The sequence below is a fragment of the Lissotriton vulgaris genome, unplaced genomic scaffold, assembly GCF_964263255.1.
Source record: "Lissotriton vulgaris unplaced genomic scaffold, aLisVul1.2 SCAFFOLD_1749, whole genome shotgun sequence".
NCBI classification, from domain to species: domain Eukaryota; kingdom Metazoa; phylum Chordata; class Amphibia; order Caudata; family Salamandridae; genus Lissotriton; species Lissotriton vulgaris.
In genome coordinates, this window is record NW_028247807.1 from 212,434 (window position 1) to 356,612 (window position 144,179).

The window sequence follows — 144,179 nt, forward strand, 5'->3', positions numbered from 1 at the left end:
TAGAGAGGAATAGGCCACTTTACCTTTGTAGAGATTCATGAAGTACTCCTCCCAAACATGGGGCTGAATATAAAAATCTGTTTACATTTTCTGCTTGGGTGCCCTTTTGACAAGAGGTGCCAGAATAATTGGTAGGTCTTCTGCTGTGAGGCTGCTACAAGGGTACGCCAGTTCTCTGACTCTCAATCCCTTTTTGCCTCTGTGCCTTTTTATACAATTTCCTTCTGTTTATAATGTCTATCCGCATTTCTTTCTTAGCTGCCATAACTAGTTTGTCTCTTGCTTGCCTAGAAGCCTCATTATGCCATGGGGCAGTGCTCCGTTGGATTAGATTAAGATTGCACTGTTTATTGAAGTAGGGTTTTAGGGTAAAAGTTAATTGATGAAAAGTGGCCATAATATCCCCGTCACTAGTGTCGGGATTACTCATGACAGGAAGGATCTGTGCTACATCGGCATATATTTTGAGGAGGAGATTCCCATTGGCTAGTATCTGTGGCCATTTTACTCTTTTGTTGGTATTATTGGTGACAACAGGGGCCACCATCTGTCGGAATTCGCCACACAAAATTGCAAGACCAGATACCGTCAGTGCCACCGAATTGTGATCGCTATCTTCCTGATTTAATACGATCATGTAGTTTACATTTGGCCAAAGGTCAATATCTATCAGTATATTATTGATCCTGTCCTAGCTTTCCTCCTCTTAAATGTAAAGCATGCATCTACGTCCGAGCGCGTCCGCCCATTACAGGCTCAGACTCCATAGGCAAGGGCAAAAGATTGTACCTGTTGCCCCACCTAAGTGCATTTCTTAATCGCTGGAATCTGGAGCTTGCTGACCCCTCTAGCTTGATCTTCACCCCGCACTAACTCCTGTACGTAGTCAGTTGGCTCAAAAGTTGTGTTAAAATCACCAGTGACTATGAGATGGTGCTCTTTTCTAGATGTATCAAGGAAGTTGGTTAGTGAGGTTATCATATCGGAGGGCTTGTGGGGGCTGCTAAAGCGATTATATAGATTAAACAACCTGATATGGATATTATCTTCGAAGCCAAGTATCTCCTCTGATCCTAGTTTCAATAAGTTAGTTTTGCATGCCAGGGTAGTCTTAATCCAGATCAATAATTCCACCAGCTGGACAACTAGCTCGAGAACGCTTGGCCTCAATACTAAAAGTAATAAACCCCAATCGATGTACCTGCTCCACCCCCCAAGTTTATTGGAACGGACATAGGTGTAATCCATCCACTAAATTACACCATTCTGGGTCATTTAGTTTGATAATTTTTTATGCACTCCTGGGATTGATATCTCGTTGTGGGATTTACTCTCTCTACGTCTGTTTAGTGCGGGGTGACATAACTTGGTGGCTGGACCAGAATATACAATTTCACTAGAGTTCTTAATTTTAGTTAATTCCTTCCAGCTGGATACCAGGGAATGCCTCACAAGTCATTCCGTGGTTTCAGGGTTTAGCCATTCGCGAGTGTCCAGATCAGTGAGGGCTTGGTATCTATTTCTTGTTTCGAGCTGGAAGAGCTCATGACTCGACTTTGGGTTCTCAGCGTTAAATACATTTAGTGGGGAAATTGAACCTGTGTATTTAAGATTCCTATGTACAAAACCAAGGGGCACAATGCTAATCCCTGGACTAGGCCCCAGATTAGATGAAATCACAGCCTCCCTGCAAGAATTGGTGACCTGCAATTAATAACTACGCAGTCTCCATGTGAAGTCTTGCGCAAGTGTGTGCGGCCGTTGTGGTATCACCATTACCGCACGTACCCTATTAAATTTTTTGTTCCTGGAGGATCGTCGCTTACAAACAGACCTCGTTTTTCACATTTATGAGTCGCTGTTTCTCCTTGCCGTGCGCAACAATTACCAGCGCCTGCTTGTCTACGTTGTTCTTTTACCAACGGAAGAGACACCCTTCACTCATATCTTTACCTGCTCCAATCGCCTGCAGATTCCTTTTGGACCACCTCTGCTCCCACGCCCCTCGCATGGGACGCCTTCTCCTTTTATTCTAGTTAGGGTATTAGAGAAATTGTGCTGTGTATATATATATGCATATTTTTATGTTTTATGTACATCTATGTACATATCATTGTATGTCTTTTGATCAATTTATTTTTGAAGCAACTGGTGGACCAGAGACTGGTCCAACGGCATGTGTGTGAAAGTAAATCATTTGTAATTTTTGTTTAATATAATAACAACGTTAGGGTAATTAACCTTGCCCTAGTAGAAAATAAATGTGTGATTAATCCCTCTGTACTTCCTTGTTATTCACCCAATTGATGTTCTTTGCCCAGGTATAGGAGTGTCATTTGGGCATACCCCTATTTTCTTCTGTTGTTTCTTCTTTTTATCAGCACTATTACCAAATCAAGTAACCTGGTCCTGCTGGTGACCAGAAGTCAGACAGGTCAAAACGCTGTCGACCATCCAGCGTTACTTTTGGCTCCAATGTGGTCAATTTAAATAACCTAAAATAACTAACAACATATTTACCTAGTATATACCGTCTTTTGTTATTGAGCACAAATTTTGTTGTACTTTCTGCACCGTTCACGCTGTTTTCTCACCTTTTTGTGTCACTGCGCCGTTCGCTGTCACCAGCACGTTCAGTGCACAACCCACCTATGGTTTCTTACACATACAATGTACTGTAGTGCTGTTATAACTACATGCAAATAAGAACCTTTGTTTCTCTATGAATTTCTTCTGGTCTCCCTTTTTTCCATTCCTCCTTGTGATTAATTCTGTTTCTGAATTTACCATCTGAGATCATTTCTAATTGAGACATTGGTCTTTGTACGCACACTTTACTCGACACTCGACTGGTTTAACAGGTATACTCCTGTCTCTTTGTTTCTATTTCTATACCACTAGGATCTGGCTTTTGTGGACTTTTCAGGAGGCCTTTGATCTTGTCCAGAGATCAAACCTGTGGCAGGTGCCTGCAAAACATGTAGACCCTCTACATTTATTTTATATAATAATCCAATTGCATTCAGAGAATTCTGCTCAAGTTCGGCGGGGTGTACACGGAGAGCTTACAAAGAAAATAAAAATAAACAATGGAGTTCACCTGGGCTGCGGCCTGGCTCCAACTCTTTATGAATTGTTGTTTTGAGATTTTCTCAAATTGTTCTAATGACTCCACTAGAGTCCGGGTCAGAAAGTCCCAGGTTTTCTCTTTGCAGAAGACAATTTATTATTATCCAGGACTCCAATGGGCATTAACATTTTCTTAGAGAGCTTTTCTAAGTTTTGCGTAAATGATAGCCTAGAAATGGATGCCACAAAGTTACATTTCATGGTACTCAGTCTCCAAAAATCATTTCATAGGTTGAGTGCTACAAAGATTTTTTTCCTTGCATAAAGTCCATAGGTTCAAGCACATGGTCGCTCTAGTTAACAGTGATTTAGTTCTCCAATCATCCCAACAGGCTTCTTGTCCACGGGGCTGCATGGGAGGCAGATGTTGAGGTTCTTGGTTATGAGGACTGGAGAGAGGCGCTGGGGGCACCTTGATTGACTGCAGTAGCGGCTCGACTCAGGCTGATCCAGCTTAAGTAGCTCCATAGGGTATATTTTACATGCCAGTTGACTCTAGTGCATGGGTGTGAACGACTCTCCAAACTGTGTTCAGTGTGGCATTGTTTAAGGCACATTTATTCATACAGTGTGGAGCTGACCTGATTTGCAGAAATTCTGCCTGTTTTAGCGGGGTTTTCTCTTGGTCGTTTCCCAATGGATGCCAAACGTACCCAACTACATCTCACTGACGATTTGGGTGGCAATAGGTACTGATTATCTCTCTTGTGTTTGGGTCTCACTTTAGCAAAGCCTGACAAGGCGTGGGAATGGAAGGCTGTGACTCCCCTGTCCTGGCTGTTTGGAAGATAGGAATGGACCATTCTATGGGTCTGGAAGTGACAGAATTTAAAGCGAGGGGTTGCCCCCAGAAGCAACGCATGAAATGGCAGGGGTGGAACGATTACTGGGACATAGAGTTGGAACCCGTTCATCTCAGGTATCAATCGATTGATGATGAGATCCGGGCATTCATGAGTTGATGGCAGACGGGGTGGGTGGGTGATACTGATTGTCATATGTGGCTTTGTGTTGCATTTTGTTGATGGATGTCGGTTGGAGGAGGCTTGTGTGTGCAGGCAGTTGAATTTTCCTTTGTAATTTTATTTGTCATTTATCTGCTGTTTTGGTCGGTGTGTTTTCTGTTCAAATTGCAAAATCAATAAAATTTGATTAAAACTAAAAGAGCAATTTAGTGTTGAATCACAGGGCGACCGCGTTACCTACATTTGCCGAATGCTGGTCCACTTTTTATATCTCCTGTTCTAGAAATATGTAGGGCTAAGGCTGTCAGAACAGTGCTCTATGGTTTGGACCTCTGGGGCCATCCCAAGTTTGAAGTGTTAGATAAAAGAAAGAATAAACCTTTATTGAAGGTCCTGAGAAGCACTCAGACTCTTCCATTGAGATTTGATTGAGCCTGAAACCCCATTTCCCTTATTTCCAAAGATAAAGCCTCTCTTGTGCTGGATATGCTTGTGGACTGTAGAGAAGATACAGATAGAGAAGGACTACTAGATGACATAACCAGACCAGGCGCCTTAGAGATTATCTGGGCTGCCTATGTGAAATTCTCCTTAAAAACCTTGAGCCTGGACTGCTCTGGTTGGATCCCTGGCAGATTCCTAGACACGGTTCAGTAATATTGCAACTAGACATTGAGAAATATTGACCTGAAAATGCTTGGCATCGCCTGTGAGTTTTTTATAGCTTGTTTTTTACTTTCAAATGAGATCTACTAATTGAGGATTTGCTAAATTAGATCACTTCCCCTCAGAAGAAGGCCCTGTCCATCAGATTGAGACTTGGTACACTTCCATTGCCCACTTTACCTTTAAATGGACATGTGATTGGTCCAGCTCTCATCTTTGGCGTGTAATAGCTCGCCTGAAAGTGTCGAACATCTCTTGTTCTTTTGTAGATTTTACCATAACATTAGATCTAAATGGATTGCTCCCTTGGGCCACCTTATGGGAATGTCAAGGCAGAGGGAGGCATTGAAGATATGAAAATCAGGGGGAGCATTAGCTATCTTTTTCTGATTGTTAAAAATGACCGCATTTCGACCCATTTCTAGATATTATTTCACCAAACCATGGCCAAGAGTTTAATGTGTCAAATGGTTTGGAATTCTACCCCAACAGGGTTCTCCAGCAGTTGGGGTGCTGTCAGCTCCTCTCAGCCCTTTGATGTTTGCCCTGGGAGTTCCACTACGTCTATCTCTACCCACCATGTGTGGCCCATGGAAAGAAGTGGATATTACCCACACACCAGTTGTTACACGTCACACAGCACACAGAGGCTTTACGGGTTTAAAATTCACACCCAAGATATTTTAGTCTTTGCTGTGGCTCGTTTTGTCCTAATAAATTCGTATGTGAGGATCAAAATGTTATATTTAATATAAAGAGTATTAACTGTGTGCCCTATAAAGCCAATGAACTCGCACCAAAGTGTATCTGGATCGGCTGTTACCCCTTCGCTGGCCCCAGTTGCCCCGCCCGCCCCGCTCTTGGACTCATGTACTTTGGGGTTAATTTTGACCGGTTCTTGGTCAAACTGTTCTGGGGCCTGGATTGAGCAGTCGTGTATCACCGTTGTGTGTTGCTGATAGGAATCTCAGTTTTCCACTTAATTCCCTTATTTGGACAATTTGGGTGTACATTACAACCTACATAATGATGAGTGGGTTACTTTTATTAAGGGATACAATGTTTTATTTCATCTGCAGACAAGGTCACGAGAGGATGTTGCCCTTGATGGGTATATCGCATATACCCTTGCTGCCTCTCCATCTGATGGGGCCGAGTACAGGGTGACTTGGATGCAAGGGTTAAAAATATTCCCATTTCGGTTGGGCGATGTGTTTATGCAAGCCTTCGAGTCAAGGTGGGGTTCCAGACACGTTAGCTGTATAATAAATTTTTAGGTTGAGCATTCGAGACCTCTTGTATTTAATTTAATATACACTTATTATATACTTATATGTCTATGTACTTTGTGGGCTCTGGAGATCCTGGGACTTGTCTGCTTCTGCTTAGGGACTTTTTTTTCTGTTCAACTGCCTCTATTTAACTGTCTTGATAGAAAACGACCAGTAGAGGTCAGTAAAACACCAGAATTGCTTTCTGCTGAGGGGCTTTTTTTATTTATCTGGCAACTACTTCTATTTAACTTTCTTGATAGAAAATGACCAGCAGAGGTCAGTAAAATACCAGAATCACTTTAGCATTTTCTAGATTCCAGTCCATAGAAATTGTCTTCCACGAGCACCCGTAGACCATAATATTTTTTTTAAATCTTGTATTTTCAGTGATATGACCGCCAAAGACCCTGATTTTATATTAAAAACAGAACTTTGAACTATACCATTACCAGCTGAAAGACAATATTTATCTCCATGTGTTTCTATACCTGGCATGTCACGCAGTTTGGTACTTATTTTCCCTCCATGTTAAAGAACAGTAGAAGTTTCAGCACCCAGGCCAATGTGCTGCATGGCTAAATACATATAAAGCACTAAAGGCGAAACCGATTGCATTTCAAATGCTTGTTACAATAATGATTTCTCTTTCAGGGATAATAGAATATTGCACAGCCTGTTTCCTCAAATTGACGAAAGGTCAGTTAAACAACTGACTCACATGGTCCATTTAACCTAATTGTTGCAGGCAATTTCAATGCACAGATAGGTATCTTGCAGCCCTTGACATCAGCAACCTTTGCACCAGATTTGGCTGGAGTAGACCATGCTTATGATATTGCCATGGACCCCAGAGGGTTTTTATTACATACCCTTTGCTATCCCAAGACTTGGACCGTGATGTCCCAGTTCATGTCTCTGCCATTAGCCCCCCCTATATTGGGAGAGGGGGGGTCAGTAATAGATTATATCTTCACCACTTGGAGACGCTGCCCCCGGTTAGCTGATGGAAGGGTGATTGCAACACTTTGTAATGACCATAAACCCCCTAGCCCTCTCTATTGTCATTGGAAACAAGAAGACTATTGCAAGAGAAGCTAATCAGTTACTGGTCACTAAAGAGGCAGGTCGAAGAATAGTTTGGCGCTCTGCCGACATGAAAAAAGTGATAGCCCAACTGGTTAGTGAGTGTACTGGTCTAATGTTGGGCTGTCTGTTCGAGGTCCTGGAGCCCTCTATTGTCCTTACCCACTTCAGTGCCCTGGCCACTCATATATGGAGTCCTTGTCCAAGCCACCTCGTAACACCCTTGGGAAGGAGAAGTCATGCTTTGATTGGTCTAGTAGGGTTGCAAGGGATAAGTTGCACCTTGCACTAATGTCCATCCCGAGGGACCAGGGATTTATTAGTGCTTGCGGGAAGGACTACAAATGTTCCCAAAAATCAAGAAAGGCTGATATGCTGTGATATGCGGGTTGAAAAGTGGGAAACCTTAGAGGTTGCTTTTCATGCTAGGGGCACCCAAGTCGATTGGAAGACCGTTAGTGCAGTCTTTACCCCCCTGACTTAGCAACTTCTCATATCGGCCTGATATATGGAACATGCTTTTTAGTAATATCTATTTATCCAATACCAGCTGTGAGGTAGACGGGCTGCTTGATGTACCCTTGCCATTGGGCATTATCTTTACTAATAAAGAGGTTTTAAATCTAATAAAAATAGCCTTGTCAAAAAGACCCCTGGACCACATGGGGTCTCTATGGACCTATAAGACAAATATGGAATTTTGGTCACCTTTACATGCCAATGTCTTTAACACTGTGTCTAAGACATGCATTCCCGTATCTTGGTGCAAATAAGATTTTGTTCCAGTTTTCAAGAAGGGCAGCTTGGTGGACCATGCATGCTATCAACCCATCACCCTCCTTGATTCAGTCACAAAAATAATTGGGCGCATAATACTGGATCGCTTGTTAGAGTGGACATCATGAAATGGCATAATTTCCCCAGTGCAGTATGGGTTCAGGACAGGCCTTGGAACTACTGTGCACTCTCTTAATCCTCAGCTGCTAGTAGCTAAATATAAGAATGCCATGGGTTCTTCCCTTCAACTGGCCTTCTTGGATTTATCCAGCGCCTTTGACTTTGTTAACCAGTCATGGACTACAATATGTCAAGGATCATGGGTCATGTTAACATCTTCATGCCCGGAGGCGAATCTTGTTGCATTTTTACAACAACTTGAAATCGTCAGTTAGATATGGCAACAATGGTGAGTGCACACAAACCTTCTTAGGTAATTGTGGGGTCAGGCAGGGGTGTTTGCTTTCCCTGATCCTATACCTGCTCTACATTAATTAGTTTGATTCCGTTGTAGTAAATGTGGGGGCTGATGTGCCCATAGTGAGAAGTGAGCCCACGCCGGCTCTCCTTTATGCGGATGACGCTGTGCTACTGGCCAGGACTGCAAATGGCTTGAAGCAGTTGATTACGTTCCTTGTTGTTTTTTTGGAGAAGCTAGGTCTGCAGACTAATCTGTCAGACACACATAATGGTATGTGGACCACATAAGATCAAAACCTGCCCCATTTGTGTTTGTCAGGAATCCATTGCTAGAGCGAGCCAGTTCCCGTATTTGGGGATGATGTTCATTAAGGTTGTTCATGGTCCCTGTGTGTTTTGAGTAGAGTAAGCCGGTATTCTTGCTCGGTTGGCTCTGTCTTCTCTCTAGTTACTACCTTGGGGGCAAGCCTATTATTCCTATTTTAGACATTTTCATGAGGAAGTGTCTTCCTTCCCTGATATATGGTTCATGAATATGAGGCCAAGGGACATCATAAGGGCACTAGTGGAAGAGAACAGAGTCTGTTGACTGCCCTTGGGGGTTCCGTCATCTACCTCCCATTTTATAGTCCATCAGGAGTTTGGACTGGAATATGTCAAGGATCATATACGCCTCGCTCCCTTATTTCTATGGTGCTCTATTTGGCTAAATTAAGATGCTGATGTTAGCCGTCTCTTTATCTCTGACTGCCTCTCCTGTCACCATGGTCCTAGCATCCCCGTGGCTCAGATGTATTAGAGAGACCACCCTTGCCCTAGGCTTTCCTCATGTCTTTGACCACCCTAGAAGCATTACCAAGGAGGGTAAAGGGTGGATAGAGGATTGCTTCCTCTCCCATAGAAAGGCCGGTCAAGAGAGGGAGGAAGAAGGGAAACTATCTGTCAGAGATTTCCCCCTTGTCCAAACAGTGGACGCTGTAGCTCCCTTCCTGGTTCTTGTACAGAATTCCTGGGAAAGGGTGCTATTAACACACTTTCAAACCTGCTCTAGCAGATGATTTCTGTGGTTCCCCTAAGGACAATTTGTATCTGCCGACATTTTACTATGCCCTCGTGATGAGACCTCACCGTAGTCGTTGTTGTACCTAGTATTGTTTTGTACGTTTTATGGCCTCTTGGTCAAAAGGTAATTCCACTTTTATGAAATCCAAACTTCAGGAGGTGGACAGCTGTGCTACTTTTTCTTCAGCAGCTGGAATGCCAATTGGTATGCAGAGCAGTTGGTTCTTTTCAAGGAACGCTCTACAGTTGCGAAAGTCAATGCTGTTTTAATAATGGTATTTATTGGGCATGATGTGTTTGAATCTGTTACTCTTTTATACATTTAAATATATTGATGGCACATATACACTTGGTACTTGATGTATTCACTGTTTTTAGGGTCTTAGCATTTTTACATTGATATCTTTTGCACTTTATCTAATGCCTTCTTATTTTACTCTTTTGTAGCTATTTTTTTTTTGCCGCTTTTGTATATTGTGCCCTTTCATGTCTTTTTTATGATCCATTGCTATGTGATCGAATGAAGAGATATTGAATTGTGTACCCTAGTTAGTTTTGGATGGACTATGGACCGTACTTTACATGTTTTTAGCTTTTGTCTTTTAATGACGATCAGTTAATTACTACTGTGTTATTTGCGTATTACCATGGAACCAATCTATTACATGTATGTATAAACTACTGAACATATCAGCCTTGGAAAGAAGACACTCATTGTTATCCATCGCCCTATGTATATCTCTTGGCTCCTCGGAGGCTTTTTCAACCCACAGGCGGAATACTCACCAGATCCAAAACTGAGGTTTTAGTAGACTGTTTGTGATTTATTTAACCAACCAGAACAGTCAACTTGGTTTGGCTTGCAGGCTGTCTGACTACTGAGGGCCTGATTCAGATTTCAGTGGATGTCAAATCTAAATACCATAAGGTATTATGGGATTCATATTTCGGCGGACGGCATGTCCGTCACCTATGTGATGGAGTATCCCATCTGCCAAGATCCAAATCAGTCCCTTTGATTCTTTTTTACTTCTTCCCCACCCTATTTTTGTCATTTCTAATATCCAACTGAGGTTTTAAATGAATCATTTTACGACGTTTTGTCTAGTTTTGCATTTTTATTAAGATATTTTCTAATGTTGTTAATATACTTTCATGGTGTGAACTCAGCCAAAAAAGGCTGATGTTGATGACATTCAAAGCAGATACTAATACTTGCATACTGTTTGCTGTATCCAGCTTTTTGCAGAAGGCATCAGGTATAAGCTTAAAATTAATCAAGTCCTGATGTTAGATTGAATGCAAAGGGTGTAAATATTTTTATGGAGTTTATTTTTAATGTCGTGAATGATATGATGGGACGCCTTGCAGAACCTTTGTTTCGACCTACCTGGAATCACAGCCTACATCTACTGTGCTCGCAGAGCTTGCGAGCGGGACGCCTTGCAGAACCTTTGTTTCGACCTACCTGGAATCACAGCCTACTTCTTGCGGAACCCGCTCCGCGGGTCCCGCTGCGACAGGAGTGCCGCCTGCTGCTTCTTCCAAGGGGACAACGAGGGAAGTAGAATTGCCGGGGCTGCGAGCGTGTGCGCGCGCTCTACTGGGACTGCATATCCCAGGAGCGCCCGCCGGCCTGACTAGCCACACCTGGGCCGCTCTCCCCGACCCCTCCCACCCCTTCACCGAACCTTCATCTACTGTGCTCGCAGAGCTTGCGAGCGGGACGCCTTGCAGAACCTTTGTTTCGACCTACCTGGAATCACAGCCTACTTCTTGCGGAACCCGCTCCGCGGGTCCCGCTGCGACAGGAGTGCCGCCTGCTGCTTCTTCCAAGGGGACAACGAGGGAAGTAGAATTGCCGGGGCTGCGAGCGTGTGCGCGCGCTCTACTGGGACTGCATATCCCAGGAGCGCCCGCCTGCCTGACTAGCCACACCTGGGCCGCTCTCCCCGACCCCTCCCACCCCTTCACCGAACCTTCATCTACTGTGCTCGCAGAGCTTGCGAGCGGGACGCCTTGCAGAACCTTTGTTTCGACCTACCTGGAATCACAGCCTACTTCTTGCGGAACCCGCTCCGCGGGTCCCCCTGCGACAGGAGTGCCGCCTGCTGCTTCTTCCAAGGGGACAACGAGGGAAGTAGAATTGCCGGGGCTGCGAGCGTGTGCGCGCGCTCTACTGGGACTGCATATCCCAGGAGCGCCCGCCTGCCTGACTAGCCACACCTGGGCCGCTCTCCCCGACCCCTCCCACCCCTTCACCGAACCTTCATCTACTGTGCTCGCAGAGCTTGCGAGCGGGACGCCTTGCAGAACCTTTGTTTCGACCTACCTGGAATCACAGCCTACTTCTTGCGGAACCCGCTCTGCGGGTCCCGCTGCGACAGGAGTGCCGCCTGCTGCTTCTTCCAAGGGGACAACGAGGGAAGTAGAATTGCCGGGGCTGCGAGCGTGTGCGCGCGCTCTACTGGGACTGCATATCCCAGGAGCGCCCGCCTGCCTGACTAGCCACACCTGGACCGCTCTCCCCGACCCCTCCCACCCCTTCACCGAACCTTCATCTACTGTGCTCGCAGAGCTTGCGAGCGGGACGCCTTGCAGAACCTTTGTTTTGACCTGCCTGGAATCACAGCCTACTTCTTGCGGAACCCGCTCCGCGGGTCCCGCTGCGACAGGAGTGCCGCCTGCTGCTTCTTCCAAGGGGACAACGAGGGAAGTAGAATTGCCGGGGCTGCGAGCGTGTGCGCGCGCTCTACTGGGACTGCATATCCCAGGAGCGCCCGCCTGCCTGACTAGCCACACCTGGGCTGCTCTCCCCGACCCCTCCCACCCCTTCACCGAACCTTCATCTACTGTGCTCGCAGAGCTTGCGAGCGGGACGCCTTGCAGAACCTTTGTTTCGACCTACCTGGAATCACAGCCTACTTCTTGCGGAACCCGCTCCGCGGGTCCCGCTACGACAGGAGTGCCGCCTGCTGCTTCTTCCAAGGGGACAACGAGGGAAGTAGAATTGCCGGGGCTGCGAGCGTGTGCGCGCGCTCTACTGGGACTGCATATCCCAGGAGCGCCCGCCTGCCTGACTAGCCACACCTGGGCCGCTCTCCCCGACCCCTCCCACCCCTTAACCTACGTTGTACTATACTATATTAAGCTCTTTGATCTCCCGCTGCGCGGGAGCGCGTGGGAACGCCGGGAGAAGCCCGGGACAAGGGCGGGACCGTCTGTGGCCGTCCGGGGCCGAGGGAGGCCGGGCTGGGCTACCCCATTAACATCTACGGTCCAGGTATAGACCCACCTGCTGATATATTAACTGATTCGTGACTTGTGTGTTCATTGGGGGGTTGAAGGGTGGATCCCTGTACTATGGCTTGCTCAACAAGCACCTCTACCCTGTTGCCTCCAATGGCCGAGGCAGAGCCGGCTGTCATGGGCCCCCTTGATTCCTACTTCAAACGCTTGCCACAGGACATTGATAAAGAGATCGCACTGGCGGAGAGACGAGCTGGGCGTAGGCTCTCAATTGAGCTTTTGAAAAACCAGCCTGAGAAAAACCATGGTCTGAACTTTCCTGCGTTGGTTACACCTCTGTCATCTATTGTTTTACCAGCCACTCAAGACCTACTACTTGATTTACCCTCCCATAATGAGGTAGCTGACATCTCATCATTAGTCACTGAAGCAACTAGTCTATCTGTTGAGCATTCTGATGTACCTAGTCAATTATCTAATGAGAAAGGAGTTGTGGAAAAACCCTGTGTGCATTTGGAAGTGCTTAAACCCAAGCCCGGTGTTAAAAGGAAATGGGGAGTTACTGTTAAAAAACCACAACCTCAAAAACCTGCTAGAAAGTACAGGAAGCTGGGTACCAAACCATTCTTAAGTCAGGATCCTGCAAAGAATGGCGCAGCAATGCCAATGGGGGAGGCTATAGCAGTCCAATTAGAAGTGGACCCTGTAATTATGGTGCCTTCTACAAAATTGGCTGTACCAGCCGTAGATTCAACCTGCATAGCAAAGCCGGGGCAACTATCTCCCAATCATGATTTCCTGGTAGAAGTGGAAAAAATAATGCGTTCCCTCCTACATCCCGTAGAGCTCAGACTGCAAAAGCTAGCTGAACAACTTGACCACCTAGAACAAGCTAGCTTAGATAATTTTTTTCTATTAAATCTCTAATTAAGGCTGGCAATAAAATGGGTGAGATTGGGAAACACCCACAGATAGTTGATAAAGACCAAGGAGTCGCGTTGGTAGACTTACAATCCCCGCCTGTAAGTGTTACTCCTGTCCAGGAAAATAAAGGGGCGAATAGTAAGAATGTATCTGAATTAATGTCCACCAAAATCATTAGTAGTTGTGGGAAAACTAAGCCCAATAATATTACCAACAAGGGTAGTAAGGATAGTGTGAAAAACTTGCCCACCATTATCAGTAAAAATGCCACACTTCTGCCGACCGGACCGGGGAAAACTGTTGCAAAAAGGCCAGGAAAGGATAAAATCCCTTCTAGTAATGGCAACGGGAACAAGGGGGGCCTACCTCCCAGATAGCAATGGGTGGTGGTCCAACGAGGAATGCCCCTAGCAACGGGAACGGGACTAATCCTGTTGTGGCAGTGGAAAACATCCTTACACAGTGCCGTGTTCTCCCAGAGCAAGCACAAACAAAACCCCATATAAATAAACTGCTGACTAGGATCCCCCCAGTACAGCTCACCCCGGACTCCCACCCATACGTGGCCATACTTACGAATGTTCCACCGTTAATGGAGGGCCAAAGAGAAACTTATGACACGTTAAAAAACAAGGCCATGCATTGGCTTCGTGTCAATAGACCCCTGCCAGGGGGAGTGGATGGCCTGATAATTGGGGCAAGAAGGGTCAACTGGATAGGGAATACCCTAAAAAAGCAGGGGGGTGAGTGTATTATAATTAACTTCCAGGATCCAAGGGTTGTGGGGCTGATAACGGGACCTGGTTGGAATATTAGCATTGGTGGGATTGGGGTTGTGGACCTCACTTTCTTTTATCCCAGACCGGTCATCTACCCAGGGGGCTGTAGGGACCTATCGAGATCCAGTCTCTATACTGGGGTAGAGGCTGGCCCCACTGCTGCTCCCATATCAAGAACAAATAATTGCTATATACCGGCATTTATTCACCAGAATGGGCAGGGGCAGATGAGATGGGGATGTTGACAAAGATCAGTTGAGCAATTACATCTGGAAGGGGAAAAGGTGGGGGGAAGTAATCCTGTTGAAACAATGATACACAATGAAGTTGAAATGAGCCCAACATCTGAAGTAGCGAATGTGAGTGATGGGAGCATCATTGCAAGTCTGGCAGGTTGTGTGGGTGAACTAGCCATTCCAATCACTATTTGCATCAAGGAGGGAATAGATGCAAACAGTACAAATATTGTTCTAGGAAAGGATTGTGATTGTGGGAAGCTGGATGATTTCTTGCCCATGGCATCTAACGAAAAGGGGACTTGTATAGAAAATACCCTGGAGAGACTTTTGTCATGGAATATAGCGGGGCTGGGGGTCAGATTGTTGTCACAGCACTGGATTGATTTTGTAAGTGGGTTTGAAATGTGCCTATTCCAAGAGACGTGGGCTTGCGACCCAATATATCTCCCAGGATATTTAAATTTTTGTATACCAGCTACGAGAGGCCCCAGGGGTAGACCTATGGGAGGCCTCGCAATTTGGATCAAGCAAAACTCTAATGTCAAAGTAAAAATTATTGATCTAGGTTGCAAAGTTATACAATTATTGAGATTATCTGTAGGAAAGGGTGGCTTGATAGACATCTATAACATATATGCTAGGGGCAAGAGTCTTGGGAATTCTGCTACCCTAGAGGTCTTATCCGCCTCCCTCGAATCCCGGTCACTTGGAAACAGAGTAATCTTGGCTGGTGATTTGAATAGGACATTTGAGCCTTTAGAAAATACTGCATACCCAATAGGAATAGAGGAAGATGCCCTTTGGGGCATCCCAAATCTAAACCTCATACCTGTGAAGCGGTGGACAAAAGATATTCTGTTGTTGAATGCGTTATGTCTGGAGTATGGTTTGAGGGCCCTTAATGGCAGGACAAAAAGCGACCAAGGTGGTAACTGTACATTCGATAATGGACATAATAAAAGTAGGATTGACTATGTCATCTGTAGTCTTGAGTTATGGTGTGGCGTGGGTGACATGGAAATTGTGGGGAGAGTAGAAAGTGACCATAACCCCCTCTGTGTCTGAGGCCTTGGCAAAAGCAGACCCGGTAACACCAGACTCTGTCCAAATAACTGATATACATGACACATTCTTCTCTTTGATAAAACTACACTTTACCAAGCCTTCAAAGATTACCAGAAAAGTACCAATCATAATGGCGACCTGGTTCAATAAACAGTGCAGGGTGGCCAGATTGGAGTTGGGCAGAGCACTCAAAAGCAGGGATAAGGCCTCGATTAGCTCCACTAGGAAATATTATAATGACAGTATCCGCAAGGCCAAGAAGCTGTGGGACGAGGAGTACTGGGAGGAGCTACTCGAGGCTTCAGGGCAGAAGGATTCCAGACTTTTCTGGAAAATTGTGAAATGGGGAAGAGGGGGCGCCCCCAACAATCCTGACAACAATGTCGATGAGGCGTTGTGGGTCGAATATTTTAAACCCCAGTATGCTGAGAGTAGGGATATAATGGCCATTGAACCAATCCCTATGGTATTTTGCAAGGGTGATTTATTTTCAACTAAGGACGCGGAACACGTAATAGCAAGCTTGCAGGGGGGGAAAGCCCCTGGGTTAGATGGAATCCCTTCAGATATCTTTAAACATGACAAGGTTCAGTGGGCAAAATACGCGACCTTGTTGGGAAACGGCCTAGCGAAAGGGGCAAAAATCCCAAATATATGGAAGGGGGCAATAATAATACGATCTTTAAGAAAGGCGATCGGTCACTCCCGGCAAATTATAGACCAATAAGTTTGCTGCCCACAATGCAAAAAGTAGTGGGGAAGATGCTGGTCGACAAACTCATGGCCTGGGTAGATGACAAAAATGCTTTATCCCCCTTCCAGGCAGGATTCAGACGTGCAACTAGTACGGTCGACCAAATTTTTCGTTTCACCATGTTGCGGTGGGGGACTGTACTCCTGGGCAAAGGCAGCCTCTATGTAGCATTTGTAGATCTAAGGGCTGCCTTTGATCTGGTGCCCAGGTGCACGCTGTGGGAGGTTCTGTCCAAAATAGGGGTCCCACCTGATTTGCTTACGCTGATAATGCGTCTGCATGAAAGTAACTATGCAAAGGTCCAGTGGGGGAGGAATGGGGAAGCCACCACCAATTTCCCAGTTGAGCGGGGGGTCCGGCAGGGATGTGCAATGGCACCCCTGCTGTTCTCCCTGTTCATTAATGGCATTGTAGACAGGATGATGGACGCAATGGTTGACGCACCTTCGTTAGCGGGCATCAGAGTTCCAATTCTGATGTTCGCTGACGACACTTTGATCGTGTCCAAAACCCCGTCGGGTCTCCAGCGAGCATTGAACATTTTTGACTCATTCTGTAAAGAACGGGGTCTTGAGGTTAATGTAAACAAAACCAAGTTGATGGCCTTTGGGCAAAAGTGTCAATCTCGACCAAATGTATATTTGAACAATATCAAATTAGAGTTGGTAAATGTTTTTACATACCTTGGGGTCGAGATCTCAAGTAAACTTGGTTGGTCAAGACACATAGAGAAGGCGGTGTTGAAACACCAGCAGATTTCTGGAGCACTCAGTGTTGAGCAAATAAAATCCAAAACCAGGCCTATAAAACCTGTTCTCATGGTTTATGACGCAAAAGCCTTGGGCGCAACCCTTTATGGGGCTGAAGTCTGGGGCTTTGAGAGTCTTACCACCCTTCAAAGATCTGAGAACAGGTTTGTGAGAGGGATAACTAGCCTCCCCCAAAGTACCCCACTGATACCGCTTGGTTTGGATCTAGGTAGAAGATCGCTTAGTGACCGTGCCCTACTGAGGCCTATCCTCTATTGGAGACGGCTATGGACAACCGTGGAAATAAGACACTATGCTGAGGGGTTCTTAGCATTAGCCAAATTAGATGTTTTTCACAAAATCACATGGTTAAAAAAGCTAAGGGATATCCTTGCTGAGCTTGGGCTCTCCAAATTATGGGAAAACCCACTTGGGGAAGTATTCCCTAGTAAATCCTGTATTAAAGAACTATACTGGAACCATATAGATCAGAAACTTTGGAGGAGCGTAACCTCGGAATCCATGGGGGGTAGATTCATGGAAATTAAACAAAGACCTTCCCTAGAAAAGTATTGGGACAGCATAACTGTTCCATTAGACAGGAAATTATTTTTCCAGTTAAGGGCAGGTTCTCTCCCCTTGAGGTGTGTGACGTCCAGATGGAGATCTAATAGTGGCTCGTGTTGTCCGTCATGTGGGGCCCCTAAGGAAAGCATCGCACACTTTCTTTTTTTATGCGATGCTTATGCAAATCCAAGAAAATCTTGGTTGGCTCCAGTTTGTAGGAACCTCGGTGTCCAAAGTGGTGTTGAGGGGTTGAGAATTATTTGTTCCTCCACTGAAATGTCAATCGTAGTTGGAACTGCTAAATATTTGGGGTGGGCTTGGTCCATAAGAAGGAGGGCTTTATCCTCTAATGTGTTCTGAATTTTACATTTCCTATGTATGATTTATCCTTGCAGACAACAACTGGGTGATATATATGAATTTTAACTTTAAAATGCGGCTAATATGCATGGTATCAGTTTTTATTGTATAAACTCGGGAATGGTCCGTAACGCGGAGGTTTCTATATTGTAATATGCATTTAGTTTCCGCATATCATGAAAAAGCTATTTTAATCCTAATTGATAACAATTTTTATGCTATGTAGTATGTATTTTTAATTATAAATTTACTGTTATAGAATGTTTGAAGTTTTAAGAAATGTATGTATTTACATGTGTGTGCTTTTATGAGTGTATAACTCGAATAAAGCTTTTTCTATGTAAGATATGATTTCTGTGATTCAATTGTTTTTCTTTAGCATTTATGAAGCAAAAGAATTTGTTTAGCTGAAGTATACTATCAAGATTTTATACTTTTAAATTGTGGCATACATTTTGTATTTACTTACATTAATGGGCCAATGAACCAGAGCAAACAATAAAGTAAAGGTTTTTGGCTCTCAAAGGGTTTGTCCATTAAAACCTCACTGTTTACTTTAGTGCAATGTACAGTAATAAAATCTCTGTGCAGTGCAAATAAGAATGACACCCCACAATGGTAAAGCATTAAGATTTTATTGCGTATTTGAAGTTTCAACATTTTTTAAATCAATTACAGAACTACAAGCAAGGCATTCTTCCTTTTCTCTGAAACAGTAACACAGTGTACAAGACAAGGATACAGATGGAAGAAAGACAGAAGGCAAAGTAACACAACACCTGGATCTGAATCTACCTATAGCCCCTGCCCTCATCCAAGGGACAGTGTCAAGGGGAGCTCTGCCCTCATCCAAGGGACAGTGTCAAGGGGGTCAGCTGGTATTGTCAAAAGTAAATCAGGCTTTGTGTCTGGCTCAACAAATACTCTTATCAGACACTCATGATGTGCATCGGTCTCCATATGATCCCTAAAGAGCCCCCACCACTGATCAAGCTAAAAGGTATTGTCAGAGATGGGCTATGCAAATCTATCTTCAGAAGTCATGGGGTTGATCTTATCCAGACACGTGTCTGTCTGCCACAAGTAATCTGCAATGTACAGGGAGTTCCTGAATGCTTTGGGTTCACACAGGGCTGTCTAATATTCTGTCTAAAGGGGTATGATCAGAAAGACGCAGAGGTGTCAGCAAAGCACATCCTTCCCTCATCGAAGGGTCCTTCATGCAGTGGACTCTGGAAAGGATTCTTGATGTCGGTCACAGAAGAGCGAGATCTGTCCGGCGCCTCCATTGACAAGCGCAGGCGGAGCAGGAGCTTGTCATTAATAGGGGGTGGTGGAGGAGCAGATTAAATATCTAAGGAGCAAATGAAGAATACAATCAATACAATTATGAAGCTGTAAAGATATAGACAAGCTAAACCTTGGATGCACTTGAGCAATTTACTCAATCACAGCATCCACTTTGACTTTTTAAACCGGCCTTACTCTCCACCTACTTAAAAGTTTCTTGGTCAGCAGTAAGCCCATTTTAATCTCACCTTATGCACCAGCACTTGTCACCCAAAAAAACCTGCTCTGCTGCAATCAGGCGTCATAACACACCGGAGAGGCACTCGGCCTCTCTGCTGGGGGCCCAATGATGAAGCATGTCATCAACTAGGTTGGTGAGTGAGGGCCCTTTTAACAAACATGAGTGAGTCCATTTAATAAGCTCCTCTGTTTTTATAGCTTCACTCTTTCATTATATATCTATATACACACACCAAGGTGTATTGAAGAATGACTAAGTGTTTGAATGGATGATTTAGTAGGTGCGTGACTGACTGTATAAGTGACTGATTAAACGTGTTTTACTGAATGTATGGGTTAGTGACTAATCTGTGTGAATATCTGTATTAGTCTGTCAGTTGGTGTGTAAGCGGCTGCATGGGTTGGTGAGTAACTACACAAGTGTCTATATGGGTTAATGATTGGTTGTCTGAGTACCTGTATGGGTGCCTGAGTGTCTGAATCACAATTAGAGAATCGCAAAATGCAATGTATGTAGGATTTACTAAAATTCCGCGAATCCAACATATTCCTTATTTGTGAATCATAAATTGAGATTCGCAAATAAGGAATTCCTTCCCATTCATTCCTGTGGGCTAGGAGCCCCATAGGAATGAATGGGAAGACATTCTCAATATGCGATTTGCAATGAGAGAATGACAAATTGAGAATGCAATTTCAAGGGTGCCAGAGTGTCAAAAGAACAGTTCAGGGGGTGTGTGAGGAGCACCCCTATCTAAACTAATATTTTCAATCTAATCTAGTGGTGCTGCAACTATTCAGGTTTGTCACGCCTGTGGTTGAAACACTAGTTATGATGGGATAAACTCTCATCTAGTTGCGCACTGTTCAAATGGTGTTGTCCTACACCTTAGTTAATTATACAATATCAACTTTGTATACAATTGTCAATCAGTTATTTAATATCATAATCTGATTCTCTTAAATCAATCAACTAGTAATACATTCCATAATCTTTGTACAATTGTAATTGACTTTTTGTCACAATATTTACATTTATGCAATATTCTCTATAATGACATTTTATAACCAGGTCGTTATAACCAGTCCAGATAAGAACACCAAATCCCAGAAAGCATTGGCTGACTGAGCACACAAACAATATTGAGAGATCATCCCCTGATGAAGGCACTATTCAGTGCCGAAATGCATTGGGCAGGAATTGAAAAAATGTGAAATGTTTCAAATCATGATTGGTTATGAAATGTCATTATAGAGAATATTGCATAAAAGTAAATATTGTGACAAAAAGTCATTTACAATTGTACAAAGATTATGGAATGTATTACTAGTTGATTGATTTAAGAGAATCAGATTATGATATTAAATAACTGATTGACAATTGTATACAGAGTTGATAATGTATAATTAACTAAGGTGTAGGACAACACCATGTGAACAGTGCGCAACTAGATGAGAGTTTATCCCATCATAACTAGAGTGTCAAAAGGACACCCTGTTGCACCCCGGAAATATAAATAAGGGAAGTGGTGTTTGTATAACTGTATAGGTGAGTAAAGGGAAGTGTGATTGATTGTTTGCATGAATGCCTAGGTGTGTGAGTAATTCAATGAGTGATTGGCGGTTTGTGAGTGTCTGTATGGGTGTATGAGTGCATATGATAGTCACATACTTTTGGCATGCACTAGGTACCACCAATTGAGATCTAGGCGGATAGCTCCTATTTGCAAACAGCTAGGTACCCGCTGTCACAGTGATGCGTTGCATGCCTGAAAATCTGACTCCAGCATACTAATTCTCTGTGACGTTGCAAACTTTCTAGGTAAAATATGGATTAGTAGATAACACGCTTTGACCATGTAACTGACGTAATCCTTTTGTATTTTAATATTTCCTAAATGATTTTATATAAGTAGCTATCCATTAATTTTGTTTTGTACTAAACATGGAATTGTACTGCATGACAGGTCATGCCATTAACTCTTACGGCATAAACTTTTGCTGCTATACTTCCTGGTCTTCATTATAATTGTTTTTATCGCTCTTATTATTTTCTTAGATAGTTTGAACCAAACCAGATTTTGGGTCATTGTATTCAATCTTCAGATCCCTTTGCACTTTAGGCACAGGCACTTTTAAAGTCCGTATTCGTCAATTGGAGGTCAGGCAGACTTTACTAACTCTAGGCTCCTGCTTTTGTATGATGGTTATTAATTTATTATATCGAATGCACATGCACTTTTGTGGACCCTTTCTCTCCCTCAGAGCTTTAGGAAGTCTCGACTCCAAGAAGGAAAATCCATGTTATTACGGACTGTTTAAAAAAAAATTGATTGTTACTATGCCTGTACTGTCAGTCAGTCAGTCAGTGAAATCACTTTATTCGATAAATTAAAATCATAAAAGTACAGTACACGATACACAATATAATACAATAATATGATCAATAAGACGTATGGGCGATGTTAAAAGAAGAATTAATACAACAGGATCAATTATAAAATACATTAAAGCTTAAAATTTCATAAAAAAATAAAACACACATTTTCATGTAATGTTTAGCATTGGATACCTTTTTTTCCTAAGACGAACCACTGCAACTAGAAAACTGGCAATATTAAAAATATGAGTCTTAGATGTGTGTGAACACAGTCAGTGTGCACATCCCAGTATTTGGGCACTCCCTCTGGTTCAAATATGGATAGACTCCGTTGATTTTTCAAAGTTTCTTTAATTTAAATGTATTGTTGCTAGTCTTTCATTAGTGGATTAATTTCATCCAATTCACATGACTTTATACAAAATCATCATCGCTCCAATGCATTTCGGGCCAGTTGCCCTTTCTCAAGGAGCTCTGAAAATAAGAACGATCTACATTTGCATCAAAATTACATGGTATTGTGGTCATATAACGATGTTTAAAAACAAACGTTTCCCAGTGGTGATTAAAAAAACATGCGTGTGTGATGAGTATAGAGGAAACCGGTAAAAGTAGTATGGGTTGCCAAGTCGGCTGAAAGTACTGTAGAATAAAGGGCGCACCCAGGGAAAGTGAAAATGAGTCTGTAAGCGGGTGGCGGCAATCGGGGAGTAACAGAATGAACTGAAAAATGCTCACGTATAAATGCAGCTTTAATGCGGTGCTGTAACGAATAGAATGAAATAAATTAGCGTTTGAAGGAACACTCCGTGGGCGAGTGTAAACGTGATAACGGCTGGCTAACAGAGGCTGAGCTAAGCGCTTACCGGAACGGGATTCTGTGAGGGGACTAACGAGGTCTCCGAATCTTTTTCAACCACGCAGTGCATTGCCCACACATTCTTTTTACATTCTTTTTGCTTAATATTAAAAATATCCCATGTCTTATTTAGCAGTTGGAGATAAAGTAATGCCGGTCTAACCTGTAAAAAGGCCTTTTCCCTCAATTGAGGAACTAAAAATCTCCTGCGAATTTCATTGTAAGAGTCACAGAACATTATAAAGTGCAGTGTATCCTGTGATGAAAAATTATCACAGGGACATGGACCTATGTCCTCTGGTTTACACCAGCCCTGCAGATTACCCAGCGAGAGCATTGCGGGTGTGTGAGTTATAGTTAGCTCCACTACCTATAACGGACACTACAAATGGGGGTGGGGTCGCACACTACTCACACACCGGCAGTATCGCTGTCTTCGCCATCCCTGGAAACGTGTTTCGGGGTATCACCCCTCGTCAGCAGGGATAGGCCGTGTTCTGGGGTTGCCTATCCCTGCTGACGAGGGGTGATACCCCGAAACACGTGTCCAGGGATGGCGAAGACAGCGAAGATAGCAGAGAATCGAATGAAGATGCACCGCGGAACATGTAACTACATTAACCAGAGTCCTTAGGGGCGATACCGCCGGTGTGTGAGTAGTGTGCGACCCCACCCCCATTTGTAATGTTAAAGCTCCCTTGAGCAGTTGGCTGACGAGCCTGGGACCCCGCACCTGCGCGCCTGAGTGGTACTAAACCTGGCAGATATTTGGCAGCCACCGGCAACCCCAGAACATGGCCTATCCCTGCTGACAAGGGGTGATACCCTGAAACACGTGTCCAGGGATGGCGAAGACAGCGAAGATAGCAGAGAATCGAAAGAAGATGCATCGCGGAACACGTAGCTACATTAACCCGAGTCCTTAGGGGCGATACCGCCGGTGTGAGTAGTGTGCGACCCCACCCCCATTTGTAACCTATAACGGACACATTTCTCTGTTTTTCTTTACGAGTGAAAGCCCAACTAACTATAACATCCCTGAAACCTGTGTTTTTTCAGTAAATTTGAAAGGCTTTTTAACTGCTAATTCCTAACTATAATTTTCCTGAAACCTCTGTTTTTTTCAGTGAATGTCTAAGGTTTTTTAAATCCTAATTTCTAAATATGCCTACATAGGTAGGACATGTGCAGAAAGAGCGAGAAAGGTGCAACAATAAGCAAGAGAAGTGCAGAAAAAGGCAACATAAGTCCAGAAAGAGTAAGAAAGGTGCAAAAAGAAGCAAGAGAAGTACAGAAAGAAGCAACAGAGGTGCAGAAAGAAGCCTACTTCGACTGTACCTTTCCACAGATTCGTACAAAGTAGCCTAATTATTAATCCTTTTCCCAAGATGTCTTAAACCTCCCTTTTCTCTTGAAGGTTTACTGTTCATCGACTGTTCAGAATTTGTTGGCCTACCAAATGTAAAACAGCAATCCTAACCCTATCACTTTTGCAAGACTGCCCAAGTTTGTGAAGGTATGCATGTGTGTGTCTCTGCTTTTACCTGGTGACATGTTACATAAAATTAAATGTACAAAAACTTGAATATCTGGGTTTCAGACAACATACTCTGTAAATTTGTGTACAAGATGGTGCATGTATCCCTTTCTGCTCCTAATACAGGGCACATGCATATTCAATAGTACATTTGAGGGGCTCTATAACACCTACATAAAACATGTCTGCCTGTGCAACCGAATGACAGAGCAGAACTAACAAGATTTGACCATCTATAAGAGAAGCGACCCCATTTTAAGCTATTATCTTCAGATCCATAACACATGTGAGAATACATGTAAAAGTAGACATATACCTCAGTCATGAGAGCATGCAGACCTTTAAAATTAACAGCTTGCACTTCCCATTTCAAGAGAAGTGTAGAAAAAAATAAGAGAGATGCAGAAAGAGTAATAAATGTGCAGAAAGAGGCAAGAGAAGTGCAGAAAGAGGCAAGACAAGTGTAGAAAGAGACAAGAGAAGAGTAGAAAGAGGCAAGAGAGTTGCACAAACAGGAAAGAGAACTGCAAAAAGAGGCAAGAGAGTTGAAGAAACAGGCAAGAGAGGTGCAGAAAGAGGGAACAGGGGTACCGAAAGAGGCAAGAGAAGTGCTGAAAGAAGGAACAGAAATGTGCAAAGAGGGAAGAGAAGTGCAGAAAGAAGCACCAGAGGTACAGAAAGAGGCAAGAGAAGTGCAGAAAGAAGCAAAGAGGTGCACAAAGAGACAAGAGAGGTGCACAAAGAGGGAAGACGAGTGCAGTAAGAGGCAACTGGAGTACAAAAAGAAACAAGAGAGGAGCAGAAAGAAGCAAGAGCAGTGCAGAAATAGGTAAGAGAAGTGCAGAAAGAGGCAAGAGAATTACAGAAATAGGCATGAGAAGTGTAAAAAGAGGCAAGAGATTCACGGAAAAAGCAAGACAGGTGTAGAAAGAGGCAAGAGAGCTGCAGAAAGAATCAACAGAGGTGCAGACAGAGACAAGAGGGGAGCTGAAAGAGGCACAAGAAGTGCAGAAAGAATCAACAGAAGTGCAGAAAAAGGCAAGAGAACTATAGAAAGAGGCAAGAGAGGTGCAGAAAGAGGCAAGAGGTGCACAGAGAAAGGCAAAACAGGTGCAGAAAGAGGCAAGAGATTTGCGGAAAGAAAGAACCAACAGAGGTGCAGACAGAGGTGAGAGGGATGCTAAAGAGCAAGAGAAGTACAGAAGAACCAACAGAGGTACAGAAAGAGGCAAGAGAACTGTAGAAAGTAGGAAGAGAGGTGCAGAAAGAGGGAGGAGGGGTGCAGAAAGACGCAAGAGGGGTGCAGAAAGAAGCAGGAGAGGGGGAAAACAATCAAGACAAGTGCTAAAAGAAGCCACAGAGGTGGAGAAAGAGGCAAGGGAAGTGCAGAAACAACCAACAGATGTGCAGAAAGAGGCAATAGAAGTGCAGAAATAGGCCGGGGAAGTACAGAAAGAAGCAAGAGAAGTGCAGAAAGAAGCAAGAGAAGTGCAGAAAAAGGCAAGAGAAGAGCAGAAGTAGGCAAAATATACACAGAAAAATCAAGAGAAGTACAGAAAAAAGCATCAGGTGCAGAAAGAGGCAAGGGAGTTGTAGAAAGAGGAAAAAGATGTGCAGACAGAAGCAAGAGAGGTGCAGAAAGAGGCAGGAGACATCCAGAAATAAACAACAGAAATGTAGAAAGAGAAGTACAGAGAGAGGCAAGAGAGGTGCAGAAAGTGGAAGGAGGGGTCCTAAACGAGGGAAGAGGGGTACAGAATGAGGCAACAGGTGCAGAAAGAAGCAGGAGAGGTAAAGAAAAAAGCAAAATGGATGCAGAAAGAGGCAAGAGAAAGGCACAAAGAAGCAACAAAGGGGAAGAAGAAGGCCAGAGAACTGCAGAAAGAGGCGATAGAGTTGCAGATAGAGGCAAGAGAAGTGCAGAAAAAAAACACCAGAGGTGCAGAAAGAGGCAAGAGGGGTACAGGTAGAGGCAAGAGAAGTACAGAAATTTCAACAGAGGGCAGAAAGAGGCAATAAAAGTGCATAAATAGGCCATAGTAGTACAGAAAGAAGCAAGAGAAGTGCAGAAAGAGGCAAAGGATGTGCAGAAAAAGGTAAGAGAGGTGCAGAAAGAAGCATGAGAACTGCAGAAAGACCCAACATTGGTGCAGACAGAGGCAAGGAAGGTGCTGAAAGAGGCAAAAGAAGTACAGTAAAAAGCAACACAGGTGCATAAAGAGGCAAGGGAGGTGCAGAAAGAGGGAAGAGAGGTGTAAAAAGAAGCACAAGAGATGCAGTAAGAGGCAAGAGACATCCAGAAACAAGCAACAGAAATGTAGAAAGAGAATTGCAGATAGAGGCAAGAGAGGTGCAGAAAGTAGAAGGAGGGTGCAGAAAGAAGCAACATGGATGCAGAAAGAGGCGAGAGAAGTGCAGAAAGAAGCAACAGAGATACAGAAAAAGGCAAGAGAACTATAGAAAGAGGCAAGAGAGGTGCAGAATCAGGCAAGAGAGGTGCACAGAAAGAGGGAAGAGGGATGTAGAAAGAAGCAAGAGAGGTACCGAAAGAGGCAGGAGAAGTCTAGAAACAAGCAACAGAAATGTAGAAAGAAGCAAGAGAAGTGCAGAAAGAGGCAAGAGGTGCACAGAGAAAGGCAAAACAGGTGCAGAAAGAGGCAAGAGATTTGCGGAAAGAAAGAACCAACAGAGGTGCAGACAGAGGCGAGAGGGATGCTAAAGAGGCAAGAGAAGTACAGAAGAACCAACAGCGGTACAGAAAGAGGCAGGAGAACTGTAGAAAGTGGGAAAAGAGGTGCAGAAAGAGGGAGGAGGGGTGCAGAAAGACGCAAGAGGGGTGCAGAAAGAAGCAGGAGAGGGGGAAAAACAATCAAGACAAGTGCTAAAAGAAGCCACAGATGTGCAGAAAGAGGCAATAGAAGTGCAAAAAGAGGCGGTGGAAGTACAGAAAGAACCAAGAGAAGTGCAGAAAGAAGCAAGAGAAGTGCAGAAAAAGGCAAGAGAAGAGCAGAAGGAGGCAAAAAATACACAGACAAAGGTAAGAGAAGTACAGAAAAAAGCATCAGGTGCAGAAAGAGGCAAGGGAGTTGTAGAAAGAGGAAAGAGGTGTGCAGAAAGAAGCAAGAGAGGTGCAGAAAGAGGCAAGAGACATCCAGAAACAATCAACAGAAATGTAGAAAGAGAAGTACAGAGAGAGGCAAGAGAGGTGCAGAAAGTGGAAGGAGGGGTCCTAAAAGAGGGAAGAGGGGTACAGAATGAGGCAACAGGTGCAGAAAGAAGCAGGGGAGGTAAAGAAAGAAGCAAAATGGATGCAGAAAAAGGCAAGAGAAAGGCACAAAGAAGCAGCAAAGGGGAAGAAGAAGGCAAGAGAACTGCAGAAAAAGGCGATAGAGTTGCAGATAGAGGCAAGAGAAGTGCAGAAAAAAAACAACAGAGGTGCAGAAAGAGGCAAGAGGGGTGCAGGTAGAGGCAAGAGAAGTACAGAAAGTTTAACAGAGTTGTTAGGTTATGTTATGTTATGTTATTTAAGATTTCTATAGCGCACGGCTACTCTACTGGAGTGTCCCGGTGCTTTAATTGGCGGCTCATAACAGCAGAAAAAAACAACACAACACAGGTATCGAGAAAAAAGGAAAAGGGGAACAACTAAACAACGGGAAAAGCATCTTACAGGGTAAAGAGCATCTTACAGGGTAAAGAGCCACGTTTTAAGGTCCCTCCTAAAGGACAATAGGTCAGAGTTACCCCGTAGGGTCAATGGCAGAGCATTCCAAAGCTGTGGTGCCCTTAACCCGAAAGAACTCCCCCAATACGGGCCTTCTTTATTCGAGGGACCTTCGCAAGAAACAAAGATTCAGAACGCAAAGCACGGGCCGGGCGATAGAAGCCTAGCCTGCACTGAAGGTATTTTGCTCCTGAACCGAAGAGCGCCTTGTGTGTCAGTGTCAGCGTCTTAAAAACTATCCTTTTCCGGATAGACAGCCAATGGAGGGACTGCAAATGGCCGGACACTCTGGCACGCCTATGAAGGCCAAAAATGGCGCGAGCAGCAGAATTCTGCACCACTTGTAACCGCTGTACAAGATAGTCTGGAAGGCCCAGATAAAGGACGTTGGAATAATCCAATCTGGAGCCAATTAGGGCTTGCACCGTAATCCTCCTATGTTCTTCCGACAGCAGGGGGAGAAACATCCGGAGCATCTTGAGAATGCCAAAACATGTGCCCGTAAGACCGAGGATCTGAGATCTCATAGTCAAACCGTCGTCGATCTTAATACCCAGATTTTTTGCCAGCCGGGACGCATTAGCTGGGGGGAACATATTAGTCGGCCACCATGTCTGCCAATCAGGGTCCGAGGTACAGCCAAAAAACAAAACCTCGGACTTATCTGAATTGCATTTGAGGCCGTTCAGATGAAACCACCCAAAAACGGCCCCCAGGCACTCTCGAATGCTCTCTCCGTCAAATTCCTCACCTTTCCCACTCGTAAAGAGGAGCTGGGTATCATCGGCGTAGTTAACGATCTGGGCCCCAAAAGACTCCGCCAGTGCCGCCAAGGGAGTCATAAAGATGTTAAAAAGAGTCGGGCTCAACACAGAACCCTGCGGAACTCCCACTCCCAGTGGCGGCATCTCGGCAGAGCTAGGAGAGGCCCAGACCGTTTGTCGACGACCCGCTAAAAAAGATGTAAACCAGCTGAGCACCGTCCCCCTCAGACCGATGTCATAAAGTCTGGCGAGGAGCCCCTCATGGGGGACTGTGTCAGAGGCCGCCGACAGGTCAAGCATGACAAGCATTAATTTTACCCCCTGAATCCAGAGCCTCCTTAATGGCTTCCGACACCTCCAGCAACGCTGTCTCGGTACTTAGATTGGGGCGGAAGCCAGATTGAGTGGGATGCAGCAGGTCATTGGTCTCCAAAAAAGTAAAGAGCACGCTGTGCACGTGCTTCTCCACGACCTTGGCCAATGCCGGGAGGAGCGAGATGGGCCTATAATTGGCTAACACCTCAGAATCAAGACCAGGCTTTTTAAGGAGGGGGATCACCATCGCCTGCTTCCAGATCTGCGGGACCGTCCCATCACTAAGAGAGAGGTTCAGAAGTGGTTTAACCAACGGGTTTACCACCTCCGCCATCCTCACCAGGATTTTGGCCGGGCAAGGGTCTAGAGGGGACCCAGATTTAAGATTGGCCAAAAGTGCCAATGACACAGAAGAGGAAATAGGCGGAAAAACAGTCAGGACAGGGTCCACGATGGCCAGTGGAGCAGACCCCTCCCCCAAACAAGGGGAGGCTTCAACCAACCTCTCAGGAAAGGAGTCCTGAATCAGTTTAATCTTGGCCGTAAAGAACTTGGCCAGGTCACAAACCCAGGAGTCCGAGGAGGCAGCCTGAGTGAGATTCGACCGCGGGGCCGTAAACTCCCTCACAATAGTGAAGATTTCTTTACACGAATTAGAGGCTGCCTTTATCCTCCTAGCAAAGTAGCCCCTTTTCTCATGTAGGATATCGCGATGATAGACTTTAATCGCCGTCCTATATGCAAGTCTGGCCACTGGATCGTATTGTGAGCGCCAAGCCCTCTCAGCCACCTTGCACTGCCGACGAGAAGCCAACAGCGCTTCCGTGAACCAAGGAGCGGAGACCCGCTTCGAAGTAGGCCGGAGGGCCAGCGCAGGGGCTAAATCGTTCAACCTATTGGTTAACCACCCTTGGAGAGACTCTAAGTCCCACTCTAGGTCGCCAGAAAGAGGGCAAGGATGGTCGAGAGATGCCTGAGCTAACATCGCAGGAGTCACCCAATGAAGTGCTCTAGAGGAAGGGCCGATCTGTCTAGACGCAGTGCTCTGGCTTTTGTTCATACCCTGAACATAGAACCTAACCAGCCTATGGTCAGACCAGAGTACCGGGAGAAGTTCAATGCCTTCTAAGGGGACCGTGGAAAAGGGTCCCTGCACAGAGGTGCAGAAATAGGCAATAAAAGTGTATAAATAGGCCGGAGTAGTACAGAAAGAAGCAAGAGAAGTGCAGAAAGGGGCAAAGGATGTGCAGAAAAAGGTAAGAGAGGTGCAGAAAGAAGCATGAGAACTGCAGAAAGACCCAACATTGCTGAAGACAGAGGCAAGGAAGGTGCTGAAAGAGGCAAAAGAAGTACAGTAAAAAGCAACACAGGTGCATAAAGAGGAAAGGGAGGTGCCGAAAGAGGGAAGAGAGGTGCAAAAAGAAGCACAAGAGATGCAGTAAGAGGCAAGAGACATCCAGAAACAAGCAACAGAAATGTAGAAAGAGAATTGCAGATAGAGGCAAGAGAGGTGCAGAAAGTAGAAGGAGGGTGCAGAAAGAAGCAACATGGATGCAGAAAGAGGCAAGAGAAGTGCAGAAAGAAGCAACAGAGATGCAGAAAAAGGCAAGAGAACTATAGAAAGAGGCAAAAGAGGTGCAGAATCAGGCAAGAGAGGTGCACAGAAAGAGGGAAGAGGGATGTAGAAAGAAGCAAGAGAGGTGCCGAAAGAGGCAGGAGAAGCCTAGAAACAAGCAACAGAAATGTAGAAAGAAGCAAGAGAAGTGCAGAAAGAGGCAAGAGGTGCACAGAGAAAGGCAAAACAGGTGCAGAAAGAGGCAAGAGATTTGCGGAAAGAAAGAACCAACAGAGGTGCAGACAGAGGCGAGAGGGATGCTAAAGAGGCAAGAGAAGTACAGAAGAACCAACAGAGGTACAGAAAGAGGCAAGAGAACTGTAGAAAGTGGGAAGAGAGGTGCAGAAAGAGGGAGGAGGGGTGCAGAAAGACGCAAGAGGGGTGCAGAAAGAAGCAGGAGAGGGGGAAAACAATCAAGACAAGTGCTAAAAGAAGCCACAGAGGTGGAGAAAGAGGCAAGGGAAGTGCAGAAACAACCAACAGATGTGCATAAAGAGGCAATAGAAGTGCAGAAAGAGGCCGGGGAAGTACAGAAAGAAGCAAGAGAAGTGCAGAAAGAAGCAAGAGAAGTGCAGAAAAAGGCAAGAGAAGAGCAGAAGTAGGCAAAAAATACACAGAAAAAGGCAAGAGAAGTACAGAAAAAAGCATCAGGTGCAGAAAGAGGCAAGGGAGTTGTAGAAAGAGGAAAGAGATGTGCAGAAAGAAGCAAGAGAGGTGCAGAAAGAGGCAAGAGACATCCAGAAACAAACAACAGAAATGTAGAAAGAGAAGTACAGAGAGAGGCAAGAGAGGTGCAGAAAGTGGAAGGAGGGGTCCTAAAAGAGGGAAGAGGGGTACAGAATGAGGCAACAGGTGCAGAAAGAAGCAGGAGAGGTAAAGAAAGAAGCAAAATGGATGCAGAAAGAGGCAAGAGAAAGGCACATAGAAGCAACAAAGGGGAAGAAGAAGGCAAGAGAACTGCAGAAAGAGGCGATAGAGTTGCAGATAGAGGCAAGATAAGTGCAGAAAAAAAACACCAGAGGTGCAGAAAGAGGCAAGAGGGGTACAGGTAGAGGCAAGAGAAGTACAGAAAGTTCAACAGAGGTGCAGAAAGAGGCAATAAAAGTACATAAATAGGCCATAGTAGTACAGAAAGAAGCAAGAGAAGTGCAGAAAGAGGCAAAGGATGTGCAGAAAAAGGTAAGAGAGTTGCAGAAAGAAGCATGAGAACTGCAGAAAGACCCAACATTGGTGCAGACAGAGGCAAGGAAGGTGCTGAAAGAGGCAAAAGAAGTACAGTAAAAAGCAACACAGGTGCATAAAGAGGCAAGGGAGGTGCAGAAAGAGGGAAGAGAGGTGCAAAAAGAAGCACAAGAGATGCAGTAAGAGGCAAGAGACATCCAGAAACAAGCAACAGAAATGTAGAAAGAGAATTGCAGATAGAGTCAAGAGAGGTGCAGAAAGTAGAAGGAGGGTGCAGAAAGAAGCAACATGGATGCAGAAAGACGCAATAGAAGTGCAGAAAGAAGCAACAGAGATGCAGAAAAAGGCAAGGGAACTATAGAAAGAGGCAAGAGAGGTGCAGAATCAGGCAAGAGAGGTGCACAGAAAGAGGGAAGAGGGATGTAGAAAGAAGCAAGAGAGGTGCCGAAAGAGGCAGGAGAAGCCTAGAAACAAGCAACAGAAATGTAGAAAGAAGCAAGAGAAGTGCAGAAAGAGGCAAGAGGTGCACAGAGAAAGGCAAAACAGTTGCAGAAAGAGGCAAGAGAATTGCGGAAAGAAAGAACCAACAGAGGTGCATACAGAGGCGAGAGGGATGCTAAAGAGGCAAGAGAAGTACAGAAGAACCAACAGAGGTACAGAAAGAGGCAAGAGAACTGTAGAAAGTGGGAAGAGAGGTGCAGAAAGAGGGAAGAGGGGTGTAGAAAGAAGCAGAAAGAAGGTGCAGAAGGTGCAGAAAGAAGCAAGAGAGGGGGAAAAAGAATCAAGACAAGTGCTAAAAGAAGCCACAGAGGTGGAGAAAGAGGCAAGGGAAGTGCAGAAACAACCAACAGATGTGCAGAAAGAGGCAATAGAAGTGCAGAAAGAGGCCGGGGAAGTACAGAAAGATGCAAGAGAAGTGCAGAAAGAAGCAGGAGAAGTGCAGAAAAAGGAAAGAGAAGAGCAGAAGGAGGCACAAAAAACACAGAAAAAGGCAAGAGAAGTACAGAAAAAAGCATCAGGTGCAGAAAGAGGCAAGAGAATTGTAGAAAGAGGAAAGAGATGTGCAGAAAGAAGCAAGAGAGGTGCAGAAAGAGGCAAGAGTCATCCAGAAACAAACAACAGAAATGTAGAAAGAGAAGTACAGAGAGAGGCAAGAGAGGTGCAGAAAGTGGAAGGAGGGGTCCTAAAAGAGGGAAGAGGGGTACAGAATGAGGCAACAGGTGCAGAAAGAAGCAGGAGAGGTAAAGAAAGAAGCAAAATGGATGCAGAAAGAGGCAAGAGAAAGGCACAAAGAAGCAACAAAGGGGAAGAAGAAGGCAAGAGAACTGCAGAAAGAGGCGATAGAGTTGCAGGCAAGAGAAGTGCAGAAGAAAAAACCAGAGGTGCAGAAAGAGGCAAGAGGGGTACAGGTAGAGGCAAGAGAAGTACAGAAAGTTCAACAGAGGTGCAGAAAGAGGCAATAAAAGTGCATAAATAGGCCATAGTAGTACAGAAAGAAGCAAGAGAAGTGCAGAAAGAGGCAAAGGATGTGCAGAAAAAGGTAAGAGAGGTGCAGAAAGAAGCATGAGAACTGCAGAAAGACCCAACATTGGTGCAGACAGAGGCAAGGAAGGTGCTGAAAGAGGCAAAAGAAGTACAGTAAAAAGCAACACAGGTGCAAAAAGAGGCAAGGGAGGTGCAGAAAGAGGGAAGAGAGGTGCAAAAAGAAGCACACGAGATGCAGTAAGAGGCAAGAGACATCCAGAAACAAGCAACAGAAATGTAGAAAGAGAATTGCAGATAGAGGCAAGAGAGGTGCAGAAAGTAGAAGGAGGGTGCAGAAAGAAGCAACATGGAGGCAGAAAGAGGCAAGAGAAGTGCAGAAAGAAGCAACAGAGATGCAGAAAAAGGCAAGAGAACTATAGAAAGAGGCAAGAGAGGTGCAGAATCATGCAAGAGAGGTGCACAGAAAGAGGGAAGAGGGATGTAGAAAGAAGCAAGAGAGGTGCCGAAAGAGGCAGGAGAAGCCTAGAAACAAGCAACAGAAATGTAGAAAGAAGCAAGAGAAGTGCAGAAAGAGGCAAGAGGTGCACAGAGAAAGGCAAAACAGGTGCAGAAAGAGGCAAAAGAATTGCGGAAATAAAGAACCAACAGAGGTGCGTACAGAGGCGAGAGGGATGCTAAAGAGGCAAGAGAAGTACAGAAGAACCAACAGAGGTACAGAAAGAGGCAAGAGAACTGTAGAAAGTGGGAAGAGAGGCGCAGAAAGAGGGAAGAGGGGTGTAGAAAGACGCAAGAGGGTGCAGAAAGAAGCTAGAGAGGGGGAAAAAGAATCAAGACAAGTGCTAAACGAAGCCACAGAGGTGGAGAAAGAGGCAAGGGAAGTGCAGAAACAACCAACAGATGTGCAGAAAGAGGCAATAGAAGTGCAGAAAGAGGCCGGGGAAGTACAGAAAGAAGCAAGAGAAGTGCAGAAAGAAGCAGGAGAAGTGCAGAAAAAGGAAAGAGAAGAGCAGAAGGAGGCAAAAAATACACAGAAAAAGGCAAGAGAAGTACAGAAAAAAGCATCAGGTGCAGAAAGAGGCAAGGGAGATGTAGAAAGAGGAAAGAGATGTGCAGAAAGAAGCAAGAGAGGTGCAGAAAGAGGCAAGAGACATCCAGAAACAAACAACAGAAATGTAGAAAGAGAAGTACAGATAGAGGCAAGAGAGGTGCAGAAAGTGGAAGGAGGGGTCCTAAAAGAGGGAAGAGGGGTACAGAATGAGGCAACGGGTGCAGAAAGAAGCAGGAGAGGTAAAGAAAGAAGCAAAATGGATGCAGAAAGCGGCAAGAGAAAGGCACAAAGAAGCAACAGAGGGGCAGAAGAAGGCAAGAGAACTGCAGAAAGAGGCAAGAGAGTTGCAGAAACAGGCAAAAGAGTTGCAGAAAGAAGGAATAGGGTGCAGAAAGAGGCAAGAGGTACAGAAAGATGGAAAAGGGGTACAGAAAGAGGCAAGAGAAGTGCTAAAAGAAGTAACAGAGGTACAGAAAGAGGTGTGAGAAGTGCTGAAAGAAGGAACAGAAATGCAGAAAGAGGGAAGAGAAGTGCAGAAAGAAACAACAGAGTTGCAGAAAGAGGCAAGCGAAGTGCATAAAGAGGCAAGAGAGGTGCACAAAGAGACAAGAGAGGTGCAGAAAAAGGTAAGTTGAGTGCCAAAATAGGCAACAAGGGTGCAAAAAGAAAGAAGAGAAGTACAGAAAAAAGAAACAGAGGTGCAGAAAGAGGCAAGATGATTGCATAAAGAGGCCGGAGAAGTGCAGAAAGAAGCAAGAGAATCTCATAAAGCAGCAGGAGAAGTGCAGAAAGAAGCTAGAGAAGCTCAGAAAGCAGCAAGAGAAGAGCAGAAAGAGGCAAGAGATGCACAGAGAAAGGCAAAACAGATGCAGCAAGAAGCAAGAGAATTGCAGAAAGAAAGAACCAACAGAGGTGCAGACAGAGGCAAGAGGGATGCTAAAGAGGCAAGAGAAGTACAGAAAGAAGCAAGAGGAGGGCAAAAAGAAGCAACTGAGGATCAGAAAGAGGCAAGATGGTTGCAGAAACAGGCAAGATAAGTGGAAAATAAGGCAAGAGAAGTACAGAAAGAAGCAAGAGAAGCGCACAAAGAGGCAAGAGAAGTCCAGAGAGAAGTGTAGAAAGAAGCAACAGAGGTTGCAGAAAGAGGCAAGAGAAGTACAGAAAGAAGGAAGAGAAGTGCAGAAAGAGGCAAGAGAAGTGCAGCAAGAGGCATGAGAAGTGTAGAAAGAGGCAAGAGATGTGCAGAAAAAGGCAAGAGGGATGCAGAAACACACAAGAGGGATGCGGAATGAAGCAAGAGAGGTGGAGAAACACGGAAGTGAAGTGCAGAAAGAAGCAACAGAAGTGCAAAAAAAGGCAAGAGAAATACAGAAAGAACCAGCAGAGGTGCAGACTGAGGCAATAGAAGTGCAGAAAGAGGCCTGCGAAGTGCAGAAAGAAGCAAGAGAATCTCAGAAAGCAGCAAGAGAAGTGCAGAAAGAGGCAAGAGAGGCACATAGAAAGGCAAAACAGGTGCAGAAAGAGGCAAGAGAATTGCAGAAATAAGGCAAGAGGGGTGCGGAAACACGCAAGAGTGGTGCAGAAAGATGCAAGAGAGGTAGAGAAACAAGAAAGAGAAGTGCAGAAAGAAGCAACAGAGGTGCAGAAAGAGGCAAGAGGGGGCAAAAAGAGACAAGAGAAGTAAAGAAAGAACCAGCAGAGGTGCAGAGTGAGGCAATAGAAGTGCAGAAAGAGGCCATAGAAGTGCAGAAAGAAATAAGAGAAGCTCAGAAAGCAGCAAGAGAAGTGCAGAAAGAGGCAAGAGATGCACAGAGAAAGGCAAAACAGGTGCAGCAAGAGGCAAGAGAATTGCAGAAAGAAAGAACCAACAGAGGTGCAGACAGAGGCAAGAGGGATGCTAAAGAGGAACGAGAAGTACAGAAGAACCAACCGAGGTACAGCAAGAGGCAAGAGAACTGTAGAAAGTGGAAAGAGAGGTGCAGAAAGAGGGAAGAGGGCTGCAGAAAGACGCAAGAGGGGTGCAGAAAAAAGCAAGAGAGGTGGAAAAACAATCAAGACAAGTGATAAAAGAAGCCACAGAGGTGGAGAAAGAGGCAAGGGAAGTGCAGAAACAACCAACAGAGGTGCAGAAAGAGGCAATAGAAGTGCGTAAAGAGGCCGGGGAAGTACAGAAAGAAGCAAGAGAAGTGCAGAAAGAAGCAAGAGAAGTGCAGACAAAGGCAAGAGAAGAGCAGGTGGCAAAAATACACAGATAAGGCTAGAGAAGTACAGAAAAAAGCATCAGGTGCAGAAAGAGGCAAGGGAGTTGTAGAAAGAGGAAAGAGATGTGCAGAAAGAAGCGAGAGGTACAGAAAGAGGCAAGAGACATCCAGAAACAAATAACAGAAAAGTAGAAATAGAAGTACAGATAGAGGCAAGAGAGGTACAGAAAGTGGAAGGAGGGGTCCTGAAAGAGGGAAGAGGGGTACATAATGAAGCAACGGGTGCAGAAAGAACCAGGAGAGGTAAATACCGAAGCAAAATGGATGCAGAAAGAGGCAATAGAAATGCACAAGGAAGCAACAGAGGGGCAGAAGAAGGCAAGAGTACTGCAGAAAGAGGCAAGAGAGTTGCAGAAACAGGCAAAAGAGTAGCAGAAAGAGGGAATAGGGTGGAGAAAGAGGCAAGAGGTACAGAAAGATGGAAAAGGGGTACAGAAAGAGGCAAGAGAAGTGCTAAAAGAAGTAACAGAGGTACAGAAAGAGGTGTGAGAAGTGCTGAAAGAAGGAACAGAAATGCAGAAAGAGGGAAGAGAAGTGCAGAAAGAAACAACAGAGTTGCAGAAAGAGGCAAGCAAAGTACATAAAGAGGCAAGAGAGGTGCACAAAGAGACAAGAGAGGTGCAGAAAAAGGTAAGTTGAGTGCCAAAAGAGGCAACAAGGTTGCAGAAAGAGGCAAGAGAAGTGTAGAAAAAGCCAAGAGAAGCGTAGAAAGATGCAAGGGAAGCGCAGAAAGAGGCAAGAGAAGTGCAGAAAGGCATGAGAAGTACATAAAGAGGCAAGAGATGCACAGAAAAGGCATGACAGGTACAGAAAGCGGCAATAGAACTGCAGAAAGAACCAACAGGGGTGCAGACAGAGGCTAGAGGGGCGCTGAAGAGGCAAGAGAAGTGCAGAAAAAATCAACAGAAGTACTGAAAGAGGCAATAGAAGTGTAGAAAGAGGCCGGAGAAGTGCAGAAAGAAGCAAGGGAAGTGTAGAAAGAGGCAAGGGAAGAGCAGAAAGAGCCAAGAGATGCACAGAAAAAGCTAAGAGAGGTGCAGAAAGAAGCAAGAGAACTGCAGGAAGAATCAACATTGGTGCAGACAGAGACAAGAGGGGTGCTGAAAGAGGCAAGAGAAGTGCAGAAAGAAGCAACAGAGATGCAGAAAGACGCATAGAGGTATAGAAAGAAGCAGGAGAAGTGATAAAAAAAAGAAGAGAGTTGCAGAAACAGGCAAAAGAAGTGCAGAAAGAGGCAAGAGAAGTCTTGAAAAAAGCAATAGAGGTGCATAAAGAAGCAAGAGAAGTGATAAAACAGACGAGAGTTGCAGAAACAAACAAGAAAGGTGCAGAAAAAGGAAGCAAAGGGCAGAGAGAGGGAAGTGAAGTGCAAAAAGAGGCACAAGGAATGCAGAAAGAAGCAACAGAGGGGCAGATAGAGGCAATAGAAGTGCAGAAAAAAACAACAAGAGGGGTGCAGAAAGAGGCAAGGGAAGTGCAGAAAGAGGCAAGAGAAGTCTTGAAAAAAGCAATAGAGGTTCATAAAGAAGCAAGAGAAGTGATAAAACAGACGAGAGTTGCAGAAACAAACAAGAAAGGTGCAGAAAAAGGAAGCAAAGGGCAGAGAGAGGGAAGTGAAGTGCAAAAAGAGGCACACGGAATGCAGAAAGAAGCAACAGAGGTGCAGAAAGAGGCAATAGAAGTGCAGAAAGAGGCCGGAGAAGAACGGAAAGAAGCAAAAGAAATGCAGAAAGAAGCAAGAGAACTGCAGAAGACTCAACATTGGTGCAGACAGAGGCAAGGGGGGAGCTGAACGAGGCAAGAGAAGTGCAGAAAAAAACAACAGAGATGCACAAAGAGGCAATGGAGGTGCATAAAGAGGAATGAGAGGTGCATAAAGAGGGAAGAGATGTGCATAAAGAGGGACGAGAGGTGCATAAAGAAGGAAGAGAGGTGCAGAAAGAAGAAACAGAGGTGCAGGAAGAGGCAAGAGAAGTACAGAAAGATCAACAGAGGTGCAGAAAGAGGCAATACAAGTGAAGAAATAGGCCAGAGTAGTACAGAAAGAAGCAAGAGAAGTGCAGAAAGAGGCAAGAACAGAGCAGAAAGAGGCAAAGGATGTGCAGAAAAAGGCAAGAGAGGTGCAGAAAGAAGCATGAGAACTGCAGAAAGACCCAACATTGGTGCAGACAGAGGCAAGGAAGGTGCTGAAAGAAGCAAGAGAATTACAGAAAAAAACAACGGAGGTGCATAAAGAGGCAAGGGAGGTACAGAAAGAGGGAAGAGAGGTACAAAAGAGACATCCAGAAACAAGCAACAGAAATGTAGAAAGAGAAGTACAGATAAAGGCAAGAGAGGTGCAAAAAGTAGAAGGAGGGGTGCAGAAAGAAGCAAAATGGATGCAGAAAGAGGCAAGAGAAAGGCAGAAAGAAGTAACAGAGGTGCAGAAGGAGGCAAGATCACTGCAGAAAAAGAGAGGCAAGAGAGTTGCAGAAAGAGTGAATAGGGATGCAAAAATATGAAAGAGCAAGCTGGGGTACAGAAAGAAACAAGGGAAGTGCTGAAAGTAGTTACAGAGGTACATAAAGAGGTGAGCGAAGTGCTGAAAGAAGGAACGGAATTGCAGAAAGAGGGAAGAGAAGTGCAGAAAGAAACAACAGAGGTGCAGAAAGAGCCAAGCCAAGTGCAGACAGAGGCAAAGAGGTACGTAAAGAGACAAGAGAGGTACACAAAGAGACAAGAGAGGTGCAGAAAAGGGGAACTTGAGTGCCGAAAGAGGTAATAAGGGAGCAAAAAGAAGCAAGAGAAGTGCAGAAAGAAGCAACAGAGGTGCAGAAAGAGGCAAGATGGTTGCAGAAAGAGGCAAGATAAGTGCAGAAAAAGGCAATAGAAGTGCAGAAAGAAGCAAGGGAAGTGCAGAAAGAGGCAAGGGAAGTGCAGAAAGAATGAGAAGTGAATAAAGAGGCAAGAGATGTGCAGGGAAAGGCAAGACAGGTGCAGAAAGAGGCAATAGAACTGTAGAAAGATCAAACAGAGGTGCAGACAGGCAAGAGGGATGCTGAAAGGCAAGAGAAGTGCAGAGAGAATCAACAGAGGTACAGAAATATGCAAGAGAACTGTAGAAAGAGGGAAGAGAGGTACAGAAAAACACAAGAGGGGTGCAGAAAGAAGTAAGAGAGGTGGAGAAACAAGCAAGAAATTTGCTGAAAGAAGCTACAGATGTGCAGAAAGAAGCAAGGGATGCAGAAAGAGGGAAGAGAAGTGCAGAAAGAGGTAAGATGGGTGCAGAAAGACGGAACAGAGGTGTAGAAAGAGGCAAGAAAAGTGCAGAAAAAAACAACAGTGGTGCAGAAAGAAGCAAGTGAGGTGCAGAAAGAGGCAACAGAGCTGCAGAAAGAGGCAAAAGAGGTGCAGAAGGTAGAAGAGTTTAGCAGAAAGAGGCAAGAGAAGGGCAGAAAAAGAAAGAAAGGTACAGAAGTAAGTAACAGAAATGCAGAACGTGGCAAGATTTGCTTGCACACCATTAGTACCAATTTAGCACCCCCATTTAGCAATAAGAAACAGGTGACCATTCTAGGTTTGCAACTGACCTTCACCACGCTGTAACACTTGTCGCTGCATTTTTGATAATGTTTGAGACATTTGAGCTAGAAACAAGGCTTTTTTTGTTCAAATCTGTAGATTAGGCAGCAGATGATGGATTATATGGCTAATGCGGAAAATGTTTAATCGTGCGAAAGTCAGTGCAGCCAAGCAGTTGCATAATTCGATTGGCCCTGCTCCTTCCTCTGACTAGGTCCAGAAGTGCTCCTCAGTGATTCCTTCTTTTTTTTGTCTTATTGAGTTCATAGTTTAGCTTCTACGGAAACGAGGAAGACTAAACCTGAGGTTATCACTCCATAACACAGACTACCATACCACATAATTACTCTCTATAACACATAATCCCACTCTACATAATACCTATACACTAAATACCACATACTTTCTATTCACATAATTTCACTGTACAACATACCACATAATTCCACTACACACAACATACATCCACTCAACTTCAAAAAACATTAGTAAAAATGTTTACATTTACAACACCAACATCTAACTCTTTCAAATGCGAGATCTATTACATTACAAATGCTTCTTTAACTGGTAGTCTCGTTTGCAGAGTGGTGGAGAAAGGGGGCGGTACCTCCGACCAGCCCTTAGGAATTATGCTGCGTAGGACTAACAGGAGGTACCAGGAGGGCTTCTTAGCCCCCAAAGTCCCTCAGGAGAATAGTGGACTTCATCCCCGAACATATAGTGTGCCAGGAGGGGCGTTTGCAGAGTGGTGGAGAAAGGGGGGCTTGGCCCCCGAAGACCTCTACAGGAGGTAACAGAAGGGGTAGTTGGACCCCGAGAACAACCTTGGGGGCCAACTATCCCTCCTATTACCTCCAGTTAATCCCACACAGCAGCATTGGTAAGTACTCATTGCAGGCCACGCCCCTTTTGACCACCAGTCTGCAAACACGATCCCTGGCGTGCTCTTCGATGGGGATTAAAGTCCCTATTGCTGCTGGGGGTTCTTAGGGTCCAACTAGCCTACCTGATACCTTCAGTAGGCCCCAGATAGTGGGATTGATGAGAGGTGGACACAGGCCATGCCCCCTTTCTCCATCACTCTGCAAACGCGCCTCCAGCAGTGTGCCAAGAGGCGCGTTTGCAGAGTGGTGTAAAAAGGGGCATGGCCTTGGACCACCTCTGATCCGTGGTCCCAGTTGGCTCCCTGCCTCCTGCGGGAGCCCAAATTGCTTTTGGACAAAGGGGAGCTGCTGACATGCAGCTACCCTTGTCCAAAAGCAATCTGCTTTGCTTCATGAAAGCGAGAGAAGGTTTTCTGCTCTCGCTCCATGAAGCGAAGCAGAGTTTGCAATGACAGGGTGGGAGCAAACTGCAATGTCCCTGGGGTGGGCACTGTTGGACAGGCCACATGACGGGCCGCTCTCCCCCGGCTCGACCAAGCCCGAGCCAGTCATACAAGCACCACACACCACCATTGCACGTCCTACGTCCCCTCAGGGACACCTGCCCTCGAGCATGATAACCTCGTGGGTCCGATCCACGGCCGACCCACGCGCCCAGCCCGGGCCGCCATCTTGGACACTTCGCCACGAGGCCGCCTGGCCCCCGATCGACCTCAACCCTGGGCCTAGCCCGGCCTCAGACATTCCGGCACCACCCTCCACCCAGGAGGCGAGCGAGCTACTTGGCCAGTCAATGGGAGAAAGAGGTGTCGATGGTTCTCCCCCGGCCAGTGCCGCTCGCCCATCGCCTCCCCGGGCGCTGGCTCCACCCCCCTGCTGGGTGTCTGGACTCCCTCATCCCGGACCTCCCGACCTCCAAGTGCGAGGGTCCGGACATCAAAGCACGCCAGCCCTATAACTGGGGCAGCTCCAGAACAGGAAGGCAGTTGTATCTTGGAGTCGAGAGACGAAAGAAGAACTCATCCTGGACGGACTACTGGCGCTGCCGTAGCTCTGTCCTGTGCACCATCATCCTGCCTGTTGGCGCTGCCACAGCCGTCGTAACCTTCATCCTTCACCGTCGTCCGGATCTGCTGGCGAGGCCGCGGACCGTTGTAACTGTCATCTGCATCGGGACCTGCTTGGCTTCTCCACGGCCCGTCGACCATCCTTCATCCATATCGGGACCTGCTTGGCTTCTCCACGGCCCGCCGACCACCCTTCATCCATCTCGGGACCTGCTTGGCTCCTCCACGGCCCGATCAGCAACCACGCCGAGCTCGAGGATTGAGAGCTATTGAACTCATTGGTAACTAAGACTGTCCCGCTACCCTTTTCCTCAACCAGAGATCAGAACCGAGGGGACCCCTGAGTCCAGACCTCCTTGTATTATATCAACGTAACCTAAGAAGTGCATATAAAGTCTCGTTAACCTTCAATCTTGTGTGGTGTCCGTCTGTGGGGGGGAAGTTACTTATCTGTACAGTCGTTGGAGACGGCTCTCCCTGGAGACCTCTCCCCGTAATCTCGGCCGACCCTCCCGGTCCGTCTAACATTGGTGGCCAGCGGCGCGATCCGAATCACCGCATAACGTACAGAGAGTAGCTCACCCCACAACGAACAACAATGTCGACTAAAGAGAGCGGATCAACTGAGAAGTTCCAAATGGAAAAGCTAGAGGAATACAGCCATCGTGAACTAAAGCAGTTCTGCATCGAACTAGGTATCGCTACCACCGGACTAAGTACCAAGGACGATTTTAAGCATGCCCTAGAATCTTGGGCAGAGACCGGGGATGTCGAAGCCCCGGAGCAAAGCACCGCGAAAAAGACCAACACGGCCCCTGAAGAGCAAAGAACGGGTCTCTCGCAAGACGAGATCCAAGAAAGAGAAAAAGCCCGACTACACGAACTTGAAATGGCCCGACTCAAGATGGACATAGAACTCAAATTGGCCGAGCAAAAAATAAACTTAGAGCACCTTCGCCTCCGAGAAGAAAGAGAGGAGAAACAGAGGCAAAGGGAGCTCGAGGAAAAAAGACTAACGTACGAGCACGAGCGGAACCTAGCCGAGATCAACCTGCGCAAACAGAATAAAGAATTAGGGGTGCCCGACAGACCGTCCACCCCCGGGACCACGGACAAAAAAGTGCACATCCCCAAGGATGTGGTCCGAGAATATTTTCGAGAAGACGACATCCAGCAATGGTTTAAGGCATATGAAATCGCGATGACTGCGCACCGGATCGATAGAGCCGACTGGGGAGCCGGCCTATGGGGCAAATTCCTCAATGAGGGCCGCGATACTCTGTTACAGCTCCCAGACCACCAGATGACCTCCTACGACCATATGAAAGCGGCCCTCCTCACTCGCTATGGCCTCACGCCCGAGATGTACCGTCAGAGGTTCCGAGACTGCACACGCATTCCAGGTACAACTTGGGTGGACTATGTAACGTACTTCAGCCGAGCCTTCGAAGGCTGGATCAGAGGGAACAACGTCACGACCTACGAGCAGTTGTTCAATCTGATGGTATGGGAGCATCTGTCCAACAACTGCTTCATTGAACTACGCCAACACCTCCTCGACAGCAAGTTAACCGATCCCCGGCAGCTCGCAGCCGAAGCTGACCGGTGGGAGATCACCCGAGTGGGCCGGAATGGGTCCTACGAGCAGAACAGGAACAACAATGGTCACCACCGATCCAGAGGAGGAGGAGGGGGCCAAGGACGAGGAAGAGACAACACTCCGGCCGCCCCCACTACCAGCACCACCCCCCCGGCCAACCGGGGCAGCACCCCGGCGCGACCGGGATACAGAGCCAATGTTACATGTCACCGATGCCAACGAGTAGGCCACTATGCAAATGACCCAAGCTGCCCGCAGTATCCGAGCCCAAGACCCCGCCAGGTGGCCGCCGCGGCACTAGGGGAAGAACAGATCTCCGAGGAACCAGAAACAGACGAGCAAGAGTATCAAGGGTGGGAGCCAGCCGCCATGACTCTCGCGTGCTTAGGGGGAAGAGACATGGTCCCGCGGGTCCCCCTACCCGCTAACACCCAGAAGTACAGCCAATGGGTGAGCATCAATGGACAACGGGCCGAAGCCCTTCGAGACACCGGGGCCAGTGTGACAGCCGTCCGCTGTCATCTGGTGACCCCAGAACAATATCTACCGAACCTTCTCTGCCCTGTACGATCAGCCGACAACTCGGAGAGTCTGTGTCGGATGGCCTGCGTCCCCTTTGAGTGGGGAGGGGTCTCCGGCATGTTGAAAGTAACGGTCCGAGACGACGCCCCCGTGGACTGCCTCCTCGGAAATGACCTGGAAAGCTCCCCGTGGGCAGCCGTGGAGCGAAAAGAACACTTGGGGATGTTGGGCGTCCCAGACTGGGCGTGCGTCACCACCCGGTCTATGGCCGCCCGTGCCAACCATCACCCGGAAGAACCAGAATGGCCGGCGCCTCCGCCTCCGGTCGCCCCCGCCGAGACCCCCGACCAGGGCATCCCCCTCGAACCTGCTCAACCTTCCGACCTTGCTAATCTCGACCAGTGGGCTCAAGAAGGGGGGCCCACACAAGAACAATTTCGTCAGGAGCAGAAGACCTGTCCCTCCCTTGAGGGACTCCGACAACAAGCGCTCGCCCAAAGCGCAGGGGATACCTCCGGAACTCATTGGGTCTACTGGGACAATGACCTACTGTACAGCGAGCAACGAATCGCCGAGCTGGGGGCCAACCGAGTACTAGTGGTGCCACTCCGCTTTAGAGACTTCCTGCTAAATCTGGCCCACGATGTCCCCCTGGCAGGGCACCTGGGACAAGATAAAACCTACAGCCGCCTAGTGACCCACTTCTTCTGGCCAAAAATGAGAAACGATGTGCACCAGCATTGCCGATCTTGCCCCACGTGCCAAGCCAGTGGGAAGAGCGGCCGCAAATTAAAGGCCCCCCTGCAACCCTTTCCCGTAGTCACGACCCCATTTGAGAGGGTCGGAATAGACATTGTGGGACCCCTAGACCCACGTACAAGACAAGGCCATCGCTTCATCCTAGTACTAGTGGACCACGCCACCCGCTACCCTGAGGCTATTCCTCTCCGGACCGTCACAGCCCCAGTGGTCGGCAGGGCCCTGATGGGGATCTTCTCCCGTGTGGGGTTCCCCCGAGAAGTCGTCAGTGACAGAGGCACGAACTTTATTTCCAAATACATGAAGTCCCTCTGGCAACAGTGTGGGGTCACCTACCGCTTCACGACCCCCTATCACCCCCAAGGAAACGGACTTGTTGAGCGGTTCAATCGCACTCTAAAAGGGATGATCGGGGGATTGGAAGAACCCCTCCGTCGCCAGTGGGACGTGCTGCTGCCGTGCCTCCTCTTCGCCTACCGGGAGGTCCCACAGAAGTCCCTAGGCTTCAGCCCATTCGAGCTGCTCTATGGGCACCCAGTACGGGGGCCACTCAGCCTGATCAAAGAAGGCTGGGAGTTGCCTCCGGCCAAGAGTCCTCCAGATGTCTTCCGGTACCTCCTCACCCTCCGCAACCAGTCCCAGCGGTTCAGAGACCTAGCGAAAGCCAACCTAGAGGCCAGTCAAGAGGACATGAAGAGATGGTATGACCAGAACGCCTCATCTATTGAATTCGAGCCGGGGCAACAGGTCTGGGTAATGTCCCCCACAGAACCGTGCGCTCTCCAAGACAAATGGACGGGACCCTTCAAAGTAATCGAGCGCAAGGGACCCGCCACCTATCTGATCGATATGGAGTCCGCCCGGAATCCGCTCCGAGTCCTCCACACCAACAGACTGAAACCCCACTTTGCACGAACAGAACTCAGCCTCTTGATGGCCACAGACAACGGGGTTGAGGACGACTCCGAGCCTCTCCCTGACCTCTTGCGGACCCAGGAGCAAGACGGCTCCGTGGAGGGGGTCCGACTCTCGGAGACCCTCTCCCAGGAACAACGCCAAGAGTGCCAAGCCCTCCTATCACGGTTTGCCAGCCTGTTCTCCCTCACCCCAGGTGTCACTTCCTGGTGTGTGCACGATGTGGACACCGGAGACAGCCCTCCTATCCGCCACCGGGCCTACCGCGTACCTGATCGGGTACGGGCCTGCATCCAGGCGGAAGTAACTAAGATGCTCACGCTCGGGGTCATCGAGCCCTCCGACAGTCCATGGGCCAGCCCGGTCGTACTGGTCCCCAAAGCAGCCGCCCCCGGAACCACACCCGAACTCCGGTTCTGTGTCGACTACCGGGGCCTGAATGAAGTCACCAGAACGGACGCACACCCCATCCCCCGGGCAGATGAACTGGTCGACCGAATGGGCGCTGCCCGCTACCTCAGCATCTTCGATCTAACGGCAGGATATTGGCAGATCGGCCTCACACCCCGAGCACAAGAACGTTCTGCCTTCTCCACCCCCGATGGCCACTATCACTTCACGGTCATGCCCTTCGGCATGAAAAATGCCCCAGCGACGTTCCAACGGCTCGTCAATCAGGTCCTGGCGGGGCTCGAAGAGTTCAGCGCCGCCTACCTGGACGACATCGCTGTGTACAGCCACCACTGGACCGAGCACCTCCACCACCTCCAAGCAGTGTTGCAAGCCCTTCAGCGAGCTGGCCTCACGATCAAGGCCAGCAAATGTCAAATTGGACAAGGGTCAGTGACCTACCTCGGACACCAAGTGGGAAGCGGTCTAGTGGCCCCTCTTCAACTGAAAATTGCCGCCATCCAGAACTGGCAACCCCCTAACACTCAAACTGAGGTGCGAGCCTTCCTGGGCCTCACGGGCTACTACCGAAGGTTCGTGAAAGACTATGGTACCATCGTGGGGCCTCTCACCGAACTCACGTCGAAAAATCAGCCCAAGAAGGTGAACTGGACCCCAGAGTGTCAAGCGGCCTTCGAACAGCTAAAGGCCGCCATGTGTTCCGCTCCTGTACTCCAGGCCCCAGACTACAGCCGGGAGTTCGTCGTCCAGACGGATGCCTCCGACCAGGGCATTGGGGCGGTCCTGTCCCAGGTGAACACCGAAGGCCTTGATCAACCGGTGGCCTTCATCAGCCGGAGACTCCTACCACGGGAGCAACGCTGGAGCACCATAGAGAGGGAAGCCTTCGCTGTGGTATGGGCCCTCAAGAAGCTCCGACCCTACCTTTTTGGCACCCACTTCCGGGTACAGACTGACCACCGACCCCTGCAGTGGTTGATGCATATGCGGGGGGAAAACCCAAAACTGCTACGCTGGTCCATCTCCTTGCAAGGTATGGACTTTACCGTTGAACACCGGCCTGGGTCTGACCACGCCAACGCGGATGGCCTGTCCCGGTTTTTCCGCCTCGACGAAGAGAGTCCCCAAGAGGATGGGTAACTCTCCCCGCCTTCAGCTGGGGGGGACGCATGTTGGACAGGCCACATGACGGGCCGCTCTCCCCCGGCTCGACCAAGCCCGAGCCAGTCATACAAGCACCACACACCACCATTGCACGTCCTACGTCCCCTCAGGGACACCTGCCCTCGAGCATGATAACCTCGTGGGTCCGATCCACGGCCGACCCACGCGCCCAGCCCGGGCCGCCATCTTGGACACTTCGCCACGAGGCCGCCTGGCCCCCGATCGACCTCAACCCTGGGCCTAGCCCGGCCTCAGACATTCCGGCACCACCCTCCACCCAGGAGGCGAGCGAGCTACTTGGCCAGTCAATGGGAGAAAGAGGTGTCGATGGTTCTCCCCCGGCCAGTGCCGCTCGCCCATCGCCTCCCCGGGCGCTGGCTCCACCCCCCTGCTGGGTGTCTGGACTCCCTCATCCCGGACCTCCCGACCTCCAAGTGCGAGGGTCCGGACATCAAAGCACGCCAGCCCTATAACTGGGGCAGCTCCAGAACAGGAAGGCAGTTGTATCTTGGAGTCGAGAGACGAAAGAAGAACTCATCCTGGACGGACTACTGGCGCTGCCGTAGCTCTGTCCTGTGCACCATCATCCTGCCTGTTGGCGCTGCCACAGCCGTCGTAACCTTCATCCTTCACCGTCGTCCGGATCTGCTGGCGAGGCCGCGGACCGTTGTAACTGTCATCTGCATCGGGACCTGCTTGGCTTCTCCACGGCCCGTCGACCATCCTTCATCCATATCGGGACCTGCTTGGCTTCTCCACGGCCCGCCGACCACCCTTCATCCATCTCGGGACCTGCTTGGCTCCTCCACGGCCCGATCAGCAACCACGCCGAGCTCGAGGATTGAGAGCTATTGAACTCATTGGTAACTAAGACTGTCCCGCTACCCTTTTCCTCAACCAGAGATCAGAACCGAGGGGACCCCTGAGTCCAGACCTCCTTGTATTATATCAACGTAACCTAAGAAGTGCATATAAAGTCTCGTTAACCTTCAATCTTGTGTGGTGTCCGTCTGTGGGGGGGAAGTTACTTATCTGTACAGTCGTTGGAGACGGCTCTCCCTGGAGACCTCTCCCCGTAATCTCGGCCGACCCTCCCGGTCCGTCTAACAGGCACTCCATTACTGGAGCCGGCCCTGGGGGGTGGCGGTCCCCAGGGACATGGAGGGCTCCAACAAGTTTAAAGCCCTGTGGAGGCGGTGGTCCCCGGGGATCTGCAACGGACCCCCACATTAACATATTTAGTGCCCAGAGGAGGTTGTAGTCCCCGGGTCAGTGTGGGGAGGGGCAGGACCCCCCCCCCCCCCCACACACTTCTCTAATTAGATTGGAGCCCAGAGGAGGTGGTGGTCCCTGGGGTTTGGCTAAACATACAAGATGGCTGCCACAATTTGTGTTGATAGTGAAACTGTGCCAAAGTTATAAGTACATTAAAACATAGTTGAATCCTTCGTTTTATTCTCTTCTCATTAGATCTGCCTAATAAAACCTGAAACACTGGTCCTGGTGGATCGTGCCTACTGATTGCTGCATTTGATGCTAATTCATCAAACACCAAAGATATAAGCAAAACAACACTTTATAGACAGTCTTTAACTTTTTCCCTCCCTATGATGAGCTGACACAGCAGTGGTGGCTGGTGATTTTTAAAAGTAGTGAAGTGCAATCCTTGTTCCAAGTTCTAATGAGTAAGCCTGGCTGCTTCTCAGAGTGTGAGTGGTGTTTGTTCACACTCACTGGCACTCAGTCTTACTCTATCAATCGTTGTCCCTTACCCTCATTTACTTAATGACATTAGTACTTTCACTTACCTGTACTCACTCTGACCCAGTCTGTCTCAGTGACTCACCCAGTGTTTTACTCTGTCCACTTAATCTCACTCAGTCTTGTTTTCTCTCACTCATTCTGATTAACTTAATCTCACTCTGACTCACCTAGTCGCACTAAGTCCATCTTATCCTAAATCATTCTGACTCGCTCAATCTCACTGTGACTCATTCATTCTCACTGAGTCTCCGTTCAACTCAGTCTCACTCTGACTCACCCATACTCCGTCTCACTCATTCTCACTCCGCCTTCCTCTGACTCATAAGCTCTCCCTGATTAACACCTCCTGATTTTATTCAATCTTATTCTGATTCACTCCTACACACTTAATCTCACTTATACTTCCTCAGTCCCACTCATTCTCACTCTGACTCACTCTATCTCACTCATTCTCACTCTTACTCCATCTATCTCACTCATTCTCACTCTTTCTCACTCTATCTCACTCATTCTCTGACTATGACTCATTCAGATAGTGGCTCATCCAGTCCTTCTCTCTCTCTCTCATTCATCCTCACTTGTGCTCACTCGTCCTGTCTCTCATTCTCACTCACTCTGACTCACTCCTTCACTGACACTCACACAGTCACACATAGACACACAGACATTTCGCTCATACATGCACTCACTCACAAGAACACGCTCTCATGCATACATACAAAGCGTTTAAAGGTTGTTTTGTACTCTCCCTGTTGCTTCTTTGTTCCTGTTTGGAGTCCTTCTTTCTGCTATCAGGGCAGGAGCATGAACCTTAAACCTCGGATTTGCAGTCACATATCTGAGCTTTCAGTCATCTCTTTCACCCCACCGTTTGCCAACTATGGCCCACATGCATCAAAGCAAAAACCGGTCGCAAATGGGCAGATTCTCAGAATCTGTGCCTTTGCGACCTGTATTTTTGTATTTGGGCTGCATCATCCCAGATGCAAAAATCGCGATTTAAGTAATCTCTAAATTGAGATTCCTTAAATTGCCATTGCATTAAAGTAAAAAAAAACTAGTGATTTTGCTAATAGGGGGAGCAAATTACCATGAATTTGAACTTCATGGTAATTAGCAAAAACTTTGAAAAATGCACTTAAGTGCATTTTTCAAAGTTCCATTTTACACACATACATGCCCTTGGGGCATGTGTGTGCGCAAGATGTTCTCATATGCAGATTTCAGGGGTGTAACACGGTGTCCTTTTGACACCCTGGCACTCTTGAAATTGCATTCTCAATTTGCGATTCTCTAATTGAGAATCGCAAATTGAGAATGTCTTCCCATTCATTCCTATAGGCCTCTAGGAATGTTTAGAAATCGCAAATTTGTAAGCAATTTCTACATGTATAGCCTTTTGCTATTCCTTATTAGTGAATCTTTATTTTCGCTGAAAAGGAATCGCAAATGGCATTGTTGATGCATGTGCCAGTATGTGACGAGTTGGGAATGGGTGGGTTGACTGGCTGATTGATGTGTAGACACAGTCACTGCAGGGCTTCATTTAGATATGGCGATACCAAAGGGTATGGACGGAGCGTTTGAGCAAATCAAACACTCACCCCCAGTCAACTGATCTGGGTTTAATCCATCACCATTCTTTAGCTCACTCCGCCACCCCAGTTCAGACATGGCCATATGCAAATCAGTCTGACCCTGTGCCTCATGGGAACAGTCTAGCCCGAACTGCCAAGCCATGCCTTCCCTGGACCGGAAACAAGCATCCTGGGACCGGTTTCGGGTTCATAACCCTCATCAGCCAGGCTAGCTTGAATCCAGTGGCAAAGTGAGCAAGGGTCTCACGTCTGAGCATACCCTGCCAACTTATGGCGAATAAAGCGATACCAAAGGGGATGATGGACGGAGCATTTGAGCAAATCAAACACTCACCCCCAGTCAACTGATCTGGGTTTAATCCATCACCATTCTTTAGCTCACTCCGCCACCCCAGTTCAGACATGGCCATATGCAAATCAGTCTGACCCTGTGCCTCATGGGAACAGTCTAGCCCGAACTGCCAAGCCATGCCTTCCCTGGACCGGAAACAAGCATCCTGGGACCGGTTTCGGGTGCATAACCCTCATCAGCCAGGCTATCTTGAATCCAGTGGCAAAGTGAGCAAGGGTCTTGTTATATTCTGTATTCTGTATCTTTAAGTTCATTACTGTGGTGCATGTGCCATGTTTTCTTTTGTAAGTGTTCTGTGTTCCAGAGCTGAGGAGCCAAGTTAATAGACTGTTGGGAGCTCAGTTCAGCCTGGAACAGGACACAGATGAAGGTCATTCGTGCTGCCATTAAACATAACTTTAAAATCATCTTTTATCTTGTCTGAGCATACCTTTCCAACTTATGGCGAACAAAGCGATACCAAAGGGGATGATGGAAGGAGCGTTTGTGATACATTTAGATATGGCTCTTTAGCACATCACAGGTGGGGAGGCACTGAGTTGCGCCAGGGTCCTGCCGGCAGGCCTGGGGGTTTCGCCAGCCCTGGATAATCTCTCTGATGGCTGGTGCTGGAGCCCTACTCTGCCTGCACCAGCCGTCAGACACTGTCACTGGCTGCCTCAGTCGCTGCTTGATGCCATTTCTTTGTGCACTCAGAGTGAATAATAAGCTGTTATTCACTCTTCTTATAATAAAAATGGGCCAGAAAACATGAAGGCTGTGACCCTGGAGTTGTAAAGTGAGAGCCACCTCGGTAACACATGACATACCAGTAGAAACGCATACTTGTTGGCATCTGCCAGATTGTCTGCAGATGGGTCATGCAGTGGTAAGTTTACTAGAAAATCAGCACTTGTTAGCACCCCTTTATGTTTAGCCTGCCAGTCCCCCCTTGGTGGATCTGCACAAAGTTGAAAATACAAGAGTAATCGCCACATACTAAGGGCTTAATTACGAGTCTGACGGTCCATTGACCTCCAGACTCGTGGGGGCGCAGCGGTGGCGGTCTCCGGACCTCCCTATCACAATAAGGCGGTCAGACCAACATTGCCCCCGTAGCTCCAGGGATCAGCCATTCCCTGGTAGTGGTGCGGCAGTGTAGAGGCAGTAATATGCTTTATCAGGACGGCCGCAGTTCTGCCAAGCATATTAATAGCTTCTTCTCCACCGCGGTTTTCATGGCGGTTCCACCATGAAAACTGTGGCAGGGAGGAAATAAAAGGGGCCCTCCAGGGCCTCCTTGTGCATCACACCCTGTGGATGCACACACCCTGTGGATGCATAACACCCTGTGGATGCATCACACCCTGTGGATGCATCACACCCTGTGGATGCACAAACCCTGTGGATGCACACACCCTGTGGATGCACACACCCTGCGGATGCATCACACCCTGTGGATGCATCACACCCTGCGGATGCATCACACCCTGTGGATGCATCACACCCTGTGGATGCATCACACCCTGTGGATGCATCACACCCTGTGGATGCACACACCCTGTGGATGCACACACCCTGTGGATGCATCACACCCTGTGGATGCATCACACCCTGTGGATGCACACACCCTGTGGATGCATCACGCCCTGTGGATGCATCACGCCCTGTGGATGCACACACCCTGCGGATGCATCACACCCTGTGGATGCATCACACCCTGTGGATGCATCACACCCTGTGGATGCACACACCCTGTGGATGCACACACCCTGTGGATGCACACACCCTGCGGATGCATCACACCCTGTGGATGCATCACACCCTGTGGATGCATCACACCCTGTGGATGCATCACACCCTGTGGATGCATCACACCCTGTGGATGCTTCACACACTGCGGATGCATCACACCCTGTGGATGCATCACACCCTGCGGATGCATCGCACCCTGTGGATGCATCACACCCTGTGGAAGCATCATACCCTGTGGAAGCATCACAACCTCTGGATGCATCACACCCTGTGGATGCATCACACCCTGTGGATGCATCACACCCTGTGGATGCATCACACCCTCTGGATGCATCACACCCTGTGGATGCATCACACCCTGTGGATGCATCACACCCTGCAGATGCATCACACCCTGTGGATGCATCACACCCTCTGGATGCATCACATGCTGTGGATGCATCACACCGTGCGGATAAATCACACCCTGCGGATGCAATACACCCTGTGGATGCATCACACCCTGCGGATGCATCACACCCTGTGGATGCATCACACCCTGTGGATGCATCACACCCTGTGGATGCACACACCCTGTGGATGCATCACACCCTGTGGATGCACACACCCTGTGGATGCATCACACCCTCTGGATGCATCACACGCTGTGGATGCATCACACCCTGTGGATGCATCACACCCTGTGGATGCATCACACCCTGTGGATGCATCACACCCTGTGGATGCACACACCCTGTGGATGCATCACATCCTGTGGATGCACACACCCTGTGGATGCATCACACCCTGCAGATGCATCACACCCTGCGGATGCATCACACCCTGCGAATGCATCACACCCTGCGGATGCACACACCCTGTGGATGCATCACATCCTGTGGATGCACACACCCTGTGGATGCACACACCCTGTGGATGCATCACACCCTGTGGATGCACACACCCTGTGGATGCATCACACCCCGTGGATGCATCACACCCTGTGGATGCATCACACCCTGTGGATGCACACACCCTGTGAATGCATCACACCCTCTGGATGCATCACACGCTGTGGATGCATCACACCCTGTGGATGCATCACACCCTGTGGATGCATCACACCCTGTGGATGCACACACCCTGTGGATGCATCACACCCTGTGGATGCACACACCCTGTGGATGCATCACATCCTGTGGATGCACACACCCTGTGGATGCATCACACCCTGTGGATGCATCACACCCTGTGGATGCATCACACCCTGTGGATGCATCACACCCTGTGGATGCATCACACCTTGTGAATGCATCACACCCTGCGGATGCATCACAACCTGTGGATGCACACCCTGTGGATGCATCACATCCTGTGGATGCACACACCCTGTGGATGCATCACACCCTGTGGATGCATCACACCCTGTGGATGCATCACACCCTGCGGATGCATCACACCCTGCGGATGCACACACCTGTGGATGCATCACATCCTGTGGATGCACACACCCTGTGGATGCACACACCCTGTGGATGCATCACACCCTGTGGATGCACACACCCTGTGGATGCATCACACCCCGTGGATGCATCACACCCTGTGGATGCACACACCCTGTGGATGCATCACACCCTCTGGATGCATCACACGCTGTGGATGCATCACACCCTCTGGATGCATCACACGCTGTGGATGCATCACACCCTGTGGATGCACACACCCTGTGGATGCATCACACCCTGTGGATGCACACACCCTGTGGATGCATCACATCCTGTGAATGCACACACCCTGTGGATGCATCACACCCTGTGGATGCATCACACCCTGTGGATGCATCACACCCTGCGGATGCATCACACCCTGCGGATGCACACACCCTGTGGATGCATCACATCCTGTGGATGCACACACCCTGTGGATGCACACACCCAGTGGATGCATCACACCTTGTGTATGCACACACCCTGTGGATGCATCACACCCTGTGGATGCATCACACCCTGTGGATGCATCACATCATGTGGATGCACACACCCTGTGGATGCATCACACCCTGTGGATGCATCACACCCTGTGGATGCATCACACCCTGCAGATGCATCACACCCTGCGGATGCACACACCCTGTGGATGCATCACATCCTGTGGATGCACACACCCTGTGGATGCACACACCCTGTGGATGCATCACACCCTGTGGATGCATCACACCCTGTGGATGCATCACACCCTGCGGCTGCATCACACCCTGCGGATGCATCACACCCTGCGGATGCATCACACCCTGCGGATGCACACACCCTGTGGATGCATCACATCCTGTGGATGCACACACCCTGTGGATGTACACACCCTGTGGATGCATCACACCCTGTGGATGCACACACCCTGTGGATGCATCACACCCCGTGGATGCATAACACCCTGTGGATGCATCACACCCTGTGGATGCACACACCCTGTGGATGCATCACACCCTCTGGATGCATCACACGCTGTGGATGCATCACACCCTGTGGATGCATCACACCCTGTGGATGCATCACACCCTGTGGATGCACACACCCTGTGGATGCATCACACCCTGTGGATGCACACACCCTGTGGATGCATCACATCCTGTGGATGCACACATCCTGTGGATGCATCACACCCTGTGGATGCATCACACCCTGTGGATGCATCACACCCTGTGAATGCATCACACCCTGCGGATGCATCACACCCTCTGGATGCATCACACCCTGTGGATGCACACCCTGTGGATGCATCACATCCTGTGGATGCACACACCCTGTGGATGCATCACACCCTGTGGATGCATCACACCCTGCGGATGCATCACACCCTGCGGATGCACACACCTGTGGATGCATCACATCCTGTGGATGCACACACCCTGTGGATGCACACACCCTGTGGATGCATCACACCCTGTGGATGCACACACCCTGTGGATGCATCACACCCCGTGGATGCATCACACCCTGTGGATGCACACACCCTGTGGATGCATCACACCCTCTGGATGCATCACACGCTGTGGATGCATCACACCCTGTGGATGCATCACACCCTGTGGATGCATCACACCCTGTGGATGCACACACCCTGTGGATGCATCACACCCTGTGGATGCACACACCCTGTGGATGCATCACATCCTGTGAATGCACACACCCTGTGGATGCATCACACCCTGTGGATGATTCACACCCTGTGGATGCATCACACCCTGCGGATGCATCACACCCTGCGGATGCACACACCCTGTGGATGCATCACATCCTGTGGATGCACACACCCTGTGGATGCACACACCCTGTGGATGCATCACACCTTGTGTATGCACACACCCTGTGGATGCATCACACCCTGTGGATGCATCACACCCTGTGGATGCATCACATCATGTGGATGCACACACTCTGTGGATGCATCACACCCTGTGGATGCATCACACCCCGTGGATGCATCACACCCTGCGGATGCATCACACCCTGCGGATACACACACCCTGTGGATGCATCACATCCTGTGGATGCACACACCCTGTGGATGCACACACCCTGTGGATGCATCACACCCTGTGGATGCACACACCTGTGGATGCATCACACCCTGTGGATGCATCACACCCTGTGGATGCATCTCACCCTGTGGATGCATCACACCCTGTGGATGCATCACACCCTGCGGATGCATCACACCCTGTGGATGCATCACACCCTCTGGATGCATCACACCCTGTGGATGCACCACACCCTGTGGATGCACACACCCTGCGGATGCATCACACCCTGTGGATGCACCACACCCTGTGGATGCACACACCCTGTGGACGCATCACACCCTGTGGATGCATCACACCCTGTGGATGCACACACCCTGTGGATGCATCACACCCTGTGGATGCACACACCTGTGGATGCATCACACCCTGTGGATGCATCACACCCTGTGGATGCATCTCACCCTGTGGATGCATCACACCCTGTGGATGCATCACACCCTGCGGATGCATCACACCCTGTGGATGCATCACACCCTGTGGATGCATCACACCCTGTGGATGCATCACACCCTGCGGATGCATCACACCCTGTGGATGCACACACCCTGCGGATGCATCACACCCTGTGGATGCACCACACCCTGTGGATGCACACACCCTGTGGACGCATCACACCCTGTGGATGCATCACACTCTGTGGATGCATCACACCCTGTGGATGCACACACGGGGGCTCAACATTTGCCCCCCCCGTGTCCATGCAGACCAGCTCCTGATTGGCTTTACGGTCCATGCCATGCAGGAACTGTTTTCAGCGTTCCCATTACGGTGTCCATTTTCAGGGCAGCGCTGTGGGAACATTAGAAAAAAGCCCGCCATATAGGAGGAGACTCAACGTTTGCATGACATTTCGCAAACACATAGGGCGTGACCACAGGTTTGGCGGTGCGGCTGCGGGGCTGACCTGGCATCGCACCGCCAAACAAGTAATCAGGCCCTATGTGTTTGCGAAACGTCATGCATGTCAAACAGAGCAAAAGCAAAAAGCAAATCAATAAATGACTTTTCAACTGACAAGATATAAAGAAGAAAATACTTTTTATATGTGTCTGTGATGTTTGTCTGCTCTAATTTGATATGAGAGTAGATTTGTCCGGGTGATCCAGTGTCATTTATGGATTTATATCTCTTTGTTTAGGGGGTGTGGGTGATGGGTCAAGTTACTAAAGAGTAATGTGATTTTGTTCCTAAAATCAATAAATTCCCAAAAAAAGATGTAAAGAGGATATACAAAGTGTTAACCCTTTCAGGCCTATTCTGTACCTTTTTCAAACGCTAATTCCTCTAAAAGTATTGAGGGAATTTGGATCGAATCAACGAAAACACACCTTCTGAGTGAAGTTTGAAATTCTTGCCAAGTTGGTGTACATATGTTCATTGGGTTTGGCTGTAGATGAGAGCAACAGTTCCCATAGGAGCTAAAATGGGAATTTTTTACCTCTTTTTGACTCTTTTTTTCTCTGTATGGAACTGCATAAACCTTATTTGACTGTTCTAAGAGTAGCAGATTAGACACAGATCAATTAAAGCAACAGAACGTTAAAGGTGAATGAATCGATGCCAAGTGTGACTAAATCATAACTGAAGATTATTGATTGTCCAAAACATCAGAACAATGCAACAGAAAGTTTGCACCGTTTTACCCCTGGAGGTGGAATGTGGGTTTGTGTGATGTATTTGCTATGTTTGAATGTGTAATGTGTTGCATTGTGAGGTGTATGTGTAATCCTGCATGAGGTCCATGTGCGGAGGAAGCTTGCACTGCTACTACCACTGGTGTCACTGGTATGGATGTGTGAATCATACTTGAACCGCTGCTACTTGCTCTGTGCCTGTTCCGTTTGGGTAGTACGCTCTACTGTGTGTAAAGAAAGCTTGCAATGGTCCTGCCAGTGCTGTCCCTGTTCTATGCATGAAGGAAGCATGCACTGCTACAGTCAGTGCTATGCATGTTGTGGGTGCTTGTACTGGTGCTACTATCTCTGTTTCTGCAGTAAACTTACACCGCTGCAGCCAGTGCTGCCCCTGTTCTGTGTGTGGAGGGAGCTTGCACTGCTGCAGCCAGTGCTGCCCCTGTTCTGTGTGTCGAGGAAGCTTGCACTGCTGCAGCCAGTGCTGCACCTGTTCTGTGTGTCGAGGAAGCTTGCACTGCTGCAGCCAGTGCTGCGCCTGTTCTGTGTGTCGAGGAAGCTTGCACTGCTGCAGCCAGTGCTGCGCCTGTTCTGTGTGTGATGGAAGCTTGCACTGCTGCAGCCAGTGCGGCCCCTGTTCTGTGTGTGAAGGAAGCTTGCACTGCTGCAGCCAGTGCTGCCCCTGTTCTGGTTGTGGAGGAAGCTTGCACTGCTGGAGCCAGTGCTGCCCCTGTTCCATGTGTGAAGGAACTTGCTCTGCTGCAGCCAGTGCTGCGCCTGTTCTGTGTGTCGAGGAAGCTTGCACTGCTGCAGCCAGTGCTGCGCCTGTTCAGTGTGTGGAGGAAGCATGCACTGCTGCAGCCAGTGCTGCCCCTGTTCTGGTTGTGGAGGAAGCATGCTTGCACTGCTGCAGCCAGTGCTGCGCGTGTTCCGTGTGTGCAGGAAGCTTGCACTGCTGCAGCCAGTGGCTCCTTTTCCGTGTGTGCAGGAAGCTTGCAATGCTGCAGCCAGTGCTGCCCCTGTTCTGTGTGTGCAGGAAGCTTGCAATGCTGCAGCCAGTGCTGCCCCTGTTCTGTGTGTTGAGGAAGCTTGCACTGCTGCAGCCAGTGCTGCCCCTGTTCTGTGTGTTGAGGAAGCTTGCACTGCTGCATCCAGTGCTGCCCCTGTTCTGTGTGTGGAGGAAGCTTGCACTGCTGCAGCCAGTGCTGCGCGTGTTTCATGTGTGCAGGAAGCTTGCACTGCTGCAGCCAGTGCTGCGCGTGTCCGTGTGTGCAGGAAGCTTGCACTGCTTTTCTTCATCTGAATAAAGTTCAAAGGAACCTTTTTTTGCCCTGGGACCCCTAACCATGGCTCCGGCATGCCATGTATTGAGGTTCATTATTATACATATATAGATATTTCTCCCTAACCTTCACATCAGGGATGACGTCTCTCTATCAGGTGCGCCTGGGCCTGCTCTGGGTCACCTGTGAAGTGTGAAGTTGTGATGGGTTTATTCTCAGAGAGGCACAGGCTGGACTCTGACAATGCCATGGATGCGCCCTCTGCCTGCAGCCCTACACGTCTGAATGTATGTTCAGTATTACACTTATGGTAAAGATCAGGACCTGCTTTGTGCCAGTTCCGTGGGGCTGCCGGACCCAAAGCAGCCGGAAGTGTGGGAGCCCCCCTCCCTCCAGGTGTTGCCATGAGACCCCTGCATTGCCCCCGTACCTAATGGAAAGCAATTCAAGTCGCAGTTCCTTTGGCAGCATTTCTTTGGCGGAGTGCAGACTCTGTCCGTGCCGCATTGATTGTTGAGATCAAAGGTTTTCTCGCACGCTGCTATCACAGCCTCATCTAGCGCACCACACTTGAGGTCTCCCTCTGTAATGAACAAAATGTAAGAATCGGTTAGTCGGCGGCTTCATCGTTCAGAGCCAGCCCCTGAAGAGTTTCCTTGATCATTGGAGCCAGTTTGTACAATGCAGACGATGGTTGAGCACAGAGAGGGGTTCTACAGAGTCCAGCCTTACACAGAGCACCAAAAGCATCAGAGTCCAGCCTTACGCAGAGCACCAAAAGCATCAGAGTCCAGCCTTACACAGAGCACCAAAAGCATCAGTGTGCAGACTTACACAGAGCACCAAAAGCATCAGAGTCCAGCCTTACACCGAGCACCAAAAGCATCAGTGTGCAGCCTTACACAGAGCACCAGAAGCATCAGAGTCCAGCCTTACACAGAGCACCAGAAGCATCAGAGTCCAGCCTTACACAGAGCACCAAAAGCATCAGAGTCCAGCCTTACACAGAGCACCAGAAGCATCAGAGTCCAGCCTTACACAGAGCACCAAAAGCATCAGTGTCCAGCCTTACACAGAGCACCAAAAGCATCAGAGTCCAGCCTTACACAGAGCACCAAAAGCATCAGTGTCCAGACTTACACATTGCACCAAAAGCATCAGTGTGCAGCCTTACACAGAGCACCAAAAGCATCAGAGTCCAGCCTTACACAGAGCACCAAAAGCATCGGAGTCCAGCCTTACACAGAGCACCAAAGGCATCAGAGAGCAGCCTTACACTGAGCACCAAAAGCATCAGAGTCCAGCCTTAAACAGAGCACCAAAAGCATCAGAGTCCAGTCTTACACAGAGCACCAAAATCATCAGAGTCCAGCCTTAAACAGAGCACCAAAAGCATCAGTGTGCAGCCTTACACAGAGCACCAAAATCATCAGAGTCCAGCCTTAAACAGAGCACCAAAAGCATCAGAGTCCAGTCTTACACAGAGCACCAAAAGCATCAGAGTCCAGCCTTACACAGAGCACCAAAAGCATCAGAGTCCAGCCTTACACAGTGCACCAAAAGCATCAGAGTCCTGCCTTACACAGAGCACCAAAAGCAGAGTCCAGCCTTTAACAGTGCAACAAAAGCATCAGATTCCAGCCTTACACAGTGCACCAAAAACATCAGAGTCCAGCCTTACACAGAGCACCAAAAGCAGAGTCCAGCCTTTAACAGTGCACCAAAAGCATCAGAGTCCAGCCTTACACAGAGCACCAAAAGCATCAGAGTCCAGCCTTACACAGTGCACCAAAAGCATCAGAGTCCAGCCTTACACAGAGCACCAAAAGCATCAGAGTCCAGCCTTACACAGTGCACCAAAAGCATCAGTGTCCAGCCTTACACAGAGCACCAAAAGCATCAGAGTCCAGCCTTACACAGAGCACTAAAAGCATCAGAGTCCAGCCTTACACAGAGCACCGAAAGCATCAGTGTGCAGCCTTACACAGAGCACCAAAAGCATCAGAGTCCAGCCTAACACAGAGCACCAAAAGCATCAGAGTCCAGCCTAACACAGAGCACCAAAAGCATCAGAGTCCAGCCTTACACAGAGCAACAGAGCACCAAAAGCATCAGAGTGCAGCCTTACACAGAGCACCAAAAGCATCAGAGTCCAGCCTTACACAGAGCACCAGAAGCATCAGAGTCCAGCCTTACACAGAGCACTAAAAGCATCAGAGTCCAGCCTTACACAGAGCATCAAAAGCAGAGTCCAGCCTTACACAGAGCACCAAAAGCATCAGAGTCCAGCCTTACACAGAGTACCAAAAGCATCAGAGTCCAGCCTACCACAGAGTACCAAAAGCATCAGAGTCCAGCCTTACACAGAGCACCGAAAGCATCAGTGTGCAGCCTTACACAGAGCACCAAAAGCATCAGAGTCCAGCCTAACACAGAGCACCAAAAGCATCAGAGTCCAGCCTAACTCAGAGTCCAGCCTAACACAGAGCACCAAAAGCATCAGAGTCCAGCCTAACACAGAGCACCAAAAGCATCAGAGTCCAGCCTTACACAGAGCAACAGAGCACCAAAAGCATCAGAGTGCAGCCTTACACAGAGCACCAAAAGCATCAGAGTCCAGCTTTACACAGAGCACCAGAAGCATCAGAGTCCAGCCTTACACAGTGCACCAAAATCATCAGTGTGCAGCCTTACACAGCACACCAAAAGCATCAGAGTCCAGCCTTACACAGCACACCAAAAGCATCAGTGTGGAGCCTTGCACAGTGCACCAAAAGCCTCAGAGTCCAGCCTTACAGCGTGCACCACAAGCATCAGTGTGCAGCCTTACACCGTGCACCAAAAGCATCAGTGTGCAGCCTTACACCGTGCACCAAAAGCATCAGTGTGCAGCCTTACACCGTGCACCAAAAGCATCAGAGTCCAGCCTTACACCGTGCACCACAAGCATCAGTGTGCAGCCTAAGACAGTGCACCAAAAGCATCAGAGTTCAGCATTACACAGAGCACCAAAAGCATCAGTGTCAGAGTTCAGCCTTACACAGCGCACCAAAAGCATCAGTGTGCAGCCTTACACCGTGCACCAAAAGCATCAGTGTGCAGCCTTACACCGTGCACCAAAAGCATCAGAGACCAGCCTTACACCGTGCACCAAAAGCATCAGTGTGCAGCCTTACACCGTGCACCAAAAGCATCAGTGTGCAGCCTTACACCGTGCACCAAAAGCATCAGTGTGCAGCCTTACACCGTGCACCAAAAGCATCAGTGTGCTGCCTTACACCGAGCACCAAAAGCATCAGAGTCCAGCCTTACACCGAGCACCAAAAGCATCACAGTCCAGCGTTACACCGAGCACCAAAAGCACCAGAGTGCAGCCTTACACAGAGCACCAAAAGTATCAGAGTCCAGCATTACACAGAGCACCAAAAGCATCAGAGTCCAGCATTACACAGAGCACCAAAAGCATCAGAGTCCAGCATTACACAGAGCACCAAAAGCATCAGAGTCCAGCCTTACACAGAGCACCAAAAGCATCAGAGTGCAGCCTTACACAGAGCATCAAAAGCAGAGTCCAGCCTTACACCGTGAACCAAAAGCATCAGAGTGCAGCCTAACACAGAGCACCAAAAGCATCAAGTCCAGCCTTACACAGCGCACCAAAAGCATCAGTGTGCAGCCTTACACAGAGCACCAAAAGCATCAGAGTCCAGCCTTACACAGAGCATCAAAAGCAGAGTCCAGCCTTACACCGTGAACCAAAAGCATCAGAGTGCAGCCTTACACAGCGCACCAAAGCATCAGTCTGCAGCCTTACACAGTGCACCAAAAGCATCAGAGTGCAGCCTTACACAGTGCACCAAAAGCATCAGAGTCCAGCATTACACAGAGCACCAAAAGCATCAGAGTCCATCCTTACACAGTGCACCAAAAGCATCAGAGTCCAGCATTACACAGAGCACCAAAAGCATCAGAGTCCAGCCTTACACAGCGCACCAATAGCATGAGAGTGCAGCCTTACACAGTGCACCAAAAGCATCAGTGTGCAGACACATGTATCCGTGAGCACTGTCTGTGTGCAGGACAACCCAGAGGGAGCGTCAACGTGCACACAGCTCCCTGCCACTGAAGCTCGCACCCTCTCCCTCATCTGCTGCGGCTGCACACAGCTCCCTTCCAAGGAAGCTCACACCCTCTCCCTCATGTGCTGCAGCTGCACACAGCTCCCTCCCAAGGAAGCTCGCACCCTGTCCCTCATCTGCTGCAGCTGCACACAGCTCCCTCCCAAGGAAGCTCGCACCCTCTCCCTCATCTGCTGCGGCTGCGCACAGCTCCCTGCCACTGAAGCTCGCACCCTCTCCCTCATGTGCTGCAGCTGCACACAGACCCCTCCGAAGGAAGCTCGCACCCTCTCCCTCATCTTCTGAAGCTGCACACAGCTCCCTGCCAAGGGAGCTCGCACCCTCTCCCTCATGTGCTGCGGCTGCACACATCTCCCTGCCACTGAAGCTCGCACCCTCTCCCTCATCTGCTGCGGCTGCACACAGCTCCCTGCCACTGAAGCTCGCACCCGCTCCCTCATGTGCTGCAGCTGCACACAGCTCCCTCCCAAGGGAGCTCGCACCCTCTCCCTCATGTGCTGCAGCTGTACACAGCTCCCTGCCACTGAAGCGCGCACCCTCTCCCTCATCTGCTGCGGCTGCACACAGCTCCCTGCCAATGAAGCTCGCACCCTCTCCCTCATGTGCCACAGCTGCACACAGCTCCCTCCCAAGGGAGCTCACACCCTCTCCCTCATGTGCTGTGGCTGCACACAGCTCCCTCCCAAGGAAGCTCGCCCCCTCTCCCTCATCTGCTGCAGCTGCACACAGCTCCCTCCCAAGGAAGCTCGCACCCTCTCCCTCATCTGCTGCAGCTGCACACAGCTCCCTCCCAAGGAAGCTCGCACCCTCTCCCTCATCTGCTGCGGCTGCACACAGCTCCCTGCCACTATAGCTCGCACCCTCTACCTCATGTGCTGCAGCTGCACACAGCTCCCTCCAAAGGAACTTCGCACCCTCTCCCTCATGTGCTGCACCTTTTTACAAATTGTATGGTCTTTTTTACAAGTCCGTGCCGTACAGCTTTTCCCGATCCGATTTGTAAGGTTCGGGCCGATCTGTATGTATTTTTCCCGTACGAATCGTACTACACGGGTTGGAAGGGACTTGTACAATTTGTATGGAAAAAAATAGAGATCCGATTTGTATTGGAAATAAAAATCCAGGATCAGAATCTGCCCCCTTGTGTGCCCCAGGCATGTCTCATTCCTTTCAGCCCTGCCTAGTTTAATACACAAAATCCTGTCTGGGGTGGTGCTCGCACCTCCCAAGGCAGGAAACCCTTTGTCCAAGCCTCCCTCGCTGGAAGGACTCCCAGCAGCAGGAGGTCAGACTTGTGTCTTAGCAGCAGCATCAATTTTGTGATGCTTAGGCTCTGTTTAACTTTAACCGGGGTTCTAGTTAGGTACATGTTGTGTCCCTCCAGAAGGGTGGAATGCTACCCCGGTTGCCAGAACTGGTGAGGGGGTAGTATTCCAAATCGTATGACACCTTACTCGACATGTTTTGATAAAGCCAAACCAGAGTTAGCATTTAACCGCGAGGTTCATAATGCACTTAAGAGTATATGGTATGGCAATATCCTAGAACAGCTATAAGGACATGGTTCCGAAAGCTGCAGACAGGCTCAGCTCATGCTAGAGCATCATCTCACATAAAACCAAGCACTCTGCCTCCAGGATTGTTAAGGCCTGCCATAGGAGTGACTTATAGGTATATATGTGTCTAGATATAGGTTAGATATAGGTATACTATATCTAAAGCAAAGGGTGATTACACCACCTTGCCCTAGCTGAGTGATCAGCCAGTTGTGTCAAATGTAAAGGCTAGTCAGGGGTGGCATAATACATGCTGCAGCCCCTGTTAGGCCTTGGATGCACCTATGCCCTGGGTACCTAGGGTACACTGTACAGGGGCTCATAAGGTGATCCCTCCCAATTGGTAATGCACCTAAAGTGCATTGGTGTGAATTTAGAAAGAGAACAGCAGGGCTGTGGGTCTGATTGGCAGGCCCACAGCCACATTAAGTCGAAAACCAGTGAAGCAAAAAGCAAAAAGTGGGATGACCATAGGAAAGCAGACCCTACTCTCCTACACCTCCCAAGGAAGCTCACACCCTGTCCCTCATGTGCTGAAGCTGCACACAGCTCCTTCCCAAGGAACTCGCACCCTCTCCCTCATGTGCTGCGGCTGCACACAGCTCCCTCCCAAGGAAGCTCGCACCCTCTCCCTCATGTGCTGAAGCTGCACACAGCTCAAGCTGCACACAGCTCCCTCCCAAGGAAGCTAGCACCCTGTCCCTCATGTACTGAAGCTGCACACAGCTCCTTCCCAAGGAACCTCGCACCCTCTCCCTCATGTGCTGAAGCTGCACACAGCTCCCTCCCAAGGAAGCTCGCACCCTCTCCCTCATGTGCTGAAGCTGCACACAGCTCCTTCCCAAGGAAGCTCGCACCCTGTCCCTCATGTGCTGAAGCTGCACACAGCTCCTTCCCAAGGAACCTCGCACCCTCTCCCTCATGTGCTGAAGCTGCACACAGCTCACTCCCAAGGAACCTCGCACCCTCTCCCTCATGTGCTGAAGCTGCACACAGCTCCGTCCCAAGGAAGCTCGCACCCTCTCCCTCATGTGCTGAAGCTGCACACAGCTCCATCCCAAGGAAACTCGCACCTTCTCCCTCATGTGCTGCGGCTGCACGCAGCTCCCTCCCAAGGAAGCTCGCACCCTGTCCCTCATGTGCTGAAGCTGCACACAGCTCCCTCCAAAGGAACCTCGCACCCTCTCCCTCATGTGCTGCAGCTGCACACAGCTCCCTTCCAAGGGAGCTCGCACCCTCTCCCTCGTGTGCTGCAGCTGTACACAGCTCCCTGCCACTGAAGCTCGCACCCTCTCCCTCATGTGCTGTGGCTGCACACAGCTCCCTCCCAAGGAAGCTCGCACCCTCTCCCTCATCTGCTGCAGCTGCACACAGCTCCCTCCCAAGGAAGCTCGCACCCTCTCCCTCATCTGCTGCAGCTGCACACAGCTCCCTCCCAAGGAAGATCGCACCCTCTCCCTCATCTGCTGCGGCTGCACACAGCTCCCTGCCACTGAAGCTTGCACCCTCTCCCTCATGTGCTGCAGCTGCACACAGCTCCCTCCCAAGGAACCTTGCACCCTCTCCCTCATGTGCTGCAGCTGCATACAGCCCCCTCCGAAGGAAGCTCGCACCCTCTCCCTCATCTGCTGAAGCTGCACACAGCTCCCTGCCAAGGGAGCTCGCACCCTCTCCCTCATGTGCTGCGGCTGCACACAGCTCCCTGCCACTGAAGCTCGCACCCTCTCCCTCATCTGCTGCGGCTGCACACAGCTCCCTGCCACTGAAGCTCGCACCCTCTGCCTCATGTGCTGAAGCTGCACACAGCTCCTTCCCAAGGAACCTCGCACCCTCTCCCTCATGTGCTGAAGCTGCACACAGCTCCCTCCCAAGGAAGCTCGCACCCTCTCCCTCATGTGCTGAAGCTGCACACAGCTCCCTCCCAAGGAAGATTGCACCCTCTCCCTCATCTGCTGTGGCTGCACACAGCTCCCTGCCACTGAAGCTCGCACCCTCTCCCTCATGTGCTGCAGCTGCACACAGCTCCCTCCCAAGGAACCTCGCACCCTCTCCCTCATGTGCTGCAGCTGCACACAGCCCCCTCCGAAGGAAGCTCGCACCCTCTCCCTCATCTGCTGAAGCTGCACACAGCTCCCTGCCAAGGGAGCTTGCACCCTCTCCCTCATGTGCTGCGGCTGCACACAGCTCCCTGCCACTGAAGCTCGCACCCTCTCCCTCATCTGCTGCGGCTGCACACAGCTCCCTGCCACTGAAGCTCGCACCCTCTCCCTCATGTGCTGAAGCTGCACACAGCTCCTTCCCAAGGAACCTCGCACCCTCTCCCTCATGTGCTGAAGCTGCACACAGCTCCCTCCCAAGGAAGCTCGCACCCTCTCCCTCATGTGCTGAAGCTGCACACAGCTCCTTCCCAAGGAACGTCGCACCCTCTCCCTCATGTGCTGAAGCTGCATACAGCTCCCTCCCAAGGAACCTCGCACCCTCTCCCTCATGTGCTGAAGCTGCACACAGCTCCCTCCCAAGGAAGCTTGCACCCTCTCCCTCATGTGCTGAAGCTGCACACAGCTCCCTCCCAAGGAAGCTCGCACCTTCTCCCTCATGTGCTGCGGCTGCACGCAGCTCAAGCTGCACACAGCTCCCTCCCAAGGAAGCTCGCACCCTGTCCCTCATGTGCTGAAGCTGCACACAGCTCCCTCCCAAGGAAGCTCGCACCCTCTCCCTCATGTGCTGAAGCTGCACACAGCTCCTTCCCAAGGAAGCTCACACCCTGTCCCTCATGTGCTGAAGCTGCACACAGCTCCTTCCCAAGGAAGCTCGCACCCTCTCCCTCATGTGCTGAAGCTGCACACAGCTCAAGCTGCACACAGCTCCCTCCCAAGGAAGCTCGCACCCTGTCCCTCATGTGCTGAAGCTGCACACAGCTCATTCCCAAGGAACCTCACACCCTCTCCCTCATGTGCTGAAGCTGCACACAGCTCCGTCCCAAGGAAGCTCGCACCCTCTCCCTCATGTGCTGAAGCTGCACACAGCTCCTTCCCAAGGAAGCTCGCACCCTGTCCCTCATGTGCTGAAGCTGCACACAGCTCCTTCCCAAGGAACCTCGCACCCTCTCCCTCATGTGCTGAAGCTGCACACAGCTCACTCCCAAGGAACCTCGCACCCTCTCCCTCATGTGCTGAAGCTGCACACAGCTCCGTCCCAAGGAAGCTCGCACCCTCTCCCTCATGTGCTGAAGCTGCACACAGCTCCATCCCAAGGAAACTCGCACCTTCTCCCTCATGTGCTGCGGCTGCACGCAGCTCCCTCCCAAGGAAGCTCGCACCCTGTCCCTCATGTGCTGAAGCTGCACACAGCTCCCTCCCAAGGAACCTCGCACCCTCTCCCTCATGTGCTGCAGCTGCACACAGCTCCCTTCCAAGGGAGCTCGCACCCTCTCCCTCGTGTGCTGCAGCTGTACACAGCTCCCTGCCACTGAAGCTCGCACCCTCTCCCTCATGTGCTGTGGCTGCACACAGCTCCCTCCCAAGGAAGCTCGCACCCTCTCCCTCATCTGCTGCAGCTGCACACAGCTCCCTCCCAAGGAAGCTCGCACCCTCTCCCTCATCTGCTGCAGCTGCACACAGCTCCCTCCCAAGGAAGATCGCACCCTCTCCCTCATCTGCTGCGGCTGCACACAGCTCCCTGCCACTGAAGCTTGCACCCTCTCCCTCATGTGCTGCAGCTGCACACAGCTCCCTCCCAAGGAACCTTGCACCCTCTCCCTCATGTGCTGCAGCTGCATACAGCCCCCTCCGAAGGAAGCTCGCACCCTCTCCCTCATCTGCTGAAGCTGCACACAGCTCCCTGCCAAGGGAGCTCGCACCCTCTCCCTCATGTGCTGCGGCTGCACACAGCTCCCTGCCACTGAAGCTCGCACCCTCTCCCTCATCTGCTGCGGCTGCACACAGCTCCCTGCCACTGAAGCTCGCACCCTCTGCCTCATGTGCTGAAGCTGCACACAGCTCCTTCCCAAGGAACCTCGCACCCTCTCCCTCATGTGCTGAAGCTGCACACAGCTCCCTCCCAAGGAAGCTCGCACCCTCTCCCTCATGTGCTGAAGCTGCACACAGCTCCCTCCCAAGGAAGATTGCACCCTCTCCCTCATCTGCTGTGGCTGCACACAGCTCCCTGCCACTGAAGCTCGCACCCTCTCCCTCATGTGCTGCAGCTGCACACAGCTCCCTCCCAAGGAACCTCGCACCCTCTCCCTCATGTGCTGCAGCTGCACACAGCCCCCTCCGAAGGAAGCTCGCACCCTCTCCCTCATCTGCTGAAGCTGCACACAGCTCCCTGCCAAGGGAGCTTGCACCCTCTCCCTCATGTGCTGCGGCTGCACACAGCTCCCTGCCACTGAAGCTCGCACCCTCTCCCTCATCTGCTGCGGCTGCACACAGCTCCCTGCCACTGAAGCTCGCACCCTCTCCCTCATGTGCTGAAGCTGCACACAGCTCCTTCCCAAGGAACCTCGCACCCTCTCCCTCATGTGCTGAAGCTGCACACAGCTCCCTCCCAAGGAAGCTCGCACCCTCTCCCTCATGTGCTGAAGCTGCACACAGCTCCTTCCCAAGGAACGTCGCACCCTCTCCCTCATGTGCTGAAGCTGCATACAGCTCCCTCCCAAGGAACCTCGCACCCTCTCCCTCATGTGCTGAAGCTGCACACAGCTCCCTCCCAAGGAAGCTTGCACCCTCTCCCTCATGTGCTGAAGCTGCACACAGCTCCCTCCCAAGGAAGCTCGCACCTTCTCCCTCATGTGCTGCGGCTGCACGCAGCTCAAGCTGCACACAGCTCCCTCCCAAGGAAGCTCGCACCCTGTCCCTCATGTGCTGAAGCTGCACACAGCTCCCTCCCAAGGAAGCTCGCACCCTCTCCCTCATGTGCTGAAGCTGCACACAGCTCCTTCCCAAGGAAGCTCACACCCTGTCCCTCATGTGCTGAAGCTGCACACAGCTCCTTCCCAAGGAAGCTCGCACCCTCTCCCTCATGTGCTGAAGCTGCACACAGCTCAAGCTGCACACAGCTCCCTCCCAAGGAAGCTCGCACCCTGTCCCTCATGTGCTGAAGCTGCACACAGCTCATTCCCAAGGAACCTCACACCCTCTCCCTCATGTGCTGAAGCTGCACACAGCTCCGTCCCAAGGAAGCTCGCACCCTCTCCCTCATGTGCTGAAGCTGCACACAGCTCCCTCCCAAGGAAGCTCGCACCCTCTCCCTCATGTGCTGAAGCTGCACACAGCTCCCTCCCAAGGAAGCTCGCTCCCTCTCCCTCATGTGCTGAAGCTGCACACAGCCACTCCTAAGGAAGCTTGCACCCTCTCCCTTGTGTGCGGAAGCTGCACACAGCTCCCTCCCAAGGAAGCTCGCACCCTCTCCCTCATGTGCTGTGGCTGAACACAGCTCCCTCCCATGGAAGCTCGTACCCTCTCCCTCATGTGCTGCAGCTGCACACAGCCCCCTCCCATGGAAGCTTGCACCCTCTCCCTCATGTGTTGCAGCTGCACACAGCTCTCTCTTCTTCAAAGGAAGCTTGCACCCTCTCCTTCATGTGCTGCAGCTGAACACAGCTCCCTCCCAAGGAAGATCGCACCCTCTCCCTCATGTGCTGCAGCTGCACACAGCCCCCTTCCATGGAAGCTCGCACCCTCGCCCGCATCTGCAGTAGGGGACACTCCTCCACCATAGCAGAGGAGCCGCCCCTGGGCAGTGTGTAGAGAAGCCACACAGAGTCTGTACTCACGAACAGCACACATCTGGAGCACGGGGCCCAGCACAAGGGCCAGGGCGAGCAGGTAACAGCTAGTGCTCTTCATCTTGATATCCGATGTATGCTCTGAATTCCAAGTGGTGGGGGCCACCATATTTATAGGCCTCTGCCTGTTTGTTTGGCAACGCTGGCCAATGGGGGGCGTGGGATGGACCTGTTTCTTCCACCCACTCTGCCTCCCATTAAGAGTCACCGCCCCCTGTCCTCACCTGTCCCGGTGTTTGACGTCCTGGAGCCGGTGCCAGCATTTCCAGCGCACAGCAGAGCGCAGCAGGATGTGTCCTCGTGGGCACAGTTCCATTGTAAGACACACACCCCACAGCATGAGCAAAGCTTGAGAGTCAGAGCTGGTAACACTCCTGCTGGCAGAGACCTTTGACATGGGCAAAGCTTGAGAGTCAGGGCTGGTAACACTCCTGCTGGCAGAGACCTTTGACGTGGGCAAAGCTTGAGAGTCAAGGCTGGTAACACTCCTGCTGGCAGAGACCTTTGACATGGGCAAAGCTTGAGAGTCAGGGCTGGTAACACTCCTGCTGGCAGAGACGTTTGGCATGGGCAAAGTGGGCCCTGGCCAAAGGCCCCAGCCTTCCCGGGGCCTCTGACAGAGCCAGCTCTGTTCTGTAGCGGGAATTCCATTCTCCTACAGAACTGTGCATAGAGACCTGGAACCTCGGTGAATTAGGATGGCCCAAAACTCACCTCAGTACCCAAAATCCCCTTACCGAGCTAGCTACAGTCTCTCATTGGTCATAACAAACTCCCAATGCTTAGACAGACCAGAACATGAACTTAGAGTACCTCAGGAATCGTGGAACACATGAACACTCTTTCGTTATATAATCATCACAAACCAGAACGTGGAGTAAAAGAGGACACGTGCATGTTTGAAATATTTATTAACTAATACAAGGTTCTCAAACGCAGTATCTTGTATAATACTAGCAAACGTATTATAAGCAACAAAGTTATCAGCATAGTTATTAGTCCATAAAAGGCGAATGGAGACAGCATACTAAGATGCTGGAATGAATAGAAATTAACAATGTCTAATTCACAACCTCAATATTTAGCATAGTATTTTATAACTAAGAAGGTCTCATTTGGGTTTTAGCAGGGCGGGCCCATACCTCAAAATCTCAGTGGCAGGACGATCACATCACCTTCCACCAGCTCTCTGCATGCGAAGCATATCAAGTGTGTCTTTGTGCGTTTAGCACAACAATATAAAACTCGCCTAGAGCCAGATTTTGGCAGCAGCATGTGTGTTATGTCTATAGGGGTGCAAAGATCAGACCTTACAACGACACTGGGTTAAGTTATCTGTGTAGCCTTCAGCACTCGCTGTACAGACAGAGTGTAGAACAAAACTGATATCAAAGCAATAACATATTATTTCTCTAATAAATCACAAAGCTCTTCTAGGTTGAAAGCTAAAACAACAATTATGTGTTGTGTGCCAAAGTGAAGCAAGAATGAAAACGGCGTGCAAACATTTAATAAACTCATGCTAACTTAACACAGTATGTAGAAAAGAAGTACCTATATGACACCCCCCCAATGATCAGAGCACTGTCAGAAAACATGTATACTCAGAACCAGGACGGGGAATTAACCTGAAAACAGAGTTCAATAATAATGATCTAGGGCCAGATGTAGGTAAAATAGATTTACCGTTTTTTAATTACCGAATTTTACTGATTCGGTAATTAAAAATCGGTAAATCTAAGGGGGGATATGTAGGTATTTCCATATGTGAAAATACCGAATCTGTAACATTCAGTATTTACCGATTCTGTAAATACAGAATCGGTATTTCCCATTGATTCCTATGGGCTTTGAAGCCCATAGGAATCAATGGGAAATACCGATTCTGTATTTACAGAATCGGTAAATACCGAATTTTGCAAGGGTGCAGGGGGTGTCACTTTGACACCCTCTGGCACCCCACAAATAGGCATGTGTGCCATGTGGCACACAGACATGCCCTAAGGGCATGTCTGTCTGTCACATGGCTAGGTGTGTATGCACACATGTGCATGCACACCTGAATTCGGTATTTTACCACACAATAGGATTGTGTGGTAAAATACCGATTTTGTAGGGCCTTTGGGACTCAGAAGAGTCCCACCTACATCTGAGATTTACCGAATCGGTAAAAATACTGATTCGGTATTTTACAGAATCGGTAAATTTACCGATTCGGTAAATTTACTGATTCTGTAAAATTGTGCTCCTAATAATAATAATAATAATAGTGGGTCTTGTAGAGCGCAATGGTGACGCACAACGGCGTGTCCCCGCGCTGAGATGTGAGCGTGTTCAGAGGGAGTTCTGAGGGGAGGGCCCGCTATCTGGTATAGAGATATGTTTTCAGCTTGGCTCTGAAGATAGACTCTGATGGTTCCAGACGCAACGCTACTGGAAGTTTATTCCAGCAGGATGCGGCGAGGTACCTGAAGGATCTGCCACCCATCCTTGCTCTGGACACCTTTGGAATAGTTAGGCGCCCTGAGCCAGAGGATCTTAGCGCGCGGGATGGCTCGTATTGTGTCAGGAGACCCTGAAGAGGAAGGGGTGCCCTGCCATTAATAATCCGATGACAGGTGCAGAGGGCTTTGAATTCTACCCTGCTCCTGACCGGAAGCCAGTGCAAGGCCTGGAGCGCGGCTTTGGAGGCTGATCTTCTAGGTAGTCTGAGAACTAGCCGGGCCGCGGCATTTTGCAAGACCTGTAAGCGGCTCAGATTCTTCTCGGGGATTCCTAGATAGAGAAGGTTGCCATAGTCCATCTTGGACGTGACTAAAGCATGCACTAGTGTTCGGCGGGCTCTGATGGGAAGGAGCTCCAAAACCTTCCTGAGAGTCTTAAGGATTCCGAAACATGCCAATTCTTGAATACCGGTCGGTAACGGCCGAAAATACCGATTTTCCGCCGTTACCGACCGTCCTACATCTGGCCCCTAATGTATTATCCAAACGTATATATGAAGGCCTATAGTGGCCAAGCGTAACTATTCCAACCTTTGAAAATATAAGTCAATAGGTCTGGGAGGAATATAAAAAATTTTCACACATGAAAAAAGGCACTGTCCAAAAATATAAAAATGCACGTGCCGAAATAAGTAAAAACTCCATGGCATCTCATGATAGAACTGAATATGCAAAATATGCAGCCACAGCCTCCAATATGAAATCACTGTCATTATCCGAAAACAGTTCAGCCATCCAGTTAAGTAGTGGGAAGGAACATACTGCTCTTCTGTCACCGGATCCTCTATTAACATCAGAGGACAACTCAGTGGGTTCTCGAGAAAGCTCCTTGCCAAGAACTCATGCGCTGCCGCGATTACATCCCAATGACCCATTAGTCCATGCATCGCTGCCAAGGCCATAATCCTTTCGCCAGAACAAACCAACTCGTGAGCAACTACGGGGCTCATCAGATGATTAAAATCGACGTCATGTGAAACCATCAAGCAGAGACACAAATCAAGGGCCCAGTGGAAATCGCAGCTCAGGCAATGAAACACAGGCTGGACACATGTGAAATAGGAAAATCGAAACGATAATCCAAACGCCGTGCTTAAAGTCGCAAGCAGCAGGGTGCCATAGTAATCAAGCATCCGGTTGCACAACAGTGACAGGAGGGGCTCTTCTGCTCCTAATGCAGGATGGCCATCCATTTGAAATAAAACAAAATATCACCAATACGCCTGCAGCTAAAGCCAGCAAGACAGGGAATCCTCCGAATAAACTTGAAAAAATAGAATGAAAGAAAGCAGGGATGACCCCAAATATTTTTTCAAATGAAGTCACGAGACCGCTGCTAACCAATTTAAAAAAGTGAGCCAGGCCGGAAGTGGAGGAGGCATTAATGATTTGATGAACCAACTCGCTGAAATGTAACGGTAAATCAGTATTTAAAAGCGCTTGCACTTCTGTGCGTGTGTTAGCTATGTAAAGGACGAATGTTTCTCGGGCCGAACTCAGGGCCACCTCTTTCTGCGACAAAAGGGCTCTTATTCTAGCCATACCATTATACTCCGCTTTCAAGGTTGGGATGCGCGGCCAGATGGAAACATCTGAATTCCCATGCGTGGGGGGATACATTACATTTTTGAAGCACACAACACGTTCAGATACAGTTACCACATAAGCGATACCGACAATAAGACCACAACACTCCTCCTTATTCAACAGCAAATAACTACCATTTGCCAAAAGTGTAAACGTGGGAACTATTGCGGGTACAAGAGTCCCTTTCAAAACACAGGCCAGGTTAGGCTGTTCCTGGTTGCAGGAACCATGCAATTGAATGTGTCTGCATATTAATGAATGGTCAGGGGACTCTGTGCATTCTTCACCATTCAGATAAACTTCTCTGCTGTCTTTCAGGCACCTATATGTGAAGGGAAGAGACCATGCTTCATGGAGGAAGGTACCTCCTAACGGTTCATATCGTCCTATCGCAACATGTCGCATACAACTAGTGAATTTGTACAACGCGAATGGTAATGTAATTAATCCGTGGATAAGCCACGTTGCATCAGCGGCCTCAGCAACAGAGAACGGTAAAGATTCCAACCTCTCAATGTGTAACATGGAAAATGATGCATCTCGCATTGAAAGCATGCGCTGTTTGTCAGTCAAATTAAATGGGGCAAAGAGGGAGGAAACGTTCATGTAATTCCAGGGCACACGGTCAGATTTGAGAGTCTGTAGAGTCCATGCAAACTGCATTACAGAAGGAAGTTGATTTTGGCATGGTATAAAACAGACACCTCATCATTTACAATATCAACTACAGAAGAAACAATGTTATTCAACGTGTATATGCGGGAAGAAAGCATGTTAATACTGTTATCGACAACTGCAAGCACCTTTTCTAAATTTGCTTGATCAATTGCTCTCAGGTGCTTAGCAGCCTCAATCTGTGATAGCTTCCAGATTTCATTGTAAGCAGCATAAATACAACGTTTAGATCTACCACTTGCCGGGCCTTTAATGAAATCATTAATATCCACCTCATCAGTCAGCTTAGATAGATGTAATTTAACAGCAGCTAATGTAGAATGTTGTAACCAATTTTGACATAATTTACCAACTGAGTATGTTGTAACAGTGTGGTCAGGATCAAAACGTGGATCAGGCCTGATTCGTGTAAAACCTTCAGTTAAACCCAGAAAGCGATGCTGGCAAGAGTCAGAGCTTCTGTGCCACAGCAGCCAACCCTTTGGATCAAAACTGGACACATTAAGGGATGCATTACCTAGTAATGTCTGCAATTCTCTAATGGAAAACTTTGTGTAATTATCCCACCCAGGGTATTCTTCCAAATCAGGGACAGCAGGGGTATTTAACTTTTTTGAAGTAGCCAATCCAAAGCACGTTGTCTGAGAAATAGTAGAATTCAAAAACAACATGTGATTCGGGATGAGACATGCACGGTGCAAAGCCTCAGTGCCTTGTACCTGCCAATTTTTAGAACCCCAAACCGATTTAAGGTCTATGGTTTCCTTCCATAGCTCATAGCCGTCTACATCTAATTTGTCTATAAAGGACTTCGAATACAACAATTTAGTATTGGTAAGTCTAACTTTGGACTTGGGCTTCTGTGCCATCTTAAAATAAAAGGACTCAGGACTTGATTGATCAAAGTCTGTAAAGTAAGTGTACTTCTTTAAAAATGTACTGGAGCTGCCTTGTAATGGTGCTGGGCAATGTTCCCACTGTGTGTAATTTACAGTACTCCTTCTGGAACTTGTTTTATGCAGGAAATGATTACCATAATGTTGAAAAGCAAAATAAGTCACCATAATTAGCAGATTCTAAATATAAATCTCCAGCATCAAAGGCAGCATAATATTTTAGTAAATAATGACTCTACGGCCTGAACATTCCAATCATCAGAACGTATGTTTTGTTTAACCACATCCCCCATGTTTACTCTTAATACATTTGGGACATTAACCACTTCAGTTGGGCCATGAATTTGAAATTTAACTGCATCCCACACAATCCCATCAAGAACCGGCCATGCTGTGATGTTAACAAAGTTCAAGTCTCTTTTCAGTCTGTGTGCAGAATGTGAAGATGATAAGGGGGCCAAAGTTCCATTAAGATGTCGAATGCCTGTTCTCTCCTCGACATAGTGTCTATCCATGATTCGGAAAAAATAAAACACAAAACCTAATGACATAAAAAGGTAAACTGAAAAAAGCACTAGCCAAATATATGTTCAAGGGGGAACCAAAAAATGTTTCTTGAATAAAGAGGCATAAATTGCACAACGTGAGGGTTTTGTCGAAGTCACTGAAGCAGAGTCAAATGAGAATCTTGAGTCTGTGGCCAAACGTGTTTGTAAGTCAGGCATCGATAAATCAGCAGGATAGGTGTAATTGAGGTCATCAATGTTATTAACTGGGAAAGTGTTCATTAAAGGATTGGAAATGACAGACATCTCTAGGGCCACTTCTGGCTCAGCAGCTGCAGTAATGGCCAAAACAGAATTTCTCACAATCGAAGGACAGGAGACTGCCGGTGGTATGCTATGAAGAATTGGCCACCCTGTGTATCTTGACATTGTCAATTGAGATAAACCTGTTTTCCTTACGACCTGGAAGTGGTGGTAAAATGACTGTTCTTGTGCCCTTCACTCCAAGAACGGGGACTGGTGCTCGATAGGAAGGACCAAATTCTTTCTTGTTATCGATCTTCTCTCAAAATAGTTCTCCAACTTTGGGTAGCCTGCCAACTACCGGGATCTGCAACGCATCATCCGATGTGGAGGGCAAATGTTCCTTAGCAAGACTGTCTCTGGTCTTTTGTACATCCTGTAAAACATTGCAATGTTCATCTACGTCAAAGGCCGTGGCTTGAGCCACGCAGTCTAGACCATCGAGGTCAGGGACATACATCTTGATACCAAAGAGCATTTCGTATGGGGTCCGCCCACCCAGAGACCTTCTAGGGAGATTATTAAGAGCACGCTGCACGCCATTGAGGTGGGCCAGCCAGTTTCTGCCAGTGCCTATAACTCGAGCTGTCAAAGATTGCTTTAAGTCACGGTTCATTCGTTCCACTACACTGTTACCCTCAGGTCTGTACGGAGACGAAAACTTGACTTGGACCCCCAACGAAACCATAGCATCCTTATACACCTTAGAGGCGAAAGTCGGACCCTGATCCGAATGGAAGGTACCACAGGCAAAAATCCGTACAAAGACACGCAAATCTCTTACGACAGTCCGTGAATCGGCGCTGCAATGGGGCCATACCCACATAAAGCGTGTGCATGAATCAACTGCTACTAAGATGTACTTATATGCAGTATCAGAAGAAAAAGGACCTCAGTGATCTAAATAAACACATCCTAGTGGTTTATTAGAAATGTACAACTGTGTCTGTGGCGGACGCGCAGCAGTCGAAGGCTTGATCTGCTGGCAAATGTCACATTGAAGGACATAATCACGCATCTGTTTGTACAGTCCCCGCCACCAGAACCTCTGTTGTAGCTGAGTTACAGTGGCTGAGACGCCCGCATGCACAGACGCTACACCTTCATGAGCCGCTGTAATCAGAGTAGCTCTGCGATCCGAGTTGGGAACCAAACGTTTGCCAACATCAGGAATTTTCACATAAGGAACCTTATCGGGACTTAATTGGCATGTGTACTTTGGAGGGAACCCCGCAGGATATTTACCTCCCTTCTCAGTGGCAGCAACAGCCGCCAAGATGTCATCATCTATTTTACTTTTGGACCATGTAACTGCTGCAACTAAATATTTAGATACTGCTGATTTCGCTGCTTCATCAGCAAGCAAATTACCGACAGCGTAGACTCCTACGCGCTGATGGCCGAGAGTATGAATCACAAACACAAGTGGCAACTGCTCTTTAAGCTCAGCCACCCGGACCCAGATCATTTTATGTTTTATTGTGCTACCCATGGAATCACGAAATTCATTCTGAATCCAGTAGGTCAAGTTCTCATTGTAAGACTGGACACAGTAGTAAGAATCACTTAAGATAGGAGTAGTCACCCTAGGATCTGCGTACACCAATGCAAGCATCAAAGCACGAAGCTCTGCCAATTGTGCAGTTCAGTCTCCGAGTGTCTGCGTGTGCATGACACTGGACTTGAACTGATCGTTCACCATGGCACCGACCACAATGCGGAAACGTAGGCGTGTTTAGAGCCATGCGCAACCTGCGCCGAACCATCGGTGTAAATGATGCAATGGAAATCCTCCCGGGGTCGCATTGCTAAAGGAGCAGGATGAACGAATTCATACTGTAAGTACTCCTGCGACCTTAATGTGGCGTCAAAAATAAACGTGACATCCTGAGATGACAAGGACGCAGTCCATTGAATCCACCGAGGGTGCAAAGCTTTAGAATTAGGTACACTGGCTTTTGTGACCGCCTCCAAGGCAGGACACGGGGTAACAACCAACATGCGTTTTCCCTGTGACAGGGCTCGTTCCTTAAGAATAGCCATCTGCACAGCCGTCAAAACTTTCTCCACAGTGGAAAAGCGCAATTCAGCTGAAGTGTACAAGTGTGACTTGTAAGCAATAGGTGCTGTGTCTCCTTCATTAAAAGTCAGGTACGTGAAACCTACCGTCCCAGGGATAATTATTATCACCAGGTTGGTCTGATTATCACGAGTCAGTAAGAATTTAGAAGCGAGCAGATCAGCCTGCAAAGACTGCAGTATAGCCGAGTGCTCAGGCAGCCAGCATGATTTGGAAAAAGATGGTTGTATCAAAGTACACAATGGCTTGATACGCTGGGCATATTCCGGAATGTAAGTTCTCCCGAAATTTAAAAAGCCCAGTAAAGATTGTAATTTCTTCAGTGTTGTCGGAGCGCGCAATTGTGCGCATTTCTCCAGGAAGTGAGGAGCCAATCCCTTTCCTTCATTGTTAAGCTTGTAGCCCAGAAACAACACTGTGTACTCTGCAATGTGCGATTTTGCAAAGTTGAATTTGTACCCTAAGTTTGCAAAGGTACAAATAATTCAGTTTACACGACACAGATGCTCCCAAAGTTTGTCGTCTGTGAGATATATGTCATCCACATACGAACAAGCATCCGGGTCGATCCTCTCCAAAAGAGAGACTATGCGGGCGGAAAAGACCCCAGGACTATTCTTATAGCCCATAGGGGGACACCGAAAGTGTTTTTGGACACCGCCGCATGTAAAACTGGTCAATTGGGAACTCATAGCATCCAATTGGTGGGCATAGAAACCATTAGAAATGTCAAGCGTGGTTTTAAACCGCTTACGCACAAGACTATTCACAAGAGCAGAGCCGTGAGTATTCTGTACTGCACAGTTACGGCAATGCGAGTTCAAATGCCGGTAATCCAAAACCAAACGATACGAACCGTCAGGCTTGTTTACAGTAAAAAGAGGGTTATTCATTGGTGACACACATGTTTCAATTACACCTTGATATTCCAATTGTTCAAGGATTGCCGCGACGGAAGCTTTCGCTTCACGTCTTATGGGATATTGAGGTTGAGGCTGCGGCTGAGACCGTAAAGGTATCTTGTGGCGTGGGGACAATTTATCCCACCCACACTGATTGCGGTACACAGCCGGCGCCAGAGCTAGAGCCCACTCTTCTGCAAAACGCAGCGCATCCTCTTTCGAGACCGTGTTCGCGAAACTGGGGAGGATTACCTCCTCCCCTCGCGGAGCTGCGAGCACAAAAGGTGGGGGCCAGTCAGCCTCCGAAAGCAAAATGTCATATGTAGACGAAAGATTTTCCCAAAATACCCCTTTTATGGTTCGTTGTATGTCACCTTCAATTAACAGGACAATTTCAAAAAGTCTATCAGGGGGAGCAACACTAGTGTCAGCTGTTTCAATGACAACATAAGTATCAGTCGCTGTCACCTTCAGTAGTGGACGGAGCGCCTCTCTCACTATAGTAATCTCCGCCGCGCTGTCCAGCAAGGTCAGAGCCCACGTCAGATTCCGAAGCCGCGTTCTCACTATCTGGGGCATATCAATGCGCTGTTAAGGCTGCGACTTTCTTCTTTGCAAACTGTGGTCTCCTAGGCGTAGAGCCCTCCTGCTTTTCTGAACCGTTCCTCGGGCGGGGCTGGTCACGTCCTTGCTGACCACCCCGACCCCTGCCGCCCCCTCCACCACCGTCGTCGGAGCCGATGAGTCCTGAAAGGAATGAGGAGAGCGTTGGTCAGAAGCCTGAAATCGATCAGGTGTCTTAATCGTCGCGCGGTCGCACAAGTCATAAACACGTTCCGACTGTGTAGGTAACGGAGACGCAGGGCGAGAAACCTGTGTTTGTTGTTGTTGTGTTTGCTTTCCCTGTTTCTGTTGTTTTTTAGGCCAATTTTGTTTTTTGGACTTGGGCTGAACATCAGTTTCCGAAGCTTGTCCCTGGGGCTGCTTTTTATCTTTAACCGAAAAAGGCTTAACACCCTTACTGTCGTGTTCTAATCTAGGACCCCGATCAATACTGTGACCTTATGCCCCTATACGGCTATAATCCATTCATACCCCTATAATGACATAAACGATCAAGAGCGATATTTCAGAAACTCGTCTCTGGCCTAAACACGATCAGAGCCACATTTCAGAATCTCTTCCTCTGCAGCTCATTACAGTAGATGACACAGCAGACGCCACTATCTTAGATTCCTAGATTACACTTCGAGTTCTTCAACAAGATAAAACTCAGCAACCTGGGAAAGCCCCGCTTGCTATGTTTTGATTAGTAATAGAACTCTAATGAACACTGAGAAACGATCACTTCCTAGTGACATCTTTATTGACGTCTTATGCCCAAAAACTTATGTCAAACAAGGTACCTTTCAGGTATAAATATTACCAACGTTGCCTTAAGCAAACGCTGCCTCAACGACATCGACGATAGCGATGGTGTGGTGAACAAAGGAGCAGAACAGCTGTCCCTTGCAGAGCCCAGCAGATGCAAGCTGCCCACGGACGCTGCCCCTCCTCCTCCTCGACCCGCTGAGAGAGACGCTGTCTTTTCTCTTGCCGAGAAAATTCAGCTCCGGCGTTTCCAGCCTACTCTTGCGAGTAACTGGGATATCGAGTCCTGGAAGGAGATACAAGACCTCCAACATTCTATTCCAGAGGTATGGTGTTGACTAAACCCTTAGAGAGAATTCTTGAAGCAAACCTTGGCAAAACCAACTTAACTTAAAGCTACTTACTTACTCCCTTCCACGTGTTAGGCTTAGGTCAGGTACACTGGGGTAGGCGTAGTTAGAAGCACCAGTTGAGTACGTTAGCCTGTAGCCTGATGTATATATGAATGTATATATTTTATTCATTTTAACCATTGTATGGCTAAGAAACCATATCAATGCTTTTACAGTATTATTTCGCAATCCTCCTTTTACTGTACGCACTTTTTATAATAACAAGTCTTGCAATTGTGGCAATTCATTTCTCTTGCATGAGAAGAAAGACTGTTCAATAAATAATACCTTTTATTGAAAACGCCCGTCTCTCTATTCTCTGCATCTTGGTGAAAGTAATCTGCACAACTGACTGAGTAAAATAACTGTCTATTGTTTCACACGACTCTAGAGATTGACTCTTATTCTAAGGAGCAAAGTTGCCATGTTTATGCGGTTGTTGGAAAACTGAATCCCTTCTTGTCTGTGCCAGGGAAGCTGATCATGTCCTATTCAGTCAAGAACGTTTCCAGTGACCTCTGAGCTAGTTGGTACAAACCCAATTAAGTTTAACATAGTTAGTAGAGACCTGGAAGACCGCACTTCTACGTCTACACTGCTGTTTATGTTATTCCAATGCGCAGGGCCTATAGGGAAAATAGGAACTACACTACATGGCGCCCAACGTTTGGTAAGGCGATAAAACTAACGCAAGACGTTAGAGTAACTCAGTCGTGCATTTTTCACACAGACCCTTTCTCCCGTAAATACTCCAATAGACGTCTGGAATGAGTGAAAGGCTAAAATCCGCCCGAACTTAGTAGGAAGAGATTCCTATGTAAAGCTCTGGTTTTTTCAACGTTGAAGGATACAGTGTTCCAAAATATTGTGCACCTAATCTTTGTCTCCTTGGAGACCTGCTCGGCAAAACCTTCCTGACAATAAAATGTCAGACACTGAAAACGGAACCGTTGATGCCACAGTAAATGCGATTCAGCAGATTCCCGATGGTACAGGGACTACTGAACCGGGTGCGATAATCATCCCGGTCAACATAAGAAAAACTATAACATCAAAACTTATAGAAAATGGACTGACCACACAAGGTGGCACAGTCGTCTTCGTGATAGAGGCACACGAATATCGGCAGACAGAGGTATTCTATTCTTGGATAAAATTTCCAGCGTCAAACACCGCAACACACGAGTTCCTATTAAAAAATAGGGGATCCACCTTAAAAGTACGCTCCTTTCGAGGAGATTGAAATCCCATTAAAATACCAAGAGCACCTGCTCTGGTTTAAAGGCGCCCTAAAACATATTGATCATATAACCAGGCTCGGTACACTAGGTAGACCAGGAGCAACGTGGCCGGTTCTAGCCAGCTACACACCACATCCGGACATTGCAAAAATGTCGAAAGAAGAGCTGTTAATACAGCTAAAAACATTAAATAAAATACATAGACAATTAGTCCAATATGTAATGCGGACTGCAACAGTCCAAACAGCTGTTAATGTTCCACAGCTGACCCCTCATCAGGGGAACACAAATAAAATTACACCACAGAACATACAATCATGTCTTGGTAAAACACCCATAAAACAGGAACAAATTCCTTTCTGGTTAGCGCAGAAAATTACTCAAATAGAGGCAGTATTTCCGAATACTACCCCTATTGAGAAACACAGAATTCTGACCATCTGCCTTCCAATGGGGATCGCACCACACGTGGAGGACTGTGACACTTGGGGTACAGTCTTTGCTTCCATTTACACGAAAACACATGGTGTTCCGTCAATGGCGGTAATACCAGATTATGCTAAAACAGATTCAGAATGAATACGGTCCAGAACCTGCTTTAACTCTTGGTATGAAATTACTAAAAGACTTCAAACAGGTCTCGGCTATATTACTAGCCAATATAAAAGGAGAAGCAGCATCTGTGGCGATCCGCCAGAAATTGAAGGAAACAGATATAACAGATCAACCAATTGAGCTTGCCAGAATCATAGAAAAATGTTATGAAGAACTAGGTAGAGACAGCTTGGGTGGGAAACCAGTAAAACCCCAACTGCTCGAAAATCCTGAAAAATTATTTATTACAAATATTCAGAATACTCCTAAAAAGAGCTGGGATGGAAATAAACAATCCACTCCCAAGGAAAAAGTTTTCCAGTCCAGAGGAAGGTCTCCTCAACGGAGGGAAAGAACTCCGACTCGAGAACAACAGTCTACCCAGAGGGAGCCCTCTGAGAAAAGATATAACCTTAGAAATAGGGATAATTTGAAGAAGCCTGATAGATATCAAAGTATTGATACACGTCCCTCGCGATCTTTTTCGCAGAAATCGGAAAGAAGAGGACGGTCAGACCCAGGAGAGCACACCAAGTCCAAAGACAAGGAACCTGCTCAAAGTAAAAAGTTACAATTTCCAAGAAAGAAGGTAGCCAGTATTAGAGTAATTGAACATGCCGAGAATACTGAGGACACAGTTGAAAAATGGGGAGTGGGCTCAGACAATGCTAGACAGTGCAGCAGAAATCAGCATAGCTCGCAAGATCCTGATGAGTCATCTGGAGACAGTGGACACGAATGAATACATTCAAGTAGAAACTGCTGACACCAGAGTTAGCGAACCTCATAAGATATATGAAATAACACTGCATATAGAGGGTGATAAGACTAGGAAAATAAGGGGTCAATTTTGGGATAACCTCTCAAAAGGCTATGACATCCTGTTAGCTGAAAAAGACTGGCCCCCGGAGATTGTCAGGGAGTGCCCTCGTGGCGAAGAAATGATTATGCCTGCCTTCTCGAATCACATTCCGATTCACAAAAAATATACTTATGCAAGGAAATGGGCAGTGGCCCAGGCACCAGCATTATATAAAAATCATGTAGGATGGGATGAGGACTCTCCTCCTCACAAAATCCAGTTAAAAAATCAACCAACTGCACAACGGCAGTATCCCATTAAGCAAGAAGCTAAAAAACAAGTCAGGGAGATTTTAGATCAACTTGAATATCAGGGGGCGATTGAAACATGCACCTCTCAAATGAACAATCCTTTGTTTCCTGTCTCCAAACCAGACAATTCATATCATCTAGTTTTGGACTACAGACACCTTAACTCATGTTGCAAAACATTTGCAGTACAAAATTCACATAGTGCTGCACTAATGAATAACATAGTTTGGAAAAAATATAAAACGACATTAGACATATCTAATGGTTTCTTTTGTCAAAATATTGCACCAGAAAGCAGATACTTGACCGCTTTTTCAGTAATGGGGTCTCAGAAAAATTTCTGTAGGCTCCCACAGGGATTTAAGAACAGCCCAGCACTATTCTCAGCCAGAGTAACAGAGTTACTACAAATGTATGATGATGAGGCATTATCTTATGTCAATGACATCTATCTCACAGACGACGACTTGGATACTCACTGAAAAGAGTGAACACCATAATACTTGGGTTCGCAGCAGAGGGTTACAAATTCAACTTTAAAAAGTCTCGAATTGCCCATCTGACAGTATTATTTTTAGGATACAAATTATCAAGTGAAGGCAAGAGCCTAGCGGACAAGTTCTTAGAGAAATGCGCTGTACTCCAAGCACCTAAAACGCTGAAGAACTTACAATCGATTCTAGGCTTCCTGAATTTTGGAAGAACTTATATTCTAAATTATGCGGAGAGGGTTAAACCTCTCTACAAACTAATTAAACCTGATTTTAAACCACTTTACTGGACTCAAAAACACACAGAAATTTTGAGATCACTGCAAACAGACATGTTAGCAAAAACAAAATTAGAAACACGTGATAACACACGCAACCTTGTAATCCGAGTCATCCCAGGAAGATGCGGATTCACGTACCTGACCTCTAATGAGGGAGAAAAGGTACCAATTGCTTCAAATCTCACTTGTACACACAAGCAGAAAAAACATTCAGTCTCACAGAAAATACTGTGAAAGCAGTACAAACTGCAATAGCAAATGAACGAGAACTAGCACATGGCAAAAGGATCAATGTCCTCACAGCGGAATCCGCCTTCGAGGCGCTATTCAGCCCAGTAAACCTGCCTACAGTGTCACTGGATCCGAAATGGATACAGTGGGAAAATTCTCTTGCTGTGGACGACGTGAAATACTATTTTGCTCCGCAATTAGAAAAACTGAATGATTTGACTTATGAAGAAGAATATCCTCTGCCAATCGACAGTACGCCTGTAGAATCTATACAGACAGATTTGTACAGCACTACAACATAGAGAACAAAATCCTACGATGCAGCCTGCGCGATTGTTGAAGGTCGATGGCTGTGCGGTAAATTCAGACCGAAAATAACAAAAACTGAATCAGTGAGAAACTGTTCGGCTCAGAGAGCTGAAATCAGATCTTTAAAGATGGCACTGGAAAATGCAGAACGTGAATTCCCGACACTAATCGTGTGCGATTCGCATTTTTGCGTCAACTCTTACAATAACAAGTTACAGAGCTGGGTTCAAAATGATTACAAAGATGACACAGGTGCCACAATCAAGCATAAAATGCTTTGGAAACAGGTAGTTCTTTTACAGAAAGAACTACAAAAGACTCACGTGATACACACTCTGAGTCATCGACGTGATGGTGTTCACGTTGCAGGGAATTCATTGGCTAATACAGCCACAGCGGAAGCAACTAAACCGGCTTCCGTAGCCACAAAAAAGCGTTCAGAAAAATACATAGACGGGGAAACCATGCTGGCAGTAAAAACGTCCTCAAAGGGCAGCTGTGCAGCACTACCCGTGAACTATCCACTCAATTATGCATACGTAATTGATGCAAACTCCGTTCCTTTTGCTCGAATCCCTGGAGTGGGGGATAGGTAAGCATGGGCGAATTTTGCGAATCTCGCGTTCGCGAATTTTGCGGATTTGCGAACTCGCAATCCGCAAAATCCGCGAATTCCCGCGAATTTGCGGATTTTTTTTTTTTGTGTTCGCCCGTGTTTCTGCCAGTTCGCGAGGGTTTTTACAATTTCGCAATTTGCGAACTTACCTGTCGGGTCGCAAGTTTTGCGAACTTGTTGTTTCTACGTGTCCAGCCTGTTTGGGACACTCTTCTTCATCACTGCCACTCTCTGTCACCACTGCCACTCTCTGACTACTCATGCCACCCTCTGGCCCACCCATGCCACCCTCTGTTTCATCACCACACCCTCTGGTTGTCCAGTGTACATTATTTTCGGCAAAGCAAAGCACACCTTCCCTGCCTCAAGTGACCTGAATTAATTTGGGGCTGATTAATGTGTCACAGAATATTTTTTTAGCTGGCACCTGCTTCCTTAGTGCGCCCTGATTAGTGATCTTTTGCACTTGCTAAGTGCTTTCATTGTTGCAAAATTAGTTACAACACCTGCCCTGCCCCAACTGACAATAATGAATTAGGGGCTGATTAATGGATTTTAACTTCCAGCCTGGCTCCTGCTTGTCTCCCTTAGCTGTAATTCAGGACCTTTGTGGCATATGTGTAACTATTCTGAGGTTCAGAGCAGGGTCACATAATAGTTGCAACTGGCAACTGAACTCTGGAGGGGCCCCTCAGGAAGCACTACAGGAAATGGCTACTAATGATGAGCCTGAACTTTTGAACCTGGTAAGTAGTTTCAGTTTTGCTAAGATCGTATTTCTGCAATTTAGCACTTATTCGCGGGGCGCGAAGTTGTACTGGGAAGCCGCGAACTCACGCGAACAGTGCGAGCAGTGCGAGCAAAATCCGCTGCTCGCGGATTTGTGGATTTTGCGGGAGATTCGCGAATCTCGCGGATTGCGAATTTCCCGAAAATCCGCAAAATCCGCGAGCGAAACGGATTTTCCGCCCATGATTAGGGATAGGGTAATTCCAAACATGAACCGGAGAAGATTCCTATTACAGGAAGCACATATGGGGTTGGGTCTGAGACACCAAACAATCAGGGACTCTCTGAGAGAATTGCAATCAGAGTACTGGTGGCCGGGAATGAGCGGAATTGTGAAGACTGCAACAGAGATCGCAGTGGGGAACCGGCAAGCGTAGTGTCAGGAACCCTTATAGAAAGCATAAGGCGATCTATACGCATAATCAAACAAGAGAAATGCGTCCCATTGTATATCATTTAAGACTAATACTCACTTAAAAAATGTGGCCCCAGCGCTCGGCTGACGCCAGAACGGTTATAAAAGATCTGCGAGTCTTTATCGGCACATACGCAATTGCCATGTTCCATTCTGACCAGGGTCCTGCTTTCAGCCCTCGAGCTTATAAGGAGGCCATGGCCAGTATGGGCGTTGGGTTGCGGTATTCTTGTCCGTCACACCCCGACGGGAACAGTGTGGTAGAAAGAAAAAACCGGGACATAAAGCAATCTATAACAGCGAAGGTATTAGGTTCGGGTGATGGGTGGGTCAAACATTTAATAAGTGTCCAGCTTAGTCTTAACAATTTGCCAAGAAATTCTCTAAAAGGTTTCATCCCATACGAACTATTGTTCTGAACTAGAATGCACATTCAGGACTTAGATAGTCAGGTATCAGTGGTAGAAGATAAGAATAAAGACTTTGACATCAAAGACCGTTTGGCTGTTTTACAGGACTTGAATGAAACAAGAAAATCCTTAAGCAACATAAAGTTAAAACAACGGCCAGCTACCACTGACGGAGCACCACCAGCCCCAGCAAGACCTGTCTGGATTCCAAAGATTGGGGATCTAGTCAGAGAGAAAATTGCGGTGAAGAAGGAATTTGGGCCTTCTTACAGAAAAGCAGTACCTGTCTTGGCAATCAACGGAACAAGATCAGTAGTACTACCGCCTCTTGCTGGTAAAAAGGAGAACAGAGTTGTATCAATCGACCTGGTAAAACCACAAGCATGTGGCCTATAATCAACAGTAGACCCAGTGGACTCCCGAGAAACAACAGAATACCCAAATTTGCAACAATCCAAGAGGTTCAAACTGAAAGACTAATCACATTTGATAAACCTGCAGTGCACAGAGAGGGACTATGCAATAATGCCATGGAACTCGTGCCTCTTGAAACACAGATTGAATCAGTTCGTCAAGAAACACCAATCTACAATGATGTGGCATCAGAATGTGCTACCGAAAGACAAATTGAGAAAACAATTCCAACAATTGACAGAACTGCCTCTGGCTACTTCATCAACTTCGATGCCTTTTCGGAAGATCAAAGCAACCCTGAAGTAGCTCCAGAAACAAAGACTTTTAAAGAAAAAGCAACAGAACTCTTTCCACAACTCAAGGAAATTTACCTTATTTCTCCATGGTTAGAGTTTTGGTTTGGTCTAGGTATATTTTTCCTCCTGCTTTGGCTCATCATGGTACTTTGTTTGGGAAAATTCATTGAGGGAAAATACAGTTCAATGGACACAGCAAGTCAGAACATCAACTTAGTCCTGAAACCACACAGATCATCCCACATGAAGAAAAGAGAACTATCAACAGTAAATGTCACAGCCATTCCAACACCCGGCGGGGTAGTATGGGACAAGACTGACTATGAAGTATATGGCCCGGTTGAAATCTTGAAGTATCCTCACCAGTTCAAGGTTTCATTAAGTGACTTTGTAAAACCAAGTACATTCTCTGATGATTGGGATTTTGAAAGTATAAATAATATGATGTCAGATTTAGTGTTGTCAGCAAGATTTACAGAACATGATTATTTACAAGGTTCGGCTAATTATGAACAGATGTATTGAAATAGACGTATCACAAATTTTACATTGAAACAGAACACATCCTGATTGGAAAAAGTGGTTAATCTGGCCTATTGACATGAATAACTGTCAAGATAGATTCCTGAATAAAACACAGGGGTTAGCAATGACCAGACCAGACTCTAGATACTCCCAGAGACAGCATCCAGGGATAGTAACAACATACAGTGTAGGGAAGCTGTGCCTTGAATGGCTAGAATCATCCATACTGGCTGAAATTAAGCAACACTTATCTTTACTTAAAGATGATGCTGATTTGCGCGATTTCATTCTGGGACCACGCAAACAGCGTCAAAAACGTTTCATAGCGACCAGTATATGTGCGGCTTACAACGAGGCTTATAAAGTCACACAAATTGAAACAGCTGAAAAAATACCAGAAATTGATCGTATTAATTTGGAAAAATCACTTTCTGTTGTGGACAATGGGTTAATGACTCTGTCCTCCAGAATATATTCGCTGGACAGTATTGTATCATCTGCCATAGATATAATAGACAAAGACTTGCTAATGTTACAGCATGGCCAGTCACAATTGCGTTCTATTGTACAGTTAGGCTGGATGCTGCAAAATCTTCGTTCAGGCTATGTGCCTTGGCGTTTAATCAACACAACGCCATTGTTTTCCATCTTTAACCTTACTGATAAACAAATCAGTTTGACACAGAAAGGAGCAGACTATACAATCCTGAGCATCGAAAAACTTGAGAGATTACCATTGACAATGTCAGAAAGTCCTGTCATTGGAAGGATAATACACGGGATTATCACAATTCCGATAACAACTTTCCGATTTAAAAATTGCCTTGAATACATACCGACTGGCCAGTATGAACGTTTGGGTAAAGGGTACATTAAGTCAGCATGGAAATTACCATATACACACACAAGCTATAGTGACAGCAACAAAAATGTATTTCTTAGTGGTGAAAACTGCAAACATTCACTAAGCGGTATACTTTTGTGCCAAGGTATTAATTTACACGGAGCTTGTGAAGGAAATTCAAACAACCTTTCATGCCACCAACATGTCACACCTGCAACACAGATAGAGCCTTTCTTTAAGCAACTCTCGAACTGGAGTTACATTCTAATAACGGATCACAGCTGTTGTGGCCTTTTGCCAGGGAAAGCATATCTCGTACAAGTAACTTCCATGGTCAAATGCTGTATGCAAGCATTGTTTCCAAATGGCCCTGGAGACTCCGAGACTCCCATATGGCCTCGTTTGAATGTCTCTTCTATACAAATTGATACTTTAAGCAGAATGAAGTCTGTGCTTTTGCAGACAACAGTGCCCATCACGTCATCAAAAGAGACGTATGATCTCCAAGTTGCAAGGACGGCTTCGGAGATACATGACCTTTTATCAACAAATTGCCCTATGCATTTCACAGAAATGCTTAGCCAAATTCTTAACATGTCGAGTGCCATAGGCATCCCAGGCGTATTTAAGACCATTTTTATGGGACTGTTAACACCATTCAAAGCAATTCTGGGAATCATTCACAATTTTGTCCATTCAGTCTTTGGCGGCATACCCCTGATTTTGGGACTTGTAGCAGGCATTTTATTTTTGACTCTCCTGCTCCGATATGGCAAGCCAAAATACAGACATGACTCCGACAGGAATGGAAGAAACGATCCTAGCAATACGCTACCGGGACAGAATAACTAGAGTCCTTGGATTGGCCAGGCTGAGAGATCTAAACATGACCTGGTTCCTTTCATTCAGACCTATATGGCAGACCTGCATCTTACCTGTGCTTCAATGTATGCTATGCGGAGATGAATGCGTGTTGGACACCTGTCTTGCACTTCCATCAGCAGTACCAATGGATATCGATACTTTGCTAAGTCCTGTAACGGCTCACGCATTGTGTTGTCCCCAGCGGCTACCAATCCTGATGACGGCATTCGTTGAGACTCCTGTGCTACGACTAGGTGGTAACAGTGGAGCGAGAAATAAAAGCAACATCACCCAGGTACGACCTTCTGTGAGTATTGCTGATCCAGACTTTGATGATAGCAATCATTCTCACACCTGCCAAGTTACAGCGTTATCGAACTTGGTCAAACTGTCACCTGATTTTGTAGACCAATTTTTTGAGAGCCTGTCTGATATGATGTTCTCCCCGGAACAGAAACAATAATTTTTGAAAAACATTCCGACACACAGCGTTCCCATGAACTCTGAATTCGGCCTTCAGTTTTGATCAACAAAAACTACTGAAAAGCATTGAAAGTCTATTCCCCCGTTCACCATGAATTTTTTTGGGGGGGATTGAACATTTTTTCAAAATATTTACTTTTTTTTCTGGCACGAAAATCTTTGCTTAAAGTAGACCTCTTCATAAGAACAGAACTTCTATTTTTAGGTAGATCTAGAGACATAATAACTTTACATCAGCGTCTAGCACATGTTACAGCAAAATGCATTTATATGTGATGAAATTCTCTCGCCTTTCTTTTCTGTATTAAGAGATATTTCATGTGTAATTTTTCGCAAAATCGTTCATTGATTACATATGCTATAATTTTGAATGATTTCTATGCTTAAAGACGTACAGTACCAATATTTTCATGTATTTTCAAAATACACCATTTCAAATGCAAATATGTATTTTGGGGGGGGCAATGTTACACATGCATCTTATTGCTTTAGTTTTTAGTAATTTGATGGACATAAATTCGTGGAGTGGGTGCCGTGTTCTAATCTAAGACCCCGATCAATACTGTGACCTTATGCCCCTATACGGCTATAATCCATTCATACCCCTATAATGGCATAAACGATCAAGAGCGATATTTCAGAAACTCGTCTCTGGCCTAAACACGATCAGAGCCACATTTCAGAATCTCTTCCTCTGCAGCTCATTACAGCAGATGACACAGCAGAAGCCACTATTTTAGATTCTTAGATTACACTCCGAGTTCTTCAACAAGATAAAACTCAGCAACCTGGGAAAGCCCCCCTTGCTATGTTTTGATTAGTAATAGAACTCTAATGAGCACTGAGAAACGATCACTTCCTAGTGATATCTTTATTGACCTCTTATGTCCAAAAACTTACGTCAAACAAGGCACCTTTCAGGTATAAATATTACCAACGTTGCCTTAAGCAAACGCTGCCTCAACGACATCGACGATAGCGATGGTGTGGTGAACACAGGAGCAGAACAGCTGTCCCTTGCAGAGCCCAGCAGATGCAAGCTGCCCACGGACGCTGCCCCTCCTCCTCCTCGACGCGCTGAGAGAGACGCTGTCTTTTCTCTTGCCGAGAAAATCCAGCTCCGGCGTTTCCAGCCTACTCTTGCGAGTAACTGGGATATCGAGTCCTGGAAGGAGATACAAGACCTCCAACATTTTATTCCAGAGGTATGGTGTTGACTAAACCCTTAGAGAGAATTCTTGAAGCAAACCTTGGCAAAACCAACTTAACTTAAAGCTACTTACTTACTCCCTTCCACGTGTTAGGCTTAGGTCAGGTACACTGGGGTAGGCGTAGTTAGAAGCACCAGTTGAGTACGTTAGCCTAATGTATATATGAATGTATATATTTTATTCATTTTAACCATTGTATGGCTAAGAAACCATATCAATGCTTTTACAGTATTATTTCGCAATCCTCCTTTTACTGTACGCACTTTTTATAATAACAAGTCTTGCAATTGTGGCAATTCATTTCTCTTGCATGAGAAGAAAGACAGTTCAATAAATAATTCCTTTTATTGAAAACGCCCGTCTCTCTTTTCTCTGCATCTTGGTGAAAGTAATCTGCACAACTGACTGAGTAAAATAACTGTCTATTGTTTCACACGACTCTAGAGATTGACTCTTATTCTAAGGAGCAAAGTTGTCATGTTTATGCGGTTGTTGGAAAACTGAATCCCTTCTTGTCTGTGCAAGGCAAGCTGATCACTTCCTATTCAGTCAAGAACGTTTCCAGTGACCTCTGAGCTAGTTGGTACAAACCCAATTAAGTTTAGCATAGTCAGTAGAGACCTGGAAGACCGCACTTCTACGTCTACACTGCTGTTTATGTTATTTCAATGCGCAGGGCCTATAGGGAAAATAGGAACTACACTACATTACAATTGCGACCCACGGTCTTGTAAGCCGCCACAATAATCTTCGCTAACTGGCGGGTTTTCTCTGCCTCGGGAAGTGCCGCTAACGCGTTAGCAACCTGAAAGTTCACTGCATCTCCCTTGACATTAGCAAGGATTAGATCGCAAACTACTTCAAAGGTGCCACACAGGCGCATACCCAACTCGACCGCAGATTCCGGTCCGTGATCATCTTGAACACACTTAAGGACCGAAGACAGCACGGGCATAGACGGGGTGCCATAGCACCGCGCATAGACCGCCGCAAAAGTCTTTCCCCATGTCTCACAGTCAACAAGTTCAGGGGCCAAATCCTTCGGCAAACTAAGCGTAAGAATCCGGTGTTTTTCACCAGGAGTCGTATTAGGAAATACAGCTTCCAGCTGGTCAAATTTCTCGGCAAGCTAGAAAGGAAAATCATAATTTTCCTGGGGTTTCTTGCCCATTACGGCATTGACCATGACATGGCTTATTTTCAAACCACCCTGCCCTGCCGGAAGCGCCGCACCTCCAGGGGCTGCACCCTGAACATTACGGCTTGTGTAATGCACTAGCGCTCTAATCACGGCAATAGCGACAACATGAAGTCGCCTAAGTTCACCTAAGTTACAATTGCCTTGTAGAGGATAAGGAGTAAATCCAGCCAAAACAGGCCAATTAGCACCTGGAATGGACAAAGGACCCAATCTCGGAGCGGTTAAAGAATGGGGTAGTACGCAACCAAACCAAACTCCATGCTGCCAAACATCAATAGGAACTTCCTGCGCCCTGTACGGAGTATACACATCAGGTACAGGAGTGGCTGTGTACGTGTGGAACACACCAGAATTTGCGTCCACCGCCGGAAATGTCACCCACGAATAAAAAAGTTCGTACGGGTAAGCATGTTCCACACTCACCACCATAATCACAGCCAAGCCTTCCAAAGGAACATTATAGGCCCGCAAATGATCACGTACCGCAATGCGACTATGCTGCGGAATGTCCACGGCTTGTGCCATGACAGCACAGGAAAGTGAAAAAACAAAGTAAACTTCGTAGCACAACTGGGTAGTAATTCAAGGAAACCGTTTTAAAAAGAATCAAGCTTGAAAAGACCTATTTCAAAAATAGGTAGGTTTTTCCGACACCACTGTTTACCGGAAACGGCAATGAAGGGGTTAAGGTTTGAATTATATACTACTCGAGTGTCATGATGTAAGGCCAACAGCGTATGGGCGCCATGTAGCGGGAATTCCGTTATCCTACAGAACTGTGCATAGAGACCTGGAACCTCGGTGAATTAGGATGGCCCAAAACTCACCTCAGGACCCAAAATCCCCTTACCGAGCTAGCTACAGTATCTCATTGGTCATAGCAAACTCCCAATGCTTAGACAGACCAGAACATGAACTTAGAGTACCTCAGGAATCGTGGAGCACATGAACACTCTTTCGTTATATAATCATCACAAACCAGAACGTGGAGTAAAAGAGGACACGTGCATGTTTGAAATATTTATTAACTAATGCAAGGTTCTCAAACGCAGTATCTTGTATAATACTAGCAAACATATTATAAGCAACAAAGTTATCAGCATAGTTATTAGTCCATAAAAGGCGAATGGAGACAGCATACTAAGATGCTGGAATGAATAGAAATTAACAATGTCTAATTCACAACCTCCCTATTTAGCATAGTATTTTATATCTAAGAAGGTCTCATTTGGATTTTAGCAGGGCGGGCCCATACCTCAAAATCTCAGTGGCAGGATGATCACATCACCTTCCACCAGCTGTCTGCATGCGAAGCACATCAAGTGGGTCTTTGTGCGTTCAGCACAACAATATAAATCTCGCCTAGAGCCAGATTTTGGCAGCAGCATGTGTGATATGTCTATAGGGGTGCGAAGATCAGACCTTACAACAACACTGGGTTAAGTTATCTGTGTAGCCTTCAGCACTCGCTGTACAGACAGAGTGTAGAACAAAACTGATATCAAAGCAATACCATATTATTTCTCTAATAAATCACGAAGCTCTTCTAGGTTGAAAGCTAAAACAACAATTATGTGTTGTGTGCAAAAGTGAAGCAAGAATGAAAACGGCGTGCAAACATTTAATAAACTCATGCTAACTTAACACAGTATGTAGAAAAGAAGTAGCTATATGACAGTTCTACAGAGTCTTGACCTGATAAGCTTGTTTTAAGTACCATGATCCTTTCCTTTATCTTAATTTTGGCCGTTGTGTGAGTGTTTATTACAGACATTTTTCAGAGAAATGTTTGTTTATATTTCATGCAACATCCATAAAAAGTTTCTTTCAGGTCAAAACAGGACCTCACATCAGAGAAATAGGAGGGTGTCACAGAGATTATTGTCAGAGTATTACTGAGGGACGCTATATTACAATATTAAAACACACGTCACAATTTCTGAATATTTGATGTATTTAGATTTAGAATTTGGACAGTGCACTGTCAGTGACCTGGCCAAAGAGGGCATGAAAGAGCTCAACTGGATCATAAACTCTAAGCTGTACAAACAGGCCCCCCTGTATGTAAATGTAAATGTACATGACACTAATTAATGGAACAAAGTGAGTGAGACTGGCCTTCCTTCTGGATTTTGTCTCTCAATCTTTCTGTCTGTTCTTGTTTATATTCCTACTTTGTCCCCTTTTCATATTTCCCTATTCTTATTCTTTCATACTTTTTTGCTCCTTTTTTCTTTTATCATGCTTGTGCCCTTCCTTCGCCCCTTCATGGTATCCTATCTTTGTTTTCCTTCCATGTTTTTATTCTCCTCTTCTGTCTTTTCATCTTTCTTTCCTTATTTGCATTCTATTATCTTTCCTTTTGTTGCTTTCTCATTCCGTTTGCCTCACACTTCTTTTTGTTTTTTTTCCATTCTCTCTCACTATCACCATCGTTGTCTATCTAGGCACCCCTTGGCCCCACCACACAGCTGTTCATGGTAACTGTTCTTGCTGTGCTGAATGGTTTCTGATTTTGTCTTGTGATGACCTGCGAGTACCGGATCGGAGCATTGGGCTCCTGGAATAGTCTGAATTACCAGACTTGTAGGAATGTGAGGGTTAGTAGTTGTGTTGGTACTGTCACTGGCAGCGCCGCCAGGGTCAATTGGTGGTGCAAGCTGCATGGCCTCCTGACGAAGGCCCTGGCACTTGATTTTAATTTTAAAAATCAAGCACTGCCTGTAGGGCAATAGTATGATGCAGTATAGTCTGAAACTTGCACAGACTATCAATGGCAGCTTCAGAAAGGAGAAAACAAAAAGACCTTGGGCCAGAAGAAAAATGAGGCTTGGGTGACAAATAAAAAAACAACAGTTGATGGACAGAATGTAGAACAATGTCATACATTCACCTCAGTACAGAGATCTGGGCCTAAATCCATCGTTTTTATGCTCACCACACCACCCCAGTTCAGACATGGGCCTTGACCCAGTGCCTCATGGGAACAGTCCAGCCATGACTTCCCTGGACCGGAATCAAGCATCCTAGGCCATCAGCAAGCCACAGCATGGCTAATTGACCTGCAGACAGTGGACCCAGAAAAATACTAACTAGGCTTAACCCACCACTCTTACAAACCGAAGATAACCTGTGCTCAACCTCCGGTGGGCTGGCACAGAGCAGGCTGGATTATCATCAGAGGCAATGTGTAAAGTGCATCACAATCACACAGAAACACAATGAATACACCACAAAAGAGTCTCTACACAAGATTTAATAAACATGTAGTATATTGTACATAATATAGGCCAAAACAACATAATCGTAAATACTGTACATATTATGGACATACTGAGATAGTACTCGTAATCCTATAAACATATATCTTACAGACCATGGGATCAGTGTCCTCCTCGCTTAGAGCCATGTAGGGGATGTGTTGTGTTCGGTCCCTGTGTGGTGACTGTCATCGGGACCCAGGGCACAGGTCCATTTCTTTTGGGCAAAATACAAACTGAGGGATACACCCACCTGGCAATCGGGCAGCACTAACTTTACCCCCACCAGTAAGGCTAGTCGTCACAGAGTGGGCCGCGCTGGCGGGTATTCTTTAGTGCTATTGGGTCAGTTTCACCTCCCAGGACTCTCGGTCCTCATGAAAACTCGTGCACCTCAGTGTTCCTCAAAACACATTGGCAATCAGTCCCGAGCAGATGAATTCCAGGTAGCACAAAGCACGGTGTTGGCAGGGTAGAGCTCAGGTGGGTTTTGGTGATGTGTTTAATTGACAGACTCCAAGTCCAACAGCAATAGCAATGGTGCAAGTCTTTTCTGGCCTGAAACTCTGAGAACAGCGGGAAAGCCAATATTTCGTGGGAGAACACTTAGGGCACAAAGAGGAGCAGGCAGGCCAGCGCACACAGTGACTTGAAGCAGAGTGGCAGTCCCTCTTGCAGCTCAGCAGGAAGCAGGTCAGCACAACAAAGCAAGTAGTCCAAGTGGTGTTTCCTCCTGGCAGTACAGCTGTCCTCTGGCAATGTGCAGTTTGTAAAGCCAGCAGTCCACACAGTGTCTAGAAAACATGGGGTCAGAGCACAAGTACTTATACTCAAAAATATCTTCGATGAAGTGGTGACTGATGCGTGCAACAAACACTTTCAGCCCAACCCTGGCTCCAGAAGATCAATGGGGGGTAAATCAGCCCTTTGTGTGAGGGCAGGACATAACCTATTCAAATGTAAAGTGTGAACAACCTTTCTCTCTTATAGCCCAGGGAGACCATCAGTATGATGGTGAATGCAGATGTAACTCTGTCACACCTTGCCCTTCCTGTGTTTTGGCTGTCTGGAAAGTATGCACCACGTGTAGCTGTCTCCCAGCCCTAGCTGTGTATTGGAGTCAGGCTTCAAAGCACAAAGAGCCATATGCACAGAGAATTGGCTACTTTCTAAAAGTGGCATTTCTAAAATAGTAATGTAAAATTTAACTACACCAGTAACCAGATTTTATCGCCACCATTCTAAACATACCAAACATGGCAACACTACTCCCTTCAGATCAGGAGCTACCACAAAAAAATCTATAAGGGAAATCCCAATGTTAGCTAATGAGAGGAGTTGGTCTCACATCAGTGAGAGAATTAACTTTTTATCTTTACCAGGACACGCCAAACATAAAGGCACATGTCCTACCTTTTAAGTTGACCATCCCCTTCTCAGGGGCGACCTAGGGCTTACCTTAGAGGTGACCCATGTGTAATTAAGGGCAATCTAAGGCTTGAAAAGAAGTTTTAAATGCCAGGCCACAGTGTCAGTAATCTGCGCACAGTGGCAGGCCTGACTCAGGTTTAAAAGGCTACATATGTGGGTGGCATAAGCAGTGTTGCAGGCCCACTAGTAGCATTTAATTTGCAGGCCCTCAGTATATGGTATACCAATTTACAATGGACTTATAAGTAAATCAAATATGACCAATTATACCTTGTTTAGAGGAAAGAGCACATGCACTTTAGCACTGATTAGCAGTGGTAAAGTGCCCAGAGTCCTAATGACAACAAAAGAAGTCAGAAAAATATGTGCAGGAAGGCAAAAAGTATGGGGATAACCTTGCAAAAGGAGCCAGGTCCACCACAACACAATTTAATGGGGATCAGCTATCCAGTTATGATTGCACCTACTATTTGTAGGTAATCATTACAGTAATTACACATATTTTAAATTATATCAGCAATTAGGAAAGCACAAATTAAACATGTTTTTTGTAATTCTGCAATGTGATTGAAACACAGATTTTCTTAGAATCAACAACTTTACTTGGTGATGCGCAAATGATTAATTTTCATGAAACACAATTTCCAAACATTATTTCAACAGAAAATTTGCTTTCTGTAAATGAAAGTGCGCTACTACACTAGTGCTCATAAATGCATCACCAGCTTCATGCCACACCTGTGCCACTCTTCCGCTGAATGTGCATGGCACATGTGCTGCACTGTTTTTGGTATGACGCTTGGATCTTTCACAACCCCTATAATCTTAGGGATATAATATTTAAAATCCCTGCCAAGTGCCACACATCTCACGTTAAAATAACACACTTTCGGTAATTTTCCCAGATTACCCGAGATTGTCACGCAAAAGCGTTACACTTGGGAGAGCCTCCACAGCTGATGAGATGAAACTGTGTGTTGAACCGTGTGCTGAAGTGGGATAAAACTGTGTAGTTCCAATTTCCCACTTAGCTGGGACACCTAAAAGCTAAACTCTGAGAACTGTTTATCAAAGGCCACAAGAAGGCGCTAGTGTACAATGGGAGGTATAGGATTCTCGCCATATTACGACGTGGAAATCTCCCTCTAGAACAGAAACTCATATTTGTTTTGTGTTAATTCGAGTTGATTTAGAACAATGAAAAGACCCCAGCTCGCCTAGCAGCGCTAGGCCTGAGGGAAAACGACCTGGGCTGGAACTGCGACAACAAAAAGGGGGACCTAGCACACCTCATCTTCTACTGTCCAAAAATTAAAGGGTTCGGGGAGAAAATATAAATTTTCATAAAAAAGCACCGGGGTGCACACTAAAACCAGAGTTCTCTACCCTTGCCACTGCGTCTATGACCGCAGAGCTAGATTCACAGCACAACAGGGACCTGTTGGATCTCCTTCTGACCTCGGCTGTGAAAATTGTACTTTCCAAATGGAAGGATACAGCTAAGGGGACATTCAAAGGCTGGATGAATTTGGTGACGTACCTCAGAGGCAGAGACAGTACCGCCCTGCGGAACTCACCCTGGAGACCAGCAACCAGGGGGATGTGGGCATCACTGGACGAGTCCCTGGACCCCTACGATTTCCCGTGAACAAAACTGAAGAAGGGCGCCTGGCCACAAAGCATATCCCAACAGTCCCAGAAAAGACCCACAACTAAAGTAATCTTCTTGTATGCTATCTCCTCCCTTCTCTCTTCTATTCTCTTTCTTTTCCCTTTCACCCACTCTTATTCTCCTAGCAAGACAGTGGAAAGGGGAACAGCCAAACATGTATACCACTTACCTGTTTCCTTGGCAAAGACAGCCAGTTTGGGCTGATACCCTGTAATGGTAAAGCAATGATAACTATATTTATACATGTAATAAAATACTTTGAAATAAAAAAAGCACATAGTAGTTGACACATTCAAAGATAATCAAATAGGACAGGAGTAATAAATATAAAATCCAATACATAGCAAGTATAATCATAGTACATGTTACGCTGATAATAAATCTATCAGCTTCTAACTTGTAGTTAAGTGAGGCCACTGAGGAGTTAACCTGGAAGTTAATTTGAGGTAACGAGGAAGTTAATTCCCAATCCACTGCACACAGTTATTGTTCTCCCTAGCTAAATGTTCTAGTCTGAAACCATTGGCATCAAGGGATATAAGGCTAGTAGGTTTTACTAAAAGTAAAGCAGGGACGGAGGACACAAAAGTTTTAGTTTATTTGGAAATGGTGAAAGATGCATTTGAGAGAGCGGAAGAGGAGGTGTTAAGTGAAGGAATTAAATTGGTCCCCAACAATGAAACAGTAGATGAGGGTCACTCAAACAACCCCTTTCTGAAGCACCGGCAGGTTTAGGGAACAGCGAAGTAAGACTGGCTCGACAAGAGAATAGGCATAGAAGACAGATAGAGAACAATAAAGAAGGAACATTAAAAGTCACTGTTTCACAGTACTGGTTCAGCGAAAACTAGAAAGCAAAGGGAGTTGGGATTTGCAATGCGATCTTAGCCCCCCCTGCCTACAATGTGGAGAGGTGGCTGTGGAGAGGTGGCTGAGCGAGCTGTTATATGGCCGTTAGGGTCATTCTCGACATTGGTAAGTTAGCATGAGCTCTGCTGCCATGATGCTGCTTTTCCGTCCGTTACTACATGACTTTATTTTGCAAGACTCTGTTTGTGCCTTTCACATGTGAACGGTCTGCTTTCTGTGTTCTCTGTTTATACTGGAGTTTAGTTTGAATCCGATGTGTAAGGCCGATAAAAATGCCCCTTGTTATTCTGTTCTGGTCAGTCCCTATTTCCTAGACAAAACATGCTACACACAGCTGCACTGCTGGAGAGCTTGTGCTTTGATATTACGGAGTTGCATGTTGTTCACACACACTTGGAGGGAAATCTTTCCATGGAGAAGAGCCATGCTGTTCCTTTGATGTAAAGCTGCCATCTAGGCTCTAAGGTGTGGGGTTTGCTGACAAAGCCCAGGGATCTTCTTTTATATAATAAATCTCAACTTACCAAGGGGAGGGTGGTTAGGCCTTATAGTTGTTTTTCCACTGTCTGTATATAATGACACCCCCTTCATATTCTATGGTATTGTAACAATGCTAACTGTGTTAGGCTTTGCATTTTGCTGCTGGTATTGACACGTACACTGCATTATAGAGCACAATAGTTAAAATAAACATTTTGAACTATACAGTGACTCTGACAATCCTTATTGTGGAGAAGTACAAGTGAGTGAGCAAAAGGGTATGTCTTGCTATCGCAATTCCTGAGAGAGTCAGGAGGTTTGGGTTGTCTAATCATTTGTAGCTTTGTGATTATATAGGAGAATGAGTGAGACACTACAGCTAGTTGGTTTTGGGATTTTGGGCACTAAGGTGGTAGGAAGGTACAACCTCTAAACACCAAGGTCCTGTTTTCCTGCGCATAGTTCTGTGTATGTGCAGAATCGCTGCAGCAGAGCTAGAGTAGGAATGACGGTTGTCACACAGCCTATGCATCTTATCTTGGAATGTGTCAGGTTTAACAAAAATGCTACGTCGAGCAGTATTTAAAGAAATTACAGAATTATATGTGATAATATGCTTACAACAATCATAGCTGTGTGATGAATCTCCAGGTTAAAGAAAAATGGGGCCTTGGGACGGCCTTCGGGGGAGGGCTGATGACTCTGATCTCAAGAAATATTGAAAAAAAAATAATACAAATAAAGGCAAACAGGTATTGGCCTGTGATCTCTCAAGTGGAGGTGCATAATAAGGATAAGGGTTATGATGATCTGATCATAATTAATGTATAATTCATGCAGGGAGCTTGGAGGATTTCGGGTCAGAGTTAAGAATTTTCAAGGATGATCTTGAATTACTTTGCACAAATTATCTGTAAGGATATGATCATGTTGCTAGGAGATTTTAATCATACATTGGATCCAAGTAAAAGAGACCCCTTGGTCAAAGATACCCCGAGAGCATATAATATTAGGGCTGCAAGATTCCCAGCATGTAAAACTACAGCGCGTGAGGCTGCACTGGTAAAACATCTGGGCCAAATAGGAAAGTTCAGTATAAATGGCCGCAATACCCTAGTAGATAGTCCCGCTAGACAGACCTTTTGAAATGGAAAAAACAATTGTGTCTGATTGATTATATTTGTATACTCATGGTATGAAATCATAAGCTTTAAGGTAATGCAGCTGCATGGATCATATCCCCTGAATCGGGTAATCATTTCAGTGGGGACCAGCTCTAATAAAGGTAGACCCCTTACAGGTAGAATACCCTAACATTAACCACCAGGATTTCAGAAGATTAGCTGCAAGGTCTGGCCAACCTGCAACAGAACTGTGAGGTGATGCAGTGGGAAGACATACCTGAGAACGTCATAGCAGGAAATAGTGATATGATTACCCAAGCAATAGAATATTAGAATAAAGGACCAGTGTAGGTATGTGAAAGAGAACGTATGGATTGATAGGGAATGTAGAAACCTAAAAAGCCAGATATGAAAATGGGAGAAGAGCTTCAAGATAAAACATGATCACGAGAAATACTCCCAGCTTCTCAGCGCTAAGCGGAGATATGGAAAATTAATAGTCGATAGGAAAAGGTCTTTTAAGGAGAGTTGCTGGACAAACATGCAGAAAGCAATAGAAACTAAAAATACAAGAAAGGTCTTGCAGCTTGCAGGTCCATGAAAGGAATGTGGTCTTTGAGGTGTGTTGTAGAAGAAGAGGAATGGGTAAAGCACCTAAAAGATATGTTTGGTGCTCGGTGTGAGGAGAAGGCAAAAGAAAGGGAGGAAAGTTCTACTGTAGTGGGGAAAATTAGGACATACTTCTCATTCCAGATTATTAAAGCCACCATAGGGACAGTAAAACTAACCAGGACAGTGAAGCCAGACAATCTGTGCAGCTGTTATAATTAAAACCAAGATAGATTAGAGGGCCATATTCTTCTACATAGCTTTCCAGAAAATATTAGCAACTGTTAAGATTCAAGACAGCTGGAATGGTGCAAAAATAAAGTGGATATATAAAAATAGAGGAGTTTACGGACCCCAAAAACGATAAGTTAGTGAACCTCTCGAAGTGGGCGAAAATGTTTTTCTAAAGTAGTGTTGGGAAGGCTCAAAGAATGGGCAGAACAGCATAATACAGTCCCATTAGGATGGGAGAGAGGTTCAGGAGCCCATTCGACTACAGATCACTGTTTTAGCCTATGGGCTCTCACTGTAGGTTCTAGAACAAAGGGATCCATTGGCTGCTGCTTTGTTGATTTCCGTGCAGCGTTTGATCCAGTGGATCGTCACTGCCTTTGGGAAAAATGAACAAATCTAGGTATCCCTAGGAGCTTTTGGCTATTTTCAAAGCACTTCATTGTCAGAATTGGGCGCAGGTAATACCGTACACTGAAGGAAGACTGTCCAGGAAAATACCAATCACAAACAGCCGCGAAAGAGCTGTGTCTTGGTCCCGTTGCTTTTCTCCCTGTTTATAGCAGATTCGCCATCACTGCTCGCTGCAGCAAGAGGGTTAAGCCCCCATATGAACAGCACACATTTGGCATGCTTATTATATGCGTACGATCTTGTCATTATTGGAACTTGGATGTCTTTATGGAATATTATCACAAGAAGAAACGTGGTAAATTAAAGTGATGGTGTGTGGGAAAAAAGTAGCCAAATACGAATGGCCCCTAGGTACAAATAAACTATAGATTTAGGCAAATATGAATACCTAGGAGTCTGGTTTGCGAAGAAGCTTTTGTGGAAAGAGCACGGCGAAGCATTAAAAACAAGAGCAATGGTCTCAGTAAGTTGTCTAAAGAAATGAAACAAAGATTACAGTGGTATGTACTTAAGACCTGTGCTAAATGCATATGCGGCTAGGATTCTACCATAATTCCACTATGGAGTTGTGATGTTAAATTTCAGTGGAAAGTGGGATTGGAAGTAGGAAGAGGGTAAATGTTTAAGAAGCCTGCTGTCAATCAATCAGCCTATCAATCAATAAATCAGGGTCTTATATAGCATGGCTACTCTCCTATGAGGGTCTCAAGGCGCGGGGGCTGCTGGTCGGACTGGGTGGAGGAGTATTCAAAGAGACAGATCTTTAGGTCTGCCCTGAATAGGGTCGGCAATGCGCATTGCTTGAGGTGGTGAGGCCAGGTGTTCCAGGTCTTGGCGGTGAGGTAGGAGAATACATTTCCCCAGTTCCGGCCATGTGGATCCTGGGGACAGAGGGAAGGGCAAGTTGGGAGGATCAGAGTTGTCTGACAGGTACGTCGAATGTGAGGCTGTGGTTTAGATATGCTAGTCCTTCGTCATGTTGAGCTTTGTAGGCGTGAGTAAGGAGCCTGAAAGTGACTCTCTTGTTGATTGGAAGCCAGTGGAGTTATTGGAGGTGTTGCGTGATGTGGCTGTGGGCTAGTCTGGCTGTGGTGTTTTGGACTTTCTGTAGTTTATTGAGCTGTTTCCGGGTGATTCCGGGCAACCTACAACAGAATTATGAGGCTATGCAGTGGTAGGACATACCATGCGTTGTCGTAGTCAAGTCTATAGGTGATGAGTGCGTGGATGCCGTCTTTCTGGATTCTCTGGGGATCCATCTGAATGTCTTTCAAAGCAGGCTGGAGCAGGCTGAGGAAACTGCACTGACTTGGTGGTTCATAGTGAGCGATGAGCCTAGTATGAGGCTGAGGTTGCGTGCGTGGTGTGTCGGGATCAGGGGAATGCCCAGAGCTGCTGGCCACCTTGAGTCATCCCAAGCTGAAGGGGTGGGTGCAAGGAAGAGTACTTCAGTCTTGTCCAAGTTGAGCTTGAGGCAACTGTCTTTCATCAATAGGAACGGTCCTCTTTCCACTGTGGAAGTTGGTTCTGATAGTTGTGGGTTCGTTCGTGAGGGAGAAGGTCAGCTGGGTGTTGTTGGTGTAGGAGATGATGTTGAGTCCATGGCTTCTGATGATGGCTGCGAGGTAGGCCATGTAGACGTTGAAGAGGGTGGGGCTCAGGGAGGTGTTCTGTGGGACTCCACAGCTGTTCTCTATGGGTTCTGAGAGGAACGGTGGTAGTCTGACTCGCTGTGTCCAGCCGGGGAGGAAGGAGTGGATCCAGTTCAGTGCCTTGTTGTAGATGGCGGCGTTGTGGAGTCTTGTGATTTGGGTGCGGTGGGAGACGGTGTTGAGAGGTCTAGTAGGATGAGGGCTGCGGTCTCGCCCCTGTTGAGGAGGGAGTGGGTGTTGTCGGTGGTGGCGAGGAGTGTGGTCTCCAAGCTGTAGTTACTTCTGAAGCCGGATTGGGAGGTGTCCAGGAAGTAGTTCACTTCAATGAACTCGGAGAGTTGCACGTTGAGGGCATTCACGATGACCTTGGCTGGGAAGGGAGGAGGGAGATGGGCCTGAAGGTCTTGAGTTCTGTTATTACCCGACAGACATTAACCGAGACAACAATGATTCAGTCTATTAGGATGGAGACAGGTTTACCCTCCTGGAGCTACTCTGCAGATGTGCATCCTCGGAAGTGCGTCGACATGTTTCGGAGTATAGGTACTCCTTCTTCAGGACGAGGATATGCACAACTATCCTCACCTTACTCACATGGGGTGTAAATGTTGAGCTGTGTACATACTCCCAACTCCTTGCACCTTCTCCACTTTGATGACTGTGGCCTCCATTTCCTCCAGCTCCTCCTGTGGTGATGGACTCCCACCTCCTGTTGCTGCCTTCCCGTTGGCAGTGGGTTTGTGCTTGGTTTTGCTTTTCACATCATGCCAGCGCCTCTTGGCCTCCTCCATTGTCCTCCTCGATACTTCGACTACATTCATGTTGACTTGTGGGTCAGTTGATGGTAGTGTACTGTCACATCTGTGACGCTGATCTAGTTTTGCTGTGGATTGCACCCCGTCTTCCTCTTCCTCTTCTCCTTGGCCTTCCCCGACCCCGAGGTTCCTTGCTGGTGGTCTGTGGGGCTGTGGGATTCGCGTTGGCCCGCTGCACTAAGTCCGGGTGCATCCATGGTGCTACACACTTTGAATTGTTTTTGGTGTGTTCTTTTTGTTGCTTTTATAGTGCATTTTCCTGCCTTATGCGTGGAATTTGCATGTCTGTCGCCGGTTTTTGCTGCTTTTTATATCAATAATTGGCCTCATTGCAACTTTTTTTGAGTTGGTGTTTCGCATTTTTGCGGGGTCTCGTCTTTATCGCTGACATTTGAAATGTGTCGTGGGCCTATCGCATGGTACCACTGTGCTGTGAATACGGAGTTAACACAACATTGTTTTTCAGCGATATGAAGAGTTGCATTAAGCTAATTTTGCGGTAATTATCACACGTCCTTGAGCATATCCGCTTGTGTATTTGAACTGATATGAGATTCCTTGTGCCTTGGGGAGATTTATGGCTGCTGAGAGGGACTTTTACCCCAGTTTTAGGGTGTATAATAAGGTATCCGGAGGTAGTGTTTTTAGGCATACATTGTTGAAATATAATTGATAAGCATGAACATCACCGGCGCCATCTTGCCTAACAAAAAGCCACTGTCCGCACGTAAACAACATCCATTTTAGGTGCCGCGGCCATCTCGCGCTTTACAAGTCACCTATGATTCACCCTGACCCTGCAACTATCCCCAGTACCCTGATTCAGCATGACCAAATGCACTAAGGTCATAAAACCCTGTCAGCCTGACAAAGCCACAGAGACACTTCCCACCCTAAAACACATTTGTCCTTTCATCTCCTGAACATGAGCCAGGTCTACTGATAACCCCCAACTGCACCTGGCCACTTGATCCGGTCCCAGGTTCTAAACCAAGCCTTGCGGACGTACTTTATTGCCCCCCACTCAGCAAGACTTGTTACACGAACAGAAATGCTTGATCTTATCACTTGCACAACCTTTAGATCTGACCATTCCCACACACTTTTATATCCTGTTGGAATGTCCAGCTGCAAGATGGCAATCATCTGTTAGATTTGGGAGGGGGAACGACAGCTGGTGGGTCTGTGTGGAAACTGGCTGGAGGCAGAAATTCCAAGGATGTTTGACGACCAATAAAGTCACTGTAAAATGTATAAAAAGAAGGGCAGCAGAGAAATTGTCAGAGCATCTCCTGAAGACATTCTGTGTGTGTCAGAAGCGACGTGCTCTCCTCTGGAGCAAAAAAACCTGTTCTTGCTTTCCAGTTGCAGCGCCTGTCTCTTTATTTTGGTAACTATTGATATTGGAAATTAGAGGCGTCTTGCGCCAACAACCTGGGTATTCGTTAGAGATTGGCTGTTTTTCCACAAATGGCGTCCCAACGTGGGGCCCATCAGCGACATGTGGGTCCAGTGAGAGAGGTCCTAACGACGGAGTGAACATCTAACGATTGGAGTTAAACTGCCCTGAAAAGACCCTCGTCTGGCTGCCGATCAAATGAACTTCACTGGTTCCGAACGGACCTCTCTCGAGTGACCTGCGGTCCTGATTGGGATCCCACAGGAGTGCTGCGGGAAAATTGGAGTAAGAGGACGATCGGGCGCTGGAAGGGGAAGGCAAAGAACTGTCCACGTGGCCCGGGTAAGGTTAAGTAGGACGTTTTATACGTCTGATTGGTAGGATGGTTATATCCATCTGATTGATTGATTGATTGTTTGTATTGGAATTGTTTTGAACTACTTGTATTACTCATTGATTGGTTCATTAGCCTTGGTTGCTATTCGATATATTGGTTCTCTTTGAGATATTCTCTGTTTGCAAACAGCGACGAATAGAAATATTTTCTCTCTCTTTGCAAACAGCGAAGGATAGGTAGTGCGGACCTTTGTCCACCATTATTTGAGATCTTCACTTGTCCGATATACGTCATGCCTATCTTCTTCCCACTGATTGGTAATTGGTTCTGCCCAGACCGTTTATTAGAGGTAGATCATCCGGCTCCACCGGAGGGCACCCCTAATAAAAAGGACATATATAAGAAATATGGATTAGCCGCTGTAGCTTTTAGCAAACTATGGCATAAAACTCACTAGGAAAAATCGAGTAAATCAGTAGGCCACTGATGGGATCTTTTGACCCCGCTAAAATGGAAACGCTAGGAATAACCCTTCATGAGAAATATGGAATTAGCATCATAAGTATTGATTCATTAGTAGATTTTGAATAATGGTTACTATCTGCAAATAGTAAAGGATAGGTAATGCAGACTCCTTGTCTAAATTTAGGATTGGTTGAGATTTTTTATCCGTCATGCCCGTCTTTTCAGAAGTTAATGGAAAATGGTTGTTTTAGCTTGAATTGTTTGTTGAATAAAAACTATGGTATTTGTCCCATAATGTATGACTCATTGAGGATCAAATACGCAAAGGAGGAACTCAAATTTAGAGGCCAAGTAAAATGAAGTAACTCGATCATAAAAAGTTAAAAAGACTCAGTACGCAGAAACAATGTCGAAAGAATAATCAAGATCTGTTGTATTTTACACTCCTACAACGTAAGCAACCGGTAAAAATCCTGATATTTAGATATATCAATGAAGAGGACAGTAGATTCAACCTCTTTTACTTAGCAGCTCCCCTCAGGAGCAAAATCACGCCTTTTTCAAACTAGGGATTTTTTATTACATTACAGTTGTAAATTTCCCAAAGAAGTACATTAGCCCAAAATATTGTTAGCTATGAACCCCAAGTGCATTCTGGTCCTTGGAGTCCTAAACATCGTAATCTTTGTTTTATACACCACGTGTTTCAGAGGAATTTTTCAAATGCTCCTAAGCCTCACCAAAGGAATGCCATCCAGTCTAACATTAGGCAGGAGTAAGTTATGAACGTATTAAGTAAAAAGGAGAGATAAATCTTCTCTAAAACATATTTGCCTGCATGGCCAAATCCAGGGCTTGAAAAACATCGCCAGGAAGCTCGTTTTAAATGTTAGCGTTTGATGTCCTTACACAAGTTATATGATTAGAATGAATACTTTTAGGAAAAGCCCTGCTCTGTTTTAACCTCTCGTAACCTCCTAACGCAGCAGTTATCTGTTTAAATTATATATGAAAAACATTTCTAGGCACTGTATTTTAGCAGTCGGGCAAAAATGCATATTACCGGTTTTTAGAAAGGCACAGTTTCTTTTGTGTGTTATAGATTGGTATGCCTTGCACAAACATTTCAGGCATGGCCTAGTTCGTGTTTATGGACCCCATGAATAGGTCTGCCAGCCCTGGCAATTACGAATCTGTGATTCTCTGGCACAACCGCGCTATCGAACCAGAACGGTGCTGTGTCCTCCACCCACCCGCAAAACTGATCTCCATGCAAACATTAGACAAATCTGTTAGTGGTCTTACCGTGTAGCAAAAATGCATACTATTGAAAGCACAAAAGCACCCAGCCAAACTTGCTACCTCCTATAGTTTCCATGCTCCACGAATAGGAACGGCCCCAGGCCACTGTAGACCATTTTTCTTCAAATGAAAACATGGATCCGTCACCCCCCTCACCTTATACTGAGTACCTCTGGCTTCTGACCCTTTCCTACACACGGTCCGTAATACTGCACTCGGACGATCTATGTAGTGAACATCCTATCATTGGTTAACAGTTCTTCTGGGCTCCAATGCCGAGATGCCAAGGACTGCATCCCAAAGAGATAAGTCAGGTACATGGTAAGTAAAAATATTTTCGTTGTAATGCGCGCTGATGTGCTATGCTGTCCCCCTCTTTTCTTTTTCTTTAGGTTACCTCGGAATTTCAACTGAAGAATGGACCTAAAACGCACCGTGTTCCATGCGAAAAATAGGCTATTACTGTGAGATGGTACGTTGTATGCAGAGGCTATCTCTGGGAGCGTGAAAAATTGTATGAATGCGTGTGTGTGCCCTGATTTGTACGGTATGAATGCGTATGTGTTGCATACGTCTGGGTCGATAAGAGAGTGCTTTTTGTATGACTGAAGTGTTGATCGAACGGTTAATGGGATGAGAAAAATAGGCCCGAACATGGTACTTGCATGCAAAAGACAAATAGAAATATAGCACATTCCTTACTTAGAAACGAGTCTCTCTCTGAAGCTAGTGAATTGGGAGGGTGGCCTACATCAGAAATTTGAAGGATTATTGCAGTACAACGAACCCGACTCCAACCGATATCCCAAGTGTGCGACCAAAGTAATGCGCACCAGTGAGTTGATTTATGTGCTGACTAAATAGAGAAGTGAAGAGTCCCCCGGGTTGGGGTTCATCCAAAATCCCCCTCTGCCCAGAAATTAGGGATATTGTCATGTTTTAGATTTATCCCTTCTTCTTCCATCCACATAGAAAAATAAGAATTGTACCGTCGCACGTCCGACTGACATCCCTCCTTTACCTCAGCTTGGATCATCGTTGCTAGATGTTGGGGGACCCCACCATGAGTATAAGTACGACTGGGCTAGTGTCCGACCAATTAAAAGGGAGGAAGTATTATCAAAATAGGCCACCGGCCACAATGGTCGACTATTAGGAAAGAAGGAAAGAAGGAGCCTGACCCCCGAATAAATTAAGTAGAGTACTGAGAATACGCAGCATGCATGAAAAAGTCCTCCTGTCCAAAATAACTCTGTGTTTTGTCTTCGTTTTTGTACTTGATGCATGTACTGCAGCGCCCTATCTGATATCTGTGTGTACGTAAACTATGAATTTATGTTTTCCGTCAGCCTGTGCGTTTTATATGTAAAACCGACCCGTACTGTTCTATGTTGTGTGTGTACTGAATAGCCTATTGTTGTGCACGACTCTCTCTCTCTCTCTGAGAGCTCACTTTTAAATAAATGACGACGCTGTACCCCACCAGTACACGTCTTATTGGCTTTAAAATATGACAGTATTTGAACAAATTGACAGAAACAAAATATCATATTTTGCCATATATCTACATCTCCGTTCTGTAAAATGATGGCACTTAATTGGCTGAGAAAGAAAGGGCAGGTAAGACGACTGATGTCCCCTAATCTGGCCCTTAAAAGGGAGCTATATGTCAGTGGCTTTTGTTTTAGTGCCTTCGTGATACAACCTTCATGGTTCAGATTACCCCGCCCATTGCACAAAAGTAGAGTGTCCAAAGCGTCCCCGTTTTTACAGAATGGTCCCAGTTTTGTACCAGCTTTCCCAGAAAATGTTAAGAAATGTAGCTCATGACCTGGTTTTTAAAGATAAATCATCTCAAACTGATAGAAGTTAGCCGTTGTTTCCAGAAAAGATTTATTTGATAAACAAGCCACCAAGTTTAAAATCCGCAATTTATGTAAGTTCTTACTGACCGTTCTGTAGCTCTCTGCTAAGGAACGCACTCGTAGCTCGAAGTAAAATCGTAGTCCTTCTCCCAATTTTGTGAAATGTCCCTAGCTGTTTTTACTTTAAGATTCCGGTCACCCCAGAGATAAGTTGAATGGACGTCGCAAGTCCCTCATTTAACTAATAAAGTAGCTAGGTTGTAAAGGATGATACAGAAATTAGAATAATGTTTATAAAAATTGATTCGAACCAAAGTGAAAGGAATGTTGTAGTAAACCCTGCTGAACGAGCACTGAAGCCAACATGTTTATCTAGAGGGAAGAAACATAGACTGGATGGGACAAAACTTAGACTGTGTACTTCATGGTAAACAATAGTTAGAAAGGGTACCTATGAGCCCATGATAATAGCACTTCACACTTTTCGTAGTTAGCAGACCCTGAAGAAAAATATAGCTCAACAGGACGTAGTTTAGAACGACAAGTCCCTGCCGGAGGAGCCGGTTTGAATTTGGCAGACCATGTAATTGATAGATTTTAGATTTCTTGCTACAATCACGAATGTAAAATGAATGAACACCAAAGATAAAAATTATGGTGGAAATTCATAGAAATACTTGCAGACCTGCACCACAGTAATCATTTATGAGTTAAGGACGTATGCCGATGTGAGGATTTAAAAACAAAAAAATAGATATAATCCGCTCTATTGTCATTTTGCGTAACCGATAAATGTTTCCCCAGCTACTTGGGTTTGGGAGAGAAATTGAATTGTGTAAACGTCTTCCCCTGCCAGTTCTCTAAAAATTGTTTTTGTACTTATTTAAAGATATCATGCAGTCGGAGGAGGAGAGGGGCCGGACGTGACGCACAGCCTGGCTGCAGATCGTGGAACACCTATGACCTCGACCAAGGTGGAGCCGCAGAGCAAAGAGATGCGGGACGAGGCACCATCCCTAACATGGAAAATGAAAGAAAGAAGGGCTGTACAGAAGCCCACAGCTTGTTGATCCGCCCGTGCCGAAAGTCTCAGCCCATTGAGCCCGATTGATGGCCCACTCGCGTGAAATTTCCGCTCTCCTTGGTCCATTTCAGATCTGATCCCACTCCGCCCTCTCTTCCCTCGACCTTCCAAGGCACACCCCCATCTCCCTTTTTTCATATGGAGTTTTTGAAATTGACTTGAAGAAGAAAAACAGCACACAGATAGAATAGGGTTAGTCACAAAAGAAGAATATAATGCGGGTACCACGTCTAAAGTACCTATGACAGATTAGTTAGGGAACAGGGCAAAAAGGACTGTGGTCCGAGAGCAAAGAATGGCCACGCCCAGCAACGTGAAATCTGGATTAGAGCTGGACGAATAGCTCCACCGCCGGTGCTCAACAGCGCCAACGAAAGAAGAAGAACAAAGAGAGCCTACCAGTGATGGCTCGCTGTAATAAGACACTGGAAAGAAGAGCCTTTTTTTAATATTACCACCCCCTGACTATTACTTGTATTAAGTTGAATTCCTCTCCCAACCACTTTGTATTGATTATGCCCCAATTGAGCAAGAAAAAGATTTTCTTTTGAAACCTTATATCGGTCACTTTCACTGTACATGAATAACCAAGAAAGCGTTAACTCTGTATAATGATAATTGTAGAACACCAGTTTTCCGCATAAATATGCTCTCTAGTTTGGATCCACATGGCGTCTAGACCTCAAATAATGCACTTAATGGTCCTTATCATGCCAGAACAATTTATATGATAACATGTTTGTATTTGAATGAACTTTCTACATCATCTACGAAATATGCCTATCTCCAGGTCTAAACGTATGACACAGCAAATGTAATTTTGTATGCACTGCCTCCTTGCCTATCACATTGACTACATATGGCTATTTACGATTCTGTCAGCATTGGTAGCAGGATTATTTTCATCCGCCCGTAATACAGATAGGCCACCAAAAACCGCAATAGACAGCCCAATCGCACACCGCTCTTGTGTGCCCTATGTCAAAACCTTTTGTGCTCCTAAGACTGAAGACATGGATCAGAATAGACTAGCAAGATGTCTTGGGAATGTTCAAAGGGGCGACTGTTGAAATATAATTGATAAGAATGTACATTACGGGCGCCATCTTGCCTAACAAAAAGCCACTGTCCGCACGTAAAAGGCATCCATTTTAGGTGCTGCGGCCATCTCGCGCTTTGCAAGTCACCTATGATTCACCCTAACCCTGCAACCATCCCCGGTGCCCTGATTCAGCATGACCAAATGCACTAAGGTCATAAAATCCTGTCAGCCTGACTAAGCCCCAGAGCCACTTCCCACCCTAAAACACATTTGTCCTTTCATCTCCTGCACATGAGCCAGGCCTTCTGATACCCCCAACTGCACCTGGCCACTTGATCCAGTCCCAGGTTGTAAACCAAGCCTTGCGGACGTACTTTATTGCCCCCCACTCAGCAAGACTTGTTACACGAACAGAAATGCTTGATCTTATCACTTGCACAACCTTTAAATCTGACCGTTCCCACACACTTTTATATCCTGTTGGAATGTCCAGCTGCAAGATGGCAATCATCTGTTAGATTTGGGAGGGGGAACGACAGCTGGTGGGTCTGTGTGGAAACTGGCTGGAGGCAGGAATTCCAAGGATGTTTGACGACCAATAAAGTCACTGTAAAATGTATAAAAAGAAGGGCAGCAGAGAAATTGTCAGAGCATCTCCTGAAGACATTCTGTGTGTGTCAGAAGCGACGTGCTCTCCTCTGGAGCCAAAAAACCTGTTCTTGCTTTCCAGTTTCCAGCGCCTGTCTCTTTATTTTGGTAACTATTGATATTGGAAATTAGAGGCGTCTTGCGCCAACAGCCTGGGTATTCGTTAGAGATTGGCTGTTTTTCCACAACATTGTATTGGTGGCACATTCTTATCTACCTTCTAAATGTAGTAACTTTTAACTCAGTCTGAAAGTACTTTTAAAATAGGGCTCCCGGTTTTATGGGATTTATTTTTTTGAAATTTCAGCCTGTATTTATCCATATTTATTTTCTGTCAACTTTACCTGTATTTAATAAATGTTTCGGTCTCGCCTACGAAGCTCCCATGCGCTGATAGGAAAAAGACCTATAGAAATGGCTTTGGCTTTTCAGCCAAAAACGTGCACACATTGCATTGCTTTCAATGGCAATGTGTGCACGTTTGGCGATTCTCCCGCCCCACAGCTCCCACTTAGCCCAGTACTGTATCACTTTTGCGGCCGCGGGGCCGCGTTTGTGTTTCAGCGCTTGTTTTATGTTGTAAAGGTTTCCTGCCTCTTGCAAAGCAAAACTCTTGTGATATTTTTATTTGCTTACCTCTGTGCTTTTTGTGTTCGCCTAGTTTGGTTTAATTCTGATTTTAAAGCCTTTTTCACAGGTGTTTACCTGCTGAAGTGGGATGCGTGAAGTAGTCTAGTTAAATAAAATTGCGGTTGCGTTTTGAACCCTACCAACCCTTCACGGGGTAGAGCAGCTCGGAGGGCACAGGGGCTGCCCATCTTCTATGACTTGTCATGTGCACAGTATGTGTGCATTATAACAGGTTCATAATAGCTTTCAGGTAGTCCAATGGTGAGAACTTTATTTCTGGCCGACAGGAGCAAAGGGTGAGCTTGTTTTCTCAGGATATAATGCGCACACGCACACCCTCGTGCCCCTACACACACACACACACACACACACACACTGGGGACTTGTGTTGAAGCCGGCGTTAGATGTCTCCCCCTTACATGCCCGCCAGCGAAAGTACTTGTAAAACCTCTATCTGGCTACACGAAGGAAAACAGAAGCGCAGAAATGAAAAACAGCCCATTGCAGCTCCTGGTTAAAACAATACATAGATTTTGAATCCACAAACAAAGAGCGTTAACTACCATTGATAAGCTGCTATAAGATGAATACCAAGCACGGTAGTTGAGATCTGTGCCTCACTTCCTCTTTTTTTGCGGCATTATAGTGCGCAGCATATTGGCTCCTAGCGCAACTATCAAAAAAGAAAGGGGTTGTGAGTACGTTAATGTCTGGAGATTATTATCAGTAAAATTGTTTTTTTGTATATCAGTGCTTGCCCCTCCTCCTCCAAGTGCGATGGGCCTAGCCAGCGCAGTGCCTCTGAGGCCTGGCGATGTGTGTCTCTCTGTGGGATCCTGCACCCAGACCCCACGGGCATGCCCTCTCGGACAGCAGAGGTAAACACTGCATGTTTGGCTCACCGGTTAATGTTTACAACAAGCCCATTTATTTTATGACACAACTGTTAAGAGTCAGCGGCAGGCAGGGGCTTTAAAGAGTTTATGGTCTGTGTATGCCCTGGATTGTGTCCAGTGTGCCATTCTAAGAGGTCCTGCCAGGGAACCGCCGGGAGCAGCATAGGGACTGGGTACCAGGCTCTCCTTGGAAGGGGAGGGGCTGGGTATCTCAGGAGACATTTGTAATTGTCAGCAGAACGCTGGGATGGTATCACTGGGCCATGCACGTTTTAATACAAAATGAGTAGGACAACACTCCCGCGCACACACACTCTCTCGACCAGTTTTAGTAGAAGATTTAGGGAAATGCTGGATGTTAGAAGGTTTGCGGTTCCCTACAGATTCCAGAAATGTGAGGAAAATGTGTTATCAGTCAAAGTTTGAGATTTGCAAGGGACTCTGGATAAAACAACCAACCTGGTGAAAGCCACACAAGTCACCTCATTGTAGGTTTCCCTAGGTGTCTAGTTTTAAACATTTACATATTTGCTAGATTTCCCTAAGTGCCAGCTGAGATAGGGCCAAAAATCCACAGCTACCCGCTTAAAAAAAAACAGGTACGTTTTGAGTGAAAACATTTGATGTATTCATATTGCGGTTTGGGTCATTTCTTGTCATGGGCACTAGGCCTCCCTGCACAAGTAAGATGCCATTTTCATCAAAAGACATGTGGGAGTGTAGAATAGTGGATATTTATTATTACCAGTTTGATTTTGCTGCATTCGTTCCATCCAAAGGTACACTATTATATAAGAAAGATTACATTTTGGAAAAATACCCTCCAAATCATATGCTCATATGGGTACCCGCAAATCCAGAGATGGACAAAAACCCACTGCTCATAAATTCCATATCTTGGGCCCATCTCTGAAATACATAAGTTACCTTGATTCCTATTTTTCACTCTACATATGAATTGGTCTGTACTCAGTACACAATGACAAACCATTGTACGGTACAGTTCAGTTTTTGGCTCAGGGAACCTCAAGCTCTTGGAGAACCTACAAACCCTACATATCCCCACAGCCAAAAGTGTCTAGTGAATGCAATTGTTCATTGCTTTTGTAAATCGGCCATTGTGACAAAAAGTTATAGATGAAAATATTATCACAAATAGCTGTTTATTCATACTCATTTTCAATCGTACTTTATTTCAGCAGTTCGTTTTTTGGGGATCTACACATATGACCTATTTCAGAATTCAGAAAAACCAAAGGTGGTGATGGACGGAGCGTTGACAATACAAACACTCACCCCCAGTCAACTGATCTGGGTTTAATCCATCACCGTTCTTTAGCTCACTCCGCCACCCCAGTTCAGACATGGCCATATTGCAGACTTTAGAATGTTGTCTACTTTTCAGAAATATATAGCTTTCCTGGATCAACCGTGGGCTTCACACTGGTTTGCACCACAAACTGAAAGTAGGTTGAAAGCACAAAAAATAAAAACAATTGGCTCCCTCTTTGAAAAATGCTAAAATTATGTTTTTTATTCATCTTGACATGCTGCTGTAAGCATGCAGGCTTTAGCAAATGAAATCTTTTTTTTACCATCTTTATGAAAAAAACTAACACTTTTATCCAAAGCACTTATTTCCTATTGTTCCCCCAAAAAATCGCAAATTTTTCCGTGTATAGCTTAATTGGAATAAAAACTTAAGGAGACCTAAGCGCTAACTATCCCACGTAGCCAAAAAATAGCTTAGAATGGCTGTGTGGGGGTGGCCTAGCAGCGAAAAACCTATACTTTTCTCAATTCTTTTTAATATTAGATAAATGACCCCAAAAATAGAGCACCATTTGCTTTATTGGTGGACCTGGCAGAGGAAGGAACCTGGCATGAAATTACCAATAACACATTCAGCTTCCCAGACACTGGAGCATTCTTGGCACAACAGATGTTTGCGCAGTTATAACAGTGTAGACGCACAATACAGCCCTGGCATAAGATGACTGCGTGCACCCATTTGTGCTCCGACCATGCTCTGAACGTGCACAGCACCACACCCCCTGGTGGATTTGTTTCCCATCACATCCAGATGTTAAGTTATGATAGAGGAGAGCTACTAGTCCAGAATACCACAAGTAAGGATGCTACCTGAACTGAACTAGATCCAGGAGCGATGGGGCAATGTTTTTAAAATGGCATGTCTGGGATGTAACTTCTCAATAGAGAGCCCTGGGACACTTTGTTGTGGTAAGATACCCGTAGCTAATATGGGGACTCGCCCTCTCTCTAAATACACCACCAGGGAAGGCAAAGTTACTTGTGCTCTCAATAAATCAAGGTAACTAGTGAAACTTAAAATAGAATTTCCAAACATTGTGAAAATCACAAACTAGATTTCGTTTATATAACTGAAGCCAGGGCTGATACCTTTTTGGGCTCAGATATGGTCACATAAATTACCCTGGTTACTCTATGCACAGACCAGATAGGATCCGGAAGAGAGGTGGAGGATTAGCTGTCATATATCAGAACAACATGTCAGCAATCTTTTTACCATTTCCTTCCTTAGACTCTGAAGCACTCTCCTTCTATATCGAACTGTCTAAAATACAATCGTTTAATGGGTTGCTAGTGTATTGTCCTCCCGGGCATCAAAACAGTTTTGTACAGGCTGTCCACTCCCTCTCAGAACTGTGTTTATTTTCTTTGGATTATTCAGTTTTAGGAGATTTCAATTTTCACTTGGAGGCCCTTGCAGAAAAAGATGTGGAGGATTTAATTGATGCCAGGTCTTGCCTTGGCATCAGTCAAGTGGTGAATTGCCCAACCGACTGTGTGGGTCAAACTTTAGATGGTGTTTTCACAAATGGTCCCCCTTTTAACTGAAACAGGAGCCTTAACTTTGACCTGGTCGGATCACAAAGCAGTGATGTTTGAAATGAACATCTCTCACAAAGGGACCTCTGCCATTGCGACACACTGTACCCAAACTTCACGTGCTTGGCATAAAATCCAATCTGATGAAAATAACTCGCTTTTGGCTGGATTTCAGCCCGAGTGTGCAGAGGACCTTGATCAACAAACTCTTAATTACACAAACTGGCTGAGTTCCACTGTACTCTCACTCGCACCTAATCAATCATCTAAGAAGTACACCATTGACACTGTGGTTTTTGGAAAATAACGAGGAGCCAGAAACAAGAGGGGAAAGGAATATAATAATTTAGTGAAAAAGAAAACTAAAGTAAGACAAATATAAGCAAGCCATAGCAAAGTATAAGGTTCTGCTGAAGGAAGGAAAGTTTGCTACTTTACCCAAAAAATGTAATCATCACAGAATTTGGTGAACGAACTATTCAAGCCAGTTAATAATCTCACTAATGTCCCTATTAATAGCATGGTAGGGAGTACTCAATCCTTATGCAACACCCTTACTAATATCTTTCAAAATAAAGTTGAACAGGTATATAACAGGTTCTCCTCAAACATCAATACTAATTTGGAGGAAAGTAATCTAACCCTTTTCACTCAGAGAATTACACCTTTAGTTAATTTACCCCCTCTAGCCGAGCAGGTAAAACTGCTAATTAATTCTATGAAATCAGGTGTCCCCAATTGATCTCTGCCTCCCATTGGTTGTACAATTAGCGCCTGATACCATTGCAAATCAAATTTTTTGAATTTTCTATAAAATGTTCATATCACAGTACTTCCATGAACAGTGGAAAATAGCTCCAATAATTCCTTTATTAAAAAATCGAATTTCCATCCTATGGATCCAAATAGTTGTCATCCAATTTCTCGGTTTTTGCTCCTGGCAAAGATCATGGAGAAATCTATGAATCAGCAACTACCCATTTTCATACATAATAACCATCTCCTGGATCCCACTCAGTTCAGATTCTGGAGTGGTCTTACCACCAAAACTACCCTGATAGTGCAAACTGAGGAGACTAGGGCAGCCCTTGATCAGGGAAGAAAAGCAGCACTTATCTTATTAGACCCCTCTGCTGCATTTGATACCGGCAATCACAAATTTCTGATTGACTGTCTCAACAACATTGGGATCAAAAGGGCTGCACTGGCCCTTTGAAGATCAATCTGTATCACTAAAGAAGTTCATATTGCAACTCTTCTCCTTACCCTGCAGGATCCCTCAGGTGTCCTCACTGAGTCCAACGTTGTTTAACATTTATGTAACCTCTTCTGCCAATCTGATTAAATCATTCAGCTTTTTCTTGACATCGTAAGTCAATGACACTCAGATAGTCATCTCCCTTTCCAACAACAACATCAATACTGGAAACAGATTTCATAATTGCATGCAGGCAGTGAGCAACTGAATTAATAATAATTAGTTAAAATTAAACTCTGGGAAGACAGAGGCCCTCCTGTTTGGGAAGCTGTTCTCATTTTGGTCCCTGTCATGGTCGTCTCATGAGACAACTTAGAAGTTATACTAGATACCAACCTAGCCTACGGAGATCTAGTGAATACTATTATGTCATCTATTTTCTATGCTCTAATGCTTATAAAGAAAATTCTCCCTTACATTCCACTTGATTCACAGAAAACTGTTGTGACAGACTTAGATTTGTCCAAAATAGATTATTGTAATCGTGTCTATCTAAACCCACACCAGCAGTTATTGCATGAACTCCAAACGCTGCAGAATGCTGCTGCATGCATGTTGCTCACGATACCCACATTTCATTTGCCACCTGAAGCTTTACTTAAGCTTTATTGACTACCGATCAAGACACTGATTACCTTCAAGGCCTGGTGCATTGCCAATAAGGTTCTTCTCAACACAGTCCGGGAGTATTTGAAACCTTCATAAAACTTGATGTTCATAATGAAGTGATTCGGAAGAAAATTCTTAATGTCTTTGGAATGATTAAAGGTTTTGAGTACTATCCTAGCAGGTCTTTACGTTCTACTGGGCCAAAGTTTTTCTGACTCCTAAATTCAAACACTCTTTCTGCGGAGGGACACGTTTTGTCATTTGTACATCTAAATTATGGAAACCCTTCCCTTAAAAATCAAATCCATGACCAATCTTCTATCTTTCAGGAAGTTTCCAAAAACTTGGCTGTTCAGTAATCAGTAATGGTTTATTTTCTTGACCTCTTTGGACGGAGGCAGTGCCAAAACAACTCAGAGGGGCAGATTTACAAGCCCCTTGCGCCTCTTATGCCACCGCTGTGTCACTTTTGTGACGCAGCAGCGGCGCAAAAGATGCGCCATGGTGCGGGGTATTTACAACGTGACGCATCTGGGAGATGCTTCACGCAGCTTTGGACAGATTGGGCCCCCCAGAACATTGCTGAAGCTACGTCGCGCTTGCGACGCAAATCCAGCAATGCGCCGCCTTTACGGCACAGATGCGTCACGCATCTTTGCCAGTTTTTCCCCATGGTGTGCCGCTTTGAAAATGCGGCGCACCATGGGTGGCGGCGCACAATAACTGGCGCATCCCTGGGGATGCACTAGTTATTGTAAAGCTGCCCCAGAGTGTTTACGTGCTTTAGCTGTATTAATATTATGATATAACATAACATAACACTTAAATCCAAGCTTGCAGACTAACTGTGGTCTAAACAATATGGCTTCTTTTTAATTTTGTAAGGGCTTAAATAACCACATCAAATTGCTGTTTTGTTATCACAATGTACCCTGGTATACCATGAACTTACTGCAGTATGCAGCTTCCTAATATATAGCTAAGTTTCGTACCTTATAACTTTAAAACTCTGAACCAGTCTAGAATGACCCTTTGAACACCACTTTTGGCCACCCTACGCCACTGTACTGCTTTCTACGCTATGACAACCTACTATTATACTATACTTCACAGTACTACAGTACTGCAACCAATAACACACCACTCTGCACCACTGTATTCCACTCCACTCTATTGAGCAGTCTATTCCACTCCCAACTAATACAGCATACAGCATTCCATTCCATTCCACTCTACACTACTCCACTTTATAACACTCTACTCCAATCTATGCCCCTTCACTGCACGCCACATATTTCACATTCCACTCTATGCCAACAACTGTAGACCCGTTTCTCTATCCTATTACATGCCACTCCACTGTATGATATGCCACTGCACTGTTCTCCACTCCACTACACTCTATGACACTCCACACCACTCATCTCTCTGAAATGTCACTCCACTGTACAAGAAGCCATTCAATTGTACGACATGCCACTCCACTCTACCACACTCCATTTTATACCCCTCTCCTCTAAGACACTCTATGACATCCCCAGCTATGACACACAACTCAACTTTATGACATGCCACTACGCTCAAAGCCACTCCAATCTACTCAACAACATGCAACCTGACAATAAGCCACTCCACTCTTCTCTACTCTACACCATTCTAGTTAATGGCACTCCACTCTACGCCTCTTCACTGTATACTATGAGACTCTAAGTCCTGACACTCTATGTCATAACACCCTATGACACAACAGTCTATGACACTCCACTCTATGAGGCATCATCTATGAACTCCACCTTACGACACTCTACACCACTTTATGCCACTCTAAAATCACTGTTCTCTATGGTATACTCTCCACTCCCCACCACCCACTTTACTCCACTCTACTCCGCTCTACACCACCACTCCACTCTATGACATCTCACTGCACTCTGTGCCTCTCCACTGTATTCCATTCCACTGAACTCTAAGACAGTCAACTCCTCTCTATGACACTCCATGACACTTCACTCTATTCCATACCACTTCTCTCTATGATACTTCTTTCTACGACACGCAGCTCCACTCTAACAAATGACTCTCAAATCTGAGACATGCCACTCCAATGCACACTACTCAAATCAATGGCATCCCTGTTCACTCTGCACCATTACATCCTGTGTCCTTCCACTTGAAGACACTATGCCATATGCCACTCTATGATATGTTACTTCACTCTACTATATGACATACCTCTGCACTGTATGCCACTCCACTCTACAACACTCTTCTCCACCCTATGCCCCTTCACTCTATGCCAATGCACTCCACTATATGAGTATGTACAACAGACCACTCTTTTTTTTTTTTTATAAATTTTTATTGATGTTGACAGGGTGACAGAAAAAAAAGAAAAAAAAAAAGCAAGAAAACAAAGAATCAGCAAACATTCGTAAGACAATCATAAATTGTTTACAAAAAAAGGAGCTAGCGAATAAACCGATTAGTTATGGTGAGTGGTCATCTTAATTAAAGTTGCATTTACATTTTTAATACATGAGAGTTTCACATTTCAACAGTATAAAAACAAATTCCTGATTTTAATCTATGAAGCTACCCCAGATTCTATCAAATTTTTTTAAAGATCGTGCTCCCCTGAGATTAGCTAGAGCCAGTTCCATAGCATGTACCTCTGTTACCAATGTCCACCACTTCCAGACCGTCGGAGTATCTAAATCTATCCAAGCCCTAGCTAAAGTTAATTTAGCACATGAAAACAATATAGTCGTTAAAGGAGATAGTGGAGATGTAGATAAATTAAAATCTATCAGAACCGAAGCGGCCGTGATTGTGGGCAGTGGGATATTTTTTATTCTTAAAACCCTCAGCATATCGTCCCAAAAGCTCTTAAGTTTGGGACATGAGTACAAGATATGAACTAGATTAGCTGCTACAGCCGAACATTTGGGACATTTGGTACGGCTACTAAAAGTAGGGTTCGAAGACCATCTGGCGATCCTTTCAGGTGTGTAGTAGAGCATACAGGTCGTTCGATATTGTTGGAGCCTAAGACTAGATGAGCGTACCAGTTTATTAATGTTAGTAAGAGAATTCTCTATCTGCTTGGGCGTAACATTTAAATTTAATTGTGTGCTCCATTTCAAAGCCAGTTTGTCGTTGTCATTTGTTTTGAATGTGCTGAATATTCGATAAGCTTCGCTGATAGTGGATTTGTTCCTATTTGAATAAAGACATGCCCATATATCGCATTCAGACAGAGTTTGTATCTTTTTTTTATTAATCAAATAATCGTGGATTTGCATATATTTAAATCTTGAGGTTTCAGGTAAATCATATATTTGTTTAAGCATGTTAAAATCTAGAAACCCTTGCCCGCCGTATAAATCAATTAAAGTATTAATCCCTGCAGAAGCCCAGCTGTTGGTGGTAGAATCTGTAAATATAGCCGGGAGACCTGGGTTGCCCCACAACGGTAATTTTGGGTGGAAAAAAGTTGTTTTACAAAATTTTAATATGTTTTCCCATATTTTAATGATATCTCTAGCAGTCTTAAATCTTACCCTTTTGTAGTAATTTGGGTCGTTGATTCTGAACAAAAAGGATAATGAGTCTTGTTTTAGCATAAAATAATGAAAAAAAAGTGTACTACCCCCATGCAATAAAGAGCGTATGCGTATAATAAATGAAGACCAAAAATATAGTTTGAAGTCTGGGGCATTCAACCCTCCCTTATTTATATTGTTTTTCAGCATTTTTAGTGACCTTCTGGCTTTTTTGTAGCCCCAAATAAAACTACTAAAAATCCCATCTAAGTGTTGGAAGAATTTATTATTTAATGCCAGTGGAATCGATCGGAATAAATAAACATATTTAGGGAGTATTTTCATTTTTATAAGGTTTATCCTGCTAATCATATTCAAAGGGAGTTTGTTCCATTTTTTCAATATGAGAGTAGTCTTTTTAGTCAAATCATTGTAGTTTATCTTATTGATGTCTTGTATTCTAGCTGTTAATTTCACCCCTAAATAAGTGGCCTCTTTACATATCTCAGGAATAGGTGCGGTAGGAGAATAATTGGCTATAACTTGCGTCTTCTGCTGGTTAAGCTTATAGCCTGACACCTTCCCAAATTTCTCAGCCTCGATATATATCCCCTTCAATGCCTTGGCCACATCTGTGGTGTATACTGCAATGTCGTCTGCGTAAGCTGTCATTTTCAGTTCCTGTGAACTGGAGCTAAATGGAGCAATCAATATTTGGGAGTTAAGGGCAGATAGGAAAGGTTCCAGCGTAAGAGCAAATAATAGGGGAGAAAGAGGGCACCCCTGCCGGGTCCCCCGCTTTATTGGGAATTCTGATGAGGTCAGGCCCCCATAACTAATACAGGCGGTAGGTTTATCATAGAGCGCTTTTATACCCTTTAAGAAGCTGCCTCCAAAGCCCATTTTAGACAGTACGCACCAGAGATAAGTCCACCCCACCCGGTCGAAAGCCTTTTCAGCATCTAATAGTATCATACCGAGTGGGGTGGATTCAATCTCCGCAATATCGAATGCCGTTATTGCCATATTTACGTGTATCGTTGTGTCTCTCCCTGAGATAAAGCCGTGTTGTTGCGGATTTACAATTCTAGGCATGTGTGGGGCAAGTCTGTGTGCGATGATCTTGGCGAATATTTTGGCATCCGTATTTATTAGAGAGATGGGTCGATATGACCCTCTCTCCTCTTTAGGCTTCCCCTTTTTTAAAAAAAAAATTATTTTGGTCCGATTCCAGGATTTAGGGGTTGTTCCATTTATTCCGATTGATTGGATTACTTCTAAAAGAAGTGGTTCTAGCTCTAGTCTACAGATTTTATACAGTTCTAGAGGTATCGAATCTTCCCCTGCCGCTTTTCCTACTGGTAATGTATTGATAGCCTGTTGAAGTTCGATCAGTTGTATGTCGTTGGAGAGTGTATCCAAACCTGATAAATTCTCTGTGTTTACTATGTAGTCGTTCAAATATTCCTTAATTTGATCTGTGTTTACGGGGCTGTCCGGGGTATATAAGTTTTCGTAATATGATGCAAATTGGTCTAGTATGTCTTGTGGTCGGTTATATATCTTGTTCCCCAGTCCCCGAATGTTAGGAATTAGTGTGTCAGCTCTTTTTTCCGCCACCTTGTAGGCTAGAATTCTACCAATCTTGTCTCCACCCTCATATTGGGCAAATTTAAATTTCTGGATCCTTGCACTGTTTTTGCGAATAAGATTGGCTTTTATATCATTTTTCAGTGCACTAAGTTTTATGTTAATTTCCATTGCCGATGGAGAATTGATCTGTAAAGCTTTAGCTAATAAGTCTTCTTGGTTGGTTATGTTCTCTAGTACTGTAATCTTATGTTGTTTTTGTTCTGCGTTTTGCCTAAAAACATACGCCTGGGTAAAACCCCTAATGCTTGCCTTGCAAGCATCCCAAACCATACAGCACCCGGTTGAATTCCTATTGATGTTAATAAATTCATTTATATGAGTCTTGAGTTGTATCACATAAGTAGTGTCTGAAATTAGATATCTTGGAAAAGAAAATGGCCTAGGTGGTGTCCTGGTACTTTGTGTATTGAATGTCAGTATTAGCGCGTTATGGTCAGATGTGATCCGGGGACAGAGGATCAAATAACCTGTCCGTAATAAATTATCGCTCACTAGAGCCATGTCTAGTCTGCTACACATCTTATGGGGAGCAGAATAGTACGTATATCCTGGTAGGGTTGGATTTAAATACCTCCAAGCGTCTTTAATGTTATGTATCTGACATAAATCTAATATTGATGATCTAGTCCTATGCATCCTTTGATGTACGTGAGGTTTAGTTGTATCAATTTTGTAGTCTAGGATGCAATTAAAATCTCCCATTACAATTATCTCCCCCGCCCAATCCAGAAGTTTCACGTTTAGTTGGTCAAAATACTTTGGTTCGTCTATATTTGAGCCATAAACAGCACATAGGACATATTTAACGTTTGCATAGCTGATTTGCGTTATAGCCCATCTGCCATCCTTATCGTGTGCGGTTTGGAGTACCTCTACCCTAAAACGTTTATCCTTAAGTATAGCCACTCCTCTCGTAGAATTCACAAAAGTGGAACAAACCAAAACATCATACCCTAATTGGTTTAGGATTTTCCTATCTTTCCAAATAATATGAGTTTCTGTTAATAAACAAAAATGGGGGTTATGTAGTTTCAGCTCTTCTGCTACTAAGGATCTTTTATTTTTGCTATTCAGCCCTGCCACGTTCCAAGCTAAACATTTTATAAAATGCATTTTAATGCCAGTGAAAATACTACGCTCCTCTTCAAATGACCATGTATAAAAGCTAATTCTCTAGAGCCTCTATAGCACAAAATGATACCGTCTGAAATCAGTAAAAGGTTGCAAACTTTATCGAATTGATTCCCCCTGTCATCCTGCCAACAGTTTTTACTATAGCCCTCCCCCTTCCCTTCCCCTTGCCCCCAACCTGCGGAGAAGGGGCCCCACCCCCCTCCCATCCCCCTCGCCCTGGCTCTCTCCCCAGCCGGGATAAACCACCCTCCAGTAACTGCCGCCGTTGGTGAGGCAGCACGTATGGTGACACACCCATGAGGCTTCCCGCCCCCCCCACTTCCATAAGCAAACTTCATGACACAAACTGTAAAAATTTGCGTGAGTTTTTTTTTTTTTTTTTTTTTTTTTCCCCCTTTTTTTCCCCCCCTCCCTTTTTTTCCCCCCCCACGTGTGTATACCGTGTGTTTAACCCCCCTCGGTCTCCCTCGTGTACCCTCATATACCCAATTCATCAATAGTGACAATGCTGTTATATTACGTTTTTAGCTCTGATTAGAGCTAATACTAGAGAGATAGTTCTCTGCCTCTTTTACATCGTTAAAGGAATACGTATGTCCGTTTCTTATAACCTTGAGGCGTGCGGGATCTTGGAGAAATACCTGCCCTCCGTGATCTTTAATTGGGTCCATGAGTTTACGGAGTTGCCACCTCCTTTCCATAGTATCCCTGCTAAGATCTGAGCGTGCAAAAATCGATAGCTCTCCTACCGCAATCGGGGAGTTAGGGCGAGCTCTCTGCCAAACCGCTTGTCGTAGAAGGAAATTGCCAAAATATATGAGAAAAGGGCGAGGGAATTGGTTTCCTTTATTCCTCTGGAACAGGGGCAAGCGATGGGCTCTCTGGATTTGCGAGTCCCAGTCCCAGTCCGCTAGGTCTGGGAAGGCCTTCTGAAGTACCCCCACTATGTAAGCTCTGGGGTCCGCGCCCTCTGATCTCTCCGGGATACCAAAAAGTCGTAGATTGGATCGTCTTTGCCTATTCTCCAAATCTTCGACCTTTAGCTGCAGTGCCTTCAGCTGGTCATCGTGTTTTCCTACTGCTCCTTCAAGTTTGATATTTATTTCCTCCACCTGCACCACACGTTCCTGCAGTTCTATGGTTTCTTGGGAAACCCCCCCGATTTTGGTGGTAAGGTCCTGTAGGGAAGATTGCATTTTGTTATTATCCTCCCTAAGCTGAAGGTAGTGTTCCTGTGCCTCTGCCCGCTGGTTACTCAATTGTTTGCTCAGCGTGATAAGCATTTCGTCTAGAGAGGATATACCAACTCCGGCTCTTTCTCTGGTTGGATCGGTAGTTTGGGGGGTCGAGGGAGAATCCCCACATATCTCAGTTGTAGGAGAGGGGTTACCTGCTGCATGGTTGTGCAGCTGGGTAGATAAATGAGTAGATAAATGAGTAGTTGAATGTAGAGCGGTGGGGTCAATGTTCAAGTAGTTAGTGCTTGCCTCATCCGATAAGCTTGATTCTAACCCATTATAAGGCTCCTTCACCGGCTCTTGATCTTGGTCTTGGTCTTGATCTTGGTCTTGGTCTTGATCTTGTTCCTGTACTTGTCCTTGAGGTTGTTGCCCTTCGGTCTGTTCCACCATGGGTAAGTTATCTAGATCAGTTGGAGAGCTATTCCCTGGGGGTATCGTTACTGAAAGAGTGTCTGTAGGGCTCCCGCCAGATAGCCGCAGTGTCATAGTTTTAACCAGACCCTTTGTAACAATCCAGCTTCTTAGCGGGCTCTATGACCCTCCGGTCCATTATACTGTATAACACACTACTCCATCTGCGCCACTGCACTCTACAGCACTCTGCTCCACTGTATGCCATCACACTCTTTGCCACTTTATTCCACACTACAACACTGTATGACCTGCCACTCCCCTCCACTCTAGGACACATCCCTCCACACTGTGACATGCCGCAACACTCTACAACACTCAACTCTACTCTACCACCAGCCACTCCAATCTATGACACACCACTCCACTCTACGTTACTCCACTCTATGATGCACCATGCCACTCCACTTGATGCCACTTAACTATATGTTACTCCAAAACACTGTCCCCCACTCCTCTCTATTCCACTCTATGACACTCCACTTTACAACAATACACTCCACAACAGTCTCCTTCAATGTAATCTACGACACTTCACTTAACGACACTCTACCTGACAACATTTCACTCCTTGATTTAAAGCACATTTTTATTTATAAAAAACACTTTGAAATTGAGTGAAACAACCTAATGTTAAAACTTAGTTATATCTATTCTTGCTATGTGCCCCAAAGTGAACTACAAAAACAATAGACATTCTGAAGTGGCAGTTATACTGTAAGTTTATAATTTACGTACCACCTTCATATCAGTCTGCATGGCGCACCTCCGCAGACAATGTTGTCAACTCACTAGCCATACTACATTAAATATAACTTATCACTGTACCATGACAGTGTTCTCATAAATGACATCATATGAGATGAATGCTATGATTTCACATGGTATAAGTAATGTAATATGAAAGGGTGTAAGCACTGCGTCTTAATGGCATGAGTTATAGGTAATATAGAAATGTAACAACGATACATGAGCCTTGGCTAGCATAGAAAGTTCTCCCATCACATGCTCACAACCCATATTTAAGAAAAAGGTATTTGATGCAAGTAACTTATTAGGGTCCAGTACAATGCAAAATGGATCTTCATTAACTGCCTGACATTCTGTTAGAGGCGTGAAGTTGGTGCTGAGATTTCTTGTATCTAATACCATGCAAGAACATCCCTCTTAACACAATACACTAAAGTCTTTTATAAACTCTTTTATAAAGTATTGAGAGTTTATAATTCTAGATAGTCTTTCTATCCTTTACTATTAAAGTTGTAAATATTTAGCAACTACCAAGTTAAAAAGTCTAGTACAGGATTCCATATGCCTCTAAGGTGCTATGAAAGAACTGTGCTAACACCGTTCAGCTTAGTTTGAAGTTCTCTAACGCCTGAGTTGAGAGCTTTGAGAGCAACACAGAGATTGGCCTGAGTGGGCTGATTTGATTCTCCACTCAGGACAGGGAGTCTGGGCTCTTTCTTAAACCCGGCTGTTCAATACAGCCCGATTGGAGAAATCTAACTGCGCAAGTGTGTTTTGCTGGTGGACAAACACACATGCACATTTATAAGTGCACAAACCAGTCCTCCTTCTCCCTTCGAACACCCTGGCCTTTCCCCTCCCTGCAAACGCTGGCTCAGAGCCGGTAAATGACAAATAAAACGATTATAGTATACCGTTTTATCTCCTCCTGCTGTCTCTGGGACAGTGGGGTGATGCTCCTCCACAATTGTGGAGGAGCTGCCCCTACTAAGCTAGCTCTTAGGGCGTGATTACCATAAAATAGCGTTCTTTGTGCAATTGCAATTCCTGTTTATGAATGAATTGCAATGTTACTAAACCCAGTAATTACCAGAAGAAAAAAACTGCACTTGCAGTTAAATTTCAGCAGGTCACCTTTCACAAGGGGAAAAGGATTGTATTGTGGTGAGCAACAAAATCCACATCATTCCTCAGAAACACCTTGGTGTCAAATTTTTATCAGAGATGATAGTCATTGCATCCAACCGGGCTGACTTGTATTCAAACCCTCAAAGTGTTATTTGGGAATTTTTATACCTGCAGTCTAACTTTTGCAAGCCACAAGTAAAAGCTGCACTTTTCTACTAAGGTGATGTTTTAGGTTACTATGAGCAAAAGAGGTCAGGAGATTGGCAAAAGAGGTCATTAGTGGGTAAAAGAGGTCAGGAAGAAATTGTATCTAGTTTGTGAAAAGTTAAATGTGAGTATTGATCAGGAGACCCTACAAGTAGACGTAACAAAGAGAGAACTCAGAACTCTAGGGAATGAATTGTCTAACATGGAAGACATGGTGTATTTGAGAAAGAAAGAGTCAGTGAAATTTATGATAGCTAGTTGGGAGAAAGAAATTTGGTTCCCCTATTTGGACATATTACCCAATCAATGGCTTAGATCGAATGTTTTAAGATTGAGACTTGGTTTTAATTTTGGTATGATTAACAGGAAAGTACAAGCAGAAATGAGGCAACCCGATGGTAAATGTAAATGTAGGCTGGGCACAAAATGCGATAATTTACACCTTTTCATGGACTGCTCAAAAGTGCGAGCCTTGCGGAAACAGTTTTTACAACCGATTTTTTTAAAATATGGGACCGTTTCACGTGCACAAGCAATTGAGCGTCTCACTGATATGACAAATCTTGAAATTTCAGTAGCCATTGCCAAAGTACATGGAGGCCGCAAAAAGGTTTTTCATGGAAAAGGTAACGGATGGGTGAGAGATATGATGGAAGTTAGGATAGTTTCCTTGATAGACAAAGCATTATGTGTCTTATATTGTTAAAGGAAAATATTTTATAATAGAAATGTGTATTGTTTTTAAAAATGTGATGTCATTTTATAGATGTGTGTATGTATTACAGTAAACTAGGGTAAAAGTTCTTGGAAAATGGATAATTTTATTGTAAGTTATGATGAATTGAGCACATTTGAAGATTTATTGTAAAGGGCAATGTTTTATGGGTTTAAAGATCTAATGGTCTAAATAAACGTCATGTTTGACTGACTAGGTTACTATGTGGATGAATACCTTAAGCTATAATTACTTCATTGGTGCCGGAAACTGAATCTCATTTCAGAATGGGTGAGGGTGAACCTAAAACAGAAGGTGGTAGCGCAACTGGTGCTCTAGATAAGATTCTGCTGACAGTTAATTTGAAGTAGCACAATTACATGTACTATCTACTTCCACAGAGACAACCTTTGCTCCATGGGGTGAACTATCATGATTTCAAGGTAGTGAAGACAGTGTTTTAATATTCATAATCTTACTTAAAATCGAACAAACACTAAGGCCTGATTTAGATCTTGACGGACAGGTTACTCTATCACAGCATTGATGGATATCCCGTCCACCGAAATCGAAATGCCATAGGATATAATGGGTTTTATATTTTGGTGGGCGGGTTATCCGTCGCCACTGTGACAGAGTAACCCATCCGCCAAGATCTAAATCAGGCTCTGTGTCATTGACAGACACTATCTCATGGGATTAAACAGGGTCTAGCTGGAACAGTAAATATGCCTGGGCCAACAAAATAAAAGTGGCCTCTCAATAGTGAATTAAGTAGATAATAAACGTCCAATGTTTGTAAATTGGGCCGTTTTGAACACGCTGTATAAGCAGTTTTGCAAGGTATAGAAGACTGCATGGATTTGAACTTGCTGAAGGCAATGTTTGTTCAATACCTGAGAAGTAAACAATAAAAAGTGGTCCACAGACACCCAAAAAACAGCCACACACAATGACCGGTTAGACCCACCCATCAGGCACTGCTTGTTTGCCCAGTGGGCCAGTCCAACCATAGTACTAAATAAGGGTTCACTAGAGCCAAGAAAATTCATACAAACCAAAGACAACAGGTGCTCGGTTCTCACATTTTTCTTGGGAGGTGAAGCTGAGTTGATCCTTCAGATAGTGGATAGTGTCTTTAGCAATGGCCAGTGGATCAAATTGATAAGAGATTCTGCAGATGTATTTTTGCAAGGCGCTATAATTTTGGAGGCTTCATTAGTCTCCTCAGTCCTATTACAAGGCAGCCTACTGGAAGAGGTTGAAGTTAAAGTGTCACTTGCCAAAGGCTAATTGCAAAGATCAGCCTCATTTTCCTGTACGTATGATTCCTGCATGTATGACATCACTTTCTCAATAGAGAAACAGGTTAGGACACAAATCTAAAATATTTTCAAATATGAATGCAACAGAAAAAGCCCAATTGGTTCAAGGAGAGTTCATAGTTTGAGCATCTTCCTCTCTCATCCACTCCTGTAACATATCAATAAAATTTCAATATTAGTAAAACAACCAATCCAATGACAGCTTTACTAATGCACATCCTTTATACATGAGATCAAAAAAGGGAAATGTTAGAAGGGGCGACCCCAGGGGACAGGATGTACTCTCCCGCCCACCCAGGACTCCTCCTCTCCCACAAATACTGCTGAGTCTTATCGTGTGGTCCCCGCCGGGGAGGACTCTATGATCGTACACATTGAGCTCACACCACACTTATGAACGGACACCACACCGTGGATCTTGAGTAAGATGTTTCTTTATCACAGTTAAAAGGAATCAATATTTAAAAAGCTCGGTGGATCGCAAAGTTTTGGTTGGAAGGAATAGGGAAGCGGGACAGTCTCAGTAGTAGGCCAGTACGTCACGTACCCTGCATACAGCTCTCAATCCTCGAGCCGGGGGGACACGGAAGTTGGAGGTGGTACTGACTGTTCTACTCCCTTCGGTTCGAGTCAGGTCGTGTTGGTAGCGTCGATGGTCCAGCCGGACCAGAGTACTCCTCAAGCCACGACGAGGACTGCAGGGCTCGATCCGGTTGGCACAGAGGTGCTGTTAGTTCGTGGGGAGCTGCGACAGCGTCAGCAGGGCTCAGGATGTTCAGTGAGGTCCTTAGAGTTCCAAGGATGAGCCGCGACGAGGTCAGCAGGGCTCCGGGATCTTAGTTCCTTCGTTTCGAGGGTGAGCCGCGACAGTGTCAGCAGGGCTCCGGGATCTTAGTTCCTTCGTTTCGAGGGTAAGCCGCGACAGCGTCAGCAGGGATTGTAGGGTACAGAGTTCTGTCTCTCCTCAAGGTCAGCCGCGATCAGATCAGCAGGGCTTTCTTGTCCAGGATACAACTGCCCGCTAGTTCTGAGGCGGGCCTTCATATAGTCCAGTGGCCCTTTGATGTCCGGACCCTCGCAGGAGGAGATCTCGTGGTCCGGGGGCGGGTCGGCCGGGTGTCCCATCGGCTGGCTCTTTGATGCTTTAGAAGATGCGTCCGGTGATTCTCAGACGCCCATCAAGGTCTGGATCCAGCTCTCGGGGAGGCCAAGGGTGTGATCGAAACCAGCCCCCAGAGGCAGGCTAGAGGTGTGAGAGAAACCAGTCTCTCGGGAGGAGGCTGGAGGTGCCATTGAAGTCTTTGGTCCGGGGTACTTGGAGGGTCCTCTACCCCCCAGCCGGGTCAGGCGCTTCTGCTGCCTACGCCTCTCCGGGGCCGGGGTCAGCCAAAGGTAAAATGGCGGCCGGTGGGCTTGTGTGGCAATAATGGTGTCCGGTGGCCACGTTTAGGGATGTAGGAACGGGTCACCCAGCACTGGGTCAGGGCGTGCGGGGAGTGTTGTGTAAGACTCTGGGCGGACCGGGGACAGGCCGATCAGTGGGTCTCGGGGTGCAGGGTTGTGCGCACAGGGTGCTGAGGATCGGGGGGAACCATGCCACGAGGCCAGGTCCAACACGCGTCCCCCCAGCTGAAAGTTGGAGAGAACTACCCATCCTCCTGGGCGTTCTCTTCACTGAGGCGGAAGAACTGGGACAGGCAGTGCACGTTGGCGTGGTCAGCACCGGGCCAGTGTTCAACAGTAAAATCCATCCCCTGGAGAGAGATGGACCAGCGTAACAATTTGGGGTTCTCCCCTCTCATTTGCATTAGCCACCGGAGAGGTCGGTGGTCGGTTTGGACCAGGAAGTGAGTACTGAATAGGTAGGGCCTCCACTTCTTCAGGGCCCAAACCACCGCGAAGGCCTCCCGCTCGATGGCGCTCCACCTTTGTTCGCGAGGGAGTAGCCTCCGTCTAATGAATGCCACGGGATGTTCGATACCCTTCTCGTCTACTTGGGAGAGGACTGCTCCGATGCCGTGCTCGGATGCGTCTGTGTGGACCACGAACTCTCGGGAGTAATCAGGGGCCTGCAGTACTGGGGCGGTGCACATGGCAAGCTTCAAATCTTTAAACGCCTTCTGGCAGGCGGGGGTCCAACTAACTCTCTTTGGGTTCTTTTTAGCGGTCAATTCGGTGAGGGGGCCTACCATGCTACCATACCCCTTTATGAACCTACGGTAGTACCCCGTGAGTCCCAGGAAAGCCCACACTTCCGTTTGCGTCGTGGGGGCCTTCCAGGCATTGATTGCATCGATCATGGGTTGGAGGGGGGCTACGAGGCCGCTTCCGACCTGGTGTCCTAGGTAGATCACTGATCCCTGTCCTATTTGGCATTTGCTGGCTTTAATGGTGAGGTTCGCGCGGCGCAGGGCCTCCAACACCTCCCAGAGGTGTTGTAGGTGTTCGGTCCAGTGGGCACTGAACACCGCAATATCGTCGAGGTAGGCTGCACTGAACCCCTCCAACCCGGCCAGTACCTGGTTAACCAGCCTCTGGAAGGTGGTGGGGGCATTTTTCATACCGAAGGGCATCACTCTGAAGTGGTAGTGACCATCCAGAGTGGAGAAAGCGGATCTTTCCTTGGCTCCTTCCGTGAGGGCGATCTGCCAGTACCCACTGGTCAGATCAAAGGTACTGAGATATCGAGCAGACCCTAGGCGGTCAATGAGCTCGTCAGCCCGGTGAATGGGGTGTGCGTCGGTCCTGGTGACTGCGTTCAGCCCGCGGTAGTCTACGCAGAACCTCAGTTCGGGAACAGCACCGGGGGCGGTCGCCTTCGGAACCAGGACCACGGAGCTAGCCCATGGGCTGTCAGAGGCCTCGACCACTCCCAAGGCTAACATTTTGGAAACTTCGGCCTTGATGCAGACTCGGACGCGGTCAGGGACACGGTAGGCTCTGTGTCGTACCGGAGGGCTGTCCCCGGTGTCTACGTCGGGGACGCACCAGCTGGTGACACCGGGGGTGAGGGAAAAGAGGTCAGAGAACTGTCCCAGCAACCGGTGACAGTCTTCACGTTGCTCGGGGGTGAGGGAGGAGGAGAGACCTACTCCCTCTACGGAGCCATCTTTTTCTTTCGCACACAGGAGATCGGGGAGAGGCTTCGTGTCCTCTTCCGCTCCATCGTCGGTGGCGGGGAGCAAACCCAACTCGGACCGTATGAAGTGGGGTTTGAGGCGGTTCACCTGGAGAACCCTTAGCAGGTTTCTGGCTGACTGCATATCGATGAGATATGTGACCTGACTTTTGCGTTCCACCACTTTGAAGGGCCCGGTCCACTTGTCCTGAAGGGCACAAGGTTCCACCGGGGCCATTACCCAAACCTGTTGGCCAGGTTGAAACTCGACCAGAGTGGCGTTCTGGTCGTACCAGCGTTTCATTTCTTCTTGGCTGGCCTCGAGGTTTGCCTCGGCCAGCTCCCGGAACTTTCGAGTCTGGTTCCGGAGGGCCAGAATGTAGGAGAATACATCTGGGGTGGATTCAGGGGGGCCACTTCCCAACCTTCTTTGACCAGGCTGAGGGGTCCCTGGACGGGGTGCCCATAGAGCAGCTCGAAGGGGCTGAACCCCAGGGACTTTTGGGGGACTTCTCGGTAGGCGAACAGGAGGCAGGGTAGGAGGATGTCCCACTTGGCCAGTACGTCACATACCCTGCGCACAGCTCTCAATCCTCGAGCCAGGGGGACTCGGACGTTGGAGGTGGTACTGACTGTTCTACTCCCTTCGGTTCGAGTCAGGTCGTGTTGGTAGCGTCGATGGTCCAGCCGGACCAGAGTACTCCTCAAACCGCAACGAGGACTGCAGGGATCGATCCAGAGGCCACAGAGGTGCTGTTAGTTCGTGGGGAGCCGCGACAGCGTCAGCAGGGCTCAGGATGTTCAGCGAGGTCCTTAGAGTTCCAAGGATGAGCCGCGACGAGGTCAGCAGGGCTCCGGGATCGTAGTTCCTTTGTTTCGAGGGTGAGCTGCGACAGTGTCAGCAGGGCTCCGGGATCTTAGTTCCTTCGTTTCGGAATGAGCCGCGACAGTGTCAGCAGGGCTCGTAGGGTACAGAGTTTGGTCTCTCCTCAAGGTCAGCCGCGATCAGATCCGCAGGGCTTTCTTGTCCAGGATACAACTGCCTGCTAGTTCTGAGGCGGGCCTTCATATAGTCCAGTGGCCCTTTGATGTCCGGACCCTCGCAGGAGGAGATCTCGTAGTCTGGGGGTGGGTCGGCCGGGTGTCCCGTCGGCTGGCTCTTTGATGCTTTAGAAGATGCGTCCGGGGATTCTCAGACGCCCATCAAGGTCTGGAGCCAGCTCTCGGGGAGGCCAAATGTGTGATCGAAACCAGCCCCCAGGGGCAGGCAAGAGGTGTGAGAGAAACCAGTCTCTCGGGAGGAGGCCGGAGGTGCCATTGAAGTCTTTGGTCCGGGGTACTTGGAGGGTCCTCTACCCCCCAGCCGGGTCAGGCGCGTCTGCCGCCTACGCTTCTCCGGGGCCGAGGTCAGCCAAAGGGAAAATGGCGGCCGGTGGGCCTGTGTGGCAATAATGGTGTCCGGTGGCCAGGTGTAGGGATGTAGGAACGGGTCACCCAGCACTGGGTCAGGGCGTGCAGGGAGTGTTGTGTAAGGCTCTGGGTGGACAGGGGACAGGCCGACCAGTGGTTCTCGGGGTGCAGGGTTGTGCGCACAGGGTGCTGAGGATCGGGGGGAACCACGCCACGAGGCCAGGTCCAACAGGAAAAGATTCTTACTTGGCAGTTTGAAGACAATCATCCAATGTAAAAACCTAGTGCTCAATAGCATAATTCCCCTTGTGGGCACTATTATAAAGGAATTTCACCAAATCAGAATCGCCCAGGCTTTGACAGGTGTGGAGGCTTGACTTGTGTGTGGCATAAGGACTTTCAGGGGTTGGAGTCACCACAAACAAATCAATCATGAATGTAACATGGGGGGAGAAGAAGGGCTCTGGTACAATGTCCTCTCTTATCACTTGTTCTACCAGTGCCCGCGCTGAATGCAGCACAGCCATTTTACGTAAAACGTATTCACACCTCCCTGAAATAAGGAGTGTAATGGAGGAGTGTGTGGGCAGAGGCTTTTGGTGCTGGAAATTCCTTGAGCAAGCAAAATAAAGATACCATAGAGCAGGTTCTCCAAGCCAACATGATTTTAGCTAGTTTAGCTTAACTTCTTTAGTCTGTTCTATTTTAATTAGTTAGCTTAAACTGCTTTAAAAGAAACCCTAATTTTCTCAACATTTTTAAAAGGTAGTTTTAGAAAAAAATATTCATGAATAAGAGCACCAGGTGCTCATTTTTGGACTGGTAGAAGAAGGATCTTGGCATGAAATCAGCAATAACATTCAACATCCCTGGCACTAGAGCATTCTTTCCACAAGAGATGTTTGTGCAATTAGAGCAGTGATAGCGCACAGTCCAGCCCTGGCATAGGATGACTCCAGGTAAACAAAGCCCCAGAAGACCAAGGGTCCCTTTGATTCAAAGCATCTCTCGATGAAGAGTAGACCTGGCACATAGAGCAGGGCTAGTAAATCAGATGGTATGGGGCTTGGAATGCCCATTTTCCAGAGACTTCCTGGCATATAGAGCAGGGTTGGTACATCAGATGGTATGAAACATAGGGCCCTAGCTAAAAATAGTCCCACTGTTGTAGGATCTATCTTGTCCCGCTATATTCCCTCTAGGGATCTGCGTTCCTCTAGTAGACTTCTTTTGTCAGACCCTCGATTCAGGAGAGCTAAACGGGGTGGCAGGGCTTTTTCCACCTTGGCGCCCAAGTGGTGGAATGCCCTCCCACTGGAACTAAGATCCCTACCCACTCTTCAGGCACTCAGAAGTGCTCTGAAGACGCATCTCTTTGTGCAGGCTTATCTGTAATGGTGTCGTGCTTATGTTTATGATATGCTTTGTTAGGCGCCTTGATGCCTTCAGGTTATTGTTTGCGCGATACAAATTTTATTCAAATCAAATCAAATCAAAGATAGAACACCCCGGGCACCAGAGACTGCCTGGCACATGGAGCAGTGTTGGTACATCAGATGGTATAGGAGTTGACATGTTATGTTATGTTAGGAGGATTTATAAAGCGCATGGCTGCCCCAACATCGGGGCGTCCCAACAGTAGCAGACAAGGGGGTTCAGAGCGAATGAGCTAAGTGGAAGAAAAAGCCGGGGTGTAATTAATTTCCTAAATGCCCAATGATCTTGTGTGCTCTGCATAGCAAGAGGGGCTTCATTCCATAGGGCGGAGCCAATGTCTTAAAGAAGAATCTAACCCGCTCTTTGCCTGCCACTCTTGGAGTACTAGCCATGTGCAGATTGGCAGAGCGCAGAGCCCGCCCTGGAACGTATTAAGAGCAGAGCCCTTGCAGGATTTGAGGGGCTTGGCCATGTAGGATCCTATGCGTGGTGCAAAGAGTCTTGAACTGGACTCTGTTCAATCGGCAGTCAGTGGAGGCGGCGAAGGAGATGGTGAAGCTTGACAGTGCTTTGGTAGGGCGAAAAGGGTATATGCTGCCGTATTCTGTGCCCGTTGGAGTCTTTTGATGACAGCTTTATTAACTCCAAGTAGGAGTCCATTACAGTAGTCCAGACGGGACAGCACAATTGATTGGACAATTGTTTGGCGGATACATGCATCAAAGAATCTCAGGATGGGTTTCAGACCGCGTAAGAGGCGGACACAAGTCACCTCACTTTTTTCACTTGGTTTTGGAATAAGAGGGTATTATCCATAAGGACCCCTAAGTTCTTAACTGCCATTTTTGGTTACAGAGGAGTGCCTATAGCCTTTGGCCATGATTGATTGTCCCATGGATGGATATCCCTACCTACCAGGAGCACCTCAGACTTGGTAGAGTTCAATTGTGGGCAGTTGTCTGCCATCCAGTCTGAGATGGCCAGAAGGTCCTCTTGGAATTTCACTTGATCCTGTTTAACATTGTTAGATAAGGTAAACACCAGCTGGGTATCATCAGCGTATGATACCATCTTGATGTTCCGTGCTTTCGCCAAGAGAGCCAATGTACGGACATATACGTTAAACATCGTGGGGCTCAGGGCAGAGCCTTGCGGGACACCACAGCTGAGGGGGCAGATACTGGATCGATAGGGAGGGGTGTGGATCTGAAAGGTGCGCTCAGTCAGGAAAGATGCAAACCAGGCTAGAGCCTTGCCTTGACCCCATTCTTCCCCAGCCCTTTAAGTAAGATCTCATGGGAGACATTATCAAAGGCTGCACTGAGGTCAAGTAAAACCAATGCCGAGGTATTACCTTCATCCAGCACAGCTCACAACTGCTCTGTTACTGCCAGTAGGGCAGATTCAGTGCTGTGTCTGGACTGGAAGCCATTTTGTGATCCATCCAGCATTTCATTTGCTTCCAGATAGTGAGTCAGGATGGTGCTTACATGGGACCACAGGTAATGGAGACTGCCTGGCACATAGAGCTGGGTTGGTACATCAGATGGTATGGCACATAGAACACCCCATGCCCTACACCCTGTCTGGCACATAGAGCAGGGTTAGTAATTCATATGGTTTGGCACATAGAATGCCGCAGGGCCAGAGACTGCCAGGTACATGTAGAAGGATTAGTATATCAGATGGCGTGGCACACACAATGCCCAATGCCCCAGAGACTGCTTGGCACAGTCATGGGTTTGTACATCACATGGTGCGGCACGTAGAATGTCCCATGCCCTATAACCTCCCTGGCACATAAAGCAGGGTTAGTACATCAGATGGTGTGGCACGTAGAACACCCCATGCACCAGAGAATGACAGGCGCATAGAGCAGGTATGGTACATAAGATGCTATAGCACATTGAATGCCACTGGCATCAGACACTCCCTGGAAGATAGAGCAACTTTGGTCCTGGAACTAGCAAATCTTGCAGGAGCACATCTGAAGAAAAGAGCAGCATCTGGTGCCTGCCACTCAGAGGAGCTGGGAACAAAAATGGACCATCATCACCGGGGCATTTCTAAAGCCTTACGGGATACTACTGCTGGTCATATATAGAAACATCAATCAGAGAACCCACTGCTTTTTCAAAATCTTTTTCATGATTTTACCTTTTAAATCTTTGCAGTAACGAGCAGAATCCCAACATTACTGCCACAACAGGCAGGCATTGGCATGTTAAAAGTATAGTCACATGCATATGTTAAACAGTCAAGCATGAACTCTAATATCTTGATTTTCATGTAATGCCTTCAAAGCCCATATAGATTTACATCAACACTACACTGATTGATTTCACCTACAGCGATCTACTGTTAGGTGAAAATATCAGGATATTGTCCTGCTCAGTTTTATCACCTCTCCTTGCTCTATACTGATTAATATCTTCAGTTTCTGCCCATTCTTGCTCATCTTTTACCACAAATTCAACTTTGAGGCCATTAGGAAAAATCATTTACCAGCTGTACAACTTGTCACTAACAATAGCTCTAGGGACATCAACGTGATATTACCATTCCTAGATTTAGTTTTAGGTCCCTGTAAACATGATCTGAGCTGCCTACCTTGTTCTGTCTTATGCTTTTTGTTTATTCTACTATAGTTATATAACCCTCCCTTAGTATTCATCTGGGCTATTGTAGGTCTGTTAGTTATAGTGCATTAAAACAGAGAAATAGTAGTGGCGAGCACTAAAGAAAAGAAAATTATTATGAACGCGCTGGTCCTTGTGAAAAGTGGGCCTGTGTGATATTTCAGTTACACTAGTATAATTTTGTTTAATGTCAGTACTTTTGTGTTAAGCTTGCTATATGAATTCCAGAAATGATGTTAATATGCCACGCCACATGATTTCATGCCGTTCTACGCTAAAATTGTCCAAGCAGACATGTTGTGACAAAACCCAGATTTAGAATTTCAAGTAAATGCTGTAAACCAAATGACACACATTTTGCATGTGAACAGTGAAAATCTGCCCTGGCCCAATGGAAATTCTGAGGGACAGCAGAGCCCTGACAAATGCAGCAGCCCTTGACAAAGGACACTTGTTGCACAAGTCCAGCCATGGTAGAGACAGGAGCCCTTGCAATATAGTATATTGGTTCAAGTGCAGTCCTGGTATGTACAGAAGCCTGGAGCTTGAAGCAATATGATCTAGGCCAGCCATAGAAAAGGTTCACCAAGCACACTAAGCACCCCTTGGACATGAGAAGAACTGCAACACAACACAAACACAAGAGCGTTGTTGCCACAAAAATAGAATTTCAGACGCGTGCAGCCTTGTATTTGTGAACTGTACTCCTCACACGTGCAGTAGCATAGAAAGGATGGCTTGGGCCCAGATGCAGTCAGGGATAATATCCCATTTCACTGTAGTTTGTGTAGCAAAATACAGCAACTAACAGGGTTCATGGGACACCTCACTGCACCTGCCACACTAATGGTAGCTTTGCCCCTGGACTCAAGAGCCAGCTCGCATGAAGTATCACAACCACAAGCACAGCTCTGACCAAAGGACACCTTTGGTAAAGGTGAGATACTGTATCATGGTCTGCCTAAACGAAACAGCCACCCTAAGCACACAAGTGATATGCCACATGTCTCAATTCTACTGGCACATTGGCTGCTCTGGCATGAATGAGGAACAGCACAGACAAATGAGCAACCCTGGCACTGGGCACACTCAGAAGCAACCAGGAAGATACTTCTGGGATACAACGTTCTTACTATCTAGCTGCTTTCTTGTATGATCTTCTGGTAATGTGGTTTTGGTGTGTTTTTAATTGGAACTGGTCATTGCCACAAAGGTTGAACATGCAGAATGGATAACTTATGTTATTTCTCTTGTCCAATGTTTCTACCAAACATGTTATATTTTTATGGGAACTTACAACTTATTTCTGCCAAAAAGGAATTTTGGAATTAGTTGTAAGTTCCTCTCCTTAGAGGACCACCTCTGAAACCTATTGAATTTTGGAGGTTTATATCCAAAATATTGAGCTTTTATATCAACACATGAAAAAATGTAATCTAGAATATCATGTACCACTATACTGTCATGGTATGAACATAGGAAGAAAAGTGGGATAACTTTATTCAAACTCAAAAACTAGGCATGGCGTGTATAATGTGAGCGGTGCCCCAACAGTCCCTCCCAGATAATTATGTCATTTCCATCCCATGTGACCAAGAAGTGATGTCATCTGTGACTCCTGACCCAGTATTGCTTCCCTGGAAAGTAAGTCATCAATTGCCCCTAAGACAGAAATGATGTTGTCCCTGCCCCATCCCTGCCCATCATGGTAGTAAAGTCACTTGTAGTCCATGTAACTGGGAAATGACGTCTCAATCAATCAATCAATGTACTTGTAAAGTGCGCTACCTACCCGTGGGGGTCTCAAGGCGCTGAGGGGAGAGGGTGCCACTACTGCTCAAAGAGCCACGTCTTGAGGAGTCTTCTGTAGGTGAGTAGGTCTTGGGTCTGCCGTAGGTGGGTAGGGAGGGTG

The 144,179-nt window shown here is 46.5% G+C and overlaps 1 long non-coding RNA gene across 1 annotated transcript; it reads right to left on the minus strand.

Annotated features, from left to right (window-relative positions):
- Nucleotides 1-18,681: 18,681 nt before the first annotated feature.
- On the minus strand, nucleotides 18,682-71,132 carry LOC147665034 (uncharacterized). The gene is made up of 3 exons (XR_015305059.1): nucleotides 71,038-71,132; nucleotides 60,000-60,152; nucleotides 18,682-19,416 (listed from the first exon to the last, which is right to left on the minus strand). It is a non-coding gene; the product is annotated as an uncharacterized LOC147665034 (long non-coding RNA).
- Between the last annotated feature and the right edge of the window lie 73,047 nt (nucleotides 71,133-144,179).